The 144,179-nt window shown below is 38.7% G+C and overlaps 3 protein-coding genes across 20 annotated transcripts in view; 2 read left to right on the top strand and 1 right to left on the bottom strand.

Annotated features, from left to right (window-relative positions):
• nedd4l (NEDD4 like E3 ubiquitin protein ligase) overlaps nt 1-37,747 on the bottom strand; it is a 100,261-nt gene extending 62,514 nt beyond the window's left edge. For 7 of the 13 annotated variants that reach the window (XM_061927161.2, XM_061927163.2, XM_061927162.2 and 4 more), the window contains exons 1-4: nt 37,380-37,747; nt 22,301-22,374; nt 6,880-6,961; nt 289-327 (exon numbers count right to left, since the gene is read on the bottom strand). In XM_061927161.2, coding sequence (XP_061783145.1) covers nt 289-327; nt 6,880-6,961; nt 22,301-22,374; nt 37,380-37,424 — 240 coding nt within the window. In that variant the 5' untranslated portion in view covers nt 37,425-37,747. The remainder of the gene's footprint in view (nt 1-288; nt 328-6,879; nt 6,962-22,300; nt 22,375-37,379) is intronic. The other 6 variants (XM_061927167.2, XM_061927169.2, XM_061927170.2 and 3 more) reach the window with 1 other exon arrangement.
• A 17,708-nt stretch (nt 37,748-55,455) lies between these two features.
• prlra (prolactin receptor a) lies at nt 55,456-123,038 on the top strand. 3 transcript variants are annotated; one of them, XM_061927003.2, is made up of 9 exons: nt 55,456-55,586; nt 93,809-93,895; nt 95,318-95,450; nt 102,715-102,884; nt 106,055-106,221; nt 110,221-110,362; nt 110,891-110,987; nt 120,568-120,637; nt 120,884-123,038. In XM_061927003.2, exons 2-9 carry the CDS (start codon nt 93,835-93,837, stop codon nt 121,751-121,753), a joined length of 1,710 nt encoding a protein of 569 aa, XP_061782987.1. In that variant the 5' UTR covers nt 55,456-55,586; nt 93,809-93,834; the 3' UTR covers nt 121,754-123,038. The 3 variants fall into 3 exon arrangements, with proteins under 3 accessions (XP_061782987.1, XP_061782985.1, XP_061782986.1); XM_061927001.2 differs by having other exon boundaries at nt 120,565-120,637; XM_061927002.2 differs by having other exon boundaries at nt 55,566-55,586; nt 93,812-93,895; nt 120,565-120,637.
• Nucleotides 123,039-129,109: 6,071 nt separating this feature from the next.
• agxt2 (alanine--glyoxylate aminotransferase 2) overlaps nt 129,110-144,179 on the top strand; it is a 73,245-nt gene continuing 58,175 nt past the window's right edge. For 3 of the 4 annotated variants that reach the window (XM_061927000.2, XM_061926999.2, XM_061926997.1), the window contains exons 1-2: nt 129,110-129,275; nt 143,586-143,674. In XM_061927000.2, coding sequence (XP_061782984.1) covers nt 129,206-129,275; nt 143,586-143,674 — 159 coding nt within the window. In that variant the 5' untranslated portion in view covers nt 129,110-129,205. Of the gene's footprint in view, nt 129,276-137,435; nt 137,565-143,585; nt 143,675-144,179 lie in introns of those variants that run through there. The other variant, XM_061926998.1, reaches the window with a different exon arrangement.

Genomic DNA, 144,179 nt, shown 5'->3' with positions numbered 1-144,179 from the left:
AAACAAAAGTTATATATCTTTGCAACTCGTCAAGTTAATCTTTACCGTGCAAGAAAATATGAGCCACTGGGAAGCTTGCGCAAAACAATTTAGAGTACAGTGACAGAAAGAGAACTTAACTAAACTTTTTAATAAATGAATAATGACTCCTGTGCTAAAATTAAATAAAGTAAACTGTCAATAAATCGAAAACTGCAAAAGACAGGCGGCCATGGTGGTGAATTTTGGGTAAACAGAGGATGCCTAACAAATGACACAAGAATGAACAATAAAAAAAAGGCCACTTACCCTGAAGTAGAATTCCTCGTTCCATTTGGGATTGAGGGTCTGGAATGTAAAGTATTCACAATGTCAGACAGAATGCAAACTATATTATAGAAAAAAAGTTAAAATAAATTACCAGAGTCTCTAATTATTCTAGGTCAAAAAACATTAGCATTAACAACTCCTTTTTGTAAAGGTTGAATTGTGCAAATGTAACCACATGATGTTCCTCATTTGTTCTCATGCCATCAAACTCTACAACTCTTCACTTGGAGGTCGGAGGTGGGCGGGAGGACTCACAAGGATTGATAAGGACAAATACAATCACAACACACTGCTGCTAATAAAACTGCTGCTGCTAATCTTATTTACAAAACTTGTTACTCGATTTTATCTATCACTTTACATAACGTGTTATTCAATTTTTATTAATCTTTGTATTCGAGTGCTTTTCCTGTATTTTTGGTGCTACATTGCATCCAGAAAGGGTTCACAACGCTTACTTTTCCCCCATTTTGTTATGTTACAGCCTTATTCCAAAATAGAATACATTCCTTTTTGTCCTCAAAATTCTTACCCTATAATGAAAATGTGTTGTTTTTTTTAACTTTCGCAAATGTATGAAAATAAAAACCTAAAAAATCACATGTACATAAGCATTCACAGCATTTACTCAATCAGTACTTTGTTGATGCACCTTCGGCAGAAATTACTGCCTCAAGTTTTTTTAATACGATGCCACAAGCTTGGCACACCTATCTTTGAGCAGTTTCGCCTATTCCTCTTTGCCCAGTCCTCTTTGCAGCGCCTCTCAAGCTCCATCAGGTTGGATGAGAAGCGTTGGTTTATATCCAGAATGACTCTGTACATTGCTGCATTCATCTTTCCCTCTATCCTGACCAGTCTCCCAGTTCCTGCCGCTGAAAACCATCCCCACAGCATGATGCTGCCATCAACATGCTTCACTGTAGGGAATGGGATGCTTTTTACCTGGTGATAAGCGGTGCCTGGTTTTCTCCAAACATGACGCCTGGCATTCACGCCAAAGAGTTCAATCTTTGTCTCAGCAGACCAGAACATTTTGGATCTCATGGTCTCAGAGTCTTTCAGGTGCGTTTTCGCAAACTTTTAACTCAGAAATGGCTTCCGTCTGGCCACTATACTGTACAGGCCTGATTAGTTGATTGCCGCAGGGATGGTTTTCCTCAAGGAAGAGATCTCTCTCCACAAAGGAATGCTGTAGCTCTGACAGAGTGACCACTGGGTTCTTGGTCACCGCGCTGACTAGACTAAGATGAATGCAGCAATGTAGAGAGACATCCTGAATGAAAACCAACGCTTCCCATTCAAATTGATGGAGCTTGATAGGTGCTGCAAAGAGGAATGGGCAAAGAGGAATCGGCAAAACTGCCCAAAGGTGTGCCAAAAGCTTGGCCAAAGGTACATCAACAAAGTATTGAGCAAAGGCTGTGAACACTTATATACATGTGATTTTTAATACATTTTCAACATTTAAAAACAAACTTTTCACATTGTCATTAGGGGTATTGTATGTAGAATTTTGAGGACAAAAATTAAGTTATTCCATTTTGGAATAATGCTGTAACATAACAAAATGTTGAAAATTGAAGCGGTGTGAATACTTTCCGAATTCACTGTACCTGCGGCTGGAATTTGCATTTCCCCGAGAGAACTTTCCCATGGCATTAATAAAGTTCTTACCTCTCTATCTATCTACTGATATCTAATGTAATAAATAACTCACAGTATACCATGCCAAAGTTTAGAAATAACTTTTCTAAATTCAGAATTACCAGCCTCTTTTCTATTTGCGCATGTTTTCAATTAACGCTCCAGTTTTGTTGTGGTTTAAATAAATAAACACCCTTGCTATAATTACAGCATGTAAAGCCTAACTTAAGAACTTTCAGTTTTGGTTGATTTTGGTGGTGCCGGTGGACAAAAATGGCAATGTTTTGCCTGAAGGAAGACCACACTTCCCATGAGGACCAGCGCAAGGCGTCATATATCGGCAGAAACTACTGTCACGTACATACAAACTGACACGATAATACCAAAATAATTCAGTATGACTCAGGACATGTAGGAACCTCCATATTTTACTCAAACTTTATATTTGTGGTTTGCAGTCATGGATTTGTTTTTTTAATTTTTTTATCTACAGTGCTTTTGAATTTGTTGCGTGGCTGGTTGTGTCAAAGTAGAACTGCAAACAACCAAACTGGTGGCTATTTATTGCTACCACGCAAATTTCCAATAGCTAACATTGCACTATCATTTTGATTTGATTTGATTGGATATCAAAGTCTCCGTTGGGTGATCAACAACTATGAGATCTCACCGAAATGAAATTATGTACTTACAAGTGTAGAAGGAAGTGTGGGCGTAAAAAGGTAAAAAGTCCAATTTGGTTGTACTGGGAAAATATAAAATCTTGTAAAATGTTGTTCTTGTATGGATTCACTATCATATTTAGCTATTTTATGATGATATCTGATTGTATATTCTTTTCCACTTTTGCGCAGCCAGTGCTATATGAACATCGGCCATATTGAATGCTGGCCCCCAGCCGAAAACCAGAAGTGCCTCTCTGTCACGTGGTTGCAACCCAGCAAGAATGTACAACAAACACCATATTTTTACACCAAGAGTAGAACATTAAATTAAAAAAATGTGTATGTCTGCACAACAATGAAAACCTATAGTATACAAATTATGGAAGGCAAAAATATACTAATATGACACAGTTTGAAGGAGAACTGGAGAACCTTTTTTTGGAATTTTGCCTATCATTCACAATCCCTTTGTGAGACAAGAACATATATGTATTTATTTTTTCATGCATTCTAATTTGTAATATATGGCAAGTATTAGGAGGCCAACAATGAAGGTAATGGGAGTCATCTATTGCGGCCATATAGCCTTCTAAAGAAACATCCAAAACCCGCCAACAACACTCCATCTTGTGAACTGAATATTAACAAAGTATTAGCAACATTGTTATTATAATATATATACCTACTCAGTGGCCTAGTGGTTAGAGTGTCCGCCCTGAGATCGGTAGGTTGTGGGTTCAAACCCCGGCCGAGTCATACCAAAGACTATAAAAATGGGACCCATTACCTCCCTGCTTGGCACTCAGTATCAAGGGTTGGAATTGGGGGTTAAATCACCAAAAATGATTCCCGGGCGCGGCCTCCGCTGCTGCCCACTGCTCCCCTCACCTCCCAGGGGGTGATCAAGGGTGATGGGTCAAATGCAGAGAATAATTTCGCCACACCTAGTGTGTGTGTGACAATCATTGGTACTTTAACTTTTAACTTTATAAGCGTTAACGCTGATTAACTACTTTTAGCGGCGCATTGATAACAAGAGGTAACTAGCTTATGCAGCTAGTGACATACTGAGCTGCTGCATTTCCTCTAATTTGTTCATTTCTTGTGTTATCATTTGTATTAGCTTCTGTGTGTTCTCTCCTGAACAAAACACAGTTGTATCATCTGCAAATAATACTAACTTTAATTCCTTTGAAACATTACAAATGTCGCTTGCATAAAGATTTAACAATTTTGGTCCTAGTATTGATCCCTGCGGTACACCACAAGATATTTTCAGTTCTGTAGACATGTGTACGCCAAGCTTTACATATTGCTTCCTGTTGGTTAGGTAGCTTCTTACTCAGTTTAAGAACTGCCCTCTGATTTCATACTGTTTTAATTTGTTTATTAAGATCTTATAATTGATTGTGTCAAATGCTTTTGTTAAATCCATAAACACTGCAGCAGCACATTTTTTGATATCTATTGCATTGGTGATCTCTTCCGTTATTTTGATTATTCCCATTGATGTTGAAATGTCGACTTTTGCTATTTTAATTTTATCTAGGAATTTGCCTGTTTGAAATGATAGGTTGCTGATATAAGTTAAAGCTTCTGAAATCTCTTCAAAAACATTTTTATCGTTTCCATATCAATCTGTACAATCAGTTGAGGTTTTGATTTATATTCTTTCACAATATTGATTATTTCCTCTTTTGTCACACCTTCGAGGAACATCGAGTTGGGCTTTCTGTCTATAGCGTCATTCAAGTCCTCAACTGACTCGGGATCTGGAATCTTTTCCTTCAAATTTGGTCCAATGTTCACAAAGTACTTATTGAAGCTTTCAACTACCTACTTTGTTCATATTGTAATTTTTTTCATTTTCGTCTGAGAAGTATTTAGTATAATCCTTCTTAGCACTGTATTTAATAAAACTATTTAGGGTACCTCATGTTGCTCTCATAATGTTTTTGTTTGGGTCCAATAATTGACAGTAATATTGTTTCCTACGTGTTCTTATTATGCCAGTTAGCTTGTTTTCTGCCTCTGTAGATCTTTGTGTTATTAATGTTCTATATACCGGTAATGTATTCTTCTTGTTGCAAGCATTTGATAAAGGTTTTTGGAGGTTTTTTTGAGCACCCACTTAGCGCTTTATAGTCTGGAATAGAGCAAATCTAATTACCTCCATTGTTAGCCAACTTTTGCTGGCGTTTATTTACAAGTTAGAATTCATTAAAAAAAAGTGTGTTCTTGTCTCACGTAAGTGAATGGTAGACAAAATCCAAAAAAAGGCAGTTGCCCTTTAAAGCAGCACTAAGTAACTTTTAACCATCAAAAAATACTTTCAGAACTTTTGGGATGATACAGTATATCATCTTACAACTAGTTGAATAACACCTCTGTCATGGCCTGAGGGGGTTGGTATCGCTTTTACTGGAACTTAGCGTTATTGAGGAGGGTGGCAGGAACCCTGCCACACAAAAAACTACAAATGTGCTGACTTGCCATACGTCACTCCCCCTTTCTCCATTCATTAAAAAGACGGAAGTCGATGCAAACGCCTGCGTGTCGCCAGAAAACAAAAAGAGGAAGAAGAATGCCTTAGCCCTGTTCCTGCTAAACGAGTAAGTGATTTTCGATGGCCAAATCAAAATAATACAACTAATGTTGGCTATTGGAAATTTGCATGGTAGCAATAAATAGCCAACAACGTGATAGTTTCACTACTGCCGCTTTCAAAAAAAATCTCCGGCCGTTCTTTCTTTGCTTACTTCATTCGCCCCAATACATTTATGGTAGTAGCGTCATGTTTGTAGCGCAATCCAAGATCATTTCTTGATAGTGTCTGCTATTTAACATCAGCATAGCCATTAGAGACGTAAAATTTGTGTCAATATTACAGCGGAAATCGTGTCAGAATGACGCTACTTCCTCGAGTCCTCATGGGAAATGTGGTCTTCTTCTGGCAAAACTTCTTCTGGGGGGAGCATTCATTTAGTACCGGTACTACTTAATACGTTATAGCCAAGTCTAAATTCTGCATTACTCATACAACATATAACATATAATATTTCTATCAAGTGTTCAACTCCTTATTGTCTATTTATTTATGTAATTATCAGGATTACTATTTATTGTATGTAATTTTTTCCCTATTCTTATTTTAAGATGTATTACTGTTTTTCATTTATTATTTAAAAAAATTAATTGTTACGCATTTTTTATCTCCCAATTAGAAAATGGTTACCGTATTTTTCGGACTATAAATTGCAGTTTTTTTCATAGTTTGGCCAGGCTCCAGTGCGACTTATATATGTTTTTTTCCTTCTTTATTATGCATTTTCGGCAGGTGCGACTTATATTCCGGTGCGACTTATACTCCGAAAAATACGGTATATTAAACACAAGAAGTGAACCAACTATTTATAAACGCTGTGATATGAAAAAATTGGTTGGATTATAAGATCTGTTTATTTGGTCCTTTAAAAATGACCGCTAAATAAACTTAGCAAGATTGTTACTTCTGCTATGCATCACCGAATGAACCCATATAGCCCAGAGGGCTATAACATATACACAATCAATTTTTTTTTGCCACAAGCAAAAACTTTTATCTTCACACCAAATTTGAAAAGGTGTCCCACTTAAAAGACACAAAGTGCAGAGAGGAGCCCGTTCAGTGATTCTTCTTTTTCTGCTCTACATAGCAGTGCATTGTCAGCTATTTATATCCTATAAGGCAAGCATGGCCACTGGCAGCATATGTCTGCTTGCACAGGGGGGAGCCTGACAGCCTCCCTGCTTTGAAAACATTGAGGATGAAAGCAGCTTGCTGAGCAAGCAATCAAAACGTCATTGAAAATGTCCCATGTTAGACTTTCAGGCCAAATCCTTCCACAATGTACGTAATAAATATTAAGTTATGTTGAAAGGCATGGGGAAATACATTCCAAAGGAAGTTTGCACTGGAGAAAGTAATGGCTCCCCCTGCTGTGTCTACATTTGCACCTGAAAAATAGCCCACTTGGGTAAAAAAAATCTTTAAAAAAGCCCGGTCCCAAAAAACTTTCCTTAAGCACTGAGGTTGGAACTGGGAGACAAATGTAAGTAGCTGGACGGTAATTGTGTGCTGCAGGTGTAGGAGGACATTATTAGACTAGGCATGGCTAATCTGATAAGGGGTAAAGCAAATTAGAGCTCATGCAGAGCTCCAGCAGAGACGAGGAAGCGGCAGAATTCTGCAGATGCTGTTTCGTCATCCACAACTTACCTTTTTTATGGTTTTTGTCTGGACTAGGGCAAGTTCTCTGGTTTCATCCGCGACATAGAGGGAAAGTTTGACGTACGGATCACTGCAGGAGGGGAGAAAGAAAAAGAAAAAAGTCAGACATCACACAAAAAACTTCTTTGAGTGTAACTAATAAAAATTTATGAAATCCGCACTGCAAATATTCAAACAGTTTCCCCATGGCCACTGCAATAAAGCGCATATGACAGCAATGGCATATGGGTACCATGTTCTGTATGGCTGCAAACAGCAGAGGTTTTGTTCTATGTTATTAATGCAGTCATGTTGACTATTCAGTTTCAAGGTTGATGATGTGCATTTATTTAAAAAGACAGAATGAAGGTTTTGGCAAACAGAAAAATTGTTTTATATTTAAACTATTTCCTCTAATATACACATTCTCGACCGTGCATCTGTCTCAATGTCGCGGGTGTTGGGGGGCCTGAAGCCTATCCATCTGCACTCCGGTAGAGGGCAGGGTACACCCTGGGCAGGTCGCCACCTCATATACAATCACCCAAAAAATATATTTGAAGCTTAACATCAGTTTGTGAGGTATTTACATTATTTGAACTTAAATTGTTTATTAATTTTTCTGAAAAGCAGGATAATCCAAACATATAGTGAACATAAATATAAACGCAACACTTTAGTTTTTGCTCCTATTTTTCATGAGTTGAACGCAAAGATTCAAAACTTTTACTATATACACAAAATACATATTCCTCTTAAATATTGCTCACAAATCTTTCTAAATGTGTGTTAGTGAGCACTTCTTTCTGACAAGTTAATCCATCCCACTTCACAGGTGAGGCATATCAAGATGCTGATTAAACAGCATGATTATTGAACAGATGTGCCTTAGACTGCCCACAATAAAAGGCCACTCTGAAATGTGCAGTTTTATCACATAGCACAATGCCAAAGATGTTGCAAGTTTTGAGGGAGTGTGCAGTTGGCATGCTGACTGCAGGAATGTCCACCAGAGCTGTTGCCCGTGAATTAAATGTTAATTTCTCTGCCATAAACCGTCTCCAAAGGCGTTTCAGAAAATTTGGCAGTACATCCAACCGGCCTCACAACCACAGACCACATGTAACCACATCAGCCCAGGACCTCCACATCCAGCAGGTGCACCTCCATGATCGTCTGAGACTAGCCACCTGGACAGCAGCTGAAACAATTGGTTTGCATAACCAAATCATTTTTGCACAACCTGTGAGAAACCGTTTTAGGGAAGCTCATTTGCATGCTTGTCTTCCTAATCGAAGTCTCGACCTGACTGCAGTTCGTCGTCGTAACCGACTTGAGTGGGCAAATGCTCACATTTGATGGCGTCTGGCACAATGGAGAGGTGTTTTTTTCACGGTTAAATCACGATTTTCACTGTTCAGGGCAAATGGCAGACAACGTGTGTGGCGTCATGTGGGAGAACGTTTGCTGATGTCAATGTTGTGAATCAAGTGGCCCATGGTGGTGATGGGGTTATGGTATGGGCAGGCGTATGTTATGGACAACAACACAAGTGCATTTTATTAATGGCATTCTGAATGCACAGAGATACCGTGACGAGATCCCGAGGCCCATTGTTGTGCCATTCACCTCTGCTGCAGCATAACAATGCACGGCCCCATGTTGCAAGGATCTGCACACCCAGTACATCCCAGTTTACGCAACAGACAAGTCACCCATTGAGCATGTTTGGGATGCTGTGGAACGGCGTATACAACAGTGTGTTCCAGTTCTTGACAATATTCAGCAACTTCGCACAGCCATTGAAGAGGAGTGGACCAACATTCCACAGGCCACAATCAACAACCTGATCAACTCTATGCGAAGGAGATGTGGCAAATGGTGGTAATACCAGATACTGACTGATCTTCTGAGCCCCCCAAACCTCCAATAAAGCAAAACCGCACATTCCAGAGTGGCTTTTTATCGTGGGCAGCCTAAGGGACACCTGTGCAATAATCCTGCTGTTTAATCAGCGCCTTGATATGCCACACCTGTGAGTTGGGATGGATTATCTTGGCAAAAAAGAAGTGCTCACTAACACAGATATAGACAGATATGTGTGAACAATATTTGAGAGGAATAGGTCTTTTGTGTATAAAGAATTTTAGATCTTTGAGTTCAACTCATGAAAAATGGGAACAAAAAACTAAAGTGTTGTGTTTTGTTTTATCCATTTTCTACCGCTTGTCCCTCTCAGGGTTGCGTGGGATGCTGGAGCCTACCCCAGCTGCACTCCCGCGGAAGGCGGAGTACACCCTGGGCAAGTAGCCACCTCATCGCAGGGCCAACCCAGACAGACAACATTCACACTCACATTCACAAACTAGTATAAATTAAAACAAGTCCACTGTAGAGGACACTGCTTCTCATAAAGTAAAAGTTAAAAGACACTAAAGTGAACGTTATTGTTTTACACTGCGTGTTTACATTGTCACTTTAAAGACATCAACTGTAAGTTGTATTTTTTTTTATATTTGCTTGAAACAGTGGACGTTCGGGCACAATTATTAGCACTTAAAAATACATATTTGTAGTAATAAATATGATTAAAACATTTGAGCATTATGCTTGTGTTAAATTACAGTAACTGTGTTTATCCTAAACATTCCTGCAGTCAGGAATCTGGAAGGCAGCTTAACGTCTTGACTGCAGAGACAGGAGGCAGACGGAGACAAAAAAACAATATTATTTATTATGAACAAAAGGCGCGCTCACACAGAGAGGAGAAAAGAACAGAAACCTCACAAAATGAGTGGAGGGAATTAAAAAAAAAAAGAAGGTGAGTGCACCAGTAAATGCACAAAACACGGAACTTATCGGGAACAACACGTGTTCATGAAACAATGCGAAACAATGATTACAGACAGCGTTGGACTGAAATAGGAGACTGATTAGCAACCGGGTACAGGAGTCCCCCGGTTGCCAATCAGGCAGCGGGTGTGGAAGTCTGTGCATGGCACAAGGAAGTAAATACTACAAAATAAGGGCACAGGACAGAACTAAAATACCACACACTGAGAAAAATCAAACATAGGTCCAAAACAATTACAAGGACGTAACACCTGCCACTTCATTTTACACACTAAGACATGTATTATTTTGGGACATATACTAAAATAATATTGTACCGTGGCTTAAATACCGTGATGATTTTGTACCGTGAGATTTTGATACCGTTACATCCCTGGTATTTAGTATTTAAAACAAACAGTGAAGTTGACACAGTAATTATAACTACTGCTTTAGCACCAGCCCTTTGAGAAGAGTTGCCTTTTTTTTCCACTGCAGCGCTCACGTGGCTATGACCCCATCCTCCCTTCCTCCCTTCCTCTTCCTTGTGCAGTGTTGGTCGCTTGAACACGGTATACCGCTTCTGCTTAGCTTTCAAAACATTTTCTTTGCCGGGATATCCAATTTTTGTCCTTTCTTTCCTGGCATCTTAACTGTTACGTTTTATTGTTTTCACTACTACAAGAAGTGCCTCGCTCTGCAGCACTCTGGGTGTGGGCTCATTAAAAAGTGCGGCGAGTTTCATGTTACATGATTCAATCAAATAACAACGTGACAGAGCTGGATGGACATGAAGATAACAGAAAATATATATTTGCCAAGAATCCAAACTTTGTGTAAATATCTTGACAAATAGGAGACTTATTATATAAGAAGAGGCAGCATTCTCATACTTTTAGTGACAATAAAGAAGAAATGAAGTTAGCCAGACTGAAAAATCTACACTATTCACTACGCGAAGGAGCCCAGAATTGTTTTTATTTAAATGTTCGCAATATTTCAGAGTTCCTCACGAGGAAACCTTAGAATGTATTAAATCCATAAACTGCTATAAAAGTTTTATAAAATTTAGTATATGGCGAGTTATTGTGATGTAGAAAATGTTTATATTTTTACCAATTTTCCCAGGAGATTTCCCATATTTTGAAATGCAAATGTTGATGCTCTTGTTAGACACATGTAATAAAGGTGCTTGTAAAATCACCTGACATTTTTGGTACTAAATTAACTACAACATTATGTCCTCAAAAAGGTGAAAAAAAACGTAGTCTTGCCCAGCTTTTTACTGATGTACCGGTAGGGCTGGGCGAAATGGCCTTTTTTTAATATCGCAATATTTTTAGGCCGTGTCACGATACACGATATCTCGATATTTTGCCTTAGCCTTGAATGAACACTTGATGCATATAATCACACCAGTATGATGATTCTATGTGTCTACATTAAAACATTCTTGTTCATACTGCATTAATATATGCTCATTTTAAACTTTCATGCAGAGAGGGAAATCACAACTAAGTCAATTGACCAAAACTGTATTTATTAAACAGTTATTAAGCAGTGGCACAAACATTCATGTCATTTCAAAACAGAAAGTGCAAGATTGTCAGAGACATTTTAAAACAAGCTATGAGTGCACTTTTGTGCATGATGTCACTAAGATGACATATCAAAACAACACTAATTTAAAGTGCACATTTTGGACAGAACGCCACTACAATAGTTTAAAACAAATAAAGTGCACTTTTGTGCATGATGTCACACAAGATATTTCAATAATTGTCAAATAAAAATGAGCTGCATAATAGGAAATCAAATAGTGTATTTCCTTCGCTATGTGGTAGGTTATTGCGGACGTTATCTCCTTCTGTTGTTGACTATTTTTTTCATACGGTGTTGATGTGGAAATGGTTGCCTCGGCATTTTGTTGGTGTGGCACTGAACGGAGATGTTGACATGCAGAGTTTCAAACACTCTTCATTCTCTAGCGGGTGATTTTTCAAATGATGCTACATATTAGCAGTAATGCTACTTTTTGTAGCAACGCTTTTGCCCCACACTTGACAAATTACGGTTGTCTGTTCGACATATTCCCGCTTGAAGCCAAACCACCTCCAGACGATGGACCCCGTGCTGTTTTTCTTGGGAATTCATTCTTCTTCCTTCATTTGTTACCAGATTCGCACCTTCTTTCTCTCGTATTACCACTCGCACCACAACCAACGTTACCCATGCCGCTACCTGTGTGCTCCGCGAGGGCGTATACGTATGGGACGAATGTAAGAAGGTGCGCTTGTTTAACTCTCTGTGAGAAGGAGAGATAACAAAGAGTGAGAAACGCCTGTAGTGTAATGCCCGCAGCTAAAAGCAACTGCATGAGAACGTATACTCGAATATCACGATATAGTAATTTTCTATATCGCACAGAGACAAACCCGCGATATATCGAGTATATCGATATATCGTCCAGCCCTACGTACCAGTATACTATCCATCCATCCATTTTCTACCGCTTGACAACTAATAATCGGTATTGGGCCTGAAAAAAACGTATTGGTCAATCTCTAGTTTCTAAACATTTTTCACCCACGTCCACATACAGAAAATTTGAAGAATGCTGAGGCAACTTTCATATTTTTAACAATGTTTTCCCATTAAAGACACTAAAAATAATTCACAGTCGGCTGTTAAATATAAGATCTGTCATGCTTTCCTTGGCCAAAAAACACGCTGCAGTCCACTATGGTCACACTGGTATAACAAATCTGAATTTCACCAGATTTACAACAGACATTTAAATGAATAATTTGGCAGTAAAAATAAACAATACAATCCATACACGTGTGATCAGATACACCTGTCAATCTTGTCAGTTAAACAAAAGGTCAATGATTACTTGCTGTAGTGTGCAGCATACTTCCATTAACCATGGCAACCACAGTATTGCATTTTCTGTTTTAACATCATCCAAAACAAGCGTTCCGCTCTCATCCATGGAACTTCACAAGCGGGAGGAACATTTCCTTTGTGCTAGGTAAGTACTCGGAGCCTGCTTATTTACAGCACTGTAACCAGACCCAACACACAACACCCCAGATAAGAACTGCTTGCGTTTTAAAAAAGGTCCGTAATGTCTTATTGACAAGGCGCTGGGCTAAAAATGGAAAGTGCGCACCATTCCCAGATAAGTAGCAATGTTGAAAAATCAAACAATGGCATGAGCAATTTTTTTGTTTATTTTTTAAAGACACCTGATTGGTTTAAAAGAGGACGCTGCAAGGAAGATCTCGATAGAGGCACGGCTTTGCTATTCACATGGACGCTACATTGCTTGAATTGTTAACAAAAGTGAAATCAATTGTTAAGTGTCGCATTTATGTTTGCTTATCCATCGGTACATTGTGTTAGCAGGCTGCTTCCTGGTTTAGGACTATACCATTCTTGATTTTGATACATTAACATTGCATCGTGACTCTTAAATCAAAAGGTGACAACACATAAAATTGTGTTTTGTATCAGCCTTTGTTAGTTAATGGGTAATACCACAAGACACAGGACTCTACCATTTGCATTTTGGGGCAGGGGAAATGGTTTCATCGTTGCTCAAAATGTATATAACAAATGACTACTAACTTCTAAATATTTTAACTGCATCTAACAAATTAAAAAACAAACAAATGTACAAAGTGCAATTATGCTACTTCCTGGTCAGCAGCAAAGGACTTTAAAGGGTGTCCGAAGGGAAGCTCAGCAGCAATTTGTAGCCCACAGCTCTTTTTTCTTAACGTATAATCCTTTCTACAAATCAAATTCATTCATTATTAATGATATATATTACACTAATTTGTCACCTATACCACACACACACACACACACTGAACCTTCCATACATCAACAAAACAACACTCAACACTTTATGGAGGCTACACCCAAAGTTCCCATAGTGTACGGTCGGTGTTACTACATGATCGGTAATAAAAGACACGATCGGTCCACGCATGCACGAAGTCTACGTCACTTTCATCAACTTGTTTTACGGCAATGAAGCTCGTGCACGCTGACACTGTTACCATGGTTTTCTTTTTTGTAATCTTTTTTTTTTAACAATAATGTTATATAAAAGATTACATAAAAAAATAAACAAATGTTACTTAATGATACAGTTATTTTAAAACCATACAGATCCGTACAGAAACCTGAGCGATGTGCTCAGTAGCCTTAAACGACAAAGAAATCAATCTTTTTTATACTACTTTATTTACATCAAATCACGACACTGATCATTTAAATGTGTACATTTTGTTAGGCTGCAGATAAAGCGTTAGGTACAATAAGTGCCTTTAAAGGGGAACATTATCACCAGACCTATGTAAGCGTCAATATATACCTTGATGTTGCAGAAAAAAAGACCATATATTTTTTAAACCGATTTCCGAACTCTAAATGGGTGAATTTTGGCGAATTAAACGCCTTTCTATTATTCGCTCTCGGAGCGACATCGGGAAGCAATCCGCCATTTTCTCAAACACATTACAAACACCGAGTCAAATCAGCTCTGTTATTTTCCGTTTTTTCGACTGTTTTCCGTACCTTGGAGACATCATGCCTCGTCGGTGTGTTGTCGGAGGGTGTAACAACACGAACAGGGACGGATTCAAGTTGCACCAGTGGCCCAAAGATGCGAAAGTGGTAAGAAATTGGACGTTTGTTCCGCACATTTTACTGACGAAAGCTATGCTACGACAGAGATGGCAAGAATGTGTGGATATCCTGCGACACTCAAAGCAGATGCATTTCCAACGATAAAGTCAAAGAAATCTGCCGCCAGACCCCCATTGAATCTGCCGGAGTGTGTGAGCAATTCAGGGACAAAGGACCTCGGTAGCACGGCAAGCAATGGCGGCAGTTTGTTCCCGCAGATGAGTGAGCTAAACCCCCTGGATGTCTTGGCTCACACCGTCCCTTATGCCACCGAAGATGATCAAGAGAAGAATATCGACCCTAGCTTCCCTGGCCTGCTGACATCAACTCCAAAACTGGACAGATCAGCTTTCAGGAAAAGAGCGCGGATGAGGGTATGTCTACAAAATATATTAATTGATGAAAATTGGGCTGCCTGCACTCTCAAAGTGCATGTTGTTGCCAAATGTATTTCATATGCTGTAAACCTAGTTCATAGTTGTTAGTTTCCTTTAATGCTAAACAAACACATACCAATCGTTGGTTAGAAGGCGATCGCCGAATTCGTCCTCGCTTTCTCCCGCGTCGCTGGCTGTCATGTCGTTTTCGTCGGTTTCGCTTGCATACGGTTCAAACCGATATGGCTCAATAGCTTCAGTTCCTTCTTCAATTTCGTTTTCGCTACCTGCCTCCACACTACAACCATACGTTTCAATACATGGGTAATCTGTTGAATCGCTTAAGCCGCTGAAATCCGAGTCTGAATCAGAGCTAATGTCGCTATAGCTTGCTGTTCTATGCGTCATGTTTGTTTGTGTTGGCATCACTGTGTGACGTCACAGGAAAATGGACGGGTGTATATAACGATGGTTAAAATCAGGCACTTTGAAGCTTTTTTTAGGGATATTGCATGATGGGTAAAATTTTGAAAAAAACTTCGAAAAATAAAATAAGCCACTGGGAACTGATTTTTAATGGTTTTAACCCTTCTGAAATTGTGATAATGGTCCCCTTTAAAAAAAAATAAAAAAATACACGATGGGAGTCAGTGGCGTCCCCGTGCATCATTTCTTTGAAATTACAGAAGAGTGAAAGTGGTTGAAAATGTGGCGGTAATACTCCCTGATTTTATTATTATTATTTTTTAAATCTACCCCTTGTTTATTTTTAGATTTTTGTTCACTTTTACTCCTCTGTAATCTATTTCTTATTCAAAACATTCAAATATCACAGAACGTGATGTTGTAGAAGCTCTGTCGTAAAAAATGGTAGATCCAAGAATTGACGTAGTCTTTGCGCATGCGTGGACCAATCATGTCTTCTGGTATCGATCGTGTAGTGACAGTCGCAACATCAGGAATTCCTGGAAGGTTTGACAAACATTCTATGTGGGGAACAAAAACAGCTACTGAACTCCATCTGCAACTCCCTTGGATGATACAATATCTTAAAGGGATCATATTCTATATAGGACATTTAAAATACGTAATGGTGGTTCTTTGGTCAACATTTTCCATGGATTATGTTTTACAAATCGTCTTCAAGCTGCTTTCTGACTATCTCTTGGATTGTTAGGATCAAGGTTTGATCGCCAAAGATGCAAAATGTGACATTCCTTCCCGTACAAATGCTTCTGTACATGATGTGTTGTACAAGTTAATCATATTCGTATGGACGCATGACAATGTATATTAACGAGAAAAAAATTGTGGATGACTGACAAGAGGATTTTTTCCGCTCATTTAATTCAGCTGTTGAATAAACGTACAATGCACAGAGTGAACCCTCTTGCACCCTGTTTGAAAGCAAGGGATGAGGAAAAACACTCAAAAACATGGCAATTTATCGATTTATTATCGTTCGATTAGTTGATTTATTGATACGGCTTAATAACACACATTTCTTTTAAAACAAGCCGAAAAGCTTTATTTTACCTGTCCATACACTAACACCGAGTTTTTGTGTGATGGCAAATTATGCGATAACTGCAGACAAACTGCAGACCTGCGGGAAACACTGAATATTTTTGGTTAATTCTTGAAACAATAAAACGGTGATCAAGACCAAAACAATTGGCCCTATGAAAGATAACCAACGTTTCTAGAATGAAGCTTCCACTTTGCATTTGAATGCATCAGATGAAACAAGAAACACAACGACAACTGAGGAGAATGAGGGTATCCTGTATTTACTCTTCTGCATGTGGCTGGTTGAAACTGATTGTATCTGAGAGGAGATTGAGGCTGGTGGGAAAATGGAGCGTTGCAGCAAAGTGGAGATTGTTCTCTATGGACGCTACATGAAGTCAGCAACATGTGGAAAAAACATGGAAGCTATTTTATGTTGAAAAGTAACTACTTCATTCAATGCAAACAATTCCCTCACGATGTTGCAATAGTAATGCACCCAGCATGATAACGTTTTAGTGTTAATATTCTTGAGACCCTTTAAAAGAGGGAAAGCTCAACTTTATTGCTAATTATGCCAGCCTGCTGTGTGTAATTGTGTGCTACTGTGATGTTCTCTGACTAAACAGAAACAATTGGCCTGCTGTATCTTCGATTCACTGACACAATCACTTAAAGAAAAAAAAAATTCCAGAGGACAGAATGGGGTCTGGATTGACAAAGCCACATGTTGTTTGACAGCAAGTGAATTCCCCTAATGTAAACACATAAAAACCCCATTTTCAACACAAAAAGTGATTTATAATGTTTCTCCATGCCTTCCTAAATAAGTAGACATTTAAGACACACAGTGGCGCAAAAACATTCACTACTTATTGGATATCAGGTTAAGCATTGACTGGTGCTTGCGGGGTGTAAGGTAATAATTAATCACAGTGCCTTCGCACTACGGGAATAAAAGCAAAATGTAAAACAGTTGAAAGCCGGACAGTCGTAGGTTTACGATGCAAAACAAGAAGTCGTGAAATGTCATAAAAGTCAGGTTGGAATGAAAACAGAATGGGACAAAAGTGTTGAGATGACTTCTGGGAAGCAATAAATCACATGAAGAGGTTGACATTTAAGAATGTTTAATCACAGTGAATAAATAGTCCACCTAGGATTAACACTTTAAGTGTGTGTTGTTTTTTTCCATTTATTCTTATATGATTCCACAATAGAAGAATCTGATATAATAGTATATAATAATATAATGGCAATATAATATAATATAATGGCAACTATAGAAACAAAAAAAGAACCTAGAATTAGCGTAGCCTAGCGTATGGACAATGATAAAGGAAAAAGAACGAAATATACTAAGCTAAGTTAGCTCTGGTGCTAACGTTGCAACGTCATGCTGAATAAGCCTATTGGTTAAAGAAAATTAAATAATCAAACTGCCTGCTCTCACGTCTGCAGCTGACTGACACATAGTTGGCAGAGCTTTATTTTAGGATGTGTGCCAAGCCTCTTTTTCTTAATGTCCTCCATGAAGTGGGGGGTTCTATAGATGGGATGGGCTCATTTAGCAAGGTGTCGCTAAGAAGGTTTTCCTTCATCACATCTTGAAAAGCCTAACTTCAAAAGTGCCTTTTCGCTCGAACGTGGAGCAAATAAGGATTATATATTTTCTCACTATCGATGCTTTCAAACAGGCTCTTGCAACTCATATTACTCTTAGAACAGGGCTCTCCAAAGTGTGGCTGGAGGGCCATTTGCGGTCCACAGCTTGTTTTTAATGACATTTCTTGTAAGATATAGGTGCTATAAAGCCCTTGAAAAGGTTTTATTTAGTTGGCAGAAATATAATACCATATTTTCCGGACTATAAGCCGCTACCTTTTTCCAACACCTTCAACCATGCGGCTTATAAAACAGTGCGGCGAATTCATGTATTTTTCTTTCCTAACGGCCACGATGTTTTGTATTCAACAAATAGTTTTCATATTACACTGACAGAGACATTGAAAAATTGTGGTATTGTTTGTGCTAAGGTGCCATCTTTTGGACGAGTTCACTTTTAACCTGCAGGTGCTGCAGGTTAAAAAAGTATTTACTCTTTTGTGCCTTAAACTGGAGGTATAACCGCCCATAGCGTTTATGCTCTAAAGGATTCTTTACTCATCACTCCAAGCAACGTTTGTTAGTTTTACAATTTAACTAAAACAATTCATACTTACTAAACCGTCCCATGTGTGATGTCTGTAGGAGTGTTTTCATGCATATTTGTAAGTGCTGTCGAAATGTTATCAAGCTATCGTCATTAGCTAACATGTTTACAAGTGTCTGTGTTATTAATATAAACTTACAATGGTATTTTTTATGTATTGTTTCAGTTTTGTAAATTCACCAAAACGTCACTATGGAGTTATCAAGTCTGTTTAGTTGTTCGGAGAGTGAGCTTCCGCAGCTAGTGGGTCCATGACGATGACAACTGTTTTGTTTAATCATCAGTTTTACTGCCGTGTTACAGACACCGTTTGATTAAAGGGGAACTGCACTTTTTTTGGAATTTTGCCTATCGTAAAGACACGTGTTCTTGTCTCTTACAATGCTTTTGAATGATTGGCTGAATTACAAAGATAGTTCTGTTCCCTTTTAAGGTTTGTAAAACATTTACAAATATCTAATTTCACTAGGTTCCCCCTACATGTACAGTAATTGATCGTGTTGCACTGTCACGGCAAGATACATTCCGCCACAACTTCAAAATAATTTGTTTTTTTTACATAAAAACATTTTTTTCTAACATGAACACAAATTTAAGTAATATATTTTATGGTAAATGTTAAATGGGTTATACTTGTATAGCGCTTTTCTACCTTCAAGGTACTCAAAGCGCTTTGACACTATTTCCACATTCACACACACACACACATTCACACACTGATGGCGGGAGCTGCCATGCAAGGCCCTAACCACGACCCATCAGGAGCAAGGGTGAAGTGTCTTGCTCAAGGACACAACAGACATGATGAGGTTGGTAGAAGGTGGGGATTGAACCAGGAACCCTCAGGTTGCTGGCACGGCCACTCTCCCAACCGCGCCACACCATCCCCATATATCATATATATGGATATTAATCAATCAATCAAAGTTTACTTTTATAGCCCTTAATTACAAATGTCTCAACAGGCTGCACAACGACATCCTCGGCTCAGATCCCACATTAGGGCAAGAAAAATCTCAACCCAATGGGAACAAGGAGAAACCTTGGAAGGGACCGCAGATGTGTGGATCACCCCTGGGTGACCGGTGCAATGAATGCCGAGTGGATACAGTTAATAATGTGAGAGTTCAGTTCATAGTGGGGCCAGCAGGGGATCCTGTACTATACTGTATATACCGTATTTTTCGGAGTATAAGTCGCTCCGGAGTATAAGTCGCACCGGCCGAAAATGCATAATAAAGAAGGAAAAAAACATATATAAGTCGCACTGGAGTATAAGTCGCATTTTTTGGGGAAATTTATTTGATAAAACCCAACATCAAGAATAGACATTTGAAAGGCAATTTAAAATAAAGAATAGTGAACAACAGGCTGAATAAGTGTACATTATATGAGGCATAAATAACCAACTGAGAACATGCCTGGTATGTTAACGTAACATATTATGGTAAGAGTCATTCAAATAACTATAACATATAGAACATGCTATACGTTTACCGAACAATCTGTCACTCCTAATCGCTAAATCCCATGAAATCTTATACATCTAGTCTCTTACGTGAATGAGCTAAATAATATTATTTTATATTTTACGGTAATGTGTTAATAATTTCACACACAAGTCGCTCCTGAGTATAAGTCGCAACCCCGGCCAAACTATGAAAAAAACTGCGACTTATAGTTCGAAAAATACGGTAGTCTATTATTTACGCACTATTTGCCATAATAAATTTGAAAAACATCTCAAATATAAAAATGTTCCACTGTGCTTTCTTAGGGGAAAAAAAGAAAAAAAGTATGTGCATCTAAATCGCCTGTCCGGAGCGTGATAGCTGGTCAAGCACCTAAACAGAGTTGACACCCTAAAGTAAGGAGAGAAAGTTGAAGAAAAAGGTATTTCAAATTAATTCATGCATTTCTTGTTCAAGCCTCAATCTGGCCTCAATCTTCTGACAGCGTGTGCGTCTTTAAAACTACTGTTGGGATGTCTCTTTGTAGAGTGTGAATTTTGATAATAATGATAACCGTGATAATTTTGGTCACAATAACCATGATAACATATCTACATACCGTGACATCCTTAGTCAGGACCTATTTCAACAAGTTCTCAACGTTGTTTTAATGTCTTCTGCCTGCTAGGTTAACTTGATGATTCAGCCCGTTAGCTTCCTTTGTTGCTAACAAACAATGGTAACTAGAGAGGGATTGAGTGTTATTGGAACTTGTGCTGTATTGCAATACTTACATCGCAAACAAAGAAGGCATTTTTGCAAAAGGTGGGTAGTATGCCTCATAATTGAATCACATCAACACAGGACTAAAATCAATCAATCAATCAAAGTTTACTTATATAGCCCTGAATCACAAATGTCTCAAAGATCTGCCAGCCAATTACAGCCTTTTCCACGTCGCTGCAACGCAAGGTTAGACTTTCTTTAGGCGTAGGCCACGTTACACAAGAGGATTTCGAGGGGGAAGACAGAGTGCGCCTTAACAAACAAGTTTTAGATAGAAAAGCACAGAAGCATGGAAATACCTAGTAAAGGAGAAACATGGAAGAAAAGGAGATGTGTGACAACCAGTGTCAAGCATAATGTCCTTCCATATTAACGGCGTTACTAACACACAAACAACTTTAACTACTACAGTGGAATAATTGACAACAAGTCAATGAAGTGATAATCATCTAATCCCAAAATACCCTGTTTGTAGGCAAGGAAAGATACAGCCACCAAAACACATTCAATCCCTGTATCAACCATACAGTAATTACTTACTGTTCCAAATAACACAACACAACAGATCATGAAACAAAAATTTAGCAAAGTTGGATCTTGACTAATTGTCAGGTGGTGACAGGTATGTGTCATTTGGGAAAATATAGGGAAAAAATAGAAAAGAAACCGGGGGGAAACAAGACAGGAACGTAACATGACAATACCTTAAAAGAAAAATGTATATGTAGCATTAACTTTAATATTGTGATCAAATAGGTTTTGTGGCTCCAACTGGGCTTTGATCTGGTTGAAACGGGCCCAAATGGCTCTTTTGATGCAAAAGGTTTCTTCTGACATAGGTAATGGCAATCTCGGGAAAACCTATCTGCGGCTTATCGTCCGGTACAGCCAATATATGTAGAAATATTTTTTCCTTCTAAAAATTGGTGGGTGCGGCCTAAATACCGGTGTGCTTTATATAAAATAAGGTAATAACATTAGTAAAAAATAATAAATAAATAAAAATTAACATATCATGGTGGTTAGATTATTACACTAATTTCCTTTGTTAAATTCAACCCAAAGCAAAGATTTGAATGTTTTGTTCAGATAGATTAGCATATATTGATTGACCTTATTTTGCTTTTAGTATCTTTAATATTCAAAATGTATCAACTTTAATTTTTCTGTATGTGGCGCTGACATCTCTGTTAGAACATCATTTTAAAAGTCTATTGTGCATAAAAGGGGACCTTTGACATTTTACGATTGTATTTCCATTATTTCCTATGGGGAAAAAAATTTCTGATTCAAATTAGAGGTTGACCTCAGTCCCTCATGGAATGAAAGGTTCCACTGTATAAGATGCAATCCAGCAAAAGTGTGACAAAGGTCGGTCATAAGGAGAGTCATGCATAGTAATCATTTGTTCAAATAGGAGTTAAAAGTCATTTTAAGCTGGGAAAAAGTAGTGAATGTTTATGCAAAATGGGCTGACAGGGTCAAAGAGCACGGAAGTCATTTGAGGCGCTTTTGTTTTCAGACGGCATATGACAAATAAAATAGGATTCTGTGAGACTCACCTGGCTCCGATGATGTCTTTCTTGGCCAGATCAATTCCGGCAATGACCTTAACACGCAGCACTCTGGTTTCATTCTGCAGAAGAAAGAGACATTGAATCAAACTATATGGGAGGAAATGATCCATTTAACTAAACCGCTTGAGAAAAAAATCCATTGCCAGTACCTACTCTAACCATTAACGCAAAATTACCCTGACCCAGATATATGCATTTGGTGGAAGTGAAGAGATGTGCACTATCCAGTTTGATAATGATTTTTTTTATACAGCAAGCACCACCTCGAAAATATTAGGCTTTTTACGTACTGTATCACAGTTTCTGCCATCTCAGATTGCTCTAATGGTTTAGGGTCAAACAAATGGCTTATACACACAAGTTGCAAAGTAAAAAATATGTCTAATAAAGTTGCATTTGTCAAAAAAAATTCCTACTTATTAAACATTTATTTTCAAATTGTACATACCAAAAAAAAGTCAAAGGATGCCGCAATTATTATTTATTTATTTACGATAAGGTGTCTAAATTAAAGATTTTATAGGTAGTACATTTAAATTTACAGCATTCTTGAATTATTTTAGGGGTTTGTGTTAAAGCCTTGTTAACTTTTGGCTAACAACATGTTTTATTGTATTTTCCTGGCCAGTCGTTCCAGACATTGAGGCGTTATGTCTATCTGCTTCATTGCAAACTGCAAAGAAATTAACTATGCTGTGTGTTTAAGTGTGTTGGAACTGGTTGCAAGTAGATATTTAACAGATACGGAGCATTTAAGGCTCATATTTGATAACTCACTTGAAGGAACATGTTGTGGAAGGCCATGCTGTGAGTTGTCCAGTGAAAGGTTGTACAAATACTTTCATGTACTGCTCACATGTATCGGAAACACACGCATTTTGCAGATACTAGTATTGGTGTAAGAGCAGCACAGTTATCTAGGCCTAGGCCGATATTCAATAAGTCAATTAACCAAACGATAAATTTAAATAATCTCGATAACTTTTCCGGCGTCAATAACCGACATGTACATGCATGTTTACGGGCTTCAAGAGGATTCACCCTATTGATCGTGCGTTACCATAGCGGAATGAAAAGTAGGGCGTGAATCCTCTTGTTATTCATTAAGGCCCACTCCTTAAACAAATAATTATTTAGCCTTAGCCCTGTATCAGCCACACTAAACCATTGTTTAAGGTTCCCCACCTTGGATAATTTTTACACGGGTAAGTGCGCCGTGTAGTTCTTGAATCTCCGGCTCTTAGCTTTGTATGGACTCATCGATCGTTTACAAACGGAGTTCGGGGAAGAAGTGACGTCAGAAAGACCGCGCTCCACACAGCAAGTGATGTCAGAAAGAACGCGCCACAGCCAGCCTCATAACAAGCGGTTTCGTAACTCTGAGCTAATCACTGGAGGCGAGTCATTCAGACACTGGAGGCGAGTCATTCAGACATGCCCGTGTTTTTCCTTCCGTCTGTACAGACGGTTATGGAAATCACAGATGAATACCTTAAGAGTAAGCGATTGCAGCTATTTCGGATACAACACTTCTCAGAACTTTAGAATATCCGGGTCAGCTGTGATTCTACTTACCAAAAAACTTTGTCCATTTGTCGAAGGAGAGACAACGAGAATGCGGGCTCCCGTGGATGTGATAAAAAAGGTAGCGTGTGCTTTGTATTACCTGGCCGCCGAGGGAAGACTACGGAAAACTGCCAATGCTTTTGGACTGGCAAAGCAGACTGTATTCCCAGTTTTCCCCTATGTTAAAAGACGGGCACATGAAGACGCACAGCCTTTGTCTCTACAGTCCACACCCACTGAGACGTTTAGTTAACAAGGTCGATGCAAACGAAACAGCGCCAACTGCTGTCCACTCACAGAAAGTGTGGTTCATTACATCGCTAAAGACATTAATACTGTACTGTTGAAAAACTAGAATTTTGAAAAACGCTGCAGACATTTGTCATGTTGTCAAGTCATGATGTTGTTGCTCGCTCGGAATCTGCCACACTAAAGTTTTTTTACGTAAGAACTGTTAATACAGCTGCTTATACTGTAGTGTTTATATTGTTACTCTGCATTTCAGTTAAAAAAGGCCACAACTTGATTGTCAGTTAAGTAATGTACAACTGTTCATCTGCCTACATGTTTAATATTGAAGCACAACTTTATTTGTGGATACTTTATTGAGCCATTGTATTCATTGTTTTGGTTATGTATATTTGAGAGTCCCTGAACTCCTCCTTAACAGAAACAAAACTGTTATATTGCTTTTGGTTGTGATTTTCATTTAAGTGCAAAATTTTGCTACCAGAGTATATTTTATTTTTCTTGTTTGTTTGTTTTATTTAACTCGGAGATTAAACAATTTACATGTCAATGAGGAATATGGATTTATTGCATTTGAAAAGATATACTTGCATTATTATGATCTATTATATTTACAACAGTTGTTAATTAGGTCTCAAAACAATGTAATAGTATTGTTCTAACGGTCGATCGCGGAGCGTGTGTCAGTCGATCGCCAGCCAGGCATTAAAAAAATAGTCCTAAAAATGAGTGATCATAAATCTTCACTATGACGTCACTTTCGTCACTTGATTGACATTCACAGCACCCGAGGGTCTTCTGAGATGACGCTGGCTGCTGCCAGCTCATTAACATTACCGACAGGAAGGCGAGAAACCGACTGCACAGTTGCACAATAAAAGCTCTGCTTCATCCTGCCTGCGCTAACAAAATAAGAGTCTCAGAAAGCTGGCGTGCACAAGCTAGCAAGCTACGGAGTTTGCCGCCAATGTATTTCTTGTAAAGTGTATACAGAGGAGTATGGAAGCTGGACAAATAAGATGCCAAAAACCAACCACTTTCATGTGGTATTGGACAGAAAGGAGGACTTTTTTTCTCCTCCATTCGAAAATGCGGACGTTATCCGCACCACTGTCTGATTTCAATCAATGCAAGTCATCAGAATCAGGTAATACACCAACTTATATTCTTGTCTTCATGAAAGAAAGGAATCTATGTGTTAAACATGCTTGTATTATCTTTAAACACCTTTAACTTATTAACAATATTAACTATATGTGTTAAACATGCTTGTATTATCATTAAACACTTTTAACTTATTAACAATATTAACCATATGTGTTAAACATGCTTGTATTATCATTAAACACCTTTAACTTGTTAACAATATTAACTATATGTGTTAAACATGCTTGTATTATCTTTAAACACCTTTAACTTATTAACAATATTAACTATGTGTTAAACATGCTTGCATTATCTTTAAACACCTTTAACTTATTAATACAATGCTTGTATTATCATTAAACACCTTTAATTTATTAACAATATTAACTATGTGTTAAACATGCTTGCATTATCTTTAAACACCTTTAACTTATTAACAATACAATACTTGTATTATCATTAAACACCTTTAACTTATTAACAATACAATGCTTGTATTATCATTAAACACCTTTACCTTGTTAACAAAAACATATATTTCATAAATAAGTAAATATAAATTATATATATGAATGAGGTAGATCCCCACGACTTGATCAATTGAAAAGTAGCTCGCCTGTCCTAGATCAAGATTTGTTATTGGCCCAGGCCAACAGTTATCATTATCAGCTCACTGTTAAATGTAAAATTAAAAATGATTTCATTATTTAACAAATTACCTTTAACTCATGAACACACACTAAAGTATTAAAAATCGGTACAGTTGAGTACCGGGAATCAATATGATTACCAGATACAGGAAATCATTACCATATCGGTTCAAATGTGAAAAGTAACCACCTGCCCTTAGAGGTTTTTTATTTGTCTAACATGGACCACTCATAAAAGCAATATATTACTAAATACTTTTATTTTTGCCGTTTTAAAAGTGACAAAGTACTCCAACAAGCTATGTTATTTTTACTTGTGACCGGTTGCGTACAGTTGCTGCAGGGAACATGTTTACAGTCTTGTGACAATTTGTGTAGTTGTGGTGAACGGCTGAAGACGAGCCAAGCCTCATTTAAGTTCATTATGCTGACACGCCCAGAACCTTCTACCTTCTAATAATGACTGACAGGAAAAAGCCAACACAAACTGCTATATAGGAAAGACAAAATTAAACGTTAGCCAACTAGCATTAGTGAATAAACAGCCCTGGTTTCTGCAGTTCTACTGTTATAAAAACATATATGGAAATGAAGAAATAAAGTGTGAAAGACAGTGCTGAGAAGAAGTGCATGATATTAATTGAATTAAAAAATAAACCATCCATCCATCCATTTTCTACCGCTTATGCCCATGTTTTTTATTTTTTCATTAAGCCTGTCGCCGACATGGCAAAGCAATTTGAGCGTACCACTGCTGGTCTGCACCAGACTGAAACAGAACGCCAGCCAAGAATGTTAAAAATACTACCTAAACAGCAGACATGTATCCATGAAAATATAGAAAAGCTGCTGATGCTGTGTTTGACTGAGAAGCAGCTGAAGTAGAAACCGTGGAAGTCTACTCTCTAAAGTAAATGCTGCACATTAATATTACATTACATCATAAAACTAGCAGTTTTTTTCTATTGTATTGTTTTTATACATTTTTTTTTTTAATCTAAAAGTGGGTTTTTCTTTTTAAAAAGGCATGTTCCATGTTAAAATGACGCTGTTTTGGGGTGTCAAGCACTAATTAAATGGAGTTCAATAACCATATTTTTCTACTATACGCCGCTACTTTTTTCCCAAGCTTTGAACCCCTGCGGCTTAAACAAATGTGCAGCCAATCTATGGATTTTTCTTTGCTAAAGGCTAAATTATGGAATGGATTAAGCAAAGAAATCAAACAATGTACTAAACAGGGTTTCCCTGGACTGCCAAAATACTTGTGGCGTGGTTGAGTGGTATTGGGCGTGGTCACATGACGTCATCGAGTAATTTGCTTTTTGTTAAAAAGGCTCAAAATGTATACATACATTTAAAAACAAAACTTATTTTATTAATTAGTAGTACAAATGTAGGTTGATTGGCAACACTAAATTGGCCCTAGTGTGTGAATGTGAGTGTGAATGTTGTCTGTCTATCTGTGTTGGCCCTGTGATGAGATGGTGACTTGTCCAGGGTGTACCCCGCCTTCCGCCCGAATGCAGCTGAGATAGGCTACAGCACCCCCCGCGACCCCATAAGGGACAAGCGGTAGAAAATGGATGGATGGATGGATAGTAATACAAATGTTTTATTGTTTTGCCATATTTTCAATTGTTGTTGCTTATTGTACAATGTACTTTGTTGAGAATTTTTCAAGTGTCTTTAGCCTTTTAAAGAGTTTTTAATTAAAACAAGTAGGAACAAATCTAGCATCTTTTTATGGTGTCATTATAAAATGTAGTCGTGTATAGAGACTACTTCTGTCCCTCAAAGTCCCTGACGAAATGTGAGCTGCAGCGAGCATGACATCACTCTTGCTTTGCACTGTTGCTCTTAAAGAGCCACCACTGTCCTTTTAATATTTTCACATTTTGTAGATGGCTGCCGCAGGTATATCTGGGATATATTAAAATGACGTCAACATTGCAGACATGCTGACAACGCTCCACACATTGGCGTGTGTTTTTGGTAATCAAAGTTGTTTTGCGGTGGTGGAGTTTTCAGGACATCACTTATCAATAGTACGAAAATAATAGGCTATATATATATATATATATATATATCAATTCATACTGTAACGACCAGCTGGCGTTATTGTTTTATGTTCGTGTGGCTTGGTTTTGATGTCAGTTTATCCCAAGATTGAAAACACACAATCCATGTCGGAAAGGTGATTGGCGAAGAATAAGGAAGTGTCGTTGTGTGTCCGAGGAAACGCGGAACCACAAGACGAAAGTGTTTGCATGGGAGGTAAAACCTGTTGGAATTGTGCCATACATTATATTACTTTAAATTGGTTTCCAAGTAAAAAAACAAAACTTATTTTCAAGCCGTGGCGGCACACCACATTCAATTACATTAAGGGCAAACCCTGCTAAAATAATCCACTTAAAAAATGTTTACAAAGTACAAGGAAGAAAAATCCCGATTGACATCTTGAACATGATTAAAAAAGGAGACGGCGTGGTGAGGTTGGGAGAGTGGCCGTGCCAGCAACCTGAGGGTTCCTGGTTCGATCCCCAGCTTCTACCAACCTAGTCACGTCCGTTGTGTCCTTGAGCAAGACACTTCACCCTTGCTCCTGATGGGTCGTGGTTAGCGCCTTGCATGGCATCTCCCGCCATCAGTGTGTGAATGTGTGTGTGAATGGGTGAATGTGGAAATAGTGTCAAAGCGCTTTGAGTGCCTTGAAGGTAGAAAAGCGCTATACAAGTATAACCCATTTACCATTTAACATCTTACTCATCTCATAAAGTATGAATAAAGACAGCAATTACTTTTCTGTTTTGTGTGATCAGCCTTTTCACTGCTGTTTGGAAACAGTAAAGGTATGTACATAAACATTTACAAAATATTTATATGTAAATACATCATTTCACAACAAAACTGGTAAATATCTGCGGCTAATATATAAAAAAAAAAATTTTCTTCTCAAATTTAGTCGGTGCGGCTTATAAACCAGTGTCTTAGTCTGAAAAATAAGGTCATTTTAATGGGAGACGTTGATTTGAACCAAATAAGATCAAGAGTTGAGGTACTACTGTATATGTCATTACTAATTAATTACTCATTTAACTCTTTGCCACTGGAGTTAAAGTCACAGTCGGACATAACGTTTTTCTCCACAAAAATCAAAAAGTGGCTTAAAGAAAAACAGAAGTGTGTAGTGTGGACAACTGGGGCCAATTATTTTCAAAATGTTTTTATTTTTGTACCTGTCTTAATCTTTTTGTATATATTTTACACTTTTCTCAACTTTCTTTTTTTTTTTAAGCCTAACCAGTGGCAAGGGTTGCAAATTAGCCTGTGGCTAGAATACCTATGTACGTTCATATCGGTTACCTGTGGGTAGCAATGTTTAATTGTACTGTCCCTGTCAAATAAATACATAAATAAAAATAAATAATTATATTTTTTGGAATAGGCAGGATGTGATAGAGAACCTATGCTCTTTGAACACCAACGCAGTAATGCATATTTTTGCAAGACCCTGCTTTAGGCACATTATTAAAGTCATTCATCAGAACCTGCTCCTCTGACCCACTTAACTGAGGCTATGTCTACACTAAGTTGTTCAACCCCTTAAACCAATGTTTTTCAACCACTGTGCCGCGGCACACTAGTGCCGTGAGATGTAGTCTGGTGTGCCGTGGGAGATTATCTAATTTGACATATTTGGGTTGAAAACATTTTTTGCAAACCATTAATTATAGTCTGCAAATGATGTGTTGTTGTTGAGTGTCTAGAGCTCGGCAGAGTAACCGTGTAAGACTCTTCCATATCAGTAAGTGGCAGCCGGTAGCTAATTGCTTTGTAAATGCAGGTAAAAAGGTGTCTTATGCTTAAGCCAAAAATTAAAAAAAAGGTGAGTGCCCCTAAGAAAAGGCATTGAAGCTTAGGGAAGGCTATGCAGAATGAAAGTAAAACTGAACTGGCTACAAAGTAAACAAAAACAGAATGCTGGATGACAGCAAAAACTTACTGTGGAGCAAATACGGCGTCCACAATGTACATCTGAACATGACATGACAATCAACAATGTCCCTGCAAAGAAGGATAAAAACAACTGGAATATTCTTGATTGCTAAAACAAAGTAGATGCGGGAAATATAAGATATGAAACTGCTACAGGAAAATACCAACAAAAGAGAAAAAGCCACCAAAATAGGAGCGCAAGACAAGAACTAAAACACTACACACAGGAAAACAGCAAAAAACTAAAAATAAGTCAGGGTGTGATGTGACGTGACAGGTCGTGACAGTACACCTACTTTGAGACAAGAGCTATATTGATGCATGCTTGGTTATGCTTTAAAGGGGAACATTATCACAATGTCAAAATGGTTAAAACCATTAAAAATCAGTTCCCAGTGGCTTATTATATTTTTCGAATTTTTTTTCAAAATTTTACCCATCACGCGATATCCCTAAAAAAAGCTTCAAAGTGCCTGATTTTAACCATCGTTATAAACACCCGTCCATTTTCCTGTGACGTCACATAGTGAAGCCAACACAAACAAACATGGCGGAAAGAACAGCAAGCTATAGCGACATTAGCCCGGATTCAGACTCGGATTTCAGCGGCTTAAGCGATCCAACAGATTACGAATGAATTGAAACGGATGGTTGTAGTGTGGAGGCAGGTAGCGAAAACGAAATTGAAGAAGGAACTGAAGCTATTGAGCCATATCGGTTTGAACCGTATGCAAGCGAAACCGACAAAAACGACACGACAGCCAGCGACACGTGAGAAAGCGAGGACGAATTCAGCGATCGCCTTCTAACCAACGATTGGTATGTGTTTGTTTGGCATTAAAGGAAACTAACAACTATGAACTAGGTTTACAGCATATGAAATACATTTGGCAACAACATGCACTTTGAGAGTGCAGACAGCCCAATTTTCATCAATTAATATATTCTGTAGACATACCCTCATCCGCGCTCTTTTCCTGAAAGCTGATCTGTCCAGTTTTGGAGTTGATGTCAGCAGGCCAGGGAAGCTAGGGTCGATAGGGGGTTTAGCTCGCTCGTCTGCGGGAACAAACTGCCGCCATTGCTTGCCGTGCTACCGAGGTCCTTTGTCCCTGAATTGCTCACACACTCCGGCAGATTCAATGGGGGTCTGGCGGCAGATTTCTTTGACTTTATCGTTGGAAATGCATCTGCTTTGAGTGTCGCAGGATATCCACACATTCTTGCCATCTCTGTCGTAGCATAGCTTTCGTCGGTAAAGTGTGCGAGGCAAACGTCCAATTTCTTGCCACTTTCGCATCTTTGGGCCACTGGTGCAACTTGAATCTGTCCCTGTTCGTGTTGTTACACCCTTCGACAACACACCGACGAGGCATGATGTCTCCAAGATAAGGAAAACAGTCGAAAAAACGGAAAATAACAGAGCTGATTTGACTCGGTGTTTGAGAAAATGGCGGATTGCTTCCCGATGTGACGCCACGTTGTGACATCATCGCTCCGAGAGCGAATATTAGAAAGGCGTTTAATTCGCCAAAATTCACCCATTTAGAGTTCGGAAATAGGTTAAAAAAATATATGGTCTTTTTTCTGCAACATCAAGGTATATATTGACGCTTACATAGGTCTGGTGATAATGTTCCCCTTTAAAGTCATATCCAACAATTGCGACAATGACCTTTAACTGTCAACTGAGTTTATGATTTCTGCTGGTGGTGTGCCTCCCGATTTTTTCAACGCAAAAAATGTGCCTTGGCTCAAAAAAGGTTGAAAAAGACTGCCTTAAACAAATAATTATTTAACCTAAGCCCTGTTTCAGCCACACTAAACCATAGTTTAATGTCCCCCTCCTCGAACAATATTTTATACAGGTAAGTGCGCCGTGTATTTCTTGAATCTCCGGCTCTTAGCTTTGTATGGACTCATTAAAACTGAGTTCGGAGAGGAAGTGACGCCAGAAAGACCGCGCCCCACACAGGAAGTGACGTCAGAAAGAACGCGCCACAGCCAGCTTCATAATGAAGCAGTTTCGTAACTCGGAGGTAACCACTGGAAATATGGAGGCGAGTCATCCAGACATGCCGTGTTTCTCCTTCCGTCTGTACAGACGCTTGTGGAAATCACACATGAATACCTTGAGTGAAGGAAACGCGCGATTGCAGCTATTTCGGATATAACACTTCTCAAGACGGCAAGAGAACTTTCGAAAGTCAAGATCAGCTGTGATAGTACTTACCGAAAAACTTTGTCCATTTGACGAAGGATAGTCAACGAGAATGCGAGCTCCCGTGGATGTGATAAAAAAGGTAGCGTGTGCTTTGCATTACCTGGCCGTCGAGGGAAGACTACGGAAAACAGCGAATGCTTTTGGACTGGCAAAGCAGACTGTATCAGTTATTGTCCGCCATGTATGTCGCGGACTCAACGTCTACGTCCAGAGTATATAAAGTCATCAAAAACGAATGGGCGATGAAGGTGAAGGCAAAAGAATGAGGCGTGTCCTGACAAGATAACTAGGTCCCGAGATTGATTGATGTAAAATGTTCTTAGTCACATTGTTTACTTTCACGTGTCCAATAAAGATTTGATTAATGTATGATGGCTCAGGTGTGATTCACTACAATAGGGAACCACAGCACACTGGATTCCAGTTAATTGAAATACCACAACACTGGATATTGTTCAGATAAGTTAAATTTAAGAACTTGCACACAAAGCAACACTGGAGGTGACTATGACGTGCGCATTTTCCGCGCATGCGTACTAAGTCGCGTTGCGCCGGCTGACGGAGGGGGGAAGGGGGTCTTAAACGACCATTGTGTGTGTGTGTGTGTGTGTGTGTGGACAAGGATAAGGTTAAGTGGGATTTACCCTGGATAACCTTAGCCGGGGGCCTGAGATAGATGACAAGTGTTAAGCTAACAATCGTGCATCTTTTGCTGCATGCATGACAAATCCATACGATGGACATACGTCCTTGTAAATAGTTGTAACAGGTAATGTTATACCATATAGACCAGTGTTTTTCAACCACTGTGCCATGGCACACTAGCGTACCGTGAGATATTGTCTGGTGTGCCGTGGGAGATGATGTAATTTCACCTAATTGGGTTAAAAATATTTTTGGCAAACCAGTAATTAGAATCCGCAAATAATGTGCCGTTGTTGAGTGTCTGTGCTGTCTGGAGTAACCGGGGCGGCATGGCGTAGTGGGTAGAGCGGCCGTGCCAGAAACCTGAGGGTTTCAGGTTCGCTCCCCGCCTCAAATCGCTGCCCTTGGGCAAGACACTTCACCCTTGCCCCCAGTGCCGCTCACACTGGTGAATGAAAGAAGAATGACAGGTGGTAAAAAATGGATGGATGTTTTATGTTCGAGTTTCTGCAAAATAGCCACCCTTTGCTCCGATTACTGCTTTGCACACTCTTGGCATTCTCTCCATGAGCTTTAAGAGGTAGTCACCTGAAATGGTTTTCACCTCACAGGTGTGCCTTATCAGGGTTCATGAGTGGAATTTCTTGCTTTATCAATGGGGTTGGCACTAGGGCTGGGCGATATATCGATATACTCAATATATCGCGGGTTTGTCTCTGTGCGATATAGAAAATGACTATATCGTGATATTCGAGTATATGTTCTCACGCAGTTGCTTTTAGCTGCGGGCATTACACTACAGTCGTTTCTCCCTCTTTCTTGTCTCTCCTTCTCACAGAGACTTAAAACAAGCGCACCTTCTTACATACGTCACATGTGCAACGTCACACGCTCCCGCGGAGCAGAGAGGTAGCGAAATAGTAACATTAGCTGTCATGCTAACGGAGTGGTGCGAGTGGTAATACGAGAGAGAAAAGGTGCGAATCTGGTAACAAATGGAGGAAGAATTAATTCCCAGGAAAAACAGCACAGGGTCCATCGTCTGGCGGTGGTTTGGCTTCAAGCGGGAATATGTCGAACAATTATGCAGCAAAAGCGTTGCTACTACAAGTAGCACCACTGCTAATTTGTAGCATCATTTGAAAAGTCACCCGCTAGAGAATGAAGAGTGCTTGAAACGCCGCATGTCGACACCTCCGTCACACCCACAAAACGCCGAAGCAACCATTTCCACATCAACACCGTAGGACATATACTATTTGATATGCAGCTCATTTTTATGTGAAGTGAATTGAATTGTATTTATATAGCGCTTTTCTCTAGTGACTCAAAGCGCTTTACATAGTGAAACCCAATATCTAAGTTACATTTAAACCAGTGTGGGTGGCACTGGGAGCAGGTGGGTAAAGTGTCTTGCCCAAGGACACAACAGCAGTGACTAGGATGGCGGAAGCAGGGATCGAACCTGCAACCCTCAAGTTGCTGGCACGGCCGCTCTACCAACCGAGCTATACCGCCAACATATATGATATATATGTGACACTTATTGAAATGTCTTGTGTGACATCATGCACAAAAGTGCACTTTATTTGTTTTAAACTATTGTAGTGGCATTCTGTACAAAAAATACACTTTAATTTAGTGTTGTTTTCATATGTCATCTTAGTGATATCATGCACAAAAGTGCACTAATAACTTGTTTTAAAATGTCTCTGACAATCTTGCACTTTCTGTTTTGAAATAACATGAATGTTTGTGCCACTGCTTAATAACTGTTTAATAAATACAGTTTTGGTAAATTACTTAGTTGTGATTTCCCTCTCTGCATGAAAGTTTAAAATGAGCATATATTAATGAAGTATGAACAAGAATGTTTTAATGTAGACACATAGAATCATCATACTGCTGAGATTATATGCATCCAGTGTTCATTCAAGGCTAAGGCAAAATATCGAGATATACATCGTGTATCGTGACATGGCCTAAAAATATCGTGATATTAATAAAAGGCCATATCGCCCAGCCCTAGTTGGCACCATCAGTTGTGTTGTGAATGAGAAGGTGTGTCCAAACGTTTGGCCTGTACTGTACAGCTGTACACCTGAACAGTTTTTTCCCCTCGGCCATCAAGCACATGAACAATAACTCCTAACAGTAGCTCCTTTGAATTCCTTCTAAGTCTATAACAAGATCTGATAGCTCGGTTACAGCTCTTGTTATTACCAAATCTGTGTTATATGTGTTTTATGTTGCACGATTGCATCAAGAAAAATTCCTAGTTTGTGAACCCGTTCTCAAACAATGGCAATAAAACGATTCGGATTCTGATATAAATATACCTATATACCAGTGACGTGCAGTCAGGGGAGGCAGGTGAGGCGGGGCCTCACGTGCCATCATGGAAAGAAAAAAAAAGTAAATAAAAAATTAAATTCCATCGAGACTTTTAAAACTGAAGAACGATAAGGAAGACTTCTATAAACAAGTTATCGATGCTTTTGTTCAGAAGGAGCTGCGCATGGACTTCATTTATAAGTAAAGGTAAGACCATAAAAAAGTTTTTTTTTTTTTTAAATGTGCTTTTTTGTGTGCTACAGTTTGTATGTGTAAAGTTAAAGTTAAGTTAAAGTACCAATGATTGTCACACACACACTAGTTGTGGTGAAATTTGTCCTCTGCATTGACCCATCCCCTTGATCACCCACTGGGAGGTGAGGGGAGCAGTGGTGATTTAACCCCCAATTCCAACCCTTGATGCTGAGTGCCAAGCAGGGAAGAATGCTGGTATGAGATTTTAAACATAACCCGTTAACTGCTGCCAATCAAATGGTGAATAAGATACTCTTTAGGGTTCATATGTTTGTAAATCTGGCTGTGATGAAGTCAGTGCCTCACCAGCCATGAACCTCTCCGCACGTCACTGCTATATACACATCAGTGACGTGCGGTGAGGTTGATGGCTGGTGAGGCACTGACTTCATCACAGTCAGATTTACAAACATATGAACCCTAAAGAGTATCTTATTCACCATTTGATTGGCAGCAGTTAACGGGTTGTGTTTAAAAGCTCATACTAGCATTCTTCCCTGCTTGGGACTCAGCATCCAGGGTTGGAATTGGGGGTTAAATCACCAAAAATTATTCCTGGGCGCGGCGCCGCTTCTGCCCACTGCTCTCCTCACCTCCCAGGGGGTGATCAAGGGATGGGTCGAATGCAGAGGACAAATTTCACCACACCTATTGTGTGTGACAATCATTGGTACTTTAACTTAACTTTAACTTTACACATACAAACTGTAGCACACAAAAAAGCACATTTAATTAAAAAAACGTTATTATGGTCTTACCTTTACTTATAAATGCGGGAACAGTGGTGTTCGTGTTGGAGGAGTTGTGAATGAATGAAATATGAAAGCCGTGCTGCAGTCTGCAGGTGTACCTAAAGTGTCCCTGCAGTCGTTCACGGCTCCTCCGGCGCGAGCAATGTTGTTTTTGCACTTTTTGGCTTCTTGTTAAGTGACTTTTTTTGGGTGGATTCGGTCTTGCACGTGGAGGGTTTGGGTGTGGGCTTTGGTTGGTGTGGCGCTCCCGTCGGGGGGTGCATTCTGCGGCGGGGGTGCATTAACCGGCACCAGGAGGCGGGATTACTGCGAGCCTCACACAGTGCGTCTTCGCAGCAGTTTTATGATTGCTCAGCACAAGAAATACGTTACACACATACAGTTGTTGACAAAATACACTGTACATTATATACCTCAGCTAACTAAACTATGGAAATGTATAATATAGTTCATATAGCAATACGGTCTCACTGCACAGCAGGCCAGCAGTTAGCCGAGTCATTGCGCAATCCATGGTGAGGCACAACTGAGTGACGTGCCTCAACTGGCTGCTGATCACCGCACCGTCTCTTCACAGTATTTGAACGGCAAATGTGAAAATTCAGCGATTTTGAATAAAAATAATCGAAAACTGGTGAAGTTAAATGGAAAATAACTTTATAGTATAATCACTGAATACATATAACAATTTAATGAATTTGTTTTCTTTTTACATTTTTTTTCTTTCCATGATGGAAGGTGAGGCCCCGCTTCACCTGCCTCTAGTGACCGCACGTCACTGATACACATCCATAAACAAGCTTATTGGTGTGTTTAGTGGGACAGGCGAAAGTTAAATCGGAGAAAATGCGGTAGTTTATAAATTAATTATTGTTTCTGTGCGGCCCGGTAGCAAATGTGTCACAGACCGGTACCGGTCCCCGGATCGGTGGTTGGGGACCACTGATATAAACAACACGTTATCTACTATGTGTATGCACATCTGGGCTGCACATAATGTCCCGTGCATTGATTTAAACCGTGCAGATTAAAATCCTCTTTGGCAGGGGTGATGGTGTAAAAATAAGATGAGGTAAAGTAGAAAAGAGGACGTAACTGACAGCTGCCTGCACATTACTATGGAATGTGGGTGAGGGCTCGTTAGCTTTGACCACCGGCTAACGCTAGCCTCCGTGTTGTCGCTGCTCTCTCGCCGTCCTGCAGCACACTATCGAGCAAGCTTTACGGCTTTACGTGCTTACCTCGTCCTCTGAAAGTCCATATATCGGCTCGTAATTCGTAGCCATAAAGCCAGCGATCCCCAGCGATACGCCGCTAAACAGAAGGCTAGCTGGCTAGCTAGCGGCAAACAATAAAAGTCCCACTTTGCTGCTTCTCTCTCTCTCACGCGCCGTGTCGTGTGTGGTCGGTGGTTGAAAGTCCAACGCTTTTTGAGACCACGACGTCGCAGTGGGAAGCGAAGGCGGCTTTAGCGTCCAAAATACACACTCGCCAGCGTGTCCACCGGTTCAGAACGCAACCTGGCGTGTTTACATCCACCACAGCGGTTTGCCAGAGACGAGATCGCTTTTGTCAACTCCGAGCGGCCCCCACCCCTCCTCCTCGGGAAATATTGTGACACTTTGACATGGATAGTCTCAGCCAATCACGCATCAGGTATGCATGATTGATGGCATTGTTGACCAATGAGAGGCGCTCTTAAGTTTCGCACACACCCAGTTTCAATGTATAGAGCAGCGGTCACCAACGCAGTGCCCGCGGGCACCAGGTCGCCCGTAAGGACCAGATGATGATTCTAAAAATAGCTCAAATAGCAGCACTTACCAGTGAGCTGCCTCTATTTTTTAAATTGTATTTATTTACTAGCAAGCTGGTCTCGCTTTGCTCGACATTTTTAACTCTAAGAGACAAAACTCAAATAGAATTTGAAAATCCAAGATAATATTTTAAAGACTTGGTCTTCACTTGTTTAAATAAATTCATTCATTTTTTTACTTTGCTTCTTATAACTTTCAGAAAGACAATTTTAGAGAAAAAAATACAACCTTAAAAATGATTTTAGGATTTTTAAACACATATACCTTTTAAATTCCTTCCTCTTCTTTCCTGACAATTTAAATCAATGTTCAAGTAAAACATTTTTTTTTTATTGTAAAGAATAATAAATACATTTTAATTTAATTCTTCATTTTAGCTTCTGTTTTTTCGACGAAGAATATTTGTGAAATATTTCTTCAAACTTATTATGATTAAAATTCAAAAAAATTATTCTGGCAAATCTAGAAAATCTGTAGAATCAAATATAAATCTTATTTCAAAGTCTTTTGAATTTTTGTTCTGGAAAATCTCGAAGAAATAATGATTTGTCTTTGTTAGAAATATAGCTTGGTCCAATTTATTATATATTCTAACAAAGTGCAGATTGGATTTTAACCTGTTTAAAACATGTCATCAAAATTCTAAAATTAATCTTAATCAGGAAAAATTACTAATAATGTTCCATAAATTATTTTTTTGATTTTTCAAAAAGATTCGAATTAGCTAGTTTTTCTCTTCTTTTTTTCGGTTGAATTTTGAATTTTAAAGAGTCGAAATTGAAGATAAACTATGTTTCAAAATTTAATTTTCATTTTTTTTCGTGTTTTCTCCTCTTTTAAACCGTTCAATTAAGTGTTTTTTTCATCATTTATTCCCTACAAAAAAACCTTCCGTAAAAGATAAATATCATTAGATATTAATAATAACATAGAGTTAAAGGTAAATTGAGCAAATTTGCTATTTCTGGCAATTTATTTAAGTGTGTATCAAACTGGTAGCCCTTCGCATTAATCAGTACCCAAGAAGTAGCTCTTGGTTTCAAAAAGGTTGGTGACCCCTGGTATAGAGGGTGCGGAGCGCTGCTTATTTTTTCGAAAATATATCAACCGATACCGATATATACAGTCGTGGAATTAACACATTATTATGCCTAATTTTGTTGTGATGCCCCACTGGATGCATTAAACAATGTAACAAGGTTTTCCAAAATAAATCAACTCAAGTTATGGGAAAAAAATGCCAACATGGCACTGCCATATTTATTATTGAAGTCACAAAGTGCATTAGTTTTTTTAACATGCCTCAAAACAGCAGCTTGGAATTTGGGACATGCTCTCCCTGAGAAAGCATGAGGAGGTTGAGGTGGGCGGGGTTGAGGTAGGGGGTAGGGGGTAGCGGCGGGGGATGTATATTGTAGCGTCCCGGAAGAGTTAGTGCTGCAAGGGGTTCTGGGTATTTGTTCTGTTGTGTTTATGTTGTGTTACGGTGCGGATGTTCTCCCGAAATGTGTTTGTCATTCTTGTTTGGTGTGGGTTCCCAATGTGGCGCATATTTGTAACAGTGTTAAAGTTGTTTATACGGCCACCCTCAGTGTGACCTGTATGGCTATTGACCAAGAATCCTTGGCATTCACTTATGTGTGTGAAAAGCCGTAGACATTATGTGGTTGGGCCGGCACTCAAAGGCATTGCCTTTAAGGTTTATTGGCGCTCTGTACTTCTCCCTACGTCCGTGTACCACTTTGTACAGCGGCGTTTTAAAAATTCATACATTTTACTTTTTGAAACCGTTGCCGATAATTTCCGATACTACATTTTAAAAGCATTTATCGGCCGATTATATCGGCAGTCCGATATTATCGGATATCTCTTTAAAAAAGTTAAAGTACCAATTAACCTCTGCATTTGACCCATCCCCTTGTTCACCCCTTGGGAGATGAGGGGAGCAGTGAGCAGCAGCGGTGGCCACGCTGGGGAATCATTTCGGTGATTAAACCCCCAATTCCCACCCGTGATGCTGATTGCCAAGGAGGGAGGTAATGGGTACCATTTTTTATAGTCTTTGGTATGACTTGGCCGGGGTTTGAACTTATGACCTACCGATCTCTAATAACTAGTGTGACAACAATTAAGTATTTATTGTAAAGTCATAATTTATTTAGTTTAATAACATTTGCTATGTCCTTCGTTGCCATACTGCGACAACTACGATACAGTCCACCTGTAATGTTTTGCGAGTGTACAATGTTAATATTTCGTACCTTTTGTGTCATTCCAAGTACCAAAGTCATACCAAAGACTATAAAAATGGGACCCATTACCTCCCTGCTTGGCACTCAGCATCAAGGGTTAGAATTGGGGGTTAAATTGCCAAAATGATTCCCGAGTGCGGCCACCGCTGCTGCTCACAGCTCTCCTCACCTCCCAGTTTCAATGTATAGAGCAGGGGTCCCCAAACTACGGCCCGCGGGCCGGATCCGGCCCCCCAGCATCCAAAATCCGGCCCACAGGAAGTCCCAAGAAAAAAAATGTTTGTTTTTTTTGTTTTTTTTAATCCTTCCTTTCTAATCCATTTTCTACCGCTTGTTACTCTTGGTGTCTCCTAGCCGCTCAAGCAAATCATATTGTCTAAAAATAAATGTTCCCATCGATAACGTGACAATGTTAAATGATGATGAACATCAATGTTAATTGATGTTAAATGACAAAACGGATTATAAAGACAATGTATATATGTATATAAACATATATATATATATATATATATATATATATATATATATATATATATATACATATACATATATACACACATACACATATATATATATATATATATATATATATATATATACTGTATGTATATATACATGTTTTTATATATATATATATATATATATATATACACAGTATATATGTATATATATATATGTTTATACAGTATATATAAATATATGTATTAATATATATATATATATATATATACACATATATATATATATATACACATGTATATATACATATATATATATATATATATATATACACATGTATATATACACATGTATGTATGTATATATATATATATATACACATGTATATATACACATGTATGTATATACAGGTAAAAGCCAGTAAATTAGAATATTTTGAAAAACTTGATTTATTTCAGTAATTGCATTCAAAAGGTGTAACTTGTACATTATATTTATTCATTGCACACAGACTGATGCATTCAAATGTTTATTTCATTTAATTTTGATGATTTGAAGTGGCAACAAATGAAAATCCAAAATTCCGTGTGTCACAAAATTAGAATATTACTTAAGGCTAATACAAAAAAGGGATTTTTAGAAATGTTGGCCAACTGAAAAGTATGAAAATGAAAAATATGAGCATGTACAATACTCAATACTTGGTTGGAGCTCCTTTTGCCTCAATTACTGCGTTAATGCGGCGTGGCATGGAGTCGATGAGTTTCTGGCACTGCTCAGGTGTTATGAGAGCCCAGGTTGCTCTGATAGTGGCCTTCAACTCTTCTGCGTTTTTGGGTCTGGCATTCTGCATCTTCCTTTTCACAATACCCCACAGATTTTCTATGGGGCTAAGGTCAGGGGAGTTGGCGGGCCAATTTAGAACAGAAATACCGTGGTCCGTAAACCAGGCACGGGTAGATTTTGCGCTGTGTGCAGGCGCCAAGTCCTGTTGGAACTTGAAATCTCCATCTCCATAGAGCAGGTCAGCAGCAGGAAGCATGAAGTGCTCTAAAACTTGCTGGTAGACGGCTGCGTTGACCCTGGATCTCAGGAAACAGAGTGGACCGACACCAGTAGATGACATGGTACCCCAAACCATCACTGATGGTGGAAACTTTACACTAGACTTCAGGCAAAGTGGATCCTGTGCCTCTCCTGTCTTCCTCCAGACTCTGGGACCTCGATTTCCAAAGGAAATGCAAAATTTGCATGGTTGGGTGATGGTTTGGGGTGCCATGTCATCTGCTGGTGTCGGTCCACTTTGTTTCCTGAGATCCAGGGTCAACGCAGCCGTCTACCAGCAAGTTTTAGAGCACTTCATGCTTCCTGCTGCTGACCTGCTCTATGGAGATGGAGATTTCAAGTTCCAACAGGACTTGGCGCCTGCACACAGCGCAAAATCTACCCGTGCCTGGTTTACAGACCATGGTATTTCTGTTCTAAATTGGCCCGCCAACTCCCCTGACCTTAGCCCCATAGAAAATATGTGGGGTATTGTGAAAAAGAAGATGCAGAATGCCAGACCCAAAAACGCAGAAGAGTTGAAGGCCACTATCAGAGCAACCTGGGCTCTCATAACACCTGAGCAGTGCCAGAAACTCATCGACTCCATGCCACGCCGCATTAACACAGTAATTGAGGCAAAAGGAGCTCCAACCAAGTATTGAGTATTGTACATGCTCATATTTTTCATTTTCATACTTTTCAGTTGGCCAACATTTCTAAAAATCCCTTTTTTGTATTAGCCTTAAGTAATATTCTAATTTTGTGACACACGGAATTTTGGATTTTCATTTGTTGCCACTTCAAATCATCAAAATTAAATGAAATAAACATTTGAATGCATCAGTCTGTGTGCAATGAATAAATATAATGTACAAGTTACACCTTTTGAATGCAATTACTGAAATAAATCAAGTTTTTCAAAATATTCTAATTTACTGGCTTTTACCTGTATATATATATATATATATATATATATATATATATATATATATATATATATATATATATATATATATATATATATATATATGTGTGTACAGCCTGGCCCCCGGCCAAATTTTTTTTAACCCAATGCAAGTTTGGGGACCCCTGGTATAGAGGGTGTGGAACGCTGCTTATTTTTCGAAAATATATCACCGAAACATAACCACCAATATATGTATATGCTAATAGAATACAGTTTCAAATGTGACAAGTGGTTTATCAATTTAGGCTTAAATCGAGGTAGCCAGGTCGGGGGCGGGACTTAAAACAGACAGCCACAGAGGTTACGGGATACCCCAAAAAAAAACAAGCAGTTGAAATTTTGCTAATAAAAACTTTGCTAATAATAACTTGTGTGGGAGCGTAAATGTTGGCCTAAAAATATGCCAATTTGGAAGTAGAATTGTCTCACATCAACTTATATATATCAATATGATATTAATACATATGCATATATTAATAAATATACAAATACAAATGTGATATCCAAATAAATACATAGTGTATAAATAAACGCGTATTTGTAAATATATTTTTGAGATTTGAAAATATATACAAATAAAATTGATAAATATAAAAATGTGACATACAAATAAATCAAGAATTTGTATAAATAAATGTATATTTGTAAATATATTTTTGAGATTTGAATATAAATATGCTTGATTTTGTAATAGTACTTGTATTGAATTTGCATAGGTGGATCGCTTTTTTGCTTTTGTGTCGATAAGACATTCCTACCACAAACCAAATGCACAAATAAATGTGACCTACACCCTCCCCTGAACAACCAGCAGAGGGCCCTGCAGCCAGATCGGTAGGTCATAAGTTCAAACCCCGGCCGAGTTATACCAAAGACTATAAAAATGGAATCCATTACCTCCCTGCTTGGCACTCAGCATCAGGGGTTGGAATTGGGGGTTAAATCACCAAAATGATTCCCGGGCGTGGCCACCGCTGCTGCTCACTGCTCCCCTCACCTCCCATGGGGTGAGGGTGATGGATCAAATGCAGAGGATAATCTCACCACACCTAGTATGTGTGACAATCATTAAAAAAAAAGAGTTTAATAACATTTGCTATGTCATATATTGCCATACTGCGACAACTATGATACATTCCACCTGTAATGTTTTGCGAGTGTACAATGTTAATATTTCATACCTCTTGTGTCATTCAAATCCCGGCCGAGTCATACCAAAGACTATAAAAATGGTACCCATTACCTCCATGCTTGGCATTTAGCATCAAGGGTTGGAATTAAATCCCCAAAATGATTCCCGAGCACGCCCACCGCTGCTGCTCACTGCTCCCCTCACCTCCAAGGGGGTGGAACAAGGGGATGGGTCAATTGCAGGGGGTAATTTCACCACACCTAGTGTGTGTGTGACTATCAGTGGTACTTTAACTTTAATTTATTAGACTAAACTCTGCTCCAGATATGTACAGTTTTATACTTAGAAATCAAGTTCAAGTGTTCGAGTGACTTTATTTGTACCCGAAGGCAGATTTGTTTTGCAGTGTAAAATACAGGAGAATGGCATATGCATATATGTTAAACTAAACAAAGGTATTAACACAAAGCAGATCACAACATGACAAAGTACTCAACAAGCTGCCTGGGACCAGGACCAGGGAAAGAAGAAAGAAAAAGGCACATGAACAATAAAAAGAGGCAGAGTAAAAGTTAGTAAAGGACACTAGGACACAACTACCATGAATTAATAAGTAGATAAAAATAACTAAATATGTGCAATATAGCTATAATTTGTTTAAAAGAATAACTGTGGCTGTAACAAAGCTGTTCTTATTCCAAGATGTTCTTCATTTTGGGACCCCCTGGGAGATGTCTGCTGTAATTGAGTAATTGCTGTAATTGCTGCAATCCGCTGTACCTGCCGAGTGGACAGGCTCACCATTAAGTCGACTTGATTATATGACTTAATCAGGTTCTCTCCTTCAGAGGCAGCTCTCCAAACCATGACACCAGACAAAAAGATAAAACCGATTCAATAAAAGCCCAATAAAATAAATTCATCATAGTTTTGTCAACATGAAGAAATGACAATTCCCCTTAGACAGTGAAGACGCTGATGACCTCTTTTGCATCACAGTTATCCTTAGAATTAAAAATATTGTCAATAATGGTCCCAAGATAGTTATAGGATTGCACAACATTGACAGTGTGTTCCTTAATAAAGGTTCCCTCATAAGTAATTCCTGCCTGCCCTCTAAAATCAATAATCATATCTTGTGTTTTAAGATTGTTCACTTGTAGATATGAAGCATCACACCACTTGACAAAATCATCAACACTAGGCTCATGTTTGTTCTCATTGCCCTGAAGGAGACTGACAATTGCTGTGTAATCGGCATACTTTAAAATGGTCCAAAAGAGACGTCGGAGAACCAAAAATTTGCTTAATTACAAGCGAGCTTCATTAAACAGGTCTGCAGTACCCGGAGGAGCCTAGGTCAAAAAATGAAGGACTCCTGCCTTGGAGAAGCCAAACCATCAGTTTTATATTCCTACCCCCTGTGTGTGTGTGTGTGTGTGTGTGTGTGTGTGTGTGTGTGTGTGTGTGTGTGTGTGTGTGTGTGTGTGTGTGTGTGTGTGTGCTGGGTCAGGACCGTGCATCCTGACCATAATGGGTGGATGCAGGTCATATCTTAGATGCAGGGTTCGTACACCTTTTCCTTGGCCAAATTCAAGGCCTTTTTAAAGACTTTCAAGATCAATTTTCCTTCAAAGGGCGAAAACCAGTGTGAATCAATCCATAGCCTTGTTGTTTGAGGTCACCAAATGCTGTCTGTAGGAAAAATACAGAAAATCTGCTAAAATCTAAGCCTAACATTGAACCAGCAGTTATCATTAACTGAGTGGGGCATATAAAATGAAGCAGTGTATCTGTAGACTATTCAATGTCATTGATGTTTGCAAACTTGTTTCTATTTGTGTTGTTTTTCAAATTTCTTGTTCTTTTTTTTACTTGCAGCACTCAATGACATCGAACAGCCCGGATTGATTCACACCATATTTGTGCTTGTAATCTGCATAATGTGATATAAATACACGCACCCTCAAAATGTCAATTTCACTCATTTATTAACAAAATTGTTCCACATTAATATAAAGATAACACATTAAAGGAAAATATTTTGTTTGTTTCACAACACCTCAGTCACCTTTCATTGAGCATATCTAGCCTCATAACTGTGGCTATGATAAATTAACAAAAAGACAAAAGTTAACTTTTTTTGCTTTCACTGAGGTAGCAGAAAAGTTACGTAGACAACGAAAATAATAGAGCAAAAAATGCATCCAACCATGTTGTGTAAAACTACAAAATCATTCATATTAACTCAGCTCTAAGTTGTGAAAAAGGTTACAAATTATACATTACATGACCTTCACAGTACAAACAAGTCTAATAATGGACTAATAATTTCCATCCAATGTTCATTAAAACGACAACCTCCCGGCATGATGGACCGATGCACCACTGCCTCTTGGGGGCGACACAGAGTCGTATATACGGCTCTGGCATGACAACAACCTAATGTAAGGGCTAATGTATGATCAAGCGTGTAGCTTTCCTTTTTAAAGAAACTTATTTGTTTCCATTTTATAATTAGCCTATTGAGTCAGACTGCCGAGAAATATGATGAATATTCCCAAGCTTTACAAGCACTTCACCCAAAATTCAAGCATTTTTCAAACTTTGAAAACACAACATTAAAATCCAAGCAATTTCAAGGTTTTTAAGCACCCGTACGAACCCTGTAGATGTTTACATTAAGCTAAACATTTAGTCTCTTCTCACGGATAGGGCCATCACCTTTGCATACCAAGGTCCAATTTTATTGCCTTTTCTTCCGCGAGAACTCATACAATCCACACACAAATTTCAGTACTAAAGGGCCCTATGTTATTATGTGCCCAAAGTGAAATACCTACTAGTTAACCTGGTGGTTTGCTTTCTCCAGGATGAATATAACATTCACCATATGCAAAACACAATGCGAGTTAAGTAATTCACTTTATTGACTCTTTACGTTCTGTCTAAAATCCAGCCCACAAGATTATTACTTAAGTTAAAATGTTCTAAAAGATGATGAGTTGAAATGTGGGGTTGAATCGTATTAAAAACAGATGAAAAGTCAATGAATAAAAGACGGGTATGACACCCATTTCCTTCCAGGTGTTTAAAAAGCAAATGAGGCAGAGTAAGTTTGGCGTCCTCCACTCATCTTTAAGGCAGTGGATCAAGAGCATGTTCAATGTTTTTGAAAAATTCTGATCAGACCAGTCTTTCAAGGGTTTTCATTGGCAGAGAGGTTAGGGCTGTAGGTCTAAAATAATTTAAAATGTTAGGACTTCTGGATATAGGGACTGGGACAATTATAGCATCTTGCCAGACTTTGGAGACATGCTGTGTTTCTAAAGATTGGTTAAAAATAGATGTAAAAATTAAGCTCAGTTCTTTTACACAAAACTTAAGTAGTCGACCACAAATATAATCTGGTCCAGGACTCTTTGTCACGACCAAGGCGCATTCCAATGTGCATTCCAATGCGCACTCATTTGTGCGCTCTGCTGATTGCGCCTCCAAGAGCGCCTCCGGCAGAGGCTGCGCCAGTGCACAGCTGCAATCAATCACCGGCAATCAGCACACCTGAAGCTGATCATCAGGCCTGCCTTCTTAAACCAGCACAACCTGCTATCCCGCGCCAGAACGTAACGATCCATTCCTGTACAGTAAGCCGAAATTCTCCACGCTTGATGCATACTCTCTCTCTGTGTTTCTCCCATGTCCCCCTAGTCGTTTCTTGCAGCAACCCTTCGTTCCCGCGTGACGAGCAGTGTGTCTCGTCTCCTCCTGTGTTCCCCTCTGGTTCTCTGGCTGCCTCTTGGATCTCGACCTCCCGCCTAGACACAGACCTTTTGACGCCTCTCTATTGCCCCCGACTTCCTGCCTGTCTCTCGGATCTACGAGCCTGCCCTGCCCCTTTTGGATTTGTCTATCACTCAACAGCTAATCTTCACACAGAGGCATACACATACACATTTTGACACATCATTTAATATATATATATATATATATATATATATATATATATATATATATATATATATATATATAAACATATAGGTAGTACTACGCCCCTGTTGTCTGTGCCGTCTCCATTCCCCTGTACACAACACTCTTGTTTATTTTTGTGTGTGATAAGGCTATCTCAACATCTTTTTAAATAATGGGAAGGTGTTGGATACTGTGAAGTTTGAGTTCTTGCATTTCCTTACTAAAGTAAAGAGTGTCAAAACGGTTATAAAAACAATTAGGAGCCTTCGCAAAATCAGTCTGAATTGAAATGATTTAAAGTGATATAATTTTATATTATATTGCTTTCATTATGACTACTAAGCGGACAAAGGTGCCCTGGTTTAAGCTAACAAAGCATTTCCATTGTGCTTGTACTATGTCAATAAAGTTTTACAATTTGCAATATTGCATTATTTATATTTTACGAGTTGTCATAGTTTTATAATCCATATATTGTGATTATAATTATTTTAATTGTATTTACATTCCACACTAAATATATATATATATACCGGTACTTGGGATGAAATAATGGAATTAAAGTGGCTTTTATTTACCTTGCTATGCTCCAATTAAGCCGCTAGATGTCACTGTGTTGCTATTAAGCCAATGTTGTGCGAGTAGAGTATTGTACAGTACCGTCTATGCAAAACCGGTGATACAATTTAATATAAAAAAAACTATTAATACAGTGTATTATTTGTTTGCGGGTTGTTCTTCTCCTACTTTTAATTGACAAGAGCATTAATCAAGCAGCAGGAGAATGAACTATATTAATTGTGTCACACAATTAAAGGTGGCTATAATAACCTCCACCACTAAGCTCCCAATGAGACAGTGTGTCAGACAGAAGGCAAGTGGGATGGAAAGTATTGATATCCACTTGCTTGGATGGATGCACAGTGACATCCTGCATGGCCCACGGTTGACTTTTAAATCAACAGGAAGAGCAGATGGCCACATTACATAACACTATCGCTTCTAAGCACAGCTGAAAGAGCATAGGGAGAGTCAGAGATTTTCCCAGCCACACTTGACACAAGGCCATCTTTTGCTCGGGTGTGATCACGTTTTTATTATTATTATTATTATTTTACCAAATAAATAGAAGGGTTTCACAAAGCTGACACTCTTTGTGGATAATGCATGGAGGTATGCATGCGGCAGTGTTTTTATAGTATCCAATGAAAGAACAACATTGTGTTTACAATGCAGGAGTCACTGAACTGCAATAAAGCATCACAAGATAGTACACAAAAAGCTGTAAATTGTTGTTGTATAAGACAGTAGCTTGTCACTTCTGGAGAGTACAAAATTGCACCGAAGTTCCTCATATAGTAGCTAAAGATGATTTTTTTTTATGCAGCTGGAGAGAGTAGAGTACCATATATTATATAAACATATATATAATATAATAATATAATAAATCACTACATATTATATACTGTATATATAATATGTAAATATTACATGTATGTTATATTTTATATTGCTACTATTGTACATTTTTAGTCTACTTTATACCTGCATTATCCTTTCCATCCTTTGTAACTGAACTACTGTGTGGAACAATTTCCCTTGTGGATCAATAAAGTTTGTCTAAGTCTAAAACTACCAGGTGTCTATTACCAGGGTACTTTTTTTCTTGTATTAAATTCCCACCAAATATAAGGCTGTTGAATTAAAATATACATCAAATTTGTGATATACTATAATAAATATATATGGTGTTGCTTTCACCGCTGACACCTTTCTCTTTTTGTTTAATCGATTTTTGGCAGACTCCACGGTAAATGCCAGTTTTACAGATACCACTGCTGTGTAGCAGGTGTGAGTTGAGGAAAGTATATGTCATCATAGGCACCTTTTATTGTCTTTCCTAATGGGGGATAAGCAGGTGGCTATTTAAGGTGCAGCATTCATTTATTCAAATTTACAATATTTTATATTACAATTATTTGGTGTGCCGCATCTATTAAATTGCAGGCTATTTGTGTGTTTATTTGATTTATTGCAGAGATAGTGCGTATTAATAAACATTTTGGTCAATATGCCAGAGTAAGCCAAATGGCTATTTTTCACCCATAGCCCCTAGACCAGTGATTCTCAAACTTTGTACGTGGGCTTCATCTAGTGGTACGCCAAAGAATCACTTGATTAAAGTACATTGTTTTATTTTCCAATATTCAAACACAGTGTTACTGTTTAAATTGTGTGTAATGTTACAGTTACCAACAATATTAAATATACCGTATTTTTTTGACTATAAGTCGCAGTTTTTTTCATAGTTTGGCCGGGTGTGCGACTTATACTCAGGAGCGACTTATGTGTGAAATTATTAACACGTTACCGTAAAATATAAAATAATATTATTTAGCTCATTCACGTAAGAGACTAGACGTAAAAGATTTCATCGGATTTAGCGATTAGGAGTGACAGATTGTTTGGTAAACGTATAGCATGTTCTATATGTTATAGTTATTTGAGTAATTCTTACCATAATATGTTACGTTAACATACCAGGCACGTTCTCAGTTGGTTATTTATGCGTCATATAACGTACACTTATTCAGCCTGTTGTTCACTATTCTTTATTTATTTGTTAGTTGGGATTCATCAAATAAATTTCCCCCAAAAATGCGACTTATACTGCAGTGCGACTTATATATGTTTTTTCCCTTCTTTATTATGCATTTTCGGCCGGTGCGACTTATACTCCGGAACGACTAATTTTTCGAAAAATACGGTACTTGTTTAATAAAACCTCTGCCTTGTTTTTGATGAATACTTAGGCCTACTACATTACTGTATTTTAATGTTGGCCGTTATGGTGGTACTTGGAGATCCAACTGTCCAACTGGAAAAAAAAAAGTTTGAATACCCTAGACAGATGATAAAAGTCACCTTAAAATAATAAAATTACATATTTACAAAAAAATATATAGTAATTATAAATACAACAAAGCATCAAGGGTTGGAATTGGGGGTTAAATCACCAAAATGATTCACGGGTGTGCCCACCGCAGCGCTCACTGCTCCCCTCACCTCCCAGGGGGTGAACAAGGGGATGGGTCTAATGCAGAGGACACATTTCAGCACACCTAGTGTGTGTGTGACAATCATTGGTACTTTAACTTAAAACAAGCCAACAATCAAGCAAACTAACCAGCTCTAGCAAAATGTTGCTATTAATTATGATGTTAGCAATGTAGCTAACATAGCTAATGAAGTATTGCTAACCTTCGTGACCTCATGTTTCACTCTTCAATGCAGTGCTTCTCAAATATTTTCTGTTACCCCCCACCGAGAAAAAAGAAAATATTTTGCGTTTGTTCTCATTGCCCTGAAGGAGACCAACAATTACCGTATTTTTCGGAGTATAAGTCGCACCGGAGTATAAGTCGCGCCTGCTGAAAATGCATAATAAAGAAGGAAAAAAACATATATAAGTCGCACTGGAGTATAAGTCGCATTTTTGGGGAAAATGTATTTGATAAAACCCAACACCAAGAATAGACATTTGAAAGGCAATTTAAAATAAATAAAGAATAGTGAACAACAGGCTGAATAAGTGTACGTTATATGAGGCATAAATAACCAACTGAGAACGTGCCTGGTATGTTAACGTAACATATTATGGTAAGGGTCATTCAAATAACTATAACATATAGAACATGCTATACGTTTACCAAACAATCTGTCAATCCTAATCGCTAAATCCCATGAAATCTTATACGTCTAGTCTCTTACTTGAGTGAGCTAAATATTATTATTTGATATTTTACGGTAATGTGTTAATAATTTCACACATAAGTCGCTCCTGAGTATAAGTCGCACCCCCGGCCAAACTATGAAAAAAACTGCGACTTATAGTCCGAAAAATACGATACTGTGTCATCTGCATACTTTAAAATAGTCCGATTTTTTAAAAGTGCTCTGACACATATTTGTGTAGAGAATAAAAATCATTGGCGAGAGCACACATCTTTGGGGGGAGCCAGTCAAGGAGCACACTGGGTTCGATAAAAAAAACATTCACTCTGACTCTTTGCGTTCTGTTTGTTAAAAAGTCTAATATTCAGCCCACAAGATTATTACTTGAGGTAAAATGTTCTAAAAGACTAATTAAAATGTGGGGTTGAATCAATTTGATTCAACCGCATCAGTAGCTTCTCCATATTTTCATGGATAAATGTCCGCCGTTAAGATAATATTGTAACATTCTTGGCTGGCGTTAACTCATTCTGTTTCAGTATGGTGCAGACTAGCAGTGTTCGGTCATTTCTTTGATGATTTCTTACTTTAATTCAAAGACTGTCATCCACTGAATTGATTAACGTGGACCCCGACTTAAACAAGTTGAAAAACTTATTTGGGTGTTACCATTTAGTGGTCAATTGTACGGAATATGTACTGTACTGTGCAATATACTAATAAAAGTCTCAATCAATCAATCAATCACTTCTTTTTAGGACTGTACTTCACACTGACTTCCTTCCTTCCCATGTTTGGGAAAAACATGTCCATCTGTAGCTATAAGCCAAGGCTCGCGGGCAAGATGTTTTGGGCGGATCTTACGGGCTTCGCTGTGACTTTCTCTACGCCAACTAATGGCGCGGATGCTTGTAACTCGAAATTTTTTAGCTCGCAACCTAAAGCATAACAATTAGCCCAGAGACAGCTCTTATCTCAAAACACGCTTAAGTTGAGGTACGACTGTATATGGGAAAAATAACACTTCTTTACAGCATATTAGCATTTAAACTGCAGTCATGCAAAACAACATAACGCTTATTAAAATCACGTTTAAACTGCATTAATTCCAGCATTAAGGGGAAATAATTACACCTCATTCACTAACTGTGTTACAAAAAAGATCAATTAGAATAATACATAATGTTGGTTTTCGAGAACATTTAAACCAGGGGTGTCAAACATACGGCCCTTGGGATGAGTTTGTTAAGTATAAAAATGAGCCGAAATTTTTGAATGAAAGAAACTGCTGTTCTAAATGTGTCCACTAGATGTCGCAATAGCAATTCTTTGTATCTTTGTAGATGATGCTACATATGTAAAAAAAAATAAAAATAAACCACATGTTAGTGCACCAGTCAAGGAAAATGACCAAACTACATAAATAACATCCTGTAATTTGATTTTGATATTATTTTATCTTGATAGATTGAAAATTAACACCAATGAGTTGACTGACGAACATTATCATTCATTCATTCATTCATTTTTATTTATCTCCTTCATTGATGCGCATCTTTGATCGATAGACAATTATACCACAATTATTCAATTATACATTTACACAGCAATGCTCGAGAAGGAGCAGGATGAAGAAAAATCTTATATTTTCCTGCCCCCTTCAACATAATACGTAGTCTTACTTAATGATATCATATAAACCAACAATTACATCCAAATATAACAAAAACAAACAAAAAAACACTTGTGCAAAACTTCATGAAGTACAAACCGAACAAAAAAAACAAAAGTAATATACACCTCACGGGATGATACAAAACAAATACAAAACCAGGCAAAAAATAAGTAAAATAATAAATATAAAGCAAAATGTAAACACTTATGGCTGTCCATATGATCTTATTGTTCTGTCTTTATATATTTTTTTCAATTGGAATATATTTTTACAATCTTTTATCTCATTGTAAAGATAATTCCATAGTTTAACCCCCTCCACTGATATGCACATTTGTTTTAAAGTTGTCCTTGAATACTGATGTTGGAAATCACATAATCTATTCAGAAAGTATAAATAACGACAAATATAGAAAACTATTAACCGCAACATTTAAGTGTAAAAAACCCCAACAACATTCATTTTTAAACAAAGAAAACAATCTGAAGTTGTTTTTATTTTTAAGTTATCGTGCCGTGATTTTACCAGTCCGGCCCACTTGGGAGTAGATTTTTCTCCATGTGGCCCCCGATCTAAAACGAGTTTGACACCCCTGATTTAAACATTTTATTTATTGAATCAAAAATATTGAAATTTAAAGATGTTATGTTTTTGCAAACAGCTAAAATTTTGCACACAGCAAACTAAAACCTGCTACCCAAGAATGTGCAACAATTCTTCTCAACACAAGAGGAGAAATATAACCTCAGAGAAAAATATAATTTAAAATATCTGTATGCACGCTTGATTGATTGATCGAAACTTTTATTAGTAGGTTGCACAGTGAACTACATATTCCGTGGTCTGGTGCTGTGGTAATACGAGAGAAAGAAGGTGCGAATCTGGTAACAAATCGCAAATCGTCTGGCGGTGGATTGGCTTCAAGTGGGAATATGTCGAACACTTAAGACCTTTAGTATATCAGTATGTGGAATTAAATGATGGAATGGATTAAGCAAAGAAGTCAAACAACCTACTAATATGATTACATTTAAGAGATTGTTCAAACTCAAAGTGTTTACAAAACACTGATACAAATCTTGAACCTGATTGATGAATGACACATATTCAGGAAATGATGTGAACCATACAATAAATTAACTACAGATTCATGTGAACTATGCTGACGTGTATTTATTTATTCTTCATTGTTGTTGTGTTTAAGATTTAAAAAAAAAGAAGTGGGAAAAAATGTGTTTGAATTTATTTCCAGACAAGAACGGGGTAGGATAATTGAGCTCTGCTTCTTCCTTCTCCTTTTCGGACGTGTGAAACCGTAAACAATGTAACTGTAAACATGTTGGAAACATCACTATGTTGTATTTTTATTTTGTAGGTGTCTTTCTTTTTTTTAACGTGTCCAAAATAAAGATTTACAATACAATACAATATGTTACTTAATCAAGGCTAAAGTCGTTCGTTTTGACATTTATTTTAAGCCACGCCTTCTTGGCGTTACCAACGATGCCAAATATAATGCAGTCAGAACTAATAAAATAAGAAAACAGAACTTAATTAGTCCGACAGCCAATAAAAGCAAACACATTGATTTCACATACATATCATAAATAATCATACCTCATTGGCCTCATAAACTCCAAGGGAATAAAGTTTATTTTCAATCCGAGACTCCATTAAGGTCTTCCCCATCAACCACTTGTTGTCTCATTATGCTGCTTCCTTAATTGCGTCACATATCAAATGTCCCCCCAACAATGTGACCAAAGCGGAACAAAAAATATATTCCCCTCTCAATTTACATGGGTTTTGTAACAAAAATAAAGTTAATTTAACATAAACTTGCATGAATTAACCCAAGGAAATACCTTTTTAATCACATAATGTGTACAATATAAACGTATATTAATGCATTGTATTTATTTATTCTCACCAACTATGACATTATATAACAATATACATGTTGCTTCCGTCAGCAGCTACACGATATATATTTAAAGACTTGTTTAAAATTATGTAATATATGTAAATACATCTTATGATATGGGTTTGTACCTTAAATTGTGTATTTATTCATTATTATACACACCATTTTGTACTTTACATATTCATTTTTGACAAAATCCCAAACAGCTGTGTTTGTTTTCTACATAGCTGGCTGGACGTGAAAGGGGCGTGGCCTGGGGCATCCAGTCGCCCCGCCCCTCCCCTCCCTCGCTCAGAGGCTGGCGATGCTGCAAACTGCAAGCTTGCGCACGGTTACACCGCTCGGCTCTGCAGGTGAAGTGCGCTCCCTCGTTTGCCGGTAAAACCCCATTAGAGGGGATCGTTCTCTTGAAAGCCACCACCGGAGGCACCGCGGCTTGGACGGACACACTAAAATACAAAGTGGCCGGTAAGTTTTTTGTTTGTGTTGTTTCCCATGGTTGCCGTGTCTGGCTGCAGAAGGTGCATGCATATATTATGCAGCAACACACATGCATATACCTGGGCTGCAGTATCCCAAACTCTGAAAAACTACTCATATTATTTGTCAATTATTATTGCAAAAATAACTAAGCATTTGAAATATATATATATATATATATATATATATACATATATATATATATATATATATATATATTTTTTTTTTTTTTTTTTTTTTTTTTTTTTAAGGCGCCAACATGCTTGCAAAGATGATTAACTTTTTTTTTTTTCTTTTTTTTTTTTAACTTCACATCAAGTGTGTGCAGAAAGTACACTCATAGTGAACTCCTAGGTCACAGGTGTCAAACCCAAGGCCCGGTGGCCAGATCCGGCCAGCCAAATCATTTTATTTGGCCAGCAAAAGCCTGGAAATAATGTGTCAATAAAATACTAAATGCATTAGTTCTTTCGATTTTGACAGAAAAAAATGTGCATATTTTAAACTTTAATTTTAACTGATCATGCCAGATATTATATTATTATATAATGTATTACAAAATATTTCTGTAAAGATAAAAATGTCACGTCGGGGTTGCATGTTTATGCGGTGTCGTTCTCCCAAGATGCAGACAGACAACTCCGGACGAAAGCGTGAAGGTAGGATATGATTTATTCCTCATAAATCATACACAGTACAAACATGCAGGAAAGAAACAAAAGGGATGCGTGCCCATCACACGCAGAAGCTAGGATAATAACGTTAGCTGTGGTGCGAGTGGTAATACGAGAGAAAGAAGGTGCGAATCTGTTAACAAATCGCAAATCATGGCAGTGGTTTGGCTTCAAGTGGGAATATGTCGAACAGACAACCGTTAATTGTCAAATGTGGGGCAAAAGCGTTGCTACAAAAAGTAGCATTACTGCTAATATGTAGCATCATTTGAAAAGTCACTTTCTAGAGAATGAAGAGTGCTTACTCCGCATGTCAACATCTCCGTTCAGTGCCACACCAACAAAATGCAGAGGCAACCATTTCCACATCAACACCATATGAAAAAAATAGTCAACAACAGAAGGAGATAACGTCCGCAGTAACCTACCACATAACGAAGGACATACACTATTTGATTTCCTATTATGCAGCTCATTTTTATTTGACAGTTATTGAAATATCTTGTGTGGCATCATGCACAAAAGTGCACTTTACTTGTTTTAAACTATTGTAGTGGCGTTCTGTACAAAAAGTGCACTTTAATTTAGTGTTGTTTTGATACGTCATCTTAGTGACATCATGCACAAAAGTGCACTCATAGCTCATCTTGCACTTTCTGTTTTGAAATGACATGAATGTTTGTGCCACTGCTTAATAACTGTTTAATAAATACAGTTTTGGTCAATTGACTTAGTTGTGATTTCCCTCTCTGCATGAAAGCTTAAAATGAGCATATATTAATGAAGTATGAACAAGAATGTTTTAATGTAGACACATAGAATCATCATACTGGTGTGATTATATGCATCAAGTGTTCATTCGAGGCTAAGGCAAAATATCGAGATATATATCGTGTATCGTGACATGGCCTAAAAATATCGAGATATTAAAAAAAGGCCATATCGCCCAGCCCTAATCCAAACGTAACTGTTGCATTCAGCAAACAACGAAGCCAGCCAGTGTGTGGCGAGCAATGTGAATAAATAGCTCTCTGATTAGTGCCCGGCAACAGGTGAGCATCCCGGACACTAATCAGAGGCAGCTGAAAACAGTCAGCACCCATGGTAACCAAAACAAACCCAGGGGTGCACAAAACAGGAACTGAGGGAGTCCAAAACTAACAGAACAAAACTTAAACAAAACATCATCCGGGCCACGAATCATGACAAACAAATATCATAAAATATCTGCTTGTCACCTTTACTTATGATTTCAAAGCAAGTTGTCCATTAATTTGTACATAAAAAATCTAATAATGAAATGCATAGGCAGTTGTGTCATGGTATCATGAGATTATTGTACATTTATAATAGTGCTGTCAAATGATTTAAAAACAAATCAAATGCATCGGACTTAAATATCAATTAATCATGGTTAATCACAGGTTATGTAAAACCCGAAGACATCATTTAAAATAATTTTGCCACCGCTGCTGCCCACTGCTCCACTCACCTCCCAGGGGGTCATCAAGGGGATGGGTCAAATGCAGAGGACACATTTCACCACACTTAGTGTGTGTGTGACAATCATTGGTACTTTAACTTTAACTTTAACTTTAAAAAGGGGCCATTAATGCGATGTGGTCCTTAATGAAAACTAATTTGACACCCCTGTCCTATAGGTTCACTGCACACATCTACAAACCCTGTTTCCATATGAGTTGGGAAAATGTATCAGATGTAAATATAAATGGAATACAATGATTTGCAAATCATTTTCAACCCATATTCAGTTGAATATGGGTTTTTTTGATATTTGATGTTCAAACTGATAAACATTTTTTTTTTTTTACAAATAATCATTAACTTTAGAATTTGATGCCAGCAACACGTGACAAAGAAGTTGGGAAAGGCGGCAATAAATACTGATAAAGTTGAGAAATGCTCATCAAACACTTATTTGGAACATCCCACGGGTGAACAGGGGTGTAATAGTGCCCAAGGCATGGGTAATTTACACATCTGTGAAGGCGCCATTAATGCTGAAAGGTACATACAGGTTTTGGAGCAACATATGTTGCCATCCAAGCAACGTTACCATGGACGCCCCTGCTTATTTCAGCAAGACAATGCCAAGCCACGTGTTACATCAACGTGGCTTCATAGTAGAAGAGTGCGGGTACTAGACTGGCCTGCCTGTAGTCCAGACCTGTATCCCATTGAAAATGTGTGGCGCATTATGAAGCCTAAAATACCACAACGGAGACCCCCGGACTTTTGAACAACTTAAGCTGTACATCAAGCAAGAATGGGAAATAATTACTCCTGAGAAGCTTAAAAAATGTGTCTCCTCAGTTCCTAAACATTTACTGAGTGTTGTTAAAAGGAAAGGCCATGTAACACAGTGGTGAACATGCCCTTTCCCAACTACTTTGGCACGTGTTGCAGCCATGAAATTCTAAGTTAATTATTATTTGCAAAAAAGAAATAAAGTTTATGAGTTTGAACATCAAATATCTTGTCTTTGTAGTGCATTCAATTGGGTTGTAAAGGATTTGCAAATCATTGTATTCCGTTTATATTTACATCTAACACAATTTCCCAACTCATATGGAAACAAGGTTTGTAATAAAAGCCAATACAAGTTAAATTGTAATTGCCACTGTAAGAAATGTATGTTTGCTCTTATAGTTTCCATTAGTGTATTAGTGTTTTGCTTAAACAGATTTTGACTGTCTTGTACAGCGGAATGAGGGAACCAGAATCAATTAGGAACATCTCAAGCACAACGGTTACAACCCCAACAACAAAATATAATGCTGGGGTAATTATTTGAATACATTGGTGTCTTTTACACTGAGAGTTGACTCGTTGTCATGGTTATTTCCTCATGGGTGGAAGAAGTAGGGATGCTGCACATGGCAGAGCCTGTAATGGGATTTCCATGGTCATGATCTGCATGTGCACTGACTGTTTAGTGAGAGAGAGAGAGAGAGAGAGAGGTGTTGCCCTTTATAGCAACAAGCTGATCAAGTCAATACTGGATTACAGTGTTGGATGCCCCCGAATTGAGAGACTTTTTCCACTGTCATGTACTATACTTCATACATACATACATACATATATATATATATATATATATATATATATATATATATATATATATATATATATATATATATATATATATATATATATATATATATATATATATATATATTTTTTTTTTTTTTTTTTTTTTTCGCTGTCATGTACTGCACTTCATATAGATATATACATATAGCAGGGGTGTCAAACGTACGGCCCGCGAACAGGTTTTATTTATTTAGTTTGATAAGTATAAAAAGGAGCCAAACTTTTTGAATGAAAGAAACCACTGTTCTAAATGTGTCCACTAGATGTCGCAATAGCAATTCATTGTGTCTTTGTAGATGATGCTACAAATGTACAAAATAAACCACATGATGTTAGTACATCAGTCGAGGAAAAATATCAAACTACATAAATAACATACTGTAATTTGATTTTGATGTAATTTTTTTATCTTGATAGATTGAAAAGTAACACCAATGAGTTGACTGATGAACATTATCACATAATTTATTCAGAAAATATAAATAACGACAAATAAAGTATGTATACTATTAACCGCAACAGGTAATTGTAAAAAAACAAAAAAACAACAACATTGTGATTTGTACAATTTCAGAATGTGCTTGTTCTATTTTTAAACAAAGAAAACAATCTGAAGTTGTCTTTATTTTTAAGTTACCGTGCCGTGATTTTACCAATCCGGCCCACTTGGGAGTAGATTTTTCTCCATGTGGCCCCCGATCTAAAATGAGTTTGACACCCCTGATATATAATATGTATATTTAGTACCATCTCGATTGGTCACTTAAGAATAGTAAAGACCAGGGGCGCCGAAAAGGGGGGGTAAAGGAGACGGATTCTAGGGGCCCATGATGGAGGGGGGCCCAGAGAGGCCCCTAATGATGATGAAATTATAATACAGAAAAAATAATGACACTGTGTTGGGGGCCCTGTAAAGATTCTTTTCATGGGGCCCAAAATCCCTAGCGGCGCTCCTGGTAAAGACAATATGTGAAGTGAATTATATTTATATAGCGCTTTTCTCTAGTGACTCAAAGCGCTTTTACATAGGGAAACCCAATATCTAAGTTACATTTAAACCAGTGTGGGTGGCACTGGGAGCAGGTGGGTAAAGTGTCTTGCCCAAGGACACAACGGCAGTGGCTTGGATAGCGGAAGCGGGGATCGAACCCGGAAACCTGAAGTTGCTGGCACGGCCACTCTACCAACCTAGCTATACCGCCCCGGTATATGACAACATAGCCTTTTTTTTCCAGTTTTCTGCCCATTAGAAATCATTGATATTGAATAAATATGTTCCAGTTTCAAACTGTCACCCACGAGGAACCTTTAATAACTGTTTTCTTAACTAGCTTGCGCTTGTAAAAAAAAAAGAAAAGAAAAAGAAAAACCACACATTGTAATAAAGGTAAAGGTTTGGATCAGTGGTTCACAAATGTTTTTCACCAAGTACATAATGACCACATTAAAATACAGTCGTGTAGAAGGCCTAAGTATTCATTAAAAACAAAGGCAGAGCTTTTATTTTACAAGTTTATTTAATATTTTGGGCGACTGTAACAAGACACACAATTTGAATATAGAAAAATAAAACACTGTACTTTTAATCTAGTGATTTTTGGGCGTACCACTAGATGGAGCCTGCGTATTGATACCACAGTTTGGGAATCTCTGATGTAGTGTATAAGGAAGTCATGCAATTGTAAAAAGAAGGCATTTGTTCTCATCCATATTACCGGTACTTGTCCTGGGTTTCTTACGGGGAGGTAAGTCTCGTCACATAAAGGCGAAACCAGGTGTAGCCTTGTGTGCATCTATGGGGATTTATTATTAATTTGTTTACATATAAAAAAAAATCTCATTTTTATTTTTTCCATAAATAAATTACGTATTACGTATTTATAAAATACACACTATTTAATAAAGATGCCCTGATCCTGATCATGGGCTCAGCTCGGAGCCAATACTTGCCGATCTTAAGCGCAGCTGTGCCCAGTGGCTAAATATTGTTCTCACGTGAGAGATTTCTTCAAAAAAGCTGCATGCTCAGGGAGACTCAATTACATTTCCATATTTATTGTTACTACACTCATGCAGGAAGTATGCGGTAATTCGACCAAGAGGGTGCATGTCTTGCCAGAACACCGTCTCCAATTTGAGAGCAAGCTGCAAAAAACACGTCGCCTATCCACGGTGCGAAGCCGCTTCTAAGATACTAATCCTAAAGTTTCTTCCAAGGAATGACTAAGCATGCTACACACACACACACACACACACACACACACACACACACACACACACACACACACACACATGCACGCACACATATTTGTTACCTTCTTGAGACCTCCAAAAAATGCCTACCTCTTTAGGACCACCCTTTATAGATATATCAAGATTTGTATTTACAACATTAATTGTCATGTCTGTGTAATCATGTTTTGTTTTGTTTAGTTATTGGACTCTTTGGTTTCTGGCTTTTCACTCCCTTGTCTTGTTTCCATGATTACCCATTAGTTTTACCTGTTCCACGTTTGGACTCATTGTGCACTCTTGTTTGTCACCATAGCAACCATTAGTTTTCACCTGTCACGTCACGCACCTGTTTCACGTTTTGAGTCACGCACCTGTTTTCGTTAATCATGTCTGTAGTATTTAAGTTCATTGTTTTCAGTTTGTCTTTCTGGTGACATCCCGCATTTATGCTTCTGCACACTCTCCACACACCCTTAAGACCCTTGCTGCTCTTTTTTCATGCCGGTTCCATGCCAAGTAAGTTTTTGTTTATTAAGCCACAGTTAGTGTTTTTTGTTGTTCATAGTTTCTGCCTTTGTGCAAGTATTTGTTTTCATAGCCAAGTCGTTTCTCCGCCACTGTGCGCGCTTTTCGTTTGTACTTTTTTTTTGTAGTTATAGTGTTTAAATAAATCATGTATTTACCTTCACGCCATGACCAGTCCAGCTTTACTTGCATCTCGGGAAAACAAACACACCATAGTCCACGTCTTGACATTAGTAATATATACATACTATGGAAATATAAAAAGGTAAGCTTTTGATTATTATTTTTTTTTTTTTGTTTGTAATTGGTTTTCAATCTTCATTATTTACTTCAAGTTATTACAGTATGTCTCTATATACATATTTATTTATTTTTTTAAATTACTTTTGGCCAAAGGGGGCACAGTTCAATGTCTAACACACACTTGTTATTACATATGTTAACCAGAGGGGGAAGACTTAAATTGTTTTCCACACACTTGTTATTTCATATGTTGACCAGAGGGGCAGCACTTTTATAAGCGACACACAGTCAATTTCAATCAATCAATGTTTATTTTAATCAATTAAAATAAAAAATTACAGTGAAATTTGAAAAATCCCTCCTTTTTGGGACCGCCGTAATGTTGATAGATTTCACCACCAGGGGTGCAAATGAGATCTGTTTTTTGTTTTTTGTAATGTACTTAAGGCCGATGACAAAGGAGTCACGGACCACAGATGGCCCCTGTGCCGCACTTTGGGCAACCCAGCTGTAGAAGCTAACTGCTAATGGCCACTATAGTCTCAGTACCGTAGTGTATTTGTTCATCCTATGGTCACATATGGGACGCGGGTTGTCTTACGTCAGCACTGAAAGTCGTAAAGTCAGCTGTTCACCTGCCGGGTTTTTCCGGGGATGAATAGGGAAGTCCGTCTTTAGCTACCGTCTTGTTTTATCATATATTGCTGCCTTTGCGCTTGTTGAAGTTTAATTTTGTATGCACAATAAATAAATAAAAAAATCCTGACTTTGGACCAATGTTCACGGACTCTAGTATTTGGCTCTTTATTAGATGCAATGGTTTTCTGTATTGGGACCATGATTTCGGTCCTAACTTGTTCACCGGTCCTCATATGGAAGGTACACTATATTGCCAAAAGTATTTGACCACCCATCTAAATGATCAGAATCAGGTGTCCTGATCACTTGACCAGGCCAGAGGTGTTATCAAATCAAGCACTTAGGCATGGAGACTGTTTCTACAAACATTTGTGAAAGAATGGGCTGCTCACAGGAGCTTAGTGATTTCCAGCGTGGAACTGTCATAGGATGCCACCTTTGCAACACATCCAGTCGTGAAATTTCCTCGCTCCTAAATATTCCAAAGTCAACTGTCGGCTTTATTATAAGAAAATGGAAGAGTTTGGGAACAACAGCAACTCAGCCACCAAGTGGTAGGCCACGTAAACTGACAGAGAAGCGCATAGTGCAAAGAGGTCGCTGACTTTCTGCACAGTCAGTTGCTACAGAGCTCCAAACTTAATGTGACCTTCTAATTAGCCCACGTACAGTATGCAGAGAGCTTCATGGAATGGGTTTCCATGGCCGAGCAGCTGCGACTAAGCCATACATCACCAAGTCCAATGCAAAGCGTGGGATGCAGTGGTGTAAAGCATGTCGCCACTGGACTTTAGAGCAGTGGAGACGCCTTCTCTGGACTGATGAATCACGCTTTTCCATCTGGCAATCTGATGGACGAGTCTGGGTTTGGAGGTTGCCAGGAGAACGCTACATTTCGGACTGCATTGTGCTCAGTGTGAAATTTGGTGGAGGAGTAATTATGGTGTGGGGTTGTTTTTCAGGAGTTGGGCTTGGCTCCTTAGTTCCAGTGAAAGGAACTTTGAATGCTCCAGGATACCAAAACATTTTGGACAATTCCATGCTCCCAACCTTGTGGGAACAGTTTGGGGTGAGCCCTTCCTCTTCCAACATGACTGTGCACCAGTGCACAAAGTAAGGTCCATAAAGACATGGATGACACGAGTCTGGTGTGGATGAACTTGACTGGCCTGCACAGAGTCCTGACCTGAACCCTATAGAACATCTTTGGGATGAATTAGAACGGAGACTGAGAGCCAGGCCTTCTCCATCAACATCAGTGTGTGACCTCACCAATGCGCTTTTGGAAGAATGGTGGAAAATTCCTATAAACACACTCCGCAACCTTGTGGACAGCCTTCCCAGAAGAGTTGAAGCTGTAATAGCTGCAAAAGGTGGACCGACATCATATTGAACCCTATGGGTTAGGAATGGGATGGCACTTCAAGTTCATATGTGAGTCAAGGCAGGTGGCCAAATACTTTTGGCAATATAGTGTACTTTTCCTTGTTGATGTCTCAAGAAGGGTAGTAATACAAGAACACGCACACACACGCACACACACACTGGGCAGGACAACACAAGAAGCTACACTGCAAAAACTGAAATCTAAGTAAGATTAAATATCTCAAATAAGGGTGATATTTGTTTATTTTCTGTCTGATAAGATCATTCTTCTCACTAAGCTTGTTAGAGTGTTTTACTTGTTTTAAGGGTTTTGGTCCTAAATGATCTCAGTAAGATATTACAGCTTGTTTCTGAGATTTGATGACCTATATTGAGTGCTTGAAACTAGAATATCAACAGTTGCAAAACTGTCATCAACACTCACAAGTATAAAACTACTTTTTTAAAGTAATAATTTTTTACTTCAAGCATGACAAAAAAATCATGATGCAGAGCGCATATCATTATGTCAAGATAATGGCACTAGCATTTACTTCATTTAAGAATGTTTTTCAACATATTGAGCAAAAAGGTCTAATTTTTTTTTCTACCAAGAAAAGAGCACTTGTTATTAGTGAGAACATACTTATTTTAAGGTATTTTTGGGTTCATTGAGGTTAGCTAATTTTACTTGATTTGGAAAGTCTCGACAAGCCGAATTTTCTTGTTCTATTGGCAGATAATTTTGCTTCGTTCAAATAAAATACCCCTAATTTTTGTATTTTTTTTCTTGTTTTTGAACACTGACTTTTTGCAGTGTAACCGCTAAAGCTTGTAAAGTAGAAGTGGTCGATTCAGATGTCAATACTATCGATACCTATTACATTATCAGTGTATAAACAATACTAAAATGATTTGATGGACATTTTTAATTTTCTTGTTCTTATTTTTACAAAACCATGTTTTGGGTGTTTTTTGTTATTGTTTGCAAACTCAGGGAGTTTGTACACATAATAATACATCGTAATACATCGTCCGATTTACACCAATATTAGCAAATTCTAAATTTAAGATAAGATAAGCTTCATAAAAATGTGTTATTCTGTTTACTTTAGTTACTTGCTACAAAAACATTTCAGTTCTATAATTTATTGTCAAAGTATCAGATCGGGACTCGAAATCTGATCGGTTCTGAGGACGAAAAAATGCATCGAGATCTGAGCAATAAAAAGGGTGATCGAGACATCCGTTCTATTTATACATATTTTATATTCAAAACATGTCCAGGGTGTATCCTGCCTTCCGCTCCCTGGTTTTACATTTTTGTTTAAATATCTTTGTTTAACAGTGGTATATTTTTACAGCAATTACATCAGGCCTGGGCAATTATTTTGACTCAGGGGCCACATTTAGAGAAAAAATGTGTCTGGGGGCCGGTATATCTATTTTTAGGAACACTAATACATAACCTCACAATAATGTCTGATTGAATGCTAAAAACGTTATGACAGACCGTCTTAAAAAACGTAATGGAATTTAAAAATGTTCTATGAACGATAAAACACTGAATATTGACAAAATATGAACGACACACCCGCTTTCGATTGACATATTTTACAATGAAGTGAAACGCAACAAAAATGCAACAAACAGTTAAATATGAACTCGAAGGGTACAAAATAAACCGACCTACAATCTGATATATCTGATATATCACTAAGCTTTAGAACTTTGTTGTGAAAATCTCCTTCCGCGTCTGTGGAAACGCTTCCCACCCACACTGTTTGGTGCCTCATCTGAGCTGCTGTGACGTAGATTATTACCATAGTAACTAATTAGATGACCATAGTAACTAATTAGATTACCATAGTAACTGGTATATCATCCATTAGCGCAGATTCCAACCATTAAAACACTTTGTATAGTTGAAGACTTACAGTCATTAGAAAACATCACTGCACATCATAATGGCAGCTACACTTTCCATCTTAAACATCTACAAAAATTATTTGGGATTGTCCGGCGGGCCAGATTGAAAAGCTTAACGGGCTGCATGTGGCCCCCGGGCCTTAATTTGCCCAGGTCTGAATTACATTATACTTGAAATACAAGAGTCAGGTGACTCTTTAGACCAGTGTTTTTCAACCTTTTTTGAGCCAAGGCACATTTTTTGCGTTGAAAATATCCGAAGGCACACCACCAGCAGAAATCATTAAAAAAACGAAACTCAGTTGACAGTAAAAAGTCGTTGTCGCAATTGTTGGATATGACTTCAAACCATAACCAACTATGTATCAATATAGCTCTTGTCTCAAAAGAGGTCTACTGTCACAACCTGTCACATCACGCCATTTTTTTTGCTGTTTTCCTGTGTGTAGTGTTTTGGTTCTTGTCTTGCGCTCCTATTTTGGTGGCTTTTTCTCTTTTTTTGGTATTTTCCAGTAGCAGTTTCATGTCTTCCTTTGAGCGATATTTCCCGCATCTACTTTTTTTTAGCAATCGAGAACATTTCAGTTGTTTTTATCCTTCTTTGTGGGTACATTGTTGATTGCAGTGACGTGCGGTGAGGTTCATGACTGGTGAGGCACTGACTTCATCACAGTCAGATTTACAAACATATGAACCCTAAAGAGTATCTTATTCACCATTTGATTGGCAGCAGTTAATGGGTTATGTTTAAAAGCTCATACCAGCATTCTTCCCTGCTTGGCACTCAGCATCAAGGGTTGGAATTGGGGGTTAAATCACCAACAATTATTCCCGGGCGCGGCGCCGCTGCTGCCCACTGCTCCCCTCACATCCCAGGGGGTGATCAAGGGGATGGCTCAAAAAAGCTAGTGACGCCCCTGCTTTAACTTAACTTTAACTTTACACATACAAACTGTAGCACACAAAAAAGCACATTTAATAAAAAAAACGTTATTATGGTCTTACCTTTACTTATAAGTGCGGGAACAGTGGTGTTCGTGTTGGAGGAGTTGTGAATGAATGAAATATGAAATCCGTGCTGCAGTCTGCAGGTGTACCTAATGTTGTGTCCTTGCAGTCGTTCACGGCTCCTCCGGCGCGAGCAATGTTGTTTTTGCACTTTTTGGCTTCTTTTTAAGTGACTTTTTTTGGGTGGATTCGGTCTTGCACGTGGAGTGTTTGGGTGTGGGCTTTGGTTGGTGTGGCACTCTCGCCGGGGGGTGCAGTCTGCGGCGAAGGTGCCTTAACCAGCACCAGGAGGCGGGGTTACGCGAGCCTCAGCCAGTGCGTCTTCGCAGCAGTTTTATGATCACTCAGCACAAGAAATACTTTACACACATACAGTTGTTGACAAAATACACTGTACATTATATACCTCAGCTAACTAAACTATGGAAATGTATAATATAGTTCATATAGCAATACGGTCTCACTGCACAGCAGGCCAGCAGTTAGCCGAGTCCACAATCCATGTTGAGGCACAACTGAGTGACGTGCCTAAACTGGCTGCTGTTCACCGCACCGTCTCTTCTCAGTATTTGAACGGCAAATGTGAAAATTCAGCGATTTTGAATAAAAATAATCTCAAACTGGTGAAGTTAAATGGAAAATAACTTTATAGTATAATCACTAGATACATATAACAATTAAATTATTTTTTTTTCTTTTTACATTTTTTTTCTTTCCATGACCGCACGTCACTGGTTGATTGTCATGTCATGTTCGGATGTACATTGTGGACGCCGTCTGCTGCTCCACAGTAAGTCTTTGCTGTCGTCCAGCATTCTGTTTTTGTTTACTTTGTAGCCAGTTCAGTTTTAGTTTCGTTCTGCATAGCCTTCCCTAAGCTTCAACGCCTTTTCTTAGGGGCACTCACCTTTTGTTTATTTTTGATTTAAGCATTAGATACCTTTTTACCTGCACGCTGCCTCCCGCTGTTCCCGACATCTACAAAGCAATTAGCCACCGGCTACCACCTACTGGTCAATCAATCAATCAATCAATCAATGTTTATTTATATAGCCCTAAATCACAAGTGTCTCAAAGGGCTGCACAAGCCACAACAACATCCTCGGTATAGCCCACATAAGGGCAAGGAAAAACTCACCCCAGTGGGACGTCGATGTGAATGACTATGAGAAACCTTGGAGAGGACCGCATATGTGGGTAACCCCCCCCTCTAGGGAGACCGAATGCAATGGATGTCGAGTGGGTCTAACATAATATTGTGAGAGTCCAGTCCATAGTGGATCCAGCATAACAGTAAGAGTCCAGTCCACAGTGGGGTCAACAGGAAACCATCCCGAGCGGAGACGGGTCAGCAGCGCAGAGATGTTCCCAACCGATGTTATATATGGAAGAGTTTTACACGGTTACTCTGCCGAGCTCTAGACAGCACCGACACTCAACAACAACACATGATTTTCGGACTATAATTACTGGTTTGCAAAAAATTGGTGAAATTAGATAATCTCCCACGGCACACCAGACTGTATCTCACGGCACACTCGTGGTGAAAAACACTGGTCTAGAGCTTGGCATATCAGTAGGTGGCAGCAGGTAGCTAATTGCTTTGTAGTGATCACAATATGTGGGAGGCAGCGTGCAGGTAAAAAGGTATCTAATGCTTAAACAAAAAATAAACAAAAGGCGAGTGCCGCTAAGAAAAGGCATTGAAGCTTAGGGAAGGCTATGCAGAACGAAACTAAAACTGAACTGGCTACAAAGTAAACAAAACCAGAATTCTGGACGACAGCAAAGACTTACTGTGGAGCAAAGACGGTGTCCACAATGTACAGTGGTTGAAAAACACTGCTTTAGACATCAAACTATGTCTGAGACTGATTCAACAGCGTCTCTGCTGGTTGCAGCCAAATACTGCACTCTTCCTGCCTTAATTGCTTTGAGATGCAATACAGTACATCAACAATCATTTCCTGACCAAAGTGACACAAAAAAAAGCCAAATAAAAGTAAAACGTAACTGGAGATAATTATTTTGAATAGCTGAGGTTTTGCGTGAGATCGTGGTTCTTTTTCTGCAACTCAACTATTTTTGGTTGAATTTCAATTTGCACGACGTCAGGGTGCTTTCATACTTAGAGAGTACACTCCAATTGCACATTTTTTATTTTGGCCATGTTTATTCGAGCATGACACACTAATAATGTATGTTGATAACCTTGCGTGGCCATACAATATATGTTGCTTTACAAGGCAACCAATCGAAACATCCATTCAGATGCCTCGCTCATTCACACACAGCCCCACGTTGCTGCAGCCCGAAAACCCAGCGAGCGCTTATGTACCGGTACTGTGAGTGAAGTGAAATGGCTGCGCAGATGCAGTCCTTATCCTTCAACCATTCTGACCTTCTTGTAAGCACTCAGCAGCAGTACAGCAAGTGACATAAATGCGGACCATTTGTTGTTACCTGGAAGATAATTGCTTGCAAAACTGTTGTCTCCCGTCCTTTACAAAGTGTAAAAAGATTTTCATTTCCTCAACAAAATGTGTACATTTGTGGCCATGCTTTATGAAGATGGGAACAATTCAACAATATTAAGCTTATTAAATCAAATGAAAACTGGTGAAAACATCTTTAATACTTCTTTAAGATAAGTCTCAATGATTAATGTTATATATATACATATATATTATTTATATTTATATTAAAAAAGGTCGTTTTATACTTGGGCTTCCCAGATTTATACGTGCAAACCCAGGTGGCATCAAAGTACTTATTTCCAGGCTTTTCTTCCTACCGCTCACCGCAAACCAGTGACCTGGAGGTACGGTATATTGATGAATTCTGTTTTAAAAATATTTTTTCCAAAAACTCATTTTGGAGAAGAATGGTCGTCTTTTGTTCGGGATCCCAACATTAATACATGCGAACCAACAGGTGGTGTCAAACTATTTCTTTCCTTGCGAGTCGGAGTTTTTCTTCATGTCACTCACCACAAACCAGTGAGTGACCTGTAGGGCTACTGATTCATGTTGTTTTTACAAAAAAAAAAATTCCAAAAAAGGGTCATCAAAGTACTTATTTCCAGGCTTTTCTTCCTACCACTCACCGCAAACCAGTGACCTTGAGGGACGGTATATTGATGAATTCTGTTTAAAAAAATATTTTTTCCAAAAACTCATTTTGGAGAGGAATGGTCGTCTTTTATTCGGGATCCCAACATTAATACATGTGTACCAACAGGTGGTGTCAAACTACTTCTTTCCTTGCGAGTCTGAGCTTTTCTTCATGTCACTCACCACAAACCAGTGAGTGACCTGTCGGGATACTGATTCATGTTGTTTTTACAAAAAAATAATCCCAAAAAAGGGTCATTTTATACTTGGGCTCCCGAGATTTATACGTGCAAACCCAGGTGGCATCAAAGTACTTATTTCTAGGCTTTTCTTCCTACCACTCACCGCAAAACAGTGACCTGGAGGTACGGTATATTGATGAATTCTGTTTTTAAAAATATTTTTTCCAAAAACTCATTTTGGAGAAGAATGGTCGTCCTTTATTCGGGATCCCAACATTAACACATGCGAACCAACAGGTGGTGTCAAACTACTTCTTTCCTTGCGAGTCTGAGTTTTTCTTCATGTCACTCACCACAAACCAGTGGGTGACCTGTAGGGATACTGATTGATGTTGTTTTTACCAACAAAAAAAATTCCAAAAAAGGAAAAAAGGGTCATCAAAGTACTTATTTCCAAGCTTTTCTTCCTACCACTCACCGCAAACCAGTGACCTGGAGGTACGGTATATTGATGAATTCTGTTTTTAAAAATATTCTTTCCAAAAACTCATTTTGGAGAAGTATGGTCGTCTTTTATTCGGGATCCCAACATTAATACATGCGGACCAACAGGTGGTGTCAAACTACTTATTTCCTTGCGAGTCTGAGCTTTTCTTCATGTCACTCACCACAAACCAGTGAGTGACCTGTAGGGATACTGATTCATGTTGTTTTTACAAAACAAAAATTCCAAAAAAGGAAAAAAGGGTCATTTTATACTTGGGCTCCCGAGATTTATACGTGCAAACCCAGGTGGCATCAAAGTACTTATTTCCAGGCTTTTCTTCCTACCACTCACCGCAAACCAGTGACCTGGAGGTACAGTATATTAAAGAATTCTGTTTTAAAAAATATTTTTTCCAAAAACTCATTTTAGAGAAGAATGGTCGTCTTTTATTTGGGATCCCAACATTAATACATGCGAACCAACAGGTGGTGTCAAACTACTTCTTCCCTTGCGAGTCGGAGCTTTTCTTCATGTCACTCACCACAAACCAGTGAGTGACCTGTAGGGATACTGATTCATGTTGTTCTTAAAATATTTTTTTTTCCAAAAAAGTAAAAAAGGGTCGTTTTATACTTGGGCTCCCGAGATTTATACGTGCAACCCCAGGTGGCATCAAAGTACTTATTTCTAGGCTTTTCTTCCTACCACTCACCGCAAAACAGTGACCTGGAGGTACGGTATATTGATGAATTCTGTTTTTAAAAATATTTTTTCCAAAAACTCATTTTGGAGAAGAATGGTCGTCCTTTATTCGGGATCCCAACATTAATACATGCGAACCAACAGGTGGTGTCAAACTACTTCTTTCCTTGCGAGTCTGAGTTTTTCTTCATGTCACTCACCACAAACCAGTGGGTGACCTGTAGGGATACTGATTGATGTTGTTTTTACCAAAAAAAAAATTCCAAAAAAGGAAAAAAGGGTCATCAAAGTACTTATTTCCAAGCTTTTCTTCCTACCACTCACCGCAAACCAGTGACCTGGAGGTACGGTATATTGATGAATTCTGTTTTTAAAAATATTCTTTCCAAAAACTCATTTTGGAGAAGTATGGTCGTCTTTTATTCGGGATCCCAACATTAATACATGCGAACCAACAGGTGGTGTCAAACTACTTATTTCCTTGCGAGTCTGAGCTTTTCTTCATGTCACTCACCACAAACCAGTGAGTGACCTGTAGGGATACTGATTCATGTTGTTTTTACAAAACAAAAATTCCAAAAAAGGAAAAAAGGGTCGTTTTATACTTGGGCTCCCGAGATTTATACGTGCAAACCCAGGTGGCATCAAAGTACTTATTTCCAGGCTTTTCTTCCTACCACTCACCGCAAACCAGTGACCTGGAGGTACAGTATATTAAAGAATTCTGTTTTTAAAAATATTTTTTCCAAAAACTCATTTTAGAGAAGAATGATCGTCTTTTATTTGGGATCCCAACATTAATACATGCGAACCAACAGGTGGTGTCAAACTACTTCTTCCCTTGCGAGTCGGAGCTTTTCTTCATGTCACTCACCACAAACCAGTGAGTGACCTGTAGGGATACTGATTCATGTTGTTCTTAAAATATTTTTTTTTCCAAAAAAGTAAAAAAGGTCGTTTTATACTTGGGCTCCCGAGATTTATACGTGCAACCCCAGGTGCCATCAAAGTACTTATTTCCAGGCTTTTCTTCCTACCACTCACCGCAAACCAGTGACCTGGAGGTACGGCATATTGATGAATTCTGTTTTTAAAAATATTTTTTCCAAAAACTCATTTTGGAGAAGAATGGTCGTCTTTTGTTCGGGATCCCAACATTAATACATGCGAACCAACAGGTGGTGTCAAACTACTTATTTCCTTGCGAGTCGAAGCTTTTCTTCATGTCACTCACCACAAACCAGCGAGTGACCTGTAGGGATACTGATTCATGTTGTTTTTACCAAAAAAATGTTCCAAAAAAGGGTAGTTTTATACTTGGGCTCCCGAGATTTATACGTGCAAACCCAGGTGGCATCAAAATACTTATTTCCAGGCTTTTCTTCCTACCGCTCACCGCAAACCAGTGACCTGGAGGTATATTGATTCATTCTGTTTTTAAAAATATTTTTTCCAAAAACTCATTTTGGAGAAGAATGGTCGTTTTTTTATTCGGGATTTCCGAGATTTTTACACACAAACCAACAGGTTACGTCAAACTACTTCTTTCTTTGAGATTCAGAGCTTTTCTTCATGTCACTCACCACAAACTTGTGATTTGGAGATCCACTGATTCATTCTGTTTTTAAAAGTATTTTTTTCCAAAAAACAGATCCTGAAAAAGAAATGTCATCTTACACGGGGTCCCGAGATTTACACATGTATACCAACAGGTAGCGTTTAACTACTTCTTTCCATGTGAGTCTTCATGTCACTCACCACAGACCAATGGAGAGACACTAATTAATTTTGGCTTTAAAAATATATTATTCCAAAAAACAGATCTTGAAAAAGAAGGTTTGTCTTTTAATTGGGGTCCCGAGATTTATACACGCAAACCAACAGGTGGCATCATACTACAGTGGAACCCTGATTTACGGACTTAATTGGCGCTTGAACATCGTTCGTAATTCGAAAAGTTCATGTAGTGAAGCAGATTTCCCCACAAGAAGCAATGTAAACATGAATAATTGGTTCGAGCCTTGACAAAAGTCCCTTTTTCTGTAAAAAAAAAAGCACACTTTGAAGACACACACACACACACACATATACTGTATAAACAGCATATATATACAGTATACATATATATATATCAGTACACATATACAGTATATATATGTATAAATGCATATATATATATATATATATATATATATTAGGGCTGCAACAACTAATCGATTAAAAATAGTTGGCGATTAATTTAGTCATCGATTCGTTGGATCTATGCTATGCGCATAGGCTACTTTTTTTAATTTTTATAAACCTTTATAAACTGCAACATTTACAAACAGCTGAGAAACAATAATCAAAATAAGTATGGTGCCAGTATGCTGGGGTTTTTTTCAATAAAATACTGGAAAGAGAGAAATGTAGTTTGTCTCTTTTATCCGATTATTAATCGATTAATCGAAGTAATAATCGACAGATTAATCGATTATCAAATTAGTTGTTAGTTGCAGCCCTAATTTATACATAAATATATATATCTTTTTTTTTTAAATATATATTTAAAAAAAAAAATATATATATATATATATATATATATATTAAAAAAAAAATATATATATATATATATATATACATATATATATATATATATATTAATTAGGGCTGCAACAACTAATCGATTAAAATTGATTATAAAATAGTTGGCGATTAATTTAGTCATCGATTCGTTGGATCTATGCTATGCGCATAGGCTACTTTTTTTTATTTTTATAAACCTTTATTTATAAACTGCAACATTTACAAACAGCTGAGAAACATCCATCCATCCATTTTATACCGCTTATTCCCTTCGGGGTCACGGGGGGCGCTGGAGCCTATCTCAGCTACAATCGGGCGAAAGGTGGGGTAGACCCTGGACAAGTCGCCACCTCATCGCAGGGCCAACACAGATAGACAGACAACATTCACACTCACATTCACACACTAGGGCCAATTTAGTGTTACCAATCAACCTATCCCCAGGTGCATGTCTTTGGAGGTGGGAGGAAGCCGGAGTACCCGGAGGGAACCCACGCAGTCACAGGGAGAACATGCAAACTCCACACAGAAAGATCCCAAGCCCGGGATTGAACTCAGGACTACTCAGGACCTTCGTATTGTGAGGCAGATGCACTAACCCCTCTTCCACCGTGCTGCCAGCTGAGAAACAATAATCAAAATAAGTATGGTGCCAGTATGCTGGTTTTTTTTCCAATAAAATACTGGAAAGGATAGAAATAAAGTTTGTCTCTTTTATCCGATTATTAATTGATTAATCGAAGTAATAATCGACAGATTAATCGATTATCAAATTAGTTGTCAGTTGCAGCCCTATATATATAATATATATATATATATATATATATATATATATATATATATATATATATATATATATAAATAACAAACATAACAAGGATCAACATTCTTTTTATTATCAAAACAACACAACAACAACTGTAAACTAAACTGTCAATGCACACACACACACACACACACACACACAAAAAAGTCCCTTTGGTGCTCTCAAAAACGTTAACAACCATGTTTCTACAATTAAAAAAAAAAAAAGAAATAAGTATAACCCTTTTTACCTTGCTGTTCGCGAATGTTTGTGGCATGCAGCCAACAATACCATCTATTATGTCTCATATAGATGCATCTATAATTATCGGCGTTGTAAATGTTATATAACACTTGCTGTATCGCACTCCGGTTAGATGCTCAACTGCATTGTGTTGCATTGCTCTGTACAAATGTAATGACAGAAAAGAGAAGACAAATGCAGAGACATGAGACGAAGAAGGGAAAGGAGGGAGATAGAAGAGGGAGCGGGCAGAAGGGGCAGTGGGCGTGAGTTTCCTCTATTTATATATATATATATATATATATATATATATATATATATATATATATATATATATATATATATATATATATATATATATATATATATATATATATAAATATATATGTATGTGTGTGTGTGTGTGTATTTAAAAAAAAAAAACGATCCTTAAAAAGAAGGGTTGTCTTATATTTGGGGTCCTAAGATTTATACACGTAAACCAGCTGGTGGCGTCAGTGTACTTATTTCCAAGTGAGTCTCCATGTCACTCACCACAAATCACAAACCGGTTTCAGGAGCCTCATGTATTAAGCTTACTTGGGCACAAAAACCTGGCGTACGCCCTTTTTCACGGCACAGATGCGATTAGGGCTGCGAATCTTTGGGTGTCCCACGATTCGATTCAATATCGATTCTTGGGGTCACGATTCGATTATAAATTGATTTTTTTTCGATTCAACGCGATTCTGGATTCAAAAACGATATTTTCCCAATTCAAAAGGATTCTCTATTCATTCAATACATAGGATTTCAGCAGGATCTACCCTAGTCTGCTGACATGCAAGCAGAGTAGTAGATTTTTGTAAAAAGCTTTTATAATTGTAAATGACAATGTTTTATCAACTGATTGCAATAATGTAAATGTGTTTTAACTATTTAATGAACCAAAAATATGACTTATTTTATCTTTGTGAAAATATTGGACACAGTGTGTTGTCAAGCTTATGAGATGTGATGCAAGTGTAAGCCACTGTGACACTATTGTTCTTTTTTTTAATTTTTTTTTTATAAATGTCTAATGATAATGTCAATGAGGGATTTTTAATCACTGCTATGTTGAAATTGTAACTAATATTGATACTGTTGTTGATAATATTCATTCTTGTTTCACTACTTTTGGTTTGTTCTGTGTCTCCTCTCAATTGCTCTGTTTATTGCAGTTCTGAGAGTTGCTGGGTCCGGTTTGGTTTTGGAATTGAATTGCATTGTTATGGTATTGCTGTGTATTGTTTTGTTGGATTGATTAATAATTAAAAAAATAAAGACAAAATAAAAATGAAAAAAATAAAATAATAATAATAATAAACAAAATAGATTTTTGAAAAATGAGAATCGATACCGAATCGCACAACGTGAGAATCGCGATTTGAATTCGAATCGATTTTTTCCCACACCCCTAGATGAGATGTATCAATAGTGACCTCAACGTGAAGTGTGAAGTGAAGTGAATTATATTTATATAGCGCTTTTCTCTAGTGACTTAAAGCGCTTTTACATAGTGAAACGCCGTCTGCTGCTCCACACGCAGTAAGTCTTTGCTGTCGTCCAGCATTCTGTTTTTGTTACTTTGCAGCCAGTTCAGTTTTAGTTTTGTTCTGCATCGCCTTCCCTAAGCCTCAATGCCTTTTCTTAGCGGCACTCGCCTTTTGTTTATTTTTAGTTTAAGCAATAGTTACCTTTTTACCTGCACACTGCCTTCCGCATATTGTGATCACTACAAAGCAATTAGCTACCTGCTGCCACCTACTGATATGCCAAGCTCTAGACCAATGTTTTTCAACCACTGTGCCGTGGCACACTAGTGTGCCGTGAGATACAGTCTGGTGTGCCGTGGGAGATTATCTAATTTCACCTATTTTTTGCAAACCAGTAATTATAGTCCGAAAATCATGTGTTGTTGTTGAGTGTCGGTGCTGTCTAGAGCTCGGCAGAGTAACCGTGTAATACTCTTCCATATCAGTAGGTGGCAGCGGGTAGCTAATTGCTTTGTAGATGTCGGAAACAGCGGGAGGCAGCGTGCAGGTAAAAAGGTATCTAATGCTTAAACCAAAAATAAACAAAAGGTGAGTGCCCCTAAGAAAAGGCATTGAAGCTTAGGGAAGGCTATGCAGAACAAAACTAAAACTGAACTGGCTACAAAGTAAACAAAACCAGAATTCTGAACGACAGCAAAGACTTACTGTGGAGCAAAGACGGCGTCCACAATGTACATCCGAACGTGACATGACCATCAACAATGTCCCCACAAAGAAGGATAAAAACAACTGAAATATTCTTGATTGCTAAAACCAAGTAGATGCGGGAAATATCGCTCAAAAGAAGACATGAAACTGCTGCAGGAAAATACCAAAAAAAGAGAAAAAGCCACCAAAATAGGAGCACAAGACAAGAACTAAAACACTACACAGGAAAACAGCAATAAAGTCAAAATAAGGCGAGGGTGTGTTGTGACAGGTGGTGACAGTACACCTACTTTGAGACAAGAGCTATATTAAGGCATGCTTGGTTATGCTTTAAAGTCATATCCAACAATTGCAACAACGACTTTTTACTGTCAACTGAGTTTAGCTTTTTTAGTGATTTCTGCTGGTGGTGTGCCTCTGCATTTTTCCAACGCAAAAAATGTGCCTTGGCTCAAAAAAGGTTGAAAAACACTGCTCTAGACAGTACAGACACTCAACAACGGAACATTATTTGCGGATTATAATTACTGGTTTGCATAAAGTATTTTTAACCCAATTACCGTATTTTTCGGACTATAAGTCGCAGTTTTTTTCCATAGTTTGGCTGGGGGTGCGACTTATACTCAGGAGCGACTTATGTGTGAAATGATTAACACATTACCGTAAAATATCAAATAATATTATTTAGCTCATTCACGTAAGAGACTAGACGTATAAGATTTCATGGGATTTAGCGATTAGGAGTGACAGATTGTTTGGTAAATGTATAGCATGTTCTATATGTTATAGTTATTTGAATGACTCTTACCATAATATGTTACGTTAACATACCAGGCACGTTCTCAGTTGGTTATTTATGCCTCATATAACGTACACTTATTCAGCCTGTTGTTCACTATTCTTTATTTATTTAAATTGCCTTTCAAATGTCTATTCTTGGTGTTGGGTTTTATCAAATAAATTTCCCCCAAAAATGCGACTTATACTCCAGTGCAACTTATATGTGTTTTTTTCCTTCTTTGTTATGTATTTTCGGCCGGTGCGACTTATACTCCGGAGTGACTTATACTCCGAAAAATACGGTAGGTGAAATTACATAGCACACCAAACAATATCTCACGGTGCACTATACAATATACAATATACAGGACTGTCTCAGAAAATGTGAATATTGTGATAAAGTTATTTATTTTCTGTAATGCAATTAAAAAAAAAAAGTCATACATTCTGGATTCATTACACATCAACTGAAATATTGCAAGCCTTTTATTATTTTGATATTGCTGATTATGGCATACAGCTTAAGAAAACTCAAAAATCCTATCTCAAAAAATTTGAATATTTCCTCAGACCAAGTAAAAAAAAAAGATTTACAACAGCAAAACAAAATCAAACATTTGAAAATGTCAATTAATGCACTCAGTACTTGGTTGGGAATCCTTTTGCACGGATTACTGCATCAATACGGCGTGGCATGGAGGCAATCAGCCTGTGGCATTGCTGAGGTGTTATGGATGCCCAGGATGCTTCAATAGCGGCCTTTAGCTCATTTGCATTATTGGGTCTGGTGTCTTTCAGCTTCTTCTTCACAATACCCCACAAATTCTCAATGGGGTTCAGGTCAAGGGAGTTGGCAGGCCAATCGAGGACAGTAATGCCATGGTCAGTACACCAGTTACTGGTGGTTTTGGCACCATGGGCAGGTGCCAGATCATTCTGGAAAATGAAATCATCATCTCCATAGAGCTTTTCAACAGATGGAAGCATCTGGGCTATGGACTTGGGCTATGGAAAAGAAGCACTGGACAGTTGCAGAGTGGTCCAGAGTCCTGTTTTCAGACGAAAGCAAGTTTTGTATTTCATGTGGAAGTCAAGGCGCTAGAGTCTGGAGAGGAGCAAATCCAAGTTGCTTGAAATCCAGTGTGAAGCTCCCACAGTCAGCAAAGGTTTGGGGAGCCATGGGAGCTGCTGGTGTTGGTCCACTGTGTTTCATTAAGTCCAGAGTCAATGAAGCTGTGTACCAAGAGATTTTAGAGCACTACATGCTTCCATCTGTTGAAAAGCTCTATGGAGATGATGATTTCATTTTCCAGCATAATCTGGCACCTGCCCACAGTGCCAAAACCACCAGTAACTGGTGTACTGACCATGGCATTACTGTCCTCGATTGGCCTGCCAACTCCCCTGACCTGAACCCCATAGAGAATTTGTGGGGTATTGTGAAGAAGAAGCTGAAAGACACCAGACCCTGTAATGCAAATGAGCTAAAGGCCGCTATTGAAGCATCCTGGGCATCCATAACACCTCAGCAATGCCACAGGCTGATTGCCTCCATGCCACGCCGCATTGATGCAGTAATCCGTGCAAAATTATTCCCAACCAAGTACTGAGTGCATTAATTGACATTTTGTTTTGCTGTTATAAACCTTTTTTTTTTACTTGGTCTGAGGAAATATTCAATTTTTTTGAGATAGGATTTTTGAGTTTTCTTAAGCTGTATGCCATAATCAGCAATATTAAAATAATAAACGGCTTGCAATATTTCAGTTGATGTGTAATGAATCCAGAATGTATGACATTTTTGTTTTTTTAGTTGCATTACAGAAAATAAAGGACTTTATCACAATATTCTAATTTTCTGAGACAGTCCTGTATATTTAAACTGTATGATTCGGAATGAGGTCAGACGGAATTAAAATGTAGGCCAGCGGGGTCGCTAAGGTAAATTCAAACAGGTGTCATGTGTCAGGGAAGGGATTCACAGTTGACATCGTTGTTGCCGCGGCGCTATCCCGTCTTAGCGGCTTATTCCTTTGGGGGCTCTCCTGGTTACATAAGCCAGATATATGCAGCAGGCGGGCTAAGCCAGTGGCGTGACCTTAATGCCAATTAGCAGATCACTGTGACCTTTCCGAAATGAAGGCACCAGGAGAAGCGACAGGTGTGACGAGGTGGTCACACCCACTCAGCACAAAAGCGCCCAGCATGCTAACTCAAGATGGCTTCCTGCGCTACATGAACGACGCGAGAGGTAGCAAACGCGAGCTGGCAGATGCGCTCTCCTAGTTAGCGCGGCAGATTACTAGCAACTCTCCGAGACGCGTATCATCCATCTAAACCCTCCCCCCCTGCTGTCCTCGACGGGTTCAGAGATAAAGGGTTAGCTCGCGCTAACGGCTATCCGCCACTGTTGCCCGGTTACGCAACGGCCTGCATGTGCCAGCTGCTAGACGTAGACAGAAATGGAGAGGATTTATTCATTTTCATGTTTAATCCTTTAGTAAACGGAGTCCTTCGAAGCAGGGTAAATACGTATATAAGATCAATAAGTTGTTTAATCTGTCTTGTTTACTTGGACAATTCTCATTGTATCTTTACCAAAGGGGCGGGGGAACACCGGCTTTAGAGTTATTAGTGTGATTTCTTGCACAGTTCACATTGGAACACCTTCACATTTTGTGTTTTGTTTCATAATTAAAAATAGTCTCTACTAGTGTTGTACCGGTGCCAAAAGTATTTCGATACTTTTCGGTACTTTTCTAAATAAAGGGGACCACAAAAAATGGTATTATTGGCTTTATTTTACCAAAAAATCTTAGGGTACATTAAACATATGTTTATTATTGCAAGTTTGTCCTTAAATAAAATAGTGAACATTGATTGATTGATTGATTGAGACTTTTATTAGTAGATTGCACAGTACAGTACATATTCCGTACAATTGACCACGAAATGGTAACACCTGAATAAGTTTTTCAACTTATTTAAGTCGGGGTCCACTTAAATTGATTCATGATACAGATATATACAATCATATATACTATCATCATAATACAGTCATCACACAAGATAATCATCAGGGTGTATACCAGTGACGTGCGGTGAGGTTGATGACTGGTGAGGCACTGACTTCATCACAGTCAGATTTAAAAACATATGAACCCTAAAGAGTATCTTATTCACCATTTGATTGGCAGCAGTTAACGGGTTATGTTTAAAAGCTCCTACCAGCATTCTTCCCTGCTTGGCACTCAGCATCAAGGGTTGGAATTGGGGGTTAAATCACCAACAATTATTCCCGGGCGCGGCGCCGCTGCTGCCCACTGCTCCCCTCACATCCCAGGGGGTGAGCAAGGGGATGGGTCAAATGCAGAGGACAAATTTCATTACACCTATTGTGTGTGACAATCATTGGTACTTTAACTTAACTTTAACTTTACACATACAAACTGTAGCACACAAAAAAGCACATTTAATAAAAAAAAACGTTATTATGGTCTTACCTTTACTTATAAGTGCGGGAACAGTGGTGTTCGTGTTGGAGGAGTTGTGAATGAATGAAATATGAAAACCGTGCTGCAGTCTGCAGGTGTACCTAATGTTGTGTCCCTGCAGTCGTTCACGGCTCCTCCAGCGCGAGCAATGTTGTTTTTGCACTTTTTGGCTTCTTGTTAAGTGACTTTTTTTGGGTGGATTCGGTCTTGCACGTAGAAGGTTTGGGTTTGGGCTTTGGTTGGTGTGGCGCTCCCGGAGGGGGGTGCAGTCTGCGGCGGAAGTGCAATAACCGGCACCAGGAGGCGGGATTACGCGAGCCTCATCCAGTGCGTCTTCGCAGCAGTTTTATGATTGCTCAGCACAAGAAATACGTTACACACATACAGTTGTTGACAAAATACACTGTACATTATATACCTCAGCTAACTAAACTATGGAAATGTATAATATAATTCATATAGCAATACAGTCTCACTGCACAGCAGGCCAGCAGTTAGCCGAGTCCGGAATCCATGTTGAGGCACTGAGTGACGTGCCTCAACTGGCTGCTGTTCACCGCATCTCTTCTCAGTATTTGAACGGCAAATGTGAAAATTCAGCGATTTTGAATGAAAATAATCTAAAACTGGTGAAGTTAAACGGAAAATAACTTTATAGTATAATCACTGGATACATATAACAATTTAATTAAAAAAAATTATTTTTACATTTTTTTTCTTTCCATGATGGCAGGTGAGGCCCCAGAGGGTAGGTTTGGTTGTTATCATCAGTCATCAACAATTGAGAACAGAGAAATTGATATTGAAACAGTGTAGGTCTGACTTGGTAGGATATGTACAGCAAGTAGTGGACATAGAGAGAGAGAGAGAGAGAGAGGGATCAGAAGGCATAAGAAAAGTATCTACATTTGATTGTTTACATTTGATTATTAACAATCCGGGGAGGGTGTTAGTTTAGGGTTGAAGTTGCCTGGAGGTGTACTTTTATTGCGGTCTTGAAGGCGGATAGAGATGCCCTTTCTTTTATACCTGTTGGGAGCGCATTCCACATTGGTGTGGCATAGAAAGAGAATGAGTTAAGACCTTTGTTAGATCGGAATTTGGGTTTAACGTGGTTAGTCGAGCTCCCCCTGGTGTTGCGGTTATGGCGGTCATTTACGTTAAGGAAGTAGTTTGACATGTACTTTGGTATCAGGGAGGTGTAGCGGATTTTATAGACTAGGCTCAGTGCAAGTTGTTTTACTCTGTCCTCCACCCTGAGCCAGCCCACTTTAGAGAAGTGGGTAGGAGTGAGGTGTGATCTGGGGTGGAGGTTAGAAGTAACCTGACTAGCTTGTTCTGGGATGTTTGGAGTTTAGATTAGACAAGATAACTTGTCTTTTAGTAGTAAGTAAGCAAACAAAGGCTCCTAATTTAGCTGCTGACGTATGCAGTAACATATTATATATTTATTGTTCTATTATTTTGTCAAAACTATTAAGGACAAGTGGTAGAAAATGAATTATTAATCTACTTGTTAATTTACTGTTAATATCTACTTACTTTCTCTTTTCACATGTTCTATCTACACTTCTGTTAAAATGTAATAATCATTTATTGTTCTGTTCTTTGATACTTTACATTAGTTTTGAATGACACCACAAATTTGGGTATCAATCCGATACCAAGTCGTTACAGGATCATACATTGGTCATATTCAAAGTCCTCATGTGTCCAGGGACATATTTCCTGAGTTTATAAACATAATATACATTTTAAAAAAACAAAAGAAGATGTTGTGATGCCAAAAAATATCGATGTAATCATAGGAGTATTGACTAAATACGTGCCTGTACTTGGTATCATTACAGTGGATGTTAGGTGTAGATCCACCAATGGCGTTTGTTTACATTTTGACGCCGGTGAGCTACATGCTGTTTAGCTATTCCTCGTCCTGTATGGATGATACTTGTAAGAAACTTACTTTATTTGACGCCATGGAGGCGAGGATTAGTGATTTAGAAGTAGCTAAAACACTGCAGACTGTGGATGGACTTTAGCCGCTAGCTAGCTAGCCATGTATTAAAGCACCTCTTCCTGAGGGTTTTTCAGTGTTATAACCTCACCTTTATCTTTAGTTTTTAGACCAAAATGCGCCTGTTCTCCCTTTTCTGTCTACAAACTGTTTCTGCATGTAAGTACTCCGTGATTGTGCGCTGCCGAACATGCTCATCTGCTCGTAAAACCAACAATGACACAACATGACGACGACGGGGGCTTGGTACTTTTTAGAGGCGGTATAATACCAAATATGAAATCATTAGTATGGTGGTACTATACTAATACCGGTATACCGTACAACCCTACTCCCCTGTCTTTAAAAACTAATGATGAATCTGTTTCAAACTTTAATCAAGGGGTCCTTGAATGCACCACAATTATGTGCTATAAGATGCAAAGTGAAACTTAAACATAACTTTGTCACGTAGGCCTAAGTATTTATTAAACATAGCAGAGGTTTTATTTAACAAGTATATTTAATATTTTTGGCCAGTGCAACATTACACGCAGTTTGAACAGTAACACTGTGTTTGAATAGAGCAAAATAAATTATTGAAAATATGCCGGGAGTATAGGAAAATGGATTATTTGGCGTACCACAAAATGAAGCCTGCGTACCACTGTTTGAAAATCACTGATTTATTGACACAATCCATGTATCATTTGTTAATACGTTATTATAAAACCAAAACTGAATAAACGTAATAGGTCAGTTTATGTTAATTTTTGTTTCATTAATAGAAATTGAAAAACAAACACGTCTGCTTTATTTAAACTTCATTTTAATAAAAAAAAAATAAAAAATTTAAAAACAAAATATTTTTCATTTTTGGTATTGAAAAGCAATAACCAAATATAAAAAACGGTTTTATTTTCATTTTGTAACGTTTTTTCATTTTCTGACACTGGAAGTTGTTTTTTTAAAGTAAAAACGGGGATACTACGGTACCCGTGTGACTTGATAAAATGTCTTTGAAGACTTACACAGCAATGTTTTCAGACAAGTCACATTGAGGACTGACATCTACATTTGATAACGAACCATACAGCACTGAGTTCAAACCCCGGCCGAGTCATACCAAAGACTATAAAAATGGGACCCATTACCTCCCTGCTTGGCACTCAGCATCAAGGGTTGGAATTGGGGGTTAAATCACCAAAATTGATTCCCGGGAGCAGCCTCCGCTGCTGCTCACTGCTCTCCTCAACTCCCAGGGGGTGAGGGTGATGGGTCAAATGCAGAGGATACTCTTACCACACCTAGTGTGTGTGTGACTATCAGTGGTACTTTAACTTTTAACTATAGTACAGTATTTATTCTTACAGGCCAGTCTGCGGTCCTGTCTTTAAATCGCTACTTCGGTTTCGGTGTCAAAATAAGAAAAAACATCTGTTTTGGCCTGTTTTTCCATTTCTGTCAAGATTTCTATAGATGTCAGTCCTTGTTGTGCCATATACAAACCCCGTTTCCATATGAGTTGGGAAATTGTGTTAGATGTAAATATAAACGGAATACAATGATTTGCAAATCCTTTTCAACCCATATTCAATTGAATGCACTACAAAGACAAGATATTTGATGTTCAAACTCAAACTTTATTTATTTTTTTCAAATAATAATTAACTTAGAATTTCATGGCTGCAACACGTGCCAAAGTAGTTGGGAAAGGGCATGTTCACCACTGTGTTACATGACCTTTCCTTTTAACAACACTCAGTAAACGTTTGGGAACTGAGGAGACACATTTTTTAAGCTTCTCAGGTGGAATTCTTTCCCATTCTTGCTTGATGTACAGCTTAAGTTGTTCAACAGTCCGGGGGTCTCCGTTGTGCTATTTTAGGCTTCATAATGCGCCACACATTTTCAATGGGAGACAGGTCTGGACTACAGGCAGGCCAGTCTAGTACCCGCACTCTTTTACTATGAAGCCACGTTGATGTAACACGTGGCTTGGCATTGTCTTGGTGAAATAAGCAGGGGCGTCCATGGTAACGTTGCTTGGATGGCAACATATGTTGCTCCAAAACCTGTATGTACCTTTCAGTATTAATGGCGCCTTCACAGATGTGTAAGTTACCCATGTCGTGGGCACTAATACACCCCCATACCGTCACAGATGCTGGCTTTTACACTTTGCGCCTATAACAATCCGGATGGTTCTTTTCCTCTTTGGTCCGGAGGACACAACGTCCACAGTTTCCAAAAACAATTTGAAATGTGGACTCGTCAGACCACAGAACATTTTTTCACTTTGCATCAGTCCATCTTAGATGAGTTCAGGCCCATCGAAGCCGACGACCTTTCTGGGTGTTGTTGATAAACGGTTTTCGCCTTGCATAGGAGAGTTTTAACTTGCACTTACAGATGTAGCGACCAACTATAGTTACTGACAATGGGTTTCTGAAGTGTTCCTGAGCCCATGTGATGATATCCTTTACACACTGATGTCGCTTGTTGATGCAGTACAGCCTGAGGGATCGAAGGTCACAGGCTTAGCTGCTTACGTGCAGTGGTTTCTCCAAATTCTCTGAACCTTTTGATGATATTACGGACCGTAGATGGTGAAATCCCTAAATTCCTTGCAATAGCTGGTTGAGAAAGGTTTTTCTTAAACTGTTCAACAATTTGCTCACGCATTTGTTGACAAAGTGGTGACCCTCACCCCATCCTTGTTTGTGAATGACTGTGTTGTGTATAGACTAAAGGGGAGGTGACGGCAAACAGACACCAGGGGGCAGTATATACAATTATTTATTATATATATATATAGTCAACATATATATATATATATATATATATATATATATATATATATATATATATATATATATATATATATATGTATATATATATATATATATGTATATATATATATATAAATAATAATAAACAATACTACTAAACTAAGGAAATGGAGTGTGAACTAGAATACAAGAGTGTGTGGTGTAAGACTATGTGTGTAGTTAACTGAAGTGAGTGTTACCAACGTGTTGAACGAGATACGAGGAAGTCCATGGGGCAGGCAGGTTATCCGGGGCGAGAGAGAGGCGTCGGAATCCAGGGGCGAGCGAGAGGTCGAGAAACGAAGGAGGTAGTCAAGAGTCCAGAGGGAGATCCAGGGAAAAGTGAAACGCACAGCTCACTTTCCAGGCGACGGAGGGTAGGTACACCATGAGAAAACTAAGTTCCCGCGCCGATCCTTGGGTCCACTGGTCCTTTATTGAGCTTGCCCTCATCAGACCCAGGAGTGTAGATTGCCGGTGAGTGATTGCAGCTTGCGGCTGCTGCAGGGCGGGGACGCGCCCCTGGATGTGCGCACCCGTGGGCGTGTCCCGAGGTGCGCACAGACGGATGAGCGGCGTTGGCAGGAGCCTGAGCCGTAACAGACTGAGCATTTCATGGAATCTACTTTTATACCCAATCATGGCACCCACCTGTTCCCAATTTGCCTGTTCACCTGTGGGATGTTCCAAATAAGTGTTTGATGAGCATTCCTCAACTTTATCAGTATTTATTGCCACCTTTCCCAACTTCTTTGTAACGTGTTGCTGGCATCAAATTCTAAAGTTAATGATTATTTGCAAAAAAAAAACGTTTATCAGTTTGAACATCAAATATGTTGTCTTTGTAGCATATTCAACTGAATATGGGTTGAAAATTATTTGCAAATCATTGTATTTTGTTTATATTTACATCTAACACAATTTCACCACTCATATGGAAACGGGGTTTGTATATAAAATTATATATATTTTTAAACCTTTGTTTATTGGAATTTTTAAATATGCAGTCCAGGAATACAATTAAATACATGTCAAATGTTCTTTTTTCTCCATCAAACAAGTAACCCATAGAAATGATATAGAAAATAAAATAAAAATAATAAACTAGAAAAAAAACATACATCAGTCACATAAGTACAGGCAAATATTGACATGAAGCCACAGACAGCTGCATTCGTGAATGTCCCCAACACGGTGCAGCAATACACAAAAGGGCTCATCAATTATCTACCTTTTAATTACTTTTCAATTGGGGTTAAATTTGAGATCAGTCTCCCATTCATATTTTAGGAAACCACCCCATAATTCCTGAAACTTCACAGACCAACCATTCAATGTCAGCCTAATTTTCTCACGCTTGAGAAAATACAAGACAACTTTAATCCAGTGGGTGTGGCAAGAAGGCGCTGTTCACTTCCAAACTAACAAAATGAGTCTTCTAGCCAACAAAGTAGTGAATGCTACAAGATTATTTTTGGATTTGCTAAGGGTAGATGACTGAGGTGCTACCCCTAATAGTCTGCTTAGAATATTTGGTTCGATCTTTTTGCCAATTGCCAAAGACAAAGTATTAAAAATTTTGGTTCAATAATTGCACATAGATGGGCAAATCCAAAACATATGTATTGTTAGCTGGAGACTGTTGACACCGATCACATAAAACCGATATTACGTTATACACGCCAGCCGGATCTTGGTATAATAGGTACGATGTATTAGTTTGTATTGAATAAGGCTATTTGCCATGAACAAATAGAAGACTTATGAACTCTACTTAAATCTCTGTCCAGCTCTCTTCAGATAAGGTAATTCCTAAGTAACCCTCCCAAAATGACTTAATTGAATTCAATGACAAATTTGATTACAAATACGTGTAAATGGTCCTTTTAAAGTCGTAAGTGGTGTCAAAAAAGCATCTCAAACCGTCAGTCGGTGAGTTTGGAAACCTGGGAAAAGTATTATGGACAAAACTGCGGATCAGTACATATCTAAAAAGTGTTGATTAGGGAGTGAACATTTATCAAAAAGTTGCTGCAAACAGGCAAAAGTGTTGTTAATGTATACATTTTTAAGTTGTTAATCCCCAGAGTTGACCATTCTAAAAAGGCACTATTGACAAGAGACAGAGGGAAGCATAATTAGCAAGTGTGGGTGCAAGACTAGAAATAGTCTGTAAGCCAAAATAGCGCTTAAACTGAACTCAAAATCTGAATGAGGTTTTTTACAATAAGATTCTTCGTAAAAGCCGAAGTAGAAGAGTGGATGGGAGAGTGAAACAGAGCCCTAAGAGGTACTGGTTTAGTTGAGTTAGCTTTCATAACCACCCATAACGGAGACAGAAGCTAATGACAGAAGCTCAATGGCAAGAGCAAAAAGCAATGGGCTCAGGGGGCAGCCCTGTCGTCGGGAACGGCAAAGGCAAAAATATTTGGATTGAATATTATTTGTCCTGACCGAGGCCTCAGGAGATGAATATAGGAGCTCAAACAGAACTGTTACCAAAGCCAATTCTCTCCAGGACATAAAATACATAATTCCATTCCACTAGGTCAAATGCCTTTTCAGCATCCATAGATATCACTGCCTCTTCAGTGTTTAGATCAGGCACGTCATACAATATATTGAAAAGATGTCAAAGATTAGAAAAGGATTGCCTATTCTGAATGAACCCAGTTTGATCCGCAATAATTATAGAAGGGAAAATAGTATCCAGACCAGTGGTTCTTAATCTTGTTGGAGGTACTGAACCCCACCAGTTTCATATGCGCATTCACCGAACCCGAACCGTAATCATAAAATGATGTTATTATATTAAAGAAATACTAATAAAGATATATTTTACAAACAAAGTTACAGGAATGTACACATGATCCCATGTTTACATCTCATTGTACAACATGTGAATGTTTTAGTGGGAACTAAATGTGATATCTGAAAGAGGTACACATTATTTCCAAAGCAGGACCCCCACCCAGACATACAATACTAGTACACAGCTCATGAAAAACAATATGTTATAGTCATTGTAAGTGGGCCAAAACACTTATATTAGAAAATAATCTCATGGAAATGACTGCTGTCATTTGATTACAATAATAAAACATTGAACTTGTTATTTAGTCAGGTTTGGGACAGGTGTGCTGCAGGTCTGACGTCACTCACATGTGCTCCACTGAATGCTCAAGGAGTTCTTGCGTTTGCTCACACATATGGAAAATTAGAGGGAACATTGTTTGGGGGTATCCATTATACGCCGACAGGGAGAAGTTTTTATTTACACGATGAGTCGGGCGTGTTTTGACCTCCGCGTCGGAGGCTCTGCCGAACCCCTGAGGCCGACTCACCGAACCCCTAGGGTTCGATCGAACCCAGGTTAAGAACCACTGATCCAGACGTAAAGCCAGCAGTTTGGATAATAATTTAAAATCCACATTTAACAGGCTAATAGGACGATTGGTTAAGCGTTTGTGTGAGGCAGCCAGATTCAAACGATTCATTGTGCATGTCCAATAGTAGGGGGACTGGCTTATGCCAAAAATGTTTGAAAAAATTGGGAGGTTAGCCCCCATCTGGTCCTGGGGATTTTTCGTTTTGTAGTAATATTGCTGTAACATTTAATTTTGCAGCAGTATTTGGTCTCTCTAACTCTACCGCAGCGGACTGATCAACCGGGGGGATGTTCAGATTGGCAAAAAAAATGATCAAGTTCAGGAGTAGAACAATGAGAAGATGAGTAGAGGGACGCATAGAAATTCCTTAATACATATTTGATCTCAAGATCATCCGTGACTATACCTGAATCAGATTGAATCTGTGGAATGTGATGGAATTCTGATATCAGGTGGAGTTGATGAGCTAATTGTTTACCAGCTTTATCGCCATGTTCATAAAACGGAGATTTTGAACGGATTATTTGTCAGAAGCGCGGTCTGTCGCGAGGACATCAAGTTGTGCCTGGAGAGAGATCCTTTCCTTATAAGTGTCCGGGTTGAGAGGTAGAGTACAAGTTATCTAACAGAGTTACTCAAACTAGTCAATGTATTCTTCCTGAGTTTTTATCATAACTTGTATAGGAGATTATCTCCCCTCTAATGTATGCCTTTAGTGAGCAAAAAAAAAATCTGTTTTGTTTTTCTTTTCCGTTCTTGTTTACAGGTGATTACATGTTTTGTTTTATAAAGTATAAAATGAAAAACTTGGATTGAATGGATTTGCAGAAATCAATTTTACACGCCCATTATCCGTTTTGTCCATTTTCAATTTTTTTCCTCAAAATCAGAATTCGGTGAAACTATTAGAAACAAATATGAAACGAGAAACAAGTTGTTGTTGTTTTTTTGAGTTTTAGTTTGCTTTTGAAATATGTATGGAGCATAGACAGATTTAGACACTGTAGCTAAGCCTGAGTATCTTTATCTTCAGTGTTGGTTTTCAATGCTTTTTGCTGTTATTTTTTTAACCTTGCATGCCCTTTTGTCCCCACCATTGTAGAGCTCCTGAGCATGTGAATTTCTCTTGAAGAGGAATACAGTATCTATTATGTTTGTAGGAGCCAGAAATGTGTATCTAAGATCACGTGGTGTGTGGGTGTGTATTCGCAGAACTGAAGTACCGGTATGTGTCACATGACATTAGAGGTGGGCACAATAAAAGGGGCGTTGGTACCTCCAATTGGCGTGGTGAAAGTAGAAAGTTGAGCTGATTAACCATCATTTTTATTGATGACCTTACAGACGCTCTATAGGAGACTTTGGACATTGTTGAATGCTTTTTTTTAACGCTATTGGAAGATATTGAAAGCTTTGGATCAAAATGGCCCGAGCGACGGCACAAATTCAGTATAGCCTGGAGCGGTGTATTCATATCATACACCATTAACCAGTGCTCTGATAGCTACCATTTTGTGGCCATCGAAAGTAAATTGACCATTCATACCATAGCAATTTTATACAATTTCCTTGTTCTCTGTAACAGAACAGTGAATAAATAAATAATAAATAATTATTATACCATAGTAATCAAACAAATATTAAATACATAAATAATCCTTCTCAATAAAAAAAAAAAAAAAAAAAAAAAAAAAGGGTTCAAGATCCATCCATCCATCCATCCATTTTCTACCGCTTGTCCCCAGAAGGGCCAACACAGATAGACAGACAACATTCACACTCACATTCACACACTAGGGTCAATTTAGTATTGCCAATCAACCTATCCCCAGGCAGTCATGGGGAGAACATGCAAACTCCATACAGAAAGATCCTGAGCGCAGGATCGAACCCAGGACTACTCAGGACCTTCGTATTGTGAGGCACATGCACTAACCCACCGTGCATAATTCTTGTTCTGTGTACTTTGTGAACACTTGTAGTTTGAACAGTCTCTTGAACTGAATCATATTGGTGCTTTGTTTGATTTCTTTGGTTAATCCATTCCATAATTTAATTCCACATACTGATATGCTAAAGGTTTTAAGTGTTGTACAAGTACTAATTTAAAACATACATATATTTTAAATTAGATTTTCCTCAAAGGTTATATTTCTCCTCTTTTGTTGAGAAGAATTGTTGTACATTCTTGGGTAGCAGGTTATAGTTTGCTTTGTGCATAATTTTTGCTGTTTGCAAATACACCAAATCGTTGAATTTCAATATTTTTGATTCAATAAATAAAGGGTTTGTATGTTCTCTATATCCAACATTATGTATTGTTCTAATTGATCTTTTTTGTAACACAGTTAGTGAATGAAGCGCACATTTGTAGTTGTTTCCCCATATTTCTACACAATATCTCAAATATGGTAGCACTAGCGAGCAGTAGAGAATATGGAGTCATTTTTGGTGTAGAACAAGTTTTGTTTTATTCATTATTGACATCTTTCTTGCTACTTTATGTTGTATATTTTTTACATGAGATTTCCAATTCATTTTATCATCTATTATTACACACAAAAATGTTTGATTCTTTTTACCCTTTCAATATGTACTCCGTCTATTTGTTTTTGTGTTTGACTTTCTCTTCTACTGTTACCAAATAGCATTATTTTAGTTTTACTGAGATTCAAACCATCTTTTTAATTTGTTAATTTCTTCTGTTATTATATGTACTATCTTCTGTGTGGTCTCTCCTGAACAAAATGCAGTGTTGTCATTTATACAGAGATTGAACAATTTTGGACCGAGTATTGATCCCTGAGGTACGCCACAAGATATTTTCAGCTCTGTGGAAGTGTGTTCGCCTATCTTCACGTATTGCTTCCTGTTGGTTAAGTAGCTTCTTACCCAGTTACATCTCAAAAGTAAATAATTATTTGTACAATATGTCAAGGGACATATGGCGTCAAGCGGTCAGACGGTGTATTGCAGAGGCTGATTTGAGGAGAGGCCAGCTCGCAGAGGAGAAGAGAGACAGGAGGAAACGTACTGCAAATACCATCGCACAGCAGGAGCGGGATGAAGTCTCTACACATATTTGCACTAAGTTCAACAGGGACTGTCACTCAAGAATTGGCTTGTACAGCCATGCTAGGCGTTGTCAACAAACATGAATGTACCGTATCAACAGAACATCAAGTTAAAATGTAAAAATTATAATTAAATATGTGCATTGTATAACTACAACACTCATTAAAACTGAAAAGATATTACTAATAATTGACTAAAATAGGATGACAAATCTATTTAAAAAAAAATAATAATAATAATAAAAACTATTAATAATAATTAAAGTACTATTACAAAATTTAAAATAAATTAAATAAAAAATTAAACATCAAATCGAAATAAGTGTCTGACACAAGAGCGTAAATTAGCATGGTCATCTGTGACTAAGCTGCCAAAGGATGTCAAGGGACAAAAAAGAACGTGCTGCACTTATGACACCCTTGCTCAAGAGCACACGTTTGCTGGGCAGCTTCAATTATCTCTCAAACATGTCCGAAACATGATTGAGGCCATTTTCCTTCATCATGTAATCATTTGTTCATCGTCACCACTTTTGCTCACGTCCATCATTCATTATTTATTTGTGATTTTGTTTTTTTGTCTCTTTCCACACAGCAGCCCATCAAGTCTATGGTGCCGTGATGAGGAACATTCTGGAGTGGACCTGCCTGCTGTTGCTCCTCGCCACGCTACGCGCTAACAGTAAGTTTTGGGAAAAAGAAGCAACAACAAAAAACATCCTGCCATCCGCGGTGGTGATATCAGTGTCAACGTCTAATCCGCCTCTTGTTTCCACTTACCTAATCAGGCGTGGGACATTTTCTAGCTGCAATTGCTAAAAATTGATTTTAATCTTACTACTTTACCATTGTTCAACTTCCTTTAACCCTGTTTTCCACAGTTGGAGACAGTCGAAAGAAGACATTATTATTGAAACCATGTGACAAAGTTCTGTTTAAGTTTCACTTTGCATCTCATAGCACATAATTGTGGTGCATTCAAGGACCCTTGATTAAAGTTCGAAACAGATTCATCATTAGTTTTTAAAGACAGAGGATTCGGGTTGTACGATATACCGGTATTAGTATAGTACCGCCATACTAATGATTTCATATTTGGTATTATACCGCCTCTAAAAAGTACCGAGCCCCCGTTGTCGTCATGTCGTGTCATTGTTGGTTTTCACTACACACCGTAGCTCACCCGCGTAAAAATGTAAACAAACGCCATGGGTGGATCTACACCTGACATCCACTGTAATGATACCAAGTACAGGAGTTTATCTAGTTGATACTACTATGATTACATCGATATTTTTTAGTTGAAAAAATTTTATAATATATTTATAAACTCAGGAAATATGTCCCTGGACACATGAGGACTTTGAATATGACTAATGTATGATCCTGTGACTACTTGGTATGGGATCAATACCTAAATTTGTGGTAAACTAATGTAAAGTATCAAACAACAGAAGAATAAATGATTATTACATTTTAACAGAAGTGTAGATAGAACATGTTAAAAGAGAAAGTAAGCAGATATTAACAGTAAATGAACAAGTAGATTAATAATTCATTTTCTACCGCTTGTCCTTAATAATTTTGACAAAATAACAATACTATGACTCCTTTGATGCGTCCTTATAATCCGGTGCGCCTTGCATATGAAAAAAGATCGAATATAGACCATTCATCGGCAGTGCGCCTTATAATCCGGTGTACCCTATGGTCCGGAAAATACGGTGGTTGAATATCGCTGGTTTCTAGCATTGGTTGGGTTGGCAGACCATTTTTCTCCTCAGCCACATTATTTTCCTGGGAAATTTCCCGTATAGTAGCCTTCTAAGACCCTATCTTGGGTATTTGGGCTCTTTGGAACCGAATGAGTAATGTAAATGTCTTCTGTCAAGGATGTTGGAAATATACAGGATTTAGTTTTCTGGAAATGTGGCCCCTGAAACAATTTAGTTGACCATCCATGGTCTAAAACCTTCTGGTGTCTCATTGGTTCCGTATTTCTTTAGTCAAGGATGTAAAGGTTCAAAAATTAATAAGTAGCAAATCTGCTGTTTCTTTTTTTTCAATGTACAATCTAGAGCTGGTTTCCTGTTCCCTATCGCAGGTCACAGTCCGCCTGAGAAGCCAACGCTGACCAGCTGTCGCTCCCCAGAAAAAGAGACCTTCACCTGCTGGTGGCAACCTGGTTCAGACGGGGGACTGCCCACCACGTACGCCCTCTACTACCGCAAGGAAAAGTCAGTAGCCACGTTGACTTCTACTTGACTTTGTTTGTCCAGTTTTGTCGCTGGTTACAGTATGCGGACACATCAGGTCAAACTAGTCTGAGAGACAAGATTAAAGTTAGGGTATTCCATCGTCTGCCGACTACTCGTCTACCAGGTGAATGGCAGACAGACATAAGAGGATAAAGATTACAGAGAGTTTTGCCGCATGGATTTCAGACAACCCTGCACCCTGACAACATGATTACACATGAGGACACAGGGACTTCCTGGCTTTCATACAAACAAGAAGTGAAATATTTTGTTTGCGGAAGACCTTTTGCAAGATTCTTGGAAGTGTCTTAGGTCGGAGGTCATTTGCTCCCCTCTAAAATTATAATATGTAAGCGGAAAACAAAATATCTAGTGGTGATTCCTGATTGATTGGTTCAGAAGCGTGTCTCAATACTTGTGTTTATGTAGTGTACATTGTCAAGAAGACTGCTAAAAACAAACCCGAAAGTGACTATAGGCCACCTACTCAGTGGCCTAGTGGTTAGAGTGTCTGCCCTGAGATCGGTAGGTTGTGATTTCCAACCCCGGCCGAGTCATACCAAAGACTATAAAAATGGGACCCATTACCTCCCTGCTTGGCACTCAGCATCAAGGGTTGGAATTGGGGGTTAAATCACCAAAAATTATTCCAGGGCGCGGCACCATTGCTGCCCACTGCTCCCCTCACCTCCCAGGGGGTGATCAAAGGGGATGGGTCAAATGCAGAGAATACATTTCACCACACTTAGTGTGTGTGTGACAATCATTGGTACTTTAACTTTAACTTTAACATAATCATCGACTAATAGCTCTTTAAGGATTCATTTTAACATCATAGACTACATGCACTACTTGGGTGTGACCAGCAGAGGCACTGTTGAGTCGGTCTCAACTATTTTGCATTATTTTAAGGATTATTTAGTCCATCCATCCATTTTGTACCGATTGTCCCATTCGATCATTCAATGAAATTAGTATAATAAATACGTTTTTATTTAATCGTCATCATCATCATGCATTGTTTTAAATACATTAATGGGTAGCAGTCTGGTATATACATTATTAATATCAATTATTATTACAAGTAATATAGACAGAAATACAAGATTGACTGTTAATGGTCTATATTGGGGGTCAGCAACCCGTGGCTCTAGAGCCGCATGCGGCTCTTTAGCGCTGCCCTAGTGGCTCTCCAGAGCTTTTTCAAAAATATATGAAAGATGGAAAAATATGTATTTTTTGTGTTAACATGGTTTCTGTAGGAGGACAAACATGACACGAACCTCCCTAATTACTATAAAGCACACGGTTTATATTAAACATGCTTCACTAATTCGAGTATTTGGCGAGCGCCGTTTTGTCCTACTAATTTTGGCGGTCCTTGAACTCACCGTAGTTTGTTTCCTTGTATAACTTTCTCCGACTTTCTAGGACGTGTTTTATGCCACTTCTTTTTCTGTCTCATTTTGTCCACCGAACCTTTAACATTGTGTATGAATGCACAAAGGTGAGTTTTGTTGACGTTATTGACTTGTGTGGAGTGCTAGTTAGACATATTTGGTCACTGCATGACTGCAAGCTAATCGATGCTAACATGCTATTTAGGCTAGCTATATGTACATATTGCATCTTTATGCCTCATTTGTAGGTATTTTTGAGCTCATTTAGTTTCCTTTAAGTCATCTTTAATTTTACTTTATATCTCATGACACACTATCTGCATGTAATATGGCTTTTAGTATTTTGCGGCTCCAGACAGATTTGTTTTTGTATTTTTGGTCCAATATGGCTCTTTCAACATGTTGGGTTGCCAACCCCTGGTCTATATCAATTGTTGAATGATTTTTTTTTTTATTTAAACGTAGCTAAAGGCGTTAACCCTCGTGTGGTGTTCCGGTCTGTGGGACCCATTTTAATTTTTTATTAAAAGAAAAATTATACAATTAATTTATTTTTCAAACTGAGACTCACTGACTTTGGCTCATTTTCTGTGAAGAATATATATCAGAATACATATTAATGACCACACACCAAACACCCCCCCCCCTACGCATTTCTATTACATATAAGATGGCTAATAGAAATGTGGAAATTGATGTTCTGTGCACCACACACTGCAGGCCTAGTCAGGAGAAGGACAGAGTGTAGGTACACAGAACATCAGAGGGTCAATTGTGCGAGAAAATGAGAGCAGACAATGTTGCAACCTTGTGTGGGAACCGCAGGTGCAGAAACACAAAAGAAGAATCCCTGTGGGATGTAGAAACTGGCAGAGAAATTTTCCGTGCAACATTCATATTGTTGTTACTCAGCCAGCGTTTGTGGGTCTGATGGACCCCTTGCATTTTGTGGCTTTTAATGCCTCACAATAAAACACTTTTATGTTAAAATACTGAACAGATGTTTATTGGGATAAGGTAAACATCTGTTTAACAACATTATGAACATTACACAAGGGTTATGTATGACCCTTTTTATTGGGTCATACATTGTAATAAAGGAACGTCCATGATGATCTTGCATGTTTATATTGATGTTATTGTAGGAAATAATATACTTTTGTTTTGTTTCCTGTCATTGACTTGCATTGTACTGCTTAATTTAAACAGACAGACCCGTGTCCACCTGTGTTACCTTCAGTGTTGGGTTAGTTACTGTAAACCAGTAACTAGTTACAGTTACTAGTTACTTTATTTCAAAAGTAACTCAGTTACTAACTCAGTTACTTACACCAAAAAGTAATGCGTTACTGTGAAAAGTAACTATTTAGTTACTTCTTTTTTCCCCCCCTTTTTTTTTTTTAAGGCTCCCATTAATGCCCTTTTAGCCTTCATTTCAGTACTGTTATTGCACTGGAGAATAATACAATCTGTTGATCAACTTGACATGCATTTGCATCACTGAACTCAGAAAGCAATGTTTGTCTACATACAACACACAAAGACAAAGATATGTTTCAAAGGGCCAATTTATTTCAGGCCAGAACAAATTGACAACACTATTTTAAATAGCTGCAACATAATGGCACTTTAACTTTAACTTTAAGTAGATAGAATCTTTGATCCAAGATACAACTTACATTTAACTAAAATGTTATTTTCTTTGTGCTCGACAAAAGAAAAGTATTGAGAATGTCTCCATGTTAAGAAACTAGACTTTTTGTTTCACCATGATGTCTTGTTAGTTGTTATGGGAGTAGCGTATGTGTGTGTGTGTGACCCTTTAAGGTATGACAGCATGTGAGGTGAGTGACGTCAGTGAGTGAGTGGGCGAGAGAGGTGAGGGAACGGCGACAGTGAGTGCGTGCAGGTGCTCTAGCTTGGTGGATGGCTGCGTCCAATAAAGTCACAAAGTTGCAACAAACCGCCGGCCTCGTCATTCACCCTCAGCTGTAAAGACCCACTTCCGGCTAAAGTGAAGGTTGTTAGCCCCGAAGTACATAGACCCTGGAGGAACATCTCCCCTGCGCCCCTCAACTACGGTCTGGGAGGCCCCCACCCCGCCCCCACCCACACAAAGCACGCATTTTCTTTTCCACCTTAGTGCTCCAATAAAACACACTCAGATCTTCTGTTTCTAGCCGATACTACATAAAAAATAACGTAAAATAACGCAGTAACGCATCATGTAGTAACGGTAACTGAGTTACTGAATATAAAAAATAACGCGTTAGATTACTAGTTACTGCCGAAACTAACGGTGTTACTTTGTAACACGTTAGTCCCAACCCTGGTTACATTTACACTCCATTTACCTATACTTTGAATGCTAATTGGCAGTTCATCTACAATGCGCCTACCTGTGATGTTTTGCTGCTTTCAAATAAGCAGGAGACATCTACCACTTGTTATAGGCATTTTAGAAGCAGTCGTGCATTACATCTACATTGACACCACTTTTTTTTTTTTTTTTTTTTTACGCTAAAGATGCAAAAAATGCATATTTCATGTTTTTATCATATAGGATGTATGGTAGTAATTTATATTCTTAGTGGAAAAAACGAACGTCATTTAAAAAAAATATTGAATGACACCAAAAAGCATCAATTTATTTTGTTTTAGTCAGCCCCTCAAGTCACCCAGCAGCTATGAAATTATAAAAGGGTGTTGCTGAATAGGCAATGTGTTTATCCATCCATCCATCCATCCATTTTCTTCTGCTTGTACCTCTCGGGGGCTGCGGGGGTTGCTGGAGCCTATCCAGCTGCACAATATCTTTTATTTCCGTCCAAATATGTCCAAAATAAAACGCTACATAGTGCTCCCAAAACGGGGAGGAGTTGAGTTGAGTTGAGTTTGAGTTAATTTCGAACATGCAAACATACAACATGATACATCACAATTTCCAGTTTCTCTTTTCAACATGTTCGAAAAGGAGTAGGAAGAAGCAGAGCTTATTTAATCCTACCCCTTTTTTTTTTTACATAACAGTTGCTAAAACTTTTGTTCACTTCCTGTTCTCAATTTATCCACAATACAGGTAAAAGCCAGTAAATTAGAATATTTTGAAAAACTTGATTTATTTCAGTAATTGCATTCAAAAGATGTAACTTGTACATTATATTTATTCATTACACACAGACTGATGCATTCAAATGTTTATTTCATTTACTTTTGATGATTTGAAGTGGCAACAAATGAAAATCCAAAATTCCGTGTGTCACAAAATTAGAATATTACTTAAGGCTAATACAAAAAAGGGATTTTTAGAAATGTTGGCCAACTGAAAAGTATGAAAATGAAAAATATGAGCATGTACAATACTCAATACTTGGTTGGAGCTCCTTTTGCCTCAATTACTGCGTTAATGCGGCGTGACATGGAGTCGATGAGTTTCTGGCACTGCTCAGGTGTTATGAGAGCCCAGGTTGCTCTGATAGTGGCCTTCAACTCTTCTGCGTTTTTGGGTCTGGCATTCTGCATCTTCCTTTTCACAATACCCCACAGATTTTCTATGGGGCTAAGGTCAGGGGAGTTGGCGGGCCAATTTAGAACAGAAATACCATGGTCCGTAAACCAGGCACGGGTAGATTTTGCGCTGTGTGCAGGCGCCAAGTCCTGTTGGAACTTGAAATCTCCATCTCCATAGAGCAGGTCAGCAGCAGGAAGCATGAAGTGCTCTAAAACTTGCTGGTAGACGGCTGCGTTGACCCTGGATCTCAGGAAACAGAGTAGACCGACACCAGCAGATGACATGGCACCCCAAACCATCACCCAACCATGCAAATTTTGCATTTCCTTTGGAAAGCGAGGTCCCAGAGTCTGGAGGAAGACAGGAGAGGCACAGGATCCACGTTGCCTGAAGTCTAGTGTAAAGTTTCCACCATCAGTGATGGTTTGGGGTGCCATGTCATCTGCTGGTGTCGGTCCACTCTGTTTCCTGAGATCCAGGGTCAACTCAGCCGTCTACCAGCAAGTTTTAGAGCACTTCATGCTTCCTGCTGCTGACCTGCTCTATGGAGATGGAGATTTCAAGTTCCAACAGGACTTGGCGCCTGCACACAGCGCAAAATCTACCCGTGCCTGGTTTACGGACCATGGTATTTCTGTTCTAAATTGGCCCGCCAACTCCCCTGACCTTAGCCCCGTAGAAAATCTGTGGGGTATTGTGAAAAGGAAGATGCAGAATGCCAGACCCAAAAACGCAGAAGAGTTGAAGGCCACTATCAGAGCAACCTGGGCTCTCATAACACCTGAGCAGTGCCAGAAACTCATCGACTCCATGCCACGCCGCATTAACGCAGTAATTGAGGCAAAAGGAGCTCCAACCAAGTATTGAGTATTGTACATGCTCATATTTTTCATTTTCATACTTTTCAGTTGGCCAACATTTCTAAAAATCCCTTTTTTGTATTAGCCTTAAGTAATATTCTAATTTTGTGACACACGGAATTTTGGATTTTCATTTGTTGCCACTTCAAATCATCAAAATTAAATGAAATAAACAATTGAATGCATCAGTCTGTGTGCAATGAATAAATATAATGTACAAGTTACACCTTTTGAATGCAATTACTGAAATAAATCAAGTTTTTCAAAATATTCTAATTTACTGGCTTTTACCTGTATACTCCAGGGGTCGGGAACCTTTTTGGCTGAGAGAGCCATAAAAAGCCAAATATTTTAAAATGTATTTCTGTGAGAGCCATATTATATTTTTTTTAACACTGAATACCACTAAATGTGTGCATTTTTAAGTAAGACCAACATTTTTAGAGTATAACAAGTCTATTATTATTTTTTAATAACGTTGTTATTCTGAATTTAACCAATAATAAACAAAATACTTCTTACCAATAATGCGACGTGTTGAACCGGTGCGGTAGAAAAACAGATGGATGGAATAAAATGCATGAGAATGTTTTATATTTTGAATGTTATTTTTAACAGTGTGATTATCAGCGTGATTACTCATTACTTATCATGTTAAGCAATGTCAGCTAAGATTTATCTGAGAGCCAGATGCAGTCATCAATAGAGCCACAGGTTCCCTACCCCTGATATACTCCATAAGTAATCACAATAAAAATAAATACATAAATAATAATTGGTGAAGTAAGTTATATTTCATATGATGAGATGAGTAAGATTATTTTGAGAGTGAATGAATGGATGGATGAAATAAATTCAGAATGTTTATCATGGTTGATAAAGAGTTGATAAATCACATTGCCGTATAATATATTGAAATTTCTCCGTCCAGTATTGTGGCCGTTTTGATGATCGGCATATGCATGAAACAAGAGACGCAAAATGGATTTCACGCCTTATTCTGACCACTAAACAGACGCAATCCACTTTGCACACGCTTAGTAGGTCAGATTTGCGTGTGCTAACAAGTTTGCACGTGTTTTAGTGCACGCAAACCTTTGAGTCGGTCCCTATGTCGTGAATCAAAGGACATGGGTTCGAGTCCTGTAAATTTTCGTATTTACATTTTTATTTACCAGTAATTAATGACAATTTGTGATGAAAATGAAAATCCCTTATTTTTACCGGGAATTGGATAAATAAATACTTGGAAGAGAAAGCCAAAAATAGTGCCTTTATCATTCTCTGCTAAATAGATGCTTTCATTTCTTCCTATTTATCATCCACTCCGAGCGCTTCACAATCCCTTCGGCAATTAGCAAATACTCTTTCATCAGTGAGCATTACGTCTCCCCTCTGCTGTGGTTGTCACATTGTGTCTATTTTTGCACTGTCCACTCCTTCATGTTGATCAACGCCATCCTGTCTTCTAGCACCGATGCGGTGTACGAGTGTCCTGACTACTTCACGGCAGGGGAGAACTCGTGCTTCTTTAACAAAAATGACACGTCCATCTGGGTCAACTACAACATCACCGTGGTGGCCACCAACAGACTGGGCAGCACCTTTTCCGACCCCGTGGACATAGACGTGGTTTACATTGGTGAGAGATGTGTACCCGGTGGCCATATTGTGGTCCATTTACACCAGGGGTCACCAACGCAGTGCCGCGGGCACCAGGTCGCCCGTAAGGACCAGATGAGTCGCCCGCTGGCCTGTTCTAAAAATAGCTCAAATAGCAGCACTTACCAGTGAGCTGCCTCTATTTTTTAAGTTGTATTTATTTACTAGCAAGCTGGTCTCACTTTGCTCGACATTTTTAATTTTAAGAGACAAAACTCAAATAGAATTTGAAAATCCAAGAAAATATTTTAAAGACTTGGTCTTCACTTGTTTAAATAGATTCATTAATTTTTTTACTTTGCTTCTTATAACTTTCAGAAACACAATTTTAGAGAAAAAATACAACCTTAAAAATGATTTTAGGATTTTTAAACACATACCTTTTTACCTTTTAAATTCCTTCCTCTTCTTTCCTGACAATTTAAATTAATGTTCAAGTAAATTATTTTTTTTTATTGTAAAGAATAATAAATACATTTTAATATAATTCTTCATTTTAGCTTCTGTTTTTTCGACGAAGAATATTTGTGAAATATTTCAAAAAAATGATTCTGGCAAATCTAGAAAATCTGTAGAATCAAATATAAATCTTATTTCAAAGTCTTTTGAATTTCTTTTAAAAAATTTTGTTCTGGAAAATCTAGAATAAATAATGATTTGTCTTTGTTAGAAATATAGCTTGGTCCAATTTGTTATATATTCTAACAAAGTGCAGATTGGATTTTAACCTATTTAAAACATGTCATCAAAATTCTAAAATTAATCTTAATCAGGAAAAATTACTAATGATGTTCCATAAATTCTTCTTTTAATTTTTCAAAAAGATTCGAATTAGCTAGTTTTTCTCTTATTTTTTTCGGTTGAATTTTGAATTTTAAAGAGTCGAAATTGAAGATAAACTATGTTTCAAAATTTAATTTTCATTTTTTTCGTGTTTTGTCCTCTTTTAAACCGTTCAATTAAGTGTTTTTTTCATCATTTATTCTCTACAAAAAACCTTCCGTAAAAGATAAATATCATTAATTATTAATAATAACATAGAGTTAAAGGTAAATTGAGCAAATTGGCTATTTCTGGCAATTTATTTAAGTGTGTATCAAACTGGCAGCCCTTCGCATTAATCAGTACCCAAGAAGTAGCTCTTGGTTTCAAAAAGGTTGGTGACCCCTGATTTACACCTACAAACACCAATTTCTAGGGATGTCCGATAATATCGGCCTGCCGATATTATCGGCCGATAAATGCGTTAAAATGTAATATCGGAAATTATCTGTATCGTTTTTTTTATTATCGATGTCGGGTTTTATTTTTTTTATTTTATTTTATTTTTTTAAATTAAATCAACATAAAAAACACAAGATACACTTACAATTAATGCACCAACCCAAAAAACCTTCCTCCCCCACACTCATTCACACTCATTCACACAAAAGGGTTGTTTCTTTCTGTTATTAATATTCTGGTTCCTACATTATATATCAATATATATCAATACAGTCTGCAAGGGATACAGTCCGTAAGCACACATGATTGTGCGTGCTGCTGGTCCACTAATAGTACTAACCTTTAACAGTTAATTTGACTCATTTTCATTAATTACTAGTTTCTATGTAACTGTTTTTATATTGTTTTACTTTCTTTTTTATTCAAGAAAATGTTTTTAATTTATTTATGTTATTTTACTAATTTTAAAAAAAAGTACCTTATCTTCACCATACCTGGTTGTCCAAATTAGGCATAATAATGTGTTAATTCCACGACTGCATATATCGGTTGATATCGGTATCGGTAATTAAAGAGTTGGACAATATCGGAATATCGGATATCGGCAAAAAGCCATTATCGCACATCCCTACCAATTACACATGTCCAAATTGATGCTTCCGCCAGTTATTAATGATAACCCGCACCTTGCGTAACAGAAAAACAGAATGACTCAAAGTAGTCCACAATGTCAAAAACCCACAGTACACTCACCTGCTTACAGTCACGATCAAAAGTTTACATACACTTGCAAAGAACATAATGTCATGGCTGTCTTGAGTTTCCAATACTTTCTACAACTTTTATTTTTTTGTGATAGAGTGATTGGAGCACATACTTGTTGGTCACAAAAAACATTCATGAAGTTTGGTTCTTTTATGAATTTATTATGGGTCTACTGAAAATGTGTTCAAATCTGCTGGGTCAAAAGTATACATACAGCAATGTTAATATTTGGTTACATGTCCCTTGGCAAGTTTCACTGCCATAAGACGCTTTTGGTAGCCATCCACAAGCTTCTGGCAAGCTTCTGGTTGAATTTTTGACCACTCCTCTTGACAAAATTGGTGCCGTTCAGCTAAATTTGTTGGTTTTCTGACATGGACTTGTTTCTTCAGCATTGTCCACACGTTTAAGTCAGGACTTTGGGAAGGCCATTCTAAAACCTTAATTCTAGCCTGATTTAGCCATTCCTTTACCACATTTGACGTGTGTTTGAGGTCATTGTCCTGTTGGAACACCCAACTGCGCCCAAGACCCAACCTCCGGGCTGATGATTTTAGGTTGTCCTGAAGAATTTGGAGGTAATCCTCCTTTTTCATTGTCCCATTTAAGGCACCAGTTCCATTGGCAGCAAAACAGGCTCTGAACATAATACTACCACCACCATGCTTGACGGTGGGAATGGTGTTCCTGGGATTAAAGGCCTCACCTTTTCTCCTCCAAACATATAATCCTGGGTATTGTGGCCAAACAGCTCAATTTTTGTTTCATCTGACATCACATGGACAAAGATAAGACCTTCTGGAGGAAAGTTGTGTTCCATTTTCAGTAGACCCATAATAAATTCATAAAAGAACCAAACTTCATGAATGTTTTTTGTGACCAACAAGTATGTTCTCCAATCACCCTGTCATAAAAAAAATAAGAGTTGTAGAAATGATTGGAAACTCAAGACAGCCATGACATTATGTTCTTTACAAGTGTATGTCAACTTTTGATCGTGACTGTACATGCCTGTGTCATTAATTAAGTTGCTCTTTCCACCAGTAGTTGTATGACATGACAAACAAAATGACTCAAAATAATCCACAAAGTCAAAAAGTATGCTCACTCGCACAATGTAGACATATCACCACCTGACAGAATGTCCACCTCCCTCTTCAGTCCAGCCCAATTCACCTGAAAACGTGTCGCTGACCGTCATGGAGGACAAAGGCTGGCCCTTCCTCCGGGTGGCATGGGAACCGCCACCCAAGGCCGACACCCGCTCCGGCTGGATCACGCTCGTTTACGAGATTCGCATCAGGCTGGAGGGAGAAAATGAGTGGGTGGTACGTACAACATCTTGTAAGCTTTTGTCAGCATTGTTTGTTTTCAGTCAAATGGAGGAGCCCCTCTGAGAGAGTCTCCCAGGGAGCCATGAAGGTATGAAACCTGAGCCTCTCTCCGAGTGCCAGCTGCTTCTATTATACATCGTATAAAATCCTACTGGGTTTGTGGACTTAACTTTGAATAATAACTGTTATTATTGGTTGCAGTGTTTGTTCTATGTAAAGCAGGGTTGTCGAACACAGTTGCACTGACAGTTATGGCTGCCCTAAGAGGGCCGCTTGTAAGCGTGTATAATTTATGAATATAAATGTATAAGAATTCACCTCATGATATTATAAAAGTAATTGCTACACTGCAAAAACTGAAATCTAAGTAAGATTAAATATCTCAAATAAGGGTGATATTTGCTTATTTTTTGTCTGATAAGATAATTCTTCTCACTAAGCAGATTTTATGTTAGAGTGTTTTACTTGTTTTAAGTGTTTTGGTCCTAAATGATCTCAGTAAGATATTACAGCTTGTAACTGATATTTTATGACCTATATTGAGTAAAACATGCTTGAAACTAGAATATCAACTGATGCAAAGCTGTGTCATTAACACTCACAAGTATAAAACTACTTTTTTAAAGTAATACTTTCTTACTTCAAGCATAAAAAAAAAAATCATGATGCCGAGCGCATATCATTATGTCAAGATAATGGCACTAGCATTTACTTCATTTAAGAATATTTTTCAACATATTGAGCAAAAAGGTCTCTTTTTTTTCTACCAAGAAAAGTGCACTTGTTATTAGTGAGAATATACTTATTTTAAGGTATTTTTGGGTTCATTGAGGTTAGCTAATTTTACTTGTTTTGGAAAGTCTTGACAAGCCGAATTTTCTTGTTCTATTGGCAGATAATTTTGCTTAGTTCAAATAAAATACCCCTAATTTTTGTATTTTTTTTTTCTTGTTTTTGAACACTGACTTTTTGCAGTGTATGCATTTGATTATATTTGTATAACATACACTGTAAAAAAATAAAATCGATTTTTCACAACTTCACCGTAAAATTTACGATGGTTTTTACGGCATATTACTGTAAATGGTAAAACAGTACTATATTTTTTTTTACTATAAAATCCTGGCAACTGAGCTGCCAGTTTTTTTTTACTGTAAAATCTATTGTAATTTCTACAGTGTACAATTTGATGAATAACTCGCTTCGATATAACTCAGGCAGATATTTATTTTGTTTTAATTTTAAAAAGTTTGAAATTAATGATAATACTATATTTGTTGCATTATTAGATAATAAAGTTTAAAATATACTCAATAGCTTGCAATACATGTATTTCTGTCTGTCACAAAGAAAATATTACGTTTAGTAAATGATCAAATGCTTTATTGACTCATATTATTTCAGGGCTTTCGCGGGCCGCTTTAAATGAAGTGGCGGGCCAAACTGACCCCCGGGCCGTGAGTTTGGCACTTGTGATGTAAAGTATTATGGAGAGGTGGCAAGTGTCAGAAGAATCCATTAAATTAAAAATGTAGTAGCAACGCCCTTTAAAGTTTTACATGACATGGAGTCCCATCTTTCTATTCCTAATGTCTTACGTCATTCTTGGTGAAGTAGGGATAGGCTCCAAATTCAGTACTTTTATCGGCACTGACCAAATTCAGTTGGTACTACCGGGTATCAGTTCACGTAAGATCAAACGATGCCACATTTTGATACTTTTGTTGCAGACAGGCTCAAACACTTGGCGGGGAAACAATCAGTCCAGCAGCGTCTGATAAAAAATGTTCAAACGTAAAGTAAGGCTCCACTTTTTCAAAATGCGCTAGCTTGATGCTAATTTACACCGGCTTTGCTATTCACATGCTACTGATTCGCATGAGCGATTTTACATGGCGATTTTATCACCTCCAAATTTGGTCATGAAAATTAAAATGCGCATTACAATCAAACATCAAGTGTGTAATAAATACAATACTTACAGTGTAAGCACTTTGTAGGGGGTAACATAAGACTGACTGGAACATTCAACTCATTGGCATAGACTTAAAGCTTGGCTATTCACGCAACAAGTATCTTTGACCCCACTGTTTTTACTGTAATTGATGGGAACATTAATCAACATCTAATAAAGTGTAAGACATTATTTTTAGGTCATTATTTTGTTAGCTCGGTTGGACTGAGCGTGACAGGTAGCGCTATTATTGTGGGGGAAAAGAGAGCTCTTGACGGTGGCTATGTTTGAATGAGACCGGATGAGTTGATTTTGACACCCGTGTTCCTACCTGCCGAGCTTTGGCAATAATTTACCATTCGGAGCTGTTTATTACTCATATATTTCTGATGATACGCGTCATTCTCCCCTTGCATCCTGCACGGACAGTAGCTCTTTCTGATCACATCCAGTCTACATCACAGAGGAAAAGGTTGACACCTTGGCTAGTTTTAATAAAACCTGTTTGCTTTCTTCTTGTCTTCGCCACCTGGGTAACTCTGCGTCATCTTTTTCAAAACCTCTCATAACTACGTCAACTGCTTTCTTTTGGTCTGTCCGCCGAAATCAAGTCTGCACATGTGCAGTACCACGGACTAGTCCATTGCGAGAAAAGAGATGGGGGATTGATTAAGCGTTTTATCGTAGTTTAAAGCGCACAAATTAAGACAAAAAAAAAACGTTTTTTTTGTTTTTTTTATATAGAGGAAAACTTTTATTTAACGATTTTAATGAGACGTTTTGGGGCCTATGGGTTTACCTAATGACAAGGCCGCCCGAGGTATCGAGTTACTATACAGTAAAGAAGGGATTCATATGGCCCCATCATTTTGAATCATTGCTGGAAATGATGGAAAGCGCCCCTTTGCATCGCAACTGACACTGTGGTCAAAATTGTAATTGCCACGAAACACATTTTGGCGGCGCATATACACACACACACACACACACACCATTTGTCACGTTTCTTGTGTCAGGTAAACCGCGACAAATGGGGCCATATGAATCCCCTTCCTACTGTATATCGATGCTTTCAAAGACATCTTGGTCATTCTCAATAAACAAGGAAGTAGCCTAACTAACACATTTACAAAAACAATTTGTTTTCACTTTTGTTTGACATTGTTTATTGTTATCTTATTATCTGTAGTTCGAATCACGCTGAAAACATTCAGAATGAAATTGTTAGTTTATTTATTTAGTAGGATTTTTACATCATTAATATCAAACGGAGGTTCTACGTAAAGGAAGCCATTTTCTTTTTTTACCAGTTTAATCAATGTTTAGGGTGTAATTTCAATCATAACTGTCAACTTCAATAATAAATATGGCAGTGCCATGTTGGAATTTTTTTCCATAACTTGAGTTGATTTATTTTGGAAAACCTTGTTACATTGTTTAATGCATCCAGCAGGGCATCACAATAAAATTAGGTATAATAATGTGTTAATTCCACGACTGTATATATCGGTGTCGGTTGATATCGGAATCGGTAATTAAGAGTTGGACAATATCGTAATATCAGCAAAAAAAGCCATTATCGGACATCTCTAAAAAAAAATGTGTAACTGCCAAAAGGAGAGGACTTAAAGGGGAGCCTTGAGGAACGCCTCATTTATGTAAATCAAATGTTTGGACCTCAGTGTTCTGTGTTTGCTAGCGAGGTTAAAATGTCAACGCAAGGATCTGCCAATGTGTTTTCAGTGGTCCAAGTTCCTCTGTACGACAGGAGCACGCTAGTGTTTTTAGGAATTTGCTACAAAAATGTTTGTTTTGAACTGAACTCGGGGGGCTAATATGGTGTTATTCTCGGGCTGCCAGTTGAATAGCCCTGCTTTTAAACGTTGTACAGCAACACAATGAAAGTACCGGTACCAATAAAAAATAAAAATAAACTTTTGTAAAGAAATTGCCCTGAAGCTGAATATCCACAATGTATTATATTCATTTTTGAATGTGCTATTTTTATAATGTTTTATTATGTTTCATCACGTGTGCAGATCCATGTGGCGGGCCAGCAGAAGCTGTTCAACATTTTTAGTCTGCGGTCAGGCGGCTCTTACCTTGTTCAGGTGCGCTGCAAGCCCGATCACGGCTTTTGGAGTGAATGGAGTTCTGCCTCCCACATCCGTTTTCCTGATTGTAAGACATCACACACGCACACACACACTTTTCAGAGCATTCAATACAACCTCTCTCACAGGTTGCCATGGTAGCAATTATCAGCAATTTCGCCTATTACAGCTGCTCCGCTGCTCTGATTAAACTTCTTCTGTGCAATCACTGCATGACTACATCCATCTTGTTCATTACTGTCCATTACATGACAACAATGAACAGTAATTTTCCATCAATATACATTAAGAAAAATAAGTATTGATCCCCCCCCGCGACCCTGAAAGGGACAAGCGGTAGAAAATGGATGGATGGAAGTATTGATCCCAGAACAAAACATGGTTTGATAGCGGATAAATATGGTCACCAGGGTTGCAGACATGTCAGGAATTTTGGTCAGAGACAGAGAGACCTTGAGCCGCCATGATTGCCAGTACGGATGCTGTTGTTGGCTTCATTCATACGCAGAATTTCTGTACCACCAAACACATCAAGTCAAGTCGATGCCATTTTTTTTAATGCACGTTTGTAAAATATATCTGTTGTCTGTCACAGATTTCCATCGAGAAAAGTCAACGTGGATCGTCGTCACGGTGTTTTGTGCCTTCATGGTCCTTTCCGTCACGTGGTTGTTGCGCATGAATGGTCACAGGTAATATTACAAATCTAAGTGACTGTAGTTTTAATTCACATTCAGCCATCATCGTCACTTGGCAAGTCAGTTTTTCTACCAATCTGATGCAATTATTTTAAAAATGTTGAGTTGAGTTTGGGTTTATTTGGAACATGCATGCATTAGTGTTGTAACGATACCAATATTTTAGTACCGGTACTAAAATTATTTCGGTACTTTTCTAAATGAAGGGGACCACAAAAAAATTGCATTATTGGCTATATTTTAACAAAAAATCTTAGGGTACATTAAACATATGGTTTTTATTGCAGTTAAGTCCTTAAATAAAATAGTGAACATACAAGACAACTTGTCTTTTAGTAGTAAGTAAACAAACAATGACTCCTAATTAGTCTGCTGACGTATGCAGAAACATATTGTGTCATTTATCATTCTATTATTTTGTCCACATTAAAGTTAAAGTACCAATGATTGTCACACACACACTAGGTGTGGCGAAATTATTCTCTGCATTTGACCCATCACCCTTGATCACCCCCTGGGAGGTGAGGGGAGCAGTGAGCAGCAGCGGTGGCCGCGCCCGGGAATCATTTTTGGTGATTTAACCCCCAATTCCAACCCTTGATGCTGAGTGCCAAGCAGGGAGGTAATGGGTCCCATTTTTATAGTCTTTGGTATGACTCGGCCGGGATATGAACTCACAACCTACCGAACTCAGGGCGGACACTCTAACCACTAGGCCACTGAGTAGGTATTACTAAGGACAAGTGGTAGACAATTAATTATTAATCTACTTGTTCATTTACTGTTAATATCGGCTTACTTTCTCTTTTAACATGTTCTATCTACACTTCTGTTAAAATGTAATAATCACTTATTCTTCTCTTGTTTGATACTTTACATTAGTTTTGGATGATACCACAAATTTGGGTATCAATCCGATACCAAGTCGTTACAGGATCATACATTGGTCATATTCAAAGTCCTAATGTGTCCAGGGACATATTTCCCGAGTTTATAAACATAATATAAATTTTTTTTAAACGAAAGAAGATTTTGTGATGCCAAAATATATATAGACGTAATCATAGAAGTATCAACTAGATACGTGCCTGTACTTGATATCATTACAGTGGATGTCAAGTGTAGATCCACCAATGGCGTTTCTTTACATTTTGACGCCGGTGAGCTACGGTGTGTAGTGAAGCATGTTTAGCTATTCCTCGTCCTGCAGGGATGATACTTGTAAGAAACGTACTTTATTTGTCGCCATGGAGACCGGGATTAGTGATTTAGAAGTAGCTAAAACACTGCCGACGGCGGATGGACGTTAGCCGCTAGCGAGCTAGCCATGTCTTAAAGCTCATCTTCCTGAGGGCGTTTCAGTGTTATAACTTCACCTTTATCGTTAGTTTTTGCACCAAAATGCGTCTGTTCTACCTTTTCTGTCTACACACTGTTTCTGCTTGTAAGTACTCCGTGATTGTGCGCTGCCGAACATGCCCGTCTGCTCGTAAACCGTCAATGTCGACGCTGGCACGGAGGGGGGGGGATCGTACCGAAAATAATTCACTAGCATTGCGGTATTATACTAATACCGGTATACCGTACAACCCTAGCATGCATCCAACATGATGCGTCGCAATTTCCAGTTTCTCTATTCAACATGTTCGAAAAGGAGTAGGAAGAAGCAGAGCTTATTTAATCCTACCCCTTTTCGTTTACATAACAGTTGGTAAAACTTTTGTTCCCTTCTCAATTTATTCACAATGTACTCCACAACTAACATTAAAAATATATACATAAATACGATGTAGTACATACACTGCAATTTGATAATGATATCCATCACATGGGTGGTTCTGGACAGCATGAGTTTTTTTGTATGTTTGAGTGCAACTTAGATCCAAATTCAAATACAGTGGTACTTAGGGATGCACATTTAATTGGTGCTGTGACGCAGCTCGCACCTGGAAAAACTTGCACTGTATGGTGAAACAGCATCGGTCATTAAAATGAATTGAAATCATCCCCAAAACAACACAACTTTTACATGCAAGATGTCTTTTAAAAAGAAAAAAAACTAACTTTTAGATAAGAAATATTGCCTGATAAAACAATACAATAGAATGTAGCACAGTAGGAAGGGGATTCACATGGCCCCATTCGTTGCAGTTTACCTAACCCATGAAATGTGACAAATTGCGGGGGGTGGGGGGGTGCACTATCCACTTTAGCAACCTGACGTCAGTACAGTGTTGAATATCTTTGTGGAGGTTGCCCTCCAGGGGGTTCTTCGGACCACCAAGCACCGACATTATAGCCCGGTTCTAGTTCACAATACGGTTTTATTTTTCAATAAAGTCTGTGGGTTGCTTTCCAGCAATGGTCTTTTGTGGCTGTGTCAGGCTCGCTCTCACTCTTACTCCAGCTCCCCTCCAGCTCCAACAACCTCTATCCTCCCGGCTGCTGCTTATACAGAGCGACAGGTGATTAGATAAAAAGGCCCACCTGGGCCATCTACGCACCTGTCGCTGACTTCAAGGCCGGTCCTGGCACACCCCGTTCCACTGCAGGCCCGCAGGCCACGCCCCCCTCCACAATCTTAAAATGTGTTTTGTGGCAATTCCAACTTTGACTACAGCGTCAGTTGCTATGTTGAGTGGCCCTTTCCATCATTTTCAGCAGACTGCTTTGCAAAATGATTAGCTTAGGTCAAACATGTGATGTGTTTCCTCGTCACATAAGAATGGCAACGGCATTTGGGATAAAATACTTTTTGAAAGGACCTCTGGCCAGTGGAGCTCGATAGCGCAGAGGTGTCAAAGTCGTTTTCACTGAGGGCCACATCGCCGTTATGTTTGGCCCCAGAGGGCCGCTTCTAACAGTGAATACTATTATTGCACAATTTATAATGCATTTGATTAGTAGATTTTTTTTAAACAAAAATGTAAAAAAAAAAGTAAATTGCAATAATTTCACCTCAAAATGTAGTGTATATTACTATAAATGGAAAAACAGTATTGCTGTTTTTATGGTAAAACATTTTTTTTTTTTAAAGGCAGCTCAGTTGCCAGAATTTTACGGTAAAATTCACATTTGTTTTATTTAATGTAAATAAAACAAACAGCAATTTAACAGTAAAATTTTGCAACCTGAGCTGCTAGTTTTTCTGTTGTTTTTTTTTACCGCAAATCAACAACTGTAGATTTTTCCATGTATTACTGTAAATGCCAAAACAGCACCACAGTTTATTACAGTAAAAAAAACACTTTTTTTCATTTTCATTTGTTTTATTTAATGTAAATAAAACAAACAGCAATTTAACAGTAACATTTTGCAACCTGAGCTGCCAGTTTGTCTGTTTGTTGTTGGGTTTTTTTACCGCAAATCAACAACTGTAGATTTTTCGACGTATTACTGTAAATGCCAAAACAGCACCACAGTTTATTACAATAAAAAAAGCACTTTTTTTCATTTAGAAAAAAATTGCTGTAAAAACCACAGTAAATTTCACAATTTACGTGGTTGGGGGCGTGGTTAAGAGGGGAGGAGTATATTGACAGCTAGAATTCACCAAGTCAAGTATTTCATACATACCGTATTTTCCGCACTATAAGGCGCACTATAAGGCGCACCATGGCGCACCTTCAATGAATGGCCTATTTTAATACTTGGTTCATATATAAGGCGCACCGCATTATAATGCGCATAGAATAGAAGCTACAGTAGAGGCTGGGGTTACGTTATGCATCCCGTAGTTGCGAGACCTGTTGTGGCTCAATATTGGTCCATATATAAGGCGCACCGGATTATAAGGCGCACTGTCAGCTTTTGAGAAAATTGGGAGGTTTTTAGGTGCGCCTTATAGTGCGGAAAATACGGTGTATATATATATATATATATATATATATATATATATATATACATACATCCTGAAAATATGCAAACAAAACTGTGTTTGGATAATTGATACTTCAAACTTGCATAAATAAATCTTAAGGAATATAACATAACTTGGCTTCTGAGAGCTTCAAAATGTAATAAATAAAATGCTAAAGTTGTTGATAAACAAGCAATTATTTTAATAATTAAATATGGTCATTTTAAATGAATTATTATGATCATTTAAAATTAATTATTTCAAATGTGTTTATTTTAATGTATAATTCTAAGGCTGGACTTTTTAGGTAAGATAAACATAATAATACAATTTATCTCTAGTCTGGATGATTTAGTTCTTGTCACCCTGCTGTCCTCCCGTCGTGAAAAAAGGCTGTCCTCACTCAGGCCCGCATGGAGGCCACGCCCCCTCCAGCTCCGGCTGAAAATTGGGAGATTTTCGGGAGAATATTTGTCCCGGGAGGTTTTCGGGAGAGGCGCTGAATTTCGGGAGTCTCCCGGAAAATTCGGGAGGGTTGGCAAGTATGCCTACCAGTCAAGTTAGAAGACATACCAAGGGAGAGCTCTCATTGTCCTTTCATATTGAAAAGCTAAATCTACATTTACTAAGGCATTTTAAAGCCTCCTTTTGTGGTTCGATTTAATCAACTGTCTAGGCTCTGCGAGAAGGCAATTACTATAAAACTTCTCTTGACAAGTCAACAGCACCCGGGCCCTCATGTAACAAGCTAACAAAAACCTGGCGTATGCCCTTTTTTGAAGCCCTCTTTTTTTATACGACTGATTTACCAAATATCTGTATAGGAGCAAAATGTCAAATGTATGCGGACAACACGACTGTATACATATCTGCAAAAGTCCTTTCGATTGCAACGGAAATACTGACAAAAGAAAAATCTGGTATGTCACAATTGCTTCAAAACTATCCATTCATCCGTCCGTTTTCTGCCGCTTGACTTTACACGTATGACATTTGTTTTGCATTAATATGAAATAATGTCTGATGCATCGATTAACATAAAGTTCACCAAGTCAATTACTTGTTTGTTTTTGATTATTTATTTCTCTAATTCGATGAATATCTTCCCTTTTTCTTCCTTCCAATGACTGAAAAACAAAACTATGTCAATCTCTTGCTCTAAACCAGGGTTCGGCAACCCAAAACATTGAAAGAGCCATATTGGACCAAAAATACAAAAAAACAAATCTGTGTGGAGCCGCAAAAAATGAAAAGCCTTATATAAGTGTTATAATGAAGGCAACACATGGTGTAAGTGTCTATATTAGCTATATTAGCCTACTATCAAAAGGACAGAAATGTTGAAATGTAATATTTATTCTACACATTTTTACAACATTAGAAACCATTAGTAAATCAGTGGCTACTCAGAAGGTGAGATAACTCCTGGAAATTACTGGCTTTTAATGGCCAAAGATACAGATGGTGTGTGTCCAAGTTTAAAGAAACGGCTCTTCTTTTAAGAGATTTATGACAATCTTTGGCAAGCTAGGTAATGTTTGCTGTGGTCTGGAACAACATGGCACACAAACAACTATCTGAAATGCAGCCAATATTACATACAGATAATGTGTCATGGGCCATGCAAAACTAAATTATATACAAAGAGGATAAAAGTAAATTATATTAAATGAGCTCAAATATACCTACAAATGAGGCATAATGATGCAATATGTACATACAGCTAGCCTAAATAGCATGTTAGCATTGATTAGCTTGCAGTCATGCAGTGACCAAATATACCTGATTAGCACTCCAACAAGTCAATAACATCAACAAAGCTCACCTTTGTGCATTCACGCACAGTATAAAACGTTTGGTGGACAAAATGAGACAAAGGAGGAGTGGAATATTTTACCTGTAAACAAACTGTTGCGTCGCAGTCCACACTATGGTGAGTTCAAGAACCGCCAAAATTAGTAGGACAAAACAATGTTCACCAAATACTCTCATCAGTGAAGCGTACACACAAACATATTAAACAGTGGGCTTTCTAGCAATTGGGAAGGTTTGTGTCATGGTTGTCCTCAAACAAAAAACATACTAAAACAAAAAAAATATTTTTTCCCCATATTTTTCCATTTTCAATCCTTTTTAAAAATGCTCCAGGGAGCCACTAGTGAGGCACTAAATAGCCGCATGTGGCTCGAGAGGTACCGTTGCATCTGCAATCTTTACAAAGATTTAACTTGCACACCTTAATAAAAGACCGCATGTGAAGATATAAAACACATTTGAAATATCTCCAAAAATTATTATTTTTACTAATTGCTTTTAAAATCTTTTGGAAAAATAAAATGTAATTAAAGCTGCAAGCAGCGATGGACGGGACCGACTTTGACGGCACATAAAATCAAAACCGGAGCAGTAATTAAAACTCTTTGGTCAACTTTTAATCAGAAGGGTTCAATCTCTCTCCTGTGCTAGTTTGAAGACGACACGACAAACGCGCTCAGAGGAGATAATGTTTGAAAAAAGGTGACCTTTTTTTTACAAAACGTTTGTTTTGAAACGGGAATTGCAAATTGCAAACTTCCTGTTAATTTTTGCTGGGGGTTGTCAATATATGAGGTCTAAGTTAGACCTACATAGAGGTTTTTGTTTCATGCCTCTAAGACATTCCTACTGGAAGTTACAGGCAGTTTTGTCTGAGTTTTCTTCCTAGGAGCAGTTGTGTCTGTGTTTTCTTCCTAGGGGGGCGCTAGAGCGCAATTTAGAGTTTTTTTTTTTGTTTTGTTTTTAATAGACAGCAATTTTTGCCAGTTCTGATGTGTGTGTCCAGTTTGGTGAGTTTTGAAGCATGTTAAGGGGGTCAAATTACAGCTTCAAGAGGCAAAAGTGACTGTTTTTACAAAACTTTTGTTTTGAAGGGGGAATTGCCAACTTCCTGTAGATATTTGCTGAAGGATGTCAACGTATGACATCTAGGTCTAAGTCAGACCTACATAGAGGCTTTTGTTTCATGTCTCTACGACATTCCTACCGGAAGTAACAAGCAATTTTGTCTGTGTTTTTTCCTAGGGGGGCGCTAGAGCGCAATTTTGAGTTTGAGTTAGATTTTTTTATTAAATGGCCATTTTTGCCAGTCTTGATGTGTGTGTCAAATATGGTGAGTTTTGAAGCATATTAAGGGGGTCAAATTACAGCTCAAAGAGGCGGCGGAATAATAATAATAATAAAACACACGAAATACAATAGGGTCCTCTGTCTCAAAGGGACATTCGGTCCCTAATAACAATAATAATTTCCGGGTCTAATTTTGTATGATTCTTTAAAAAAAGCAGCATTTAAAAAAAAAAGTTTAGTGCCTCACAGCGAGAAGGTCCTGGGTTTGATTCCCATGCGGCAGTTATTCCTGATGCTACTTTTTTGGTTTTCCTTCTATGCTAAGTACTAAGAACTGTACGTTTGTCTAAACCTCCAAGTTTAATTAAATAGTGGTATTTCAGTTTGAGCACATAAAATAAGGCCCCTTAGTTTGATATTCGCAGGTGAATTGGATCACTTCTCATTGGAAGGAAGCCCTAATAGGAACTTTGGAATGCAAAAGTAATAACCATATCCTTGAGAGGAGACTACCTGTCTAGTTCAAACACCAACATTTAAGTTATGACTTAAAGCAGTTGTTTTCCAGACACTTACACACAAACATCTCCTTTTATGGTCAGGCGGTGCTGTTTAGACTTAGCGCGCACCCAGACAGACAAAGAAGGAATATATAAACTGATGGTTTGGCTTCTCCAGTTAAAAATCATCCATTTTCGACTAAGATTCCTCCGGGTACTGCAAATCTTTTTAAATGACTCTCCCTTGTAATAAAGCAACTTTTGGTTCAGCAAAGCTTCTCCGACGTCTCTTTTGATCCAACTACGCATCCACGTTGTCCCTCGGCCCGGGAGGGGACGACAAGACCAGAAATACACGTCACTACTTTTTTAGGTTTTGTTTCGTGTCCAAGGATTGATTAAATTAGCATTCTTACCCGCACGCTGCTTCTGCTGATTCTTTACAGTACTTTTTGCATTCTGAGGAAACACAACCAGATTCTTACAGAAAAGGTGTCCAAAAGCTTTAATTTTAAACAAATAGTGTATTATTGGTCTTGCCATCCTCGTCCGGACCATACTTGCCAACCCTCCCGATTTTTCCGGGAGACTCCCGAATTTCAGTGCCCCTCCCGAAAATCTCCCGGGGCAACCATTCTCCCGATTTTCACCCGGACAACAATATAAAAGGGCGTGCCGTGATGTTACTACCTTTAGCGTCCTCTACAACCTGTCGACGCGTCCGCTTTTTCGCCATACAAACAGCGTGCCGGCCCAGTCACATGTTGTATGCGGCTTCTGCGTACACACGAAAGTGACTGCAAGACATACTTGATCAACAGCCATACAGGTCACACTGAGGGTGGCCGTATAAACAACTTTAACACGGTTACAAATATGCGCCGCACTGTGAACCCACACCAAACAAGAACGACAAACACATTTCGGGAGAACATCCACACCGTAACACAACATAAACAACAGAACAAATACCCAGAATCCCATGCATACCCTAACTCTTCCGGGCTACAATATACACCCCCGCTACCACCAAACAATACCTAATAACACCCTCCATCCATCCATTTTCTACCGCTTATTCCCTTTGGGGTCGCGGGGGGCGCTGGAGCCTATCTCAGCAACAATCGGGCGGAAGGCGGGGTACACCCTGGACAAGTCGCCACCTCATCGCAGGGCCAACACAGATAGACAGACAACATTCACACTCACATTCACACACTATGGCCAATTTAGTGTTGCCAATCAACCTATCCCCAGGTGCATGTCTTTGGAGGTGGGAGGAAGCCGGAGTACCCGGAGGGAACCCACGCAGCTAATCTCCCGAATTCAAAGGTCTCAAGGTTGGCAAGTATGGTCCGGCAGTGCGGCTGGATCAAAAGAAACGTCAGAGACGCTTTGCAGAACAAAAAATTATTCTATTACAAGCGAGCGCCATTTAAACAGGTCTGCAGCACCCGCAGGAATCTAGGTCAAAAAAATGAAGGACCCCTAAACTGGAGAAGCCAAACCACCAGTCTTATATTCCTACCTCTTGTTAGTGTGTGTGCGCTGGGTCAGGAGAGCACATCCTGACCATAAAAGGAGATGTTCATGTGTAAGTGTCCACAACTGCTTTAAGTCATAACTTAAATGTTGGCGTTGAGCTAGACAAGGATACGGTTATCACTTTTGCATTCCGAAGTCCCAATTAGAGCCTCTTTCCTAAGAGAAGTGATCCAATCCACCTGTGAATATCAAACTAAGAGGCCTTATCTTATTATGTGCTCAAACTGAAATACCACTATTTAATTAAACCCGGAGGTTTGCTTTCTCCAAGATGAATATGAACATTCACCATTTGTAGAACATATTATGCGTCAATTCATTCACTTCACTAACTTTCAGAAAATCAAGTTTTTGATTGAATTTTGCGTAGGCAATGGAAAAAGAAAAATGAGTCCAAGTGGCGTTGTAATTTATACTTATAAAGGATCTTAACACACTTTAGTCTGTGTGAATTAATTCTGTATATACCTTTACCTCCTTTTAGCTGTGATGATATAGCCTTTTATTCCAAGGTCTCTTCTTCTGATTCTGACAATCTGATTTGTCTCCATTTTCATGAGAGAAGCTTGAAGCATTACCTGCTGCCACCTGTCCCTGGTCCTAAAATAAAAGGATTCAATCAGCAACTTCTCAAGGTAAACAACGTAATCCATGCATTACACTCGTTTCTGGTCATAGACAAACACCACAGATAAAGGAATTATATCTGTGGAGCCACCTACGGGTTGTGCTAAGATTTAGTTACAATTGGTGATTTGTTGACTTTTGATGTGTGAGAAATTTAAAGACAATCCGATCAAACTTTAAGTTACACAAACACGGACAGTACCAGGGATGTTCTAATTAGTTTTAACCAAAGCAAAATGCATCTCCTCGCACAGAACGGCAAGTCCGAAGATGTCTTCAGCGCGCTGGTGATGTCCGACTTCCCCCCGATGTCGTCATCGAACTACGAGGACCTTCTGGTTGAGTACTTGGAGGTCTACGTCCCGGACGAGCAGGAAGTGAAAAGCAAGGAGCTCCACGGCGGTTGTTTCAAGTTGGAGAGCTCCACATCCGACAGTGACTCGGGCCGGGGAAGCTGCGACAGCCATACCCTACTGATGGACAAATGTGGTCCGTCCAATGGAAATGGGGACCATCCGATGGGGACAGAGGATCAGGTGGGAGGGCGAGACTGGGACGATGGGTTGGATGCTAAAGAAGACATGAGTGGTTTAGATGTTGGGAGAGTGAAGACCTGGCCATCAGTGTTCAGTCCGTTACCTACGAGTGCTTCAAGCCTGTTGAACCAGCAGATCTCACGAGAGTTGACTAAACATCACTGCCTCTCAGACAGCATGTTCTGCACACAGGGGGTTCTCGGACCAGAGTTCTCTTTGTGCTCCGCCCAGCTTGCGATGCCACAGCTGATCGAGTCCCGCAGTGACTTCAATATCCACAAACTGTCCGCAGAAAAGGACCGGGTCCAGGCGGTCACGGAGGACACCTCCGCGATCCTCCAGACCTTCGTGCCCCAGGAGCGTGACTACAGTAAGGTGAGGCGGGTGGGCAGTGGCAACATGCTGCTGCTCCAGAGAGTGTCGGAAAGAGGCCCGGATGCCTGCGAGGAGAAGAGTAACTCAGCCGGGACTAATGTCAAGACTCCGTCGGTCTGTTTGCACTCCGCCATGCAAGGTCAAAAGGACACTGTGCTGGCAACAAGCGGGTATGTCGACACTGCTGCCATGGTCCCAATGCCCACTTACTGAGCGTACCAGAGTTGGGAGAGTGGCCGTGCCAGCAACCTGAGGGTTCCTGGTTCAATCCCCACCTTCTACCAACCTCATCACATCCGTTGTGTCCTTGAGCAAGACACTTCACCCTTGCTCCTGATGGGTCGTGATTAGGGCTTTGCATGGCAGCTCCCGCCATCAGTGTGCGAATGTGTGTGTGAATGGGTGAATGTGGTAATAGCGTCAAAGTGCTTTGAGTACCTTGAAGGTAGAAAAGCGCTATACATGTATAACCCATTTAGCATTGGTATAGAATGTCATGTTGACCTCCCTCAGGTTTGTTGTATACAAAATATTTTTGCGTCCATATGGAGACGATTCATTTTAAAGGGGAACATTATCACAATTTCAGAAGAAAATCAGTTCCCAGTGGCTTATTTTATTTTCCGAAGTTTTTTTCAAAATTTTACCCATCACGCAATATCCCTAAAAAAAGCTTCAAAGTGCCTGATTTTAACCATCGTTATATACACCCGTCCATTTTCCTGTCACGTCACATAGTGATGCCAACACAAACAAACATGGCGCATAGAACAGCAAGCTATAGCGACATTAGCTCGGATTCAGACTCGGATTTCAACGGCTTAAGCGATTCAACAGATTACGCATGTATTGAAACGGATGGTTGTAGTGTGGAGGCAGGTAGCGAAAATGAAATTGAAGAAGAAACTGAAGCTATTGAGCTATATCGGTTTGAACCGTATGCAAGCGAAACCGACGAAAACGACACGACAGCCAGCGACACGGGAGAAAGCGAGGACGAATTCGGCGATCGCCTTCTAACCGACGATTGGTATGTGTTTGTTTGGCATTAAAGGAAACTAACAATTATGAACTAGGTTTACAGCATATGAAATACATTTGGCAACAACATGCACTTTGAGAGTGCAGACAGCCCAGTTTTCATCAATTAATATATTCTGTAGACATACCCTCATCTGCTCTCTTTTCCTGAAAGCTGATCTGTCCAGTCCAGTTGGAAATGCATCTGCTTTGAGTGTCGCAGGATATCCACACATTCTTGCCATCTCTATCGTAGCATAGCTTTCGTCGGTAAAGTGTGCGGAACAAATGTCCAATTTCTTGCCACTTTCGCATCTTTGGGCCACTGGTGCAACTTGAATCCGTCCCTGTTCGTGTTGTTACACCCTCCAACAACACATCTACGAGGCATGATGTCTCCAAGGTACGGAAAACAGTCGAAAAAACGGAAAATAACAGAGCTGATTTGACTCGGTGTTTGTAATGTGTTTGAGAAAATGGCGGATTGCTTCCCGATGTGACGTCATCTCTCCGAGAGCGAATTATAGAAAGGCGTTTAATTCGCCAAAATTCACCCATTTAGAGTTCGAAAATCGGTTAAAAAAAAAAAAAGTCTTTTTTCTGCAACATCAAGGTATATATTGACGCTTACATAGGTCTGGTGATAATGTTCCCCTTTAAAGAATGTCTATCAATGATTCTTTGTGTAAAAAAAAATGGAAAAAAACGACCATATTAATCCGGATATAAGACGACACTGTCAGTGAAATAAATGGGCTGCTTCAGTTGTTTGATGACTGCTTTGTAGATCATTATCAAAAAAATTGGCATTATAACTCCTCCATTGTTTGCGTACTTGCCAAATTACTGGTGTGTGTGTGTGTGTGTGTGTGTGTGTGTGTGTGTGTGTGCTGGTTTGCTTGTTTGAATCTCTACAAACAAAATAGGGTCTTATGTTGACCCCAATATGGTGTAAGTCATTCTCTCTCGACACGCATGTTGTTTAAGTCTGACATTTAATGTAATTGTTCGAGTATTTTTGTCGGTTTTTTGAAGTGTCAATTACATGTTTTCTGTGTTTTCTGTCTACCGCTTAAATGCTTCAAAGCTGTTCGCTGGATACAGTATAATGTGAGAAAACTTTTTTTTTTTTAAATATATACACACACACACACACACACACACACACACAGTCATGGTCAAAAGTTTACATACACTTGTAAAGAACATAATGTCATGGCTGTCTTGAGTTTCCAATAATTTCTACAACTCTTATTTGTTTGTGATAGAGTGATTGGAGCACATACTTGTTGGTCACAAAAAACATTCATGAAGTTTGGTTCTTTTATGAATTTATTATGGGTCTACTGAAAATGTGACCAAATGTGCTGGGTCAAAAGTATACATACAGCCAGGGCCGGCCCGTGGCATAGGCCGTATAGACAAATGCTAAGGGCGCCGTCCATCAGGGGGCGCCACGCCAGTGCCACAAATGTTGGAGAAAAAAAGGAAAAAAAAAAAAAGTTGGTACTATTATTTCTAAATACAAAAAATAATCCCACGTTAATTAAAATGCAAAGTAAAGCCTATTTAATAGAAATATTATTTGTTACAACATTACGCCTCCCCCCTCCCCCCGCACGAATGCGCCCCCTCCCTTCCCGTATCATGACTCTTTTTGGACGTGCACCACATCAAAAAATCAACACAAGATGTCAAAACGGCCAAAACTGTCAGGTGCCCAGGGAAGAAAAAAGGGAAAAGAAGAGGAGGAGAAACGAGAAAAGACAGAAGTAGCAGGTAGGTAACGTTAGCCTACATGAAATTATTTGTCTGTCACGGAATGTGATAGTAGCTGGCTTTTTAGCATTAAGCTAATGTTACATGATTCGGCAATTGCTAATCAATAAATAGCTAGTTCTGTTTTAACGTCGGGTTAATATTGTGGAGGGGGCTAAATTGTTATGGAAAATAATAATGTAACGTTAGGTAATTACAGTACTCCCATCCTCAGGGACATTTAAATTAAAAAACACCTGCTTAAAAGATCTAATACAATTGTATTAGATCTTTTAAGCAGGTGTTTTTTGTTTACATTGTTATTGCCTTCTGGTTAGCTAATGTTTGCCCTGCAGGTAATATTCACTTTTCCACCCCTTTATATATTAGGTATAGTTGTAAGTAAAAAAAAAAAAAAAAGGTCAAAGACAAAGCTATTCAGTTTCTTGTGAGTATATACACTTCACTGCCGATGTGGGGGGGCGCCACCTAAATCTTGCCTAGGGCGCCAGATTGGTTAGGGCCGGGCCTGCATACAGCAATGTTAATATTTGGTCACATGTCCCTTGGCAAGTTTCACTGCAATAAGGCGCTTTTGGTAGCCATCCACAAGCTTCTGTTTGAATTTTTGACCACTCCTCTTGACAAAATTGGTGCAGTTCAGCTAAATTTGTTGGTTTTTATGACATGGACTTGTTTCTTCAGCATTGTCCACACGTTTAAGTCAGGACTTTGGGAAGGCCATTCTAAAACCTTAGTTCTAGCCTGATTTAGCCATTCCTTTACCATTTTTGACGTGTGTTTGGGGTCATTGTCCTGTTGGAACGCCCGAGACCTAACCTCCGATCTGATGATTTTAGGTTGTCTTGAAGAATTTGGAGGTAATCCTCCTTTTTCATTGTCCCATTTACTCTCTGTAAAGCACCAGTTCCATTGGTAGCAAAACAGGCCCAAAGCATAATACTACCACCACCATGCTTGACGGTCGGCATGGTGTTCCTGGGATTAAATGCCTCACCTTTTCTCCTCCAAACATATTGCTGGGGGGTATTGTGGCCAAACAGCTCAAATTTGTTTCATCTGACATCACATGGACAAAGACAAAGATAAGACTTTCTGGGGGAAATTTCTGTGGTCAGATGAAACAAAAAGTCAAGAGGAGTGGTCAAAAATTCAACCAGAAGCTTGTGGATGGCTACCAAAAGAGCCTTATTGCAGTGAAACTTGCCAAGGGACATGTAACCAAATATTAACATTGCTGTATGTATACTTTTGACCCAGCACATTTGGTCAAATTTTCAGTAGACCATAATAAATTCATAAAAAGAACCAAACTGTCAAGTATTGGTGGTGACGAACCCCAAGATGCAGAGATGGCAGGCTTGGTGCAGGAAAACATGATTTAATGTCCAAAAATGCGGGGAAAACACAAAACAGGAGAGGAGACAGCAAACAGGAACAAGAATCAGGAACAGCTCACAAGGGACGAGGAACCAGGGAGAACTGGAGACAGCAAGCAGTCCACAGCTTACAGTTTACAGCTCGTAGCCCACAGCGACAGGTAGTAATACTCCAGCACTGGCTGGAGTGCAGGGCAGGTCTAAATAGCAGCCGGCTGATTGACACCAGGTGTGGCCAGGTGTCCATCAGCCGCAGCTGAGGGGAAACAGCACTCAGGGAGACAAGCAGGAAACTGAACAAAAATAAGAGTGCTGACAGGAAATAAAACACAAACACAGAGGAAAAACCAAAAACATAACTAAACTGTCAGTGACAAACCTGACACAAACGTCAAGAATGTTTTTTGTGACCAACAAGTATGTGTTTCAATCACACTATCACAAAAAAATAAGAGTTGTAGAAATTATTGGAAACTCAAGACAGCCATGACATTATGTTCTTTACAAGTGTATGTCAACTTTTGAACACGACCGTATATATATTTATAATTATATATATATATATATATATATATATATATATATATATATATATACACACATACATACACATTCAGGTACTACTTTTGTATAGAAGCTTTCAGGTACTACTTTTGTATAGAAGCTGACTACGTCTTTAAGCAATATGTTTATATATGTGTGTGTAGCTTTTAATGGGGAACAAAGTGATACATTTTCGCTTTATTTTATTTTTCTTGTATTTCTTGTATGCTTTGTGTATAGCTGCACCGAATTGTACATTGAAAAAGCTCTATTTTCCGGAAGGTGTTAAGAAAATAGGTACAGATATGATGATGAGGAATATTGTGTTCAGTATTTAAAATACAATGCATACGTTTTGTTTATTCTGAAGTTGATGATAAAAACTATTAACTCAGGAAATAAAGATGCTGTCTTTTATGTATGTTCAGTGTTATGGTGCACTCTATGTGCGTGAGGTATGACCCCCTGTCACGCGGCACTTGACAGTACCCCCCACCCTTAATAGCGTTTTTGGGAGACAATGATCTGATGTTTAAAATCGCGACTGTATATATGCATCATTGCTCAAACATTGTTTGATTGTATAATTGTCATTGTTATGGACTATAAAAAATGACTAGATTTGTATGAAATAATTCCTTAAAACAAACGTGTACGTTCTGGTGTAAAAATGAGAATGGCGTTTTTCCTGACCTGGTCAATCAATCAATCAATCAATGTTATATTTATTTATATAGCCCTAAATCACAAGTGTCTCAAAGGGCTGCACAAGCCACAACGACATCCTCGGTACAGAGCCCACATAAGGGCAAGGAAAAACTCACCCCAGCGGGACGTCGATGTGAATGACTATGAGAAACCTTGGAGAGGACCGCATATGTGGGTGACCACCATACCCCCTCTAGGGGAGACCGGATGCAATGGACGTCGAGTGGGTCTGACCTAATATTGTGAGAGTCCAGTCCATAGTAGATCTACAAACCCCGTTTCCATATGAGTTGGGAAATTGTGTTAGATGTAAATATAAACGGAATAACAAATAATAATTAACTTAGAATTTCATGGCTGCAACACGTGCCAAAGTAGTTGGGAAAAGGCATGTTCACCACTGTGTTACATGGCCTTTCCTTTTAACAACACTCAGTAAACGTTTGAGAACTGAGGACTCACATTTTTTAAGCTTCTCAGGTGGAATTCTTTCCCATTCTTGCTTGATGTACAGCTTAAGTTGTTCAACAGTCCGGGGGTCTCCGTTGTGGTATTTTAGGCTTCATAATGCGCCACACATTTTCAATGGGAGACAGGTCTGGACTACAGGCAGGCCAGTCTAGTACCCGCACTCTTTTACTATGAAGCCACGTTGATGTAACACGTGGCTTGGCATTGTCTTGCTGAAATAAGCACGGGCGTCATGGTAACGTTGCTTGGATGGCAACATATGTTGCTCTAAAACCTCTATGAACCTTTCAGCATTAATGGCGCCTTCCCAGATGTGTAAGTTACCCATGTCTTGGGCACAAATGCACCCCCATACCAACACAGATGCTGGCTTTTCAACTTTGCGCCTAGAACAATCTTTTCCTCTTTGGTCCGGAGGACACGATGTCCACAGTTTCCAAAAACAATTTGAAATGTGGACTCGTCAGACCACAGAACACTTTTCCACTTTGTATCAGTCCATCTTAGATGAGCTCAGGCCCAGCGAAGCCGACGGCGTTTCTGGGTGTTGTTGATAAACGGTTTTCGCCTTGCATAGGAGAGTTTTAACTTGCACGTACAGATGTAGCGACCAACTGTAGTTACTGACAGTGGGTTTCTGAAGTGTTCCCGAGCCCATGTGGTGATATCCTTTACACACTGATGTCGCTTGTTGATGCAGTACAGCCTGAGGGATCGAAGGTCACGGGCTTAGCTGCTTACGTGCAGTGATTTCTCCAGATTCTCTGAACCCTTTGATGATATTACGGACCGTAGATGGTGAAATCCCTAAATTCCTTGCAATAGCTGGTGGAGAAAGGTTTTTCTTAAACTGTTCAACAATTTGCTCACCCATTTGTTGACAAAGTGGTGACCCTCGCCCCATCCTTGTTTGTGAATGACTGAGCATTTCATGGAATCTACTTTTATACCCAATCATGGCACCCACCTGTTCTCAATTTGCCTGTTCACCTGTGGGATGTTCCAAATAAGTGTTTGATGAGCATTCCTCAACTTTATCAGTATTTATTGCCACCTTTCCCAACTTCTTTGTCACGTGTTGCTGGCATCAAATTCTAAAGTTAATGATTATTTGCACACAAAAAAAAAAATGTTTATCAGTTTGAACATCAAATATGTTGTCTTTGTAGCATATTCAACTGAATATGGGTTGAAAATGATTTGCAAATCATTGTATTCCGTTTATATTTACATCTAACACAATTTCCCAACTCACATGGAAACGGGGTTTGTAACATAATAGTGAGGGTCCAGTCCATAGTGGGGCCAGCAGGAGACCATCTCGAGCGGAGACGGGTCAGCAGTGCAGAGATGTCCCCAACCGATGCACAGGCGAGCGGTCCACCCCAGGTCCCGACTCTGGACAGCCAGCACTTCATCCATGGCCACCGGACCTGTGCCCCCCTGTCCACAAGGGAGAGGGGGGCAGAGGAGAAAAGAAAAGAAACGGCAGATCAACTGGTCTAAAAAGGGGGTCTATTTAAAGGCTAGCGTATACAAATGAGTTTTAAGATGGGACTTAAATGCTTCTACTGAGGTAGCATCTCTAACCTGGTGGCTTGGACCCGCCCACTCAGAGCTGGGCTTGAACGTGATTGGTCAAAGCAAAACAAACTTGTGTGGCCTGCCAAACAAGTTTGGTTGAGGGGGTTCTGTGGAAAGAGTACGACGACGTTTAGTACCACTCGCCAGAAAGGAACGTTTTAGGCACCAAGAAGACGTTAAAATGCACAAAGTTGCATTCAGTCGTCGGGCACAGTCTCTGTGCGCCTTGGCCAAATTCCACACGGCACGAGGTGAGTTACCATGGAAACCACAGCCTTTCCCGCTGTCTTCAAATTATTCATGCTGCCTTGATGTCTGCATCTTCAACCTGTTCAAAACTTTACTTCTGACTTATTCGTCACATACATATCCACACTTAAGATGAACAAAACGACTCTAAACTTTAGATTTTACATGTCTTGTCACTTTTAACCCAAGACCGAGTGAATGTTTAACCAACAAAGTTAACAAATGACCAGAAGAGGTTAACCTCCATGTACTCCGTGGGTCTTTTTAACGCAAGTAAACAAGCCTCAAGGTGGGTCTTTAAAGTCAAAATTTGATTGCATAACCAACATTTACATTTGAAAAGGAACTACACTTTTTGGCACCAGCTTCGGATCCAAATATCGATAGTATCGGTACACTATTGACATTATTTTTGCTCAAATATTTTATGTGGTAAAAGGCAATAATTGTGTTGTTGATATTGTTGGATACTCTTGTCATACTTGCCAACCTTGAGACCTCCGATTTCGGGAGGTGGGGGGTCAGGGGTGGGGCGGGGGCGTGGTTAAGATATATATATATATATATATATATATATATATATATATATATATATATATATATATATATATATAAGAAATACTTGACTTTCAGTGAATTCTAGCTATATATATATATATATATATATATATATATATATATATATATATATTTTATTACATATATATATATATATATATATATATATATATAAATAAAAGAAATACTTGAATTTCAGTGATCATTTATTTACACATATACACACACATAACACTTGTCTACTCATTGTTGAGTTAAGGGTTGAATTGTCCATCCTTGTTCTATTCTCTGTCACTATTTCAGAACACACACATTATACAAATATACATTATAAAATCAATAAGAAAACGGGAGCTCTAATTTGGGAGTCTGAATTAGGATCAGAAGTTCCTATATAAACATTGCGCACTCACGTCGCCATTTTGCATTGATTACTGCAGCTGTGCACTGGATTCATTCACAAATACAAACTACAACTCACAAACACTTTAGAGTTAGGCTCCACCATCAGAATGTGTACTTAAACTTATAAAGATCACATGGATATTATTCAGTGAGTTAAACTAACCTGTTATACAGGAGGAAAAAGCACACAGGACGTTTCAATTGTTCACAGACTGCTCGCGCTCATCAGAATGACAAGACACTTCCGGTCTGCAGGTGATAGCATTCAATTGGGAAGAAACGCCCTACTGCCCCCTACTGACCAATGTGAATACTGATAAATGTGGAATGACAGCTCCAAAAACGAATTCAAACCACAAAATAAAATAAATAAATCAACACAAAAATGTGACACATTATGGGTGGGGCCCTGCGATGAGGTGGCGACTTGTCCAGGGTGTACCCCGCCTTCCGCCCGATTGTAGCTGAGATAGGCTCCAGCGCCCCCCGCGACCCCAAAGGGAATAAGCGGTAGAAAATGGATGGATGGATGGATTATGGGTGGGTCACATATGCATGTACAGTAGATGACAGTATTGTCCTGTTTAAAAGTATCACAACATTGCTGTTTACGGCAGACGAACTGCTTTATGGTACAAAAACTTGACTGCTGTTGTTGTGTGTTGTTGCCGCGCTGGGAGGACGTTAATGAAACTGCCTAACAATAAACACACATAAGAAACCAAGAACTCGCCCTCGATCATTAGCTGTTTATATTGTGAGAAAGCGGACGTGTGAACAGGCTGTCAACACATCACTCAGGTCCGCATGGAGCTGGAGGGGGCGTGGCCTCCAGCTCCGCCTGAATTTCGGGAGATTTTCGGGAGAAAATTTGTCCCGGGAGGTTTTCGGGAGAGGCACTGAATTTCGGGAGTCTCCCGGAAAATCCGGGAGGGTTGGCAAGTATGACTCTTGTATTGTTAAATTGTTCACAAGTATATTTGTCAAATTGTTATTTTTACCTAAACATCAAACAATCAATGTGTTTTATTCAGATTTTTAATGATCACCAAATTAAATATTTAATAAAACAATTTAATTAGCTGGAAAGATTTTCAAGTTAAAAGCCGAGATACTGGCCCCGTATGTACTTGGTATCAGATCGCTACTAAAATGTGCAGTATATCGCCTACCCAGTCTGTTTTTAAATCATACTTGCCAACCCTCCCGAATTTTCCGGGAGACTCCCGAAATTCAGCGCCTCTCCCGAAAAACTTCCAGGACAAATATTCTCCCGAAAATCTCCCGATTTTCAGCTGGAGCTGGAAGCCACGCCCCCTCCAGCTCCATGCGGACCTGAGTGAGGACAGCCTTTTTTCATGACGGGAGGACAACAGGGTGACAAGAACTAAATCATCCAGACTAGAGATAAATTGTATTATTATGTTTATTTTACCTAAAAATAAATATATTCATTAATTAAAAAAAACAAAAAACTAAATACATTTTTACTATATTTTGCTAAAAACATCAAAATTAATTGTATTTTTATTTGTATTTTTTCGTGACTCCTTATTAAATCCAGCCATAGAATTATATATTAAAATAAACATATTTGAAATAATTGATTTTAAATTATCATAATAATTCATTTAAAATTACCATATTTAATTATTAAAATAATTGCTTGTTTATCAACAACTTTAGCATTTTATTCATTTCATTTTGAAACTCTCAGAAGCCAAGTTATGTTATATTCCTTAATATTTATTTATGCAAGTTTGAAGTATCAATTATCTAAACACAGTTTTGTTTGCATATTTTCAGGATGTAGATATATATATATATATATATATATATATATATATATATATATATATATATATATATATATATATATATATATATATATATATATATATATATATATATATATATATATATATATATATATATATATATATATATATATATATATATATATATATATATATATATATATATATATAATATGTATGAAATACTTGACTTGGTGAATTCTAGCTGTCAATATACTCCTCCCCTCTTAACCACGCCCCCAACCATGCCCCCACCTCCCGAAATCGGAGGTCTCAAGGTTGGCAAGTATGTTTTAAATAAAATCTTCAAAACCTGACTTGACTTAAAATTTTTATGGCAGTCTGTTGCAATTACTTTTGGCTACCCCGAACGGGACAAGTGGTAGAAAAAAATGGATGGATGGATAGTACAAAACACACACACACATATTCTTGTATTCGTTACCTTCTTGAGACCTCCGAAAAATGCCTTTAGCTCTTTAGGGCCACCCTTTCTAGCTATATAAAGATTTGTATTTACAACATTAATAATAAATACATACCGTATTTTTTCGGACTATAAGTCGCAGTTTTTTTCATAGTTTGGCCGGGCTCCAGTGCGATTTATATATGTTTCTTTCCTTCTTTATTATGCATTTTCGGCAGGTGCGACTTATATTCCGGTGCGACTTATACTCCGAAAAATACGGTACTATGCAAATATGAAAAAGGTAGGCTTTTGGTTGTTTTTTATTTTAAAATGTTTGCGTTGGCCCTGCGATGAGGGGGCGACTTGTCCAGGGTGTACGCCGCCTTCCGCCCGAATGCAGCTGAGATAGGCTCCAGCACACCCCGCGACCTCGAAAGGGACAAGCCGTAGAAAATGGATGGTTTTTAATCTTCGTTATTTACTTCAGGTTATTACAGTAAGTCTCTATATACATATATTTTTTTATACATTTTGGCCAAAGGGGGCACATTTCAATTTCTTATACACACTTGTTATTACACATGTTGGCCAGAGGGGGAGCACTTCAAATTTTTACACACACTTGTTATTTCAAATGTCGACCAGAGGGGGAACACTTTTAAAACCGACACACAGTCAATTTGAAAAATCCCTCCTTTTTGGGACCACCCTAATTTTGATAGATTTCCCCACCAGGGGTGCAAATGAGACATTCTCTATTCCATGCAATGGTTTTCCGTTTTGGGACCATGATATCTTCATATGGAAAGTACTTTTCCTTGTTGATGTCTCGAGAAGGGTGGAAATACAAGAACACACACACACACACACACACACACACACACACACACACACACACACACACACACACACACACACACACACATATACTGGTTATCATTTGAAATGGGGACCACGTTTTTGATCATCACTTGTGGGGACCACCCTTTCTACAGGTTGTAGATCAGTGGTTCTTAACCTTATTGGAGGTACCGAACCCCACCAGTTTCAAATGTGCATTCACTGAACCCTTCTTTAGTGAAAAATATTATTATATATATATTTTTTAAATTCAAGACAAAGTTATGTTTTTTTACTGGTGCACAAAATGAACCGTGCATGAACATCACCTTGTTCCAAGAACAAAACCAACACAGAGCATAAACTCACAACAAATTACTGTCGGGTTCAAACACCGAACTATCTATTACACAAGACAAGAAGAAAGGAATCAAGCAAAGACAAAGTTTAATTTTACTCATGAGGAGAGACGTATTGGGCTGTACACTCAGTTACAGTTTCACCCTACGCTCTAAGGTACAGTCCCACGTGCTCCTCTATTTATTCGGGAGGTCCCTAGTTAACATCACTGAGGCTGCTTCTGAAGGGAGGGGTAATGCAAGCAGCCCCAGTAGACACAATACGTGATTATTCAGAGTGGAAATGTGCTGAAACTTGTGATTTCGCCCTGTCTCTGTTTTGTCTGCGTTGAGGTACTCGATGTCCGTCCTTGGCTGTCAGCAGGAAGGGTCTGGAAACAAACTGCTGACACGAGACAACTCGCAAAGCAAGATTTCAAGTTGTGCCTTTGCACAGATAGAAAAATACAACTTCAGCGCAATTGATAATAACTATAGCAACGGACTTTAAGCATAAGAGTTGTGTGATAACTTCTACATAATTATTCTAACACTTACACACCTGCAAATCAGATGGAAAATTAAAGGGAACATTGTTTGGGGGTATCCATAACACGGCGATAGGGAGAAGTTTTTATTTACACGATGAGTCGGGTGTGTCTTGACCTTCGCCGAACCCTTGAGATGGACTCACCGAACCCCGAAGGTTCGATTGAACCCAGGTTAAGAACCACTGTTGTAGAGGCATAAAAAAAAATTTGGTAAAATAGCCACTGCCCAGTTAGCTCATACACGTCTTTAAATCTCTGGATTGATGAAGTAATGTGCTGATCATTCTTACTGGGAACCCTGGCGAAAAAAGAGTTAATATGGTTCATGGGGACCAAATTTAAATAATTTTGCATAATTCACACAAACTTGTACGTGACTACTGAGGACCATTAAAAAAAAAAAAAAAAAAGTTCAAATTAAATATGACATACGGTATTAAAGTAGGGCTTCACGGTGGCAGAGGGGTTAGTGCATCTGCCTCACAATACGAAGGTCCTGAGTAGTCTTGGGTTCAATCCCGGGCTCGGGATCTTTCTGTGTGGAGTTTGCATGTTCTCCCCGTGACTGCGTGGGTTCCCTCCGGGTACTCCGGCTTCCTCCCACTTCCAAAGACATGCACCTGGGGATAAGTTGATTGGCAACACTAAATTGGCCCTAGTGTGTGGATGTGAGTGTGAATGTTGTCTGTCTATCTGTGTTGGCCCTGCGATGAGGTGGCGACTTGTCCAGGGTGTACCCCGCCTTCCGCCCGATTGTAGCTGAGATAGGCTCCAGCGCCCCCCGCGACCCCAAAGGGAATAAGCGGTAGAAAATGGATGGATGGATGGATGGTATTAAAGTAAAACATGTAGAAATGCATGTAGTACTTACTACTTTACTACATGTACTGCATGTAGTAAAACATGCAGTAAACGTGTTCATCTTCAGAATGGATCTGACTATCATTTAAAAAGGTTTCCCTTTAGGGAACCGTTTTTTTTGTCCCCATGCCGTCAGAGGTCCCCTAAAGGTGACTGTGTAAACAGAGCGATGTCCCCATTAAGGGAAGCATTGCCAGAACACACACACACACACACACACACACACACACACACACACACACACACACACACACACACACACACACACACATATATATACATTACAGTTTTCTTTATTTGCATCACTATTTACATTGTAGATTGTCACTGAAGGCATCAAAACTATGAATGAACACATGTGGAGTTGTGTACTTAAAAAAAGGGGGAAATAACTGAAAACATGTTTTATATTCTAGTTTCGTCAAAATAGCCACCCTTTGCTCTGATTAGAGCAAAATGCTCTTGGCATTCTCTCGATGAGCTTCAAGAGGACACTAATTTATAAAACCGAAACTGGTGTGTCCACTCAGTGAACCTAGAAAGATAAACAAATGAGGAAATGAGTGCTAAGAACAAAACAGTGCACTAAACTAAGGAGAATAATAACAAACACAAAACAAGACTTGTACTTGACCTGGGTGACAGGTCTTTTATTAATTAGGGACCGATGTCCCTTTGGGACAGAGGACCCTATTGAATTTCTAGCGTTTTATTATTTTTAGGGACCGATGTCCCTTTGGGACAGAGGACCCTATTGAATTTCTAGATTTTTATTATTATTATTATTTATTATTATAATGCTCTTTGAGCTGTAATTTGACCCCCTTAACATGCTTCAAAACTCACCAAATTGGACACACACATCAGGACTGGCGAAAATTGCAATCGAATCAAAAAACCAAACCCCAAAACTCAAAATTGCGCTCTAATACCTTAAAATAAGTATATTCTCACTAATAACAAGTGCACTTTTCTTGGTAGAAAAAAAAAAAGACCTTTTTCAATATGTTAAAAAATATTCTTAAATTAAGTAAATGCTCGTGCCATTATCTTGACATAATGATATGCGCTCGGCATCATGATTATTTTTTTCATGCTTGAAGTAAGACATTATTACTTTTAAAAAAGTAGTTTTATACTTGTGAGTGTTAATGACACAGCTTTGCAACAGTTGATATTCTAGTTTCAAGCATGTTTTACTCAATATAGGTCATCAAATCTCAGCAACAAGCTGTGATATCTTACTGAAATCATTTAGGACGAAAACCCTTAAAACAAGTAAAACACTCTAACATAAAATATGCTTAGTGAAAAGAATGATCTTATCAGACAGAAAATAAGCAAATATCACCCTTATTTGAGATATTTAATCTTATATTTCGGTTTTTGCAGTGTAATCGAGTAATCTACCGATTAGTTTGTCCGATTAATGGAGTACCGTATTTTTCGGAGTATAAGTCGCTCCGGAGTATAAGTCGCACTTGCCGAAAATGCATAATAAAGAAGGAAAAAAACATATATAAGTCACACTAGAGTATAAGTCGCATTTTTTGGGGAAATTTATTTGATATAACCCAACACCAAGAATAGACATTTGAAAGGCAATTTAAAATAAATAAAGAATAGTGAACAACAGGCTGAATAAGTGTACGTTATATGAGGCATAAATAACCAACTGAGAACGTGCCTGGTATGTTAACGTAACATATTATGGTAAGAGTCATTCAAATAACTATAACATATAGAACATGCTATACGTTTACCAAACAATCTGTCACTCCTAATCGCTAAATCCCATGAAATCTTATACGTCTAGTCTCTTACGTGAATGAGCTAAATAATATTATTTGATATTTTACGGTAATGTGTTAATAATTTCACACATAAGTCGCTCCTGAGTATTATAAGTCGCACCCTTGGCCAAACTATGAAAAAAACTGCGACTTATAATCCGAAAAATACGGTAATCAAATGAAACACACCATATGACCTCAATGTGAATTTTAGGGAAGAAAGTTGAAATAAACAATTATTTTACTATATGATCAAGCTTATTGCTGGTGAAAGTTAAGTAGGAGAAAATTTGGTTGGTTATAAACTATTTAATGTCTCTGCGCGGCCCGGTAGCAAATGCGTCACGGTCCGGTGGTTGGTGACCACCGCTGTACAGTTTATTACTATCAATGTGTGCTGCAGATATAAGGAGCTTTACTGTTACCTGCTTGTATCTGACCTTGGAAATATTGTTGTGTCCTGTATATGTCAGGCTTGTCCCTGACAGTTTGGTTATGTTTTAGTTTTTCCTCTGTGTTTGTCTTTATTTCCTGTCAGCGCTTTTATTTTGGTTGTTTCCTGCTTGTCTCCCTAAGTGCTGTGTTCCCTCAGCTGCACCTGGCCACACCTGATGTCAATCAGCTAGATGCTATTTTTACCAGCCAGCCTGTGCTGGAGTACTGTCGATGTCATTAATACCTGTGGTTGGAGCTACTACTTGTCATTCTCGTTGTTTGCGGTAAGCTGTTCCTGTTTGATAGTTTCTAATAACTATTTACAGTTTGCTGTCTCCTAGCTCTTTTGTTTCGTGTTTTCCTGCTAGCTAGATCTTGTTAGCCATTAGCTGTTTCCAGTTTTTCTGTTTGCTGGTTCCTGTTTTCAGTTTGGCTATTCCTAGTTCCTGGTTTGTGTTTTTCTTTATTGTGGACATTAAATCATGTTTTCCCGCACAAAGCCTGCCTTCTCTGCACCGTATACTGTATGTGTGTTTGTATTTTACAGTGGTAGTTCCAGGTGGTGGACTTTGACAAAAGCAGTAGCTAAAATTAGCATGTGCTTTGCAATCTTTACATACATTTATGCATAGAAAGGAAATGTGTAAAGGGTTATTGTTTATAATGCATTTCCACAAGCCAAAATTGTTCTTTAATAAAAAATCAGGTGGGGATACTTGGACTAGATTTGGGGTGTCAAACTCCTACTTGCCGACGCTCCCGATTTTCCCGGGAGATTCACGAATTTCAGTGCCCCTCCCGAAAATCTGCCGGGGCAACCATTCTCCCGAAATTCTCCCGATTTCCACCCGGACAACAATTTTGGGGGCGTGCCTTAAAGGCACTGCTTTTAGCGTCCTCTACAACCTGTCGTCACGTCCACTTTTCCTCCATTCAAACAGAGTGCCGGCCCAGTCACATAATATATGCAGCTTTTACACACACAAATCAAATCAAATCAAATCAACTTTATTTATAGAGCACATTTAAAATTTACCACAGGGGTAGCCAAAGTGCTGTACAATGAGCAGGTTAAAAGATAAAACGAGTACCGAGCAAACACAACACAATACAAACAGAACACGATAAAAAATAAATAAATAAAATAGAATTAATAAAAACATAAAAACATAAAAACAGGATCACAGCAGGTGTATTATGGGGCGCCATTGCAGGATGGATATCACTCAGTGTTAAAAGCCATGGAATAAAAGTATGTTTTTAAGAGAGATTTAAAAACAGGAAGAGAGGAGGCTTGTCTAACACTCAGGGGTAGGTCGTTCCAGAGCTTGGGAGCAGCAACGGCAAAAGCTCTGTCACCTCTAAGCTTCAGCCTTGTGTCAGGGACCGTCAACAGCAGCTGATCGGCTGATCTTAAGGATCGGGTGGGGCAGTAAGGCTGAAGGAGGTCGGAGAGATAGGTTGGCGCGAGGTTGTTTAGACATTTAAAAACAAATAAAAGGAGTTTAAAATGTATTCGGTAACGCACAGGGAGCCAGTGAAGGGACGCTAAAATAGGGGTGATGTGCTCACGTCTGCGGGTCTGTGTTAGCAGACGAGCAGCAGAGTTCTGCACGAGCTGCAGGCGGGCGAGGGAGGCCTGGCTAATGCCAACATACAGGGCATTGCAGTAGTCAAGACGAGTCGAGATAAAAGCGTGGATTAATTTCTCAAGATCATGTCTTGATAGAAGCGGTTTCACTTTCGCTATTTGGCGTAATTGATAAAAGCTTTTTTGAACGACGCTGCTGATTTGTTTTTCGAATTTAAAATCTGAGTCAAACTTTACCCCCAGGTTTGTGACAGAGTCGCTGAGATACGGGGTCAGAGTGCCGAGGTCAACGTTGGGGGAGGGAGAGCGACTTGGACCGAACAACATAACTTCTGTTTTATCTTCATTTAGGCTCAGGAAGTTAGCTGAAAGCCAGACTTTGATGTCGTGCAGGCAGTCAATAAGACGTTGAACCGTGTTATTTTGTGCCATGGGAAAATAAATCTGGCAATCATCGGCATAAAAATGAAATGCAATACTGTACTTCCTAAAAATAGAACCAAGGGGGAGAAGGTAAAGTGCAAATAAAATTGGGGCAAGGATTGAGCCCTGGGGGACCCCATGTGGTAAAGGAGCTGTGGACGACATAAAACTGTCTACTTTTACACAAAAACTCCTGTCGGTTAGGTACGACCGGAACCAGTTGAGGGCGGCGCCCTTAATGCCCACACAGTTCTCAAGACGAGTGATTAAGGTGGCGTGGTCGACGGTGTCGAACGCAGCAGACAGATCTAAAAGCACCAGGACAACATATTTACCAGAATCAGTGGACAGGAGGACATCGTTAAAAACTTTTAGAAGCGCTGACTCTGTGCTGTGGAGGGCTTTAAAACCGGACTGGAACAGCTCAGTGATACCATTATCCTCTAAGAAGGGCAACAACTGACTGTAGACAACCTTCTCTAATATTTTGGAAATGTATGGAAGATTAGAGATAGGTCTGAAGTTAGAGAGGAGAGAGGGGTCGAGGCTGGGTTTTTTAAGTAGAGGTCGTACCACTGCATGTTTAAACTCTACTGGAACTATTCCAGAAGAGAGGCTACTATTGATAATGTTAAGGACACTTGGTCCAATAGTAGCAAGTACCTCCTTAAACAGGCGAGGTGGGAGGGCATCTGCAGGAGAACCAGAGGGCTTCATATGACTAACTGTGTCACTTAAAAAAGAAAAGGACACCGGCTCAAACTGATGGAAAACAGAAGAGAAATGCAGGGGAACAGAAGGGTCATATGAAGGCTGAGATAGACTGGCTCTAGTTGACACAATTTTGTCAGTGAAAAAATGGAGACAATTTTCACAGAATTCAAAAGAAGCATCAAAACCAGCAGATTTGGGAGCATCAATGACAGTGTTAATAGTTTTAAACAGAACTCTGGGGTTGTTACAGTTAGAAGATATAATCTGAGATAGATATATATTCATTTCTGCTTTTACAGTCATCTGAAAGGAAAACAGGCTTTCTTTAAAAATGGCAAAGGACACATGCAGCCTGTCTTTTTTCCATTTTCTCTCTGCTCTTCTACATACGCGCCTGGCAGCCCGAGTGACGTCATTCAACCAGGGCTGAGGCGTGGTTTTAGCGCGGCGGCATTTGAAAGGCGCGATCGTGTCCAGTGTTTGTAAACAGATAGAGTTGAACCCAGAAACCAACTCTTCAGTATTCAGACACACAGATGCTGCAGAATTATCATCACAAAGAGTCGAAAAAATAGAGGAGAACCGAGCAGGAGACGAAGAATTAAACATGCGAGAGCGTTGGGGCGGTGCGCACAATTTAACTGGACACTGCGTGGCAATATCAAACAGGATCGGCATGTGATCAGAGAACACAGCGTCGCAAATGTCCAAATTAAAAACACACAAACCATACGAGAGCACTAAATCGAGTGTATGCCCGCGTTCATGTGTAGAACCACACACAGACTGTACAAAGTTAAAAGAGTCGATTATATTCAGGAAGCTCCTGGAAAGCGGCTCGTCTGGACAGCAGGTGTGAATATTAAAATCACCCACAATAAGGACACGATCATATTTGGGCAGGATTTCAGCCAGAAATTCAGAAAAGTCAGTTATAAAGTCTTTGTGGTACTTGGGTGGTCGATAGATGACGGCACACAGGACGACATCAGAAAGACCCAGTTCAAACATGCACAGTTCGAAGCTTGAAAAGGAGGATTGTAGGCGGATCTGACGGCATTTAAAGTCATTTTTAAAAACGACTGCTAATCCTCCTCCTTTTCGACCGGACGGCCGTGGGGAATTAAAGTAGGAACACTCCGGAGGCAGAAGTTCATTAAGAGGGGCGGACTCACCGGCTCTCAGCCATGTCTCCGTCACACAGAGGAAGTCCAGTCCGCGGGAAGTGAAGAAATCCTTCAGGATAAAAGTTTTGTTTGTCAAAGATCTTGCGTTCACAAGACCGAACCTGGCGGGGGCCAGCACGTCCAAGGCCGCAATTAATCCGGGTGGGGCCCGACACACAGCCCGCAGGTGGCGGTGATCCACCCCGCGCCTCCGGGGGCGGGGACAGCAGGAGCGACGACGGCAAGCTTCTTCCTCCAAACCAACGATAGGAACCAGCCAGGAGCCGATCGGATCGAGCGAGCGTGGGTGCAGGAGGAGACCGGATACCGCACCATTCCTCCTTCGGGGAGCCACGGGAAGCCGGGCCAGGAGTGCCCTAACTATCACCAGCTGGCCGCCACGTTTACCGCGGCGCCGGAGACGCTTCCGCCGGGGGAGAGGAGCCAGGGGGCGGGAAAGGAAGGCAGGAATCCGGCCAGGTGAAAAAGCTGACTGGGACGTCGAAAAACCAACGTCGAAGTTGATCATATCAGTGGGAGAGGGGCAAAGATCCAACAGTGTTTGGCGGTCATACACAAGCAGTGAGCTGACAGAAACGAAAATAGACGCAAAAAACACAAAAACGAACAGAGCTGACAGCGAGAGACGGCAGGCCAAAGCACATACTGGCGCCATCTTGCATCGGGCACATAAGTGAATGCAATGAGTACTTGATCAATAGCCATACAGGTCACACTGAGGATGGCTGTATAACTTTAACGCTGTTACAAAAATGCGCCACACTGTGAAACACACCAAACAAGAATGACAAACACATTTCGGGAGAACATCCGCACCGTAACACAACAGAACAAATACCCAGAATCCCTTGCAGCACTAACTCTTCCGGGACGCTACAATATACACCCTTCTACCACCAAACCACGCCCCTCCTAACTCATTTTAGCTCAGGGGCCGCATGGAGGAAAATCTATTCCCACTCGGGCTGGGCAAGTAAAATCATGGCATGATAACTTAAAAATATGTCGACAACTTCAGGTTGTTTTCTTCGTTTTACTTTGGCCCAAATTAGATCTAGCACATTCTGAAAATGTGCATATCACCAATAATCCTCTTGACAAAACACTTCAAGTTAGTTGAAAATTCTGAGGAAAAAAATGGTGCAGTTCCAAAAACACCATGAAGAACACAGTGAACTTAGATTTAATCTCAGTGTATCTACAAAACAATTCAACTTTAAGTAACAACCCATCTAGGATTGAACAAAAGACTAAAAGCATAAAGTAAAGTTATTCTGTGTATTAAATACCTAATTTGTCATTTCCACATATTAATCCTGTACTAACTCAACAAACCATACAAACTGAGGTAGAAATTATGCAAGATGGTTGAGTTACTTAGACTTCCTTTTTATTGTCATTCAAATTTGAACTTTACAGCACAGATAAGAACAAAATGTTGTTACATAAACTCATGGTAATGCAGGATAAAAAAGCAATAAGGTGCATATATAAATAAATAATATATATATATATATATATATATATATATATGTATATAAAATAATTGGATTACTGTACAGATAAATATATTGCACTTTTTCACATGCGTCCACGTTTATGGATGTATGTTATATTGTCTTTTTTATTCCAGCGAGTTAATCCATTTTGGGGGGAGTTGAGGGGATAATTTATCTATGATGCGTTCAAGAGTCTTACGGCTTGAGGGAAGAAGCAGTTACAGAACCTGGAGGTTCTGCTTCGGAGGCTGCGGAACCTCTTTCTAGAGTCCAGCAGTGAAAACAGTCCTTGGTGGGGGTGGGAGGAGTCTTTGCAGATTTTCTGAGCCCTGGTCAGGCAGCGGCTTTTTGCGATCTCCTGGATAGGAGGAAGAGGAGTCCTGCCTTCTAGGAATCACTGTGTATTGATATACAAATTAAAGCTGTGCAATCAACAAACCAACAACAAACACTTAAAAGACTGACAGTATTTTAATAAATCATTCACTGTTCAATTTCTATAGATTTGCACAGAAGAGAATATTTTTCACATAAGTATATAATGTGCAGTGTCTCATGCAGCATTTTAAGTGGGGTCAGCAATTGTTTATTTTACCTCTGTTTGTTGTACGTTGGGTTGAGGGGGACGAGTCGCAGCCCCATAGTATAAACTATTTGCTTGCCTAACAGAATTTCTATTGCGACATCCAGTATACACATTTAGAACAGAAGTTTCTTTCATTTAAAAATGCAGCTCAATTTTACACTTAGTAAACTCATTTTGCGGGCCGCATGTTTAACAACAACATCCTAGTGTGAATAAAAACAGTCACATCTTAAAATTATGCTTCATACAAACTGGCTGTACAATAAAAACATGTCATTGACCTCTATGTAACAATTCCTTCACAGGAGCGTTGTGTCAGAAAACAGCCTTGAAAAACACAACTGGGGATGTCTTGGAGATGCCTCCATGCAGTTTCACGCCAGAAGAACACAAGGTGAACATTTTTTACCATTCAGATAAATATTGACACAATTTTGACATGTCTTTACTTAGAAGTGTGTGTTTTAGATAACAATGGCTGTGCTCAGTTATCTTCAGTGGGTAGGAGATCTACACTGCATCCGCAAAGTATTCACTTTTTCCACATTTTGTTATGTTTCAGCCTTCCAAAATGGAATAGAAAAAAATTTTCCCTCAAAATTATTCAGTCAATACCTCATATTGACAATGTGAACAGTTTTTTTTGTTTTTGTTTTAATGGCACATTTATTCTAAAAAACAATGTACATTAGTAATCACAGCCCTTGCCCAATACTTTGTTGATGCACCTTTTGTGAATTTCTCTTTGGAGATGAATAAATTAGGAAAAAAATCGGGGAAAAAACAGAGGCTATTTCATCCCTACAAGCCTTTTTGATATGGCTTTTATAAAATCCCCTGAAGAGCAGGGAAATCTGCGAAACAGGCTTGTAGGGATTAAATAACCTCCGTTTTTTTCC

Source organism: Nerophis lumbriciformis, linkage group LG32 (assembly GCF_033978685.3).
Source record: "Nerophis lumbriciformis linkage group LG32, RoL_Nlum_v2.1, whole genome shotgun sequence".
Taxonomy (NCBI): domain Eukaryota; kingdom Metazoa; phylum Chordata; class Actinopteri; order Syngnathiformes; family Syngnathidae; genus Nerophis; species Nerophis lumbriciformis.
Note: the sequence above shows the minus strand (reverse complement) of the source record. Positions and strands in the feature narration are given on the sequence as shown.

Bases quoted from the DNA above. Each gene is read 5' to 3' on its own strand.
- prlra (XM_061927001.2), top strand. From the start codon at position 93,835: ATGAGGAACATTCTGGAGTGGACCTGCCTGCTGTTGCTCCTCGCCACG. The intron at 95,451-102,714 runs GTCAGTAGCCAC...CCTGTCTTCTAG, and splicing joins CTCTACTACCGCAAGGAAAA to CACCGATGCGGTGTACGAGT. The intron at 110,988-120,564 runs GTAATATTACAA...TTTTCATGAGAG, and splicing joins TTGCGCATGAATGGTCACAG to AAGCTTGAAGCATTACCTGC.